The sequence below is a fragment of the Ixodes scapularis genome, unplaced genomic scaffold (assembly GCF_016920785.2).
Source record: "Ixodes scapularis isolate PalLabHiFi unplaced genomic scaffold, ASM1692078v2 PGA_scaffold9__187_contigs__length_104089568, whole genome shotgun sequence".
Classification (NCBI taxonomy): domain Eukaryota; kingdom Metazoa; phylum Arthropoda; class Arachnida; order Ixodida; family Ixodidae; genus Ixodes; species Ixodes scapularis.
In genome coordinates, this window is record NW_024609884.1 from 48,348,962 (window position 1) to 48,493,140 (window position 144,179).

A 144,179-nucleotide genomic window follows, 5' to 3' on the forward strand; every position below is an offset into this window, starting at 1 on the left:
GCGCTGTAATTTCGAGGACAAAACCGAGTGTTTTCATTCAATCTTTCCTTCGCAAAACCTGATGACGTAGCTGGGCGGGAGCAGTACCTCCCAGTGAGTATTTGAATGCGGCTCATAGATTGGACCCGAGCATGGCGTAGACACTCGATTTGGGTTCGTGATAATCGATATCTCGAGAAGCATTCGGGTAGTGTCCTGTGTCCAATCGCTGCAATGACGACAACAACCGAACCACAACAATGTCTAGAACTCAGCGCGTGTCCTGTGCCTTGCCAACCCCAGCGCGAGGCTATGATCAACATTGGCGCCATATAATCGGCTCCCGATCACGTGGCCGCTTGTTCTGGCTGCGAGTTGAGGGGGTGAACTCTGCTCATTTTTCTTAATTTTTTTCTGCGACTTGGATTGCGTGTGGTGAAAAACGAACGGGTATTTAACAGGTCATTAACGTCAGGGATCCGTTCTAAGCGGTTTCTGAGCAAAATACAAAAGTCGTTGCATCGCCCCTTTAACAACTCAGTGTTTTTCGAAGTGTACGTAATTGGGTTTAACTAATCTCGAGATAGATAGATATATAGCCAAGGTGTGTCTATATTTCGCCAAATGTAACCATTCTTGAAACAGGTCTGTCTCAGGCCGAAACGTCGACGAACTTTACGAATAATATGTTTGAAAAATTCCATCAACCGTCTCAAGTGCATTTTATGCCGTATATATTTTTCGTCATCCTGCGCTACGTTTGCTTTTCTCTCTCTCTCTCTCTCTCTCTGTATATATATATATATATATATATATATATATATCAGGGTGTCGAACCGGAACCGAACCGAACTGAAAAGCGGAACCGAACCGGTATTTTTTCCGGAACTGAACCCGAACCTGAACCGTTATATTGTTATCGCGATGAACCCGAACCGGAACTGAACCGGAAAAAAAATAACGGTTACCGGCTCATGTCAAAACGGTTCGGCCACGCGCTGTTGACAATGAATGTACTATCAATGCCATTTGTTTTTTAAGTGCCGTCAACTGACACACACCTCGCTTACATATTTTTCTTCTCCACTCAGTCTTAGGAATATAAACGCTGCATCCATGAATTTTGACAAACGCTGCATCCATGAATCTTGACATAGGAACCAGTATTGCGCTGGTCGCGGCTTGCACGGAAGAAAGAGAATTGGAAGGCTGTGCAAAAAAAAAAAATCGCGTTACGGGATTTTATTTTCCTACAATCTCGTAAATCCTAAATGCTGCTGTGTGCTTATTTCATAACGCGTTTCTAGAACGCGCGAGTTCTTGAAGCTTGCTTCCATCGGAATGAGAAAAGAAAAGGCTGTGGAGTTCTATAATGTTTGAGGGAGAGAAAGAAATTTTATTTACAGTTGAAATGAGCATTCATGAATTATATCTGCTTTTCGCTGCCCCAACCACCGGTCCGAGTATATCGAGCTATGAAGTGTCAAGATTTACATGCCGTATTTTTTCGTACCGGAAACTCGATGTATCCCGTTTCGTATGTGCTGATTTCAGATAACCGAACCCGTATTTTTTTCGGTTCGACACACTGATATATATATATATATATATATATATATATATATATATATATATATATATATATATATATATATATATATATATATATGCTTTGACGCCATTTTACCGCCCAAAATGTCTTTGCAGCAACGCTTCGTCACACTCCAGTGGCACTCGATGCAACAAAGGATGTATCCACTAGAATGCCTTCATGTCTGTCTGTTTCAGGATGAAGACATCCTTTGTTGCACTGAGTGGGCCAACACGTGACACGCTGGCGCACTTACTGCGTCACTTGTGTGCTACAGTGGCGTCTAGGCACTAGGCAAGGCTGCTGCGCTCTCGAGCTGAGTCATACCGGATCGCACTTATATATATATATATATATATATTGTGGCGACCAAGTGGCGCGACCAGCGCTGCCAACTTGGGCGCCGAAGTGCTCGAGGGACAGACAGCGCGTGCGGAGGCGTGATTGCGCGCGCGAGACAGAATAGATTCAGTCTTGGCTGGGCAAACCGTCGTCTCCGTCTGCTTATTCTTTGTCCCCAAAACACCCTCTCAGTATATATATATATATATATATATATATATATATATATATATATATATATATATATATATATATATACTTAATAATAATAATCTTTATTTGCACTAACAGGTTTTTCCTGGGGGCGTGCGAGGCGAAACAGAAAGGCAGAAGCCCGTACGCTGGTGCAGAAAACGAATGGGCGGAAAAATGGCTGATATGTCATCACTCAAGCAAAAGCGCGTGTGTATACATGGCTTACACTGACATCACATCAGCCGCCATTGCTCCGGTGCCCGTACCCTCTGCAGCATACATTTGGCACCATAGAATTTCTTCTTCTCGGCTAGCCTTGCCGAATTCGATGGTGCAAAATGCATGCTGCAGAAGGTACGGGCACCGGAGCATGGTACGGTGCCATATGACGTCATGTGCAGTGCATGTACATGAAGGTACTCTAGTATCTACCCTTATAGAGGAAAACAAACCGAGCATGACCACCAATATTAAGTACAACACACAGGCGTTCTGCATCCACTTTTCAAAGCCGAGAGGATGTCAACTGAGCCTGAGATGATGAACTAATTTATTTATGCATTTATTTCAAATCCCGTCAATGGTATTTCAAAAGATGCCCTCAAAGGTACTTATGTAAAGAATATTCCCCCAGGGGATTGCCCTTAAAAAAAAAAAAAAAATGCAAAACAATAAAAAAAAAAAAAAATCCGAATACGGTTATAATAATAACGTGGAGTAACAGAGAATGGTACGAGCACGAGGTCCTTGCGTTTAATGCGCGCTTCGGCTGTACAAGCGCTCATACTGCGGCAGAACCACTCAAAGCTGCCCGGACACGCTTGTGGACTTTGCGGTTAGTGCACGAGTGTTTGCACGAGGCTTCATTTTGCTGCCTCGATTAGCGCTAGGCCTGGGGCGCAGAATCCAGTCCTCCGCATTTCTGAGTATACGTAAACGTAACACATAAGTATAAAAACAACCGAAATATATTTATGGGTTTGTCCTATTGAATAATTAATTACAGAACCAATCTCTCTGCATTTCTGACTAAATATCACACCTGAATATAACTGTAGATTTAGCAGTAGACGCAACTCGAATATACGCATGGGCTCGACCTGTTCAAATTTCAATAATTCGTCGGACCGACGACGGAAATGTTCAAAGTTCACATCCAATAATTGCCCACTATAAAACCGAACAACGCAATACGAAAACATATTAATCGACAACCCCTGTAGCACTTAATTTTAAGAAAAATCAGCGCGTACTTAAATAAACAAAGAACGTAACTAAACGAAGAAAAATTGACTTAAAACGAAAGGAACACACAAGAGGACGAAACAGACGACACAGCTTTCGACTTGCAACAGTTGCAAGTCGAAAGCTGTGTCGTCTGTTTCGTCCTCTTGTGTGTTCCTTTCGTTTTAGGTCAATGTAGATCACCAACACGCTCAAGTCTTTAAATAAAGAAAAATACCCAAGGAAGGACGCGGTCCGTAATTTGAGCCGCCAACACCGAGGAAAATAGACTCGGAACGCCCCAAATCGAAAACAGGCTATTTTTAGGAGGCGCTATTATGTTGCTGCAACCACACACCAGAGGTCGCCACTTTACCAATATCGGCTTATGTCGGCGTCGATTCATTGCGGTGCTGCAGCGAATTTTGACTCTTTTTTTTTTTTTTTTCAATAAATTTATTTCAATTTTCGATTTGTCATTTTTCGTCTGTTTCTGGTGTCCATCCTTCCGAACCTTGCCCCGTTTATATTCCCCGTTCGTTTTCTCTCAAACATTGCTACCAAATTTAAGGGACTGATCGACAAACACACCGTCGTTCCTTCGATCTATAAAAAGCAAAACGCGTATTTATGAAACATTGCAACACAACTTAGCAAAACTCAACAACATAAAGAAATTTAAGTGAAAACTTTATAATTTTATTTGAAAAAAATTTGTGTGGTGTGTGTGTGTGTGTGTGTGTGGTAACCGGACAAAAAAAGCTCACCGGACAAAAAAAGCTCACCGGACAGAAGCTCACCGGACAAAAGCTCATCCGTATTTTCACAGACCCGGACAAAAGCTCACCTCATTTTTTTTTTCGCGACCCGGGCGAAACACGGGCTGAAATAAAGTGCGGACGCGATGGACATTGCACCATTTTTAGGTGAACTTGTACCCCATCCCACGCAAGGGTTTACTACGGTTGATCGAATGCCATTTCGTCGAAACAATTCTTATAGAACGGGCACGTTTCATTGAAGCACGCTTTAAAGAAAGCAGAGCCTGAGCTTAGAGATATGCCGTTTATCCCGAAAAGGGGCCGCTATTTCAAAAAGGCTTTTCTACTTCGCGCGTGTATCACTGGTGCGCGTGTTAACCCAAGCCCCCTGCTGCGCTCTTGCCGCTTCGCGGCGGCAGTCTGCGGCAGCTCATTACTAAAATGTTAACTCACCTGACTTATCCGTGCACGCCGCTTTGCGGTGGCCGAATTCGCTAAAAGGAGGCTCATCGCCTTTTTCTCTAAACTCGGTTTCTCTATAAGACCAACGTGAAATTTTCTCCTGGTGAGCTTTTGTCCGGGTCTGTTAAAAAATGGGTGAGCTTTTGTCCGGTGAGCGTTTGTCCGGGATTCGTGTGTGTGTGTGTGTGTGGGGGGGGGGGGGGGGGGGGGTTCCAGTTCGAGACCGATTGGCGGTAAACGTTTTCTCAAGATGATCAAGGAGAGTTAAAGGGAAACTCCGCTTCATTCTCGGTTGTTACCAAACACTGCTACTCTCTTTAGTATCATCTAGAGAGACTGAATGTCAAATATTATAACGTAATACTGCCTAAAAGATAACTAAACCGGCCGACAAAAACTGAGACGCGCGAAGTCGCAAAATCCGCTAATTTAACGGGCGACGTGCGGCGCAGCCAACGTTGTATTTCCGTTGTGGCTGACGTCTGTTGCATACGCAGTTTTTTTCTTGGTATTTTCTTTTCCAGGGAGAGCTTACCGGGCGGCGCTACGAACGCACTCCACGTTTGAGCAAGTAGGCGAGACAGAAAAAAAAAAAAAAAAAAAAAATGAACGAGAACAAGAGAAACAAAAAGAGGGAGAGAGAGCTGTACGGGATGAGTTTCGCTGACACACCTGCCAACCGGTGCCAACCGACTAGCCGCCTGGGTTGCCGCCTACATAGCCTGCTTCGTTGGTGCTTGCGGCTAGGCCCGCCCTCCGTCCTCCCTCCTCGCCCTTCGCCTCGCATCCGCGTCTTTCTTGGGTTACCGCTAGTAGATCACGTGACCCCTTGTATTCCACGTGGGAGCGTATGCAACTGACATTGAGGGTACAATGTTGCCCGGCTGTGCCGAAGTTTCAGTTTCGGTTTGCGATTATGGTAAATAACAAGATCGCACGAAAAATATTTTGCTTTTAATGAGACAAACTGTCTAGGGTTGTTTTGAAGTACTTTTCACATTTATATCACCCACTATCCCCAAATTTCCGAAATCAAGCGGAGTTGCCCTTTAAGTCACCATAGCAAACTCGCAAAAATAATATGCGTGTCCCATATTTTCTTTCTTCAATTGTAAGCGCACCGTTTTCCCGTTTTTTACACCTATTCGTCTGTTTAGTGTGTGTGTGTGTATGTGTGTGTGTGTGTGTGTGGGGGGGGGGGGGGGGGGGGGGACTTGGTTTGAACGGTGAACCTGATAAGTTGTCGCATCGAATTTGTCGCAGTTTCAAACTTGGCCTCCCCTTTTGTTTGAGCGGGTGGTTGTGATCGACTTTTCGGTGTTATCTTTACTTTCGACGTCCATTTGTTATTAGACCCTTTTCGGAAGCTTTGCTAAGTCGGAACTTAAAGCACAGTGAGAAAACAGGGGTCACCCTGTGGTATGCAGACCTCTACACCAGGATGCTAGAAAGCGTAGCTGCTAGGTTTCGTCTTTAGGGGCGTCTTCTCTGTTCTCTATTGTACAAGATCTACCGAGATTTTAGCAAAGGAAACATTTTCCAATGGGTTTTTCCTTTGAAGCGGCTTCGAATATATGTGGGGGCGAAATGTGTGGAGCTACAGATAGCACTATCGTGTCCCGTAAGATGGAGCTAACTGAAACCCAGCGTGGTGCTCCCATGCTTCTGTAGGTAGCCGGACAAAAGCTCACTGGACAGAAGCTCACCCGACAAAATCTCACCTGCTTTTCGCGAACCCGGACAAAAGCTCACCTCACTTTTTTTTTTTTTTTTATGCTATCCGGGCGAAACACGGGCTGGGTTAATGTGCGGACGCGATGGACATTGCGCCATTTTGAGGAAAATTGGCGTCCCATCCCATGGAAAGGTGTTGAAAGATAAGCCATAATAGGCAGAGAAGCAAAGGTTTGGACCAAAATTTAAGTCACTGAAACTGAGTGGAGCTGATAAGATAACGTTTGCTTGACTCAAGGTAGGCCGAAGCACCCTTGTGCCACGCCCAAGAAACTTCGTGAACCGAAGTTTTTGAACCCGAAGAGTGGCCGAAGAAGCGAAGTCGCCCTTCGGTGGCCTTCCTGGGGTTCAGGGGTTCAGGGTAATATTTGAAGTGAATGGCTCGGAAAATTAAATTCTTTCCGTCATTGAGCGTCGTAAATGTATTTAAAATCAAGGGTTATCTCAGGGTGGTGTGAAAGGGAAACTGAAGCAAAACTGTAATATACAGACCGCTGAGTTACGATTTAAAAAAAAAAAAAAAATAATATTTTGAAGGAACGCGAGTTGGGGGTTTGGACAAGTACAAGACAGATGACCAATTTAGATAGCTGTGCGGGATTTTGGATAGGCTGGCGTTCCTTCCACCACAACTTGTGCCCGAAAGACTAACTTACATCAGGGAAAAGTCTACCGGTGACATCGGCAACCTGCTGGACTACTTTAATTGCACGTATGTCAACGGCCCCTTCCGTTATGCTTCTGCTCCTTCTGTGGTGGCGCCCAGAGCGAACTCTCCTTTGCCTGACTGTGCGCCGACGATGACCGGAGTTACCCCCGGAACGGTGGAATTATGACGCCACTCTTCAAGATAAAGACCGAACGAACAACGCCTGCGAAGGATGGAATACCGGGTTCCAGAAGTTTGTCGGCCACGCTTATCCCAGCGTCTGAGGCTGATTGAATGCCTAGAGGAAAATCAGGTGCTCGTTGCCACGGCATTGGCACAAGCCCGGGGAGGTGAACCCCGAGAGAAGCGGTTGCGAAAAACCACTCTGCGCCTGCACAATCGTCTGAAAAATATTTTCGAGGGGTTCCAGGTACACCCAGTTCTACCAAGACTGCTGGAGCTAGTAAGGTACTGCATTCGCTTCTAACCAATCGATAAATAAACTTGTTTCTACTCTAATCAAGAAACCATATGCGCCTGTCAGATTTAATTTGTCGTTGCATTTTAGTGTCGCACGCATGTACCTAAGTTGTCCGCACTCGTGTTAAGACCAACATAAAATTTTATCCTAGTGAGCTTTTGTCCAGGTCTGTGAAAAAATGGATGAGCTTTTGTCCGGTGAGCTTTTGTCTGGTGAGCTTTTGTTCGAGATTCGCTTCTGTACGAAGGGTATTCGTATACGCTTAGCCGAGAAGACCCCGACGCTGTGTACTGGGCCTGTAGAGATAGAAAGCATTGCATGCAAGGCGAAAATCACCACTGCTGGAGAGATCATCGATATGTCATCAGGAGGACAGGAGAGCACACCCACGCCGGAGATCCGACGACTATCAACCTGCTGAAAGTGCGGAGAGCGATAAAGGAAAAGGCTGGTAAGTCGTCTCGTTTCAAATAACTTAATATCAATCAGTTTTAGAAACATTGCTTTTATTTAAATGTTTTTCATTTCTATTTCTCAAGTTGAGGAACTCAGGAACCCCAACAAACTCTGCTCGATGCCACCGCGTTTATAAGCGCGCACACGCGGCTTCACAGATGCCAGCCACAAGCACATTGCGCCGTACCAGGGTTGGGCAAAATACATACAAATATGTATCGAAATACAAATATAAAATACTTCGTCAAAAATGTATTTAATTACAAATATGATTACATTTCCAAAAAAGCATTTAAGTGCAAGATACAAATACAACCAAATGTATTTGGTCTCCTCCAAATGCTTTTCCAAATACATTCCTCAAACTTTGCGTCAGCGACTTCAGGGCACCTGCAACGGGTTTCTGGGTATCTCATTTTAATTTTGCATCGCACACTCGGGAGTTAGTGTACGAGGCTCTAGTAACGTAATAGAAATATAATCACAATAAAATGCAATCAGCTTGGACGTAATAGGTGAAAAAAGTAAGAGCTTCAAGCAGCTTTTTTTGTCGATTACATTTTGATATAGACCAACAAAGAACCGAGACGGCCAAGACGCGCAGCACTAGCTAGAGAATTTTTTATTGTTGCAACTCGCACCAGTTACGAAAATCTGGACGACCCGCGCATTTAGAATGTTCCAGGCAAAAATATGGATGGAAATCAGGCTGGAAAGCATCACAGGTTGTCACAGGCACTTATTAAGCCAGTCTACCTGTGAACGTCGATTTCGTCACTATTCTTGCTCTGGACTAGCACCGTAGTCACAAAGTCACTAAACGCTTGTGCTTGATTGAGAGACACTGCATGAAGAAAGAGCAGCTTTGGACACGTCTTAGGATGAGCAAAATGAGTCGTGACAATAAATTTGAGGGAGGTATTTTCGCCCACAAAATTGTATTTAATTACAATTGTATTTGAAATACCCACGTTTTAGTATTTATATACACACTTCAAATACATTACCCAATTTGTAAATAAATACAAATGCAAAATACACAAAGTATTTGAAATACGTATTTCAAATACCTGTATTTGAAATACTGCCCATCCCTGCGCCGTACCATACGGAAACAAAGGCAACAAAGTCGTAATCCGTACTCCGTTCCTGCAACACGAGAGGATCTGGTCCTTCCGGATGAGTACAAGGTACGTATAAAATGTGAAATAACAATCACGTGAAAATTGTTAATCTTTTGTCATGTTTTGGCATAAGCATTATTTGATTTCACATTTGCACGTTTCCTTGAAGAAGAAGAAAAGGTTTATTTAGAAAGACAGAAAGGTCACTCCATGCTTTATTTGCATTAACCGGTTTCTCTGTTGGATAGTGGCCACTACAGTGGACAAAGTTAATTATTTTTTTACATAAATTGCCAGGCGACATAATACCCGTACGCATGGTGTCCACTTCAGTGGACATGTGCGTTTTCAATTGCCACTCTCATAGATGGCGCCACAATTCCACTCATGTTGGCATATTCAGCCTTCAAGATGGCAGCTTCCACAATTTCCGGGTAAAGCACGAGCATCCTCGCAAAAGCGTCGTAAACTTAGGGTAGTAAACTGTTGCAAAAACTTATTACTCCTGTGTTAAACGTTTTCATGCCTTCGAGTAAGTCTTGAGATGTAATCTTCATAAATATGAGTGTCCAATAAGTTTTCATTGTTCAATAAGTGATCTATTTGTGGCTTGTCCACTCCGGTGGACACGATAAACAGCAGCGGGGCCATGTGCTATGCACAAATCGTATTTGGTCAACAGCGCTGTAAATATACTGGAATGGTCCAATTTTCTGTTGTAATGAATAATGCGCCATAATTCTACATATTCCAAGAAAAAATACTATATTTTGTTATTTTTTTGTTTTAGCGACAAATGATCTGCTACCAAATCACTTTTGAGAGACGCAGACATCGATGGCTTTATTGGATATTCCACTATCTGACTCAGAAATTAGTGTCCTACTTAAAGGGAAGATGGGGCACTTCTACATTTGAGAAAAAACGCATGAATTGCGTTCATTTGGCCTTAAAAATAACAGATATCAAAATTATATTTCAATGCGACGCGCCGGAGAGCCACAAGAGCAATTTCAAAATAGGGCTGAAGCCCCGCCCCCCTAGCCTTGGGCAGCCAAAAGAGCCGTCGATGACGTCACGGACAGCGACTGTCTTTCGCGTTTTTCTCGCGTTTACCAATACTTACGCAGCAAATGGTTTGGGTATTCGGGTTCACGGGGTAAAAATACACTAGAATTCACTTCTAACTCATTTTTTCCAAGAAGCTCCGTAGCTTCCCTTTAAAGGGATACTACAACGAAATTTCGGCGCTCATTTTTTGGTCTATATGTGTTCAAAGGAGCAGTATCACATCGAACATACCAATATCTTGTTAAAAAAGTCACGAAAAGGAATTTTAAAATTAATTAAACGATTAGCAGAGAGCACCTGGTGGATGTCGCTAACGCCTCGCTTGTAATGCCCGTCTAGGAACCTTGACAGCTATAAAAAAAAATAACAATGGCCGGAGGCGAGATACTCACCGTCACTTTTTTTTATAGTGACGGTGAGTGTCTCGCCTCCGGCCACTACGAGAGAAAAAATTAAGGAGGAACTCCCCTCTTCCCGAGAATGCCTTTTGTGTGTCGCAGAAGCCGCTATTGTCCCCCTACAAGATTATAGAAGAGTAACCCGTCACTCAAAATTCGTGCAAAAGCAGACGCTTCGGTGGTTGGAACGACTCGGCCATCCTCTCGGCGTCAGCCTCGCCGTAGCTTGGCTCGTTGCGAGACGACCTACGTCACGATTGCGTTGGATGTCACGTGGTCTCCGCTGGGCCTTCTCCGAGCGCTTGCCAGAGTGGGCCGTTTATAACGAAAAATACAGCCACCAGGCTCAAAATACAAACGTGCGATTGTCATTTACGGGTATTGTGGATCATATTGAACCTATTTTTGAATACGACGGGAATATTTCAAATTTTGTTGAAGTATCCCTTTAAAGACGGACTGCCGTCAGGAAGTGATGATGATCTTTTAGAAAGCGAGGATGATGACATCGATTAGACCACAGAGGATGATCAAGGCAAGTGTGATGATAGCTGGGAAGATGCCAGCCAAAGTGAGGACAGTGATGAAGAGGATCGTGACACGGGACCCCAGGCTCCACCACCAAGAAAAATACCTCGAGTATTAAGAAAAAAAAAAAGGTAAAGTTAAGGTCATGGGACGAAAGGGATCTTGTGCACCCAGTGCATGCTGTCCACTGTAGTGGACGTTCTGTAATTCATAAACTACATTCCTGAAGCTAAGAAAAACAATCCTGGGTCTCTCACAACTCAATACCAATAGTTGCAAAAGTGCAAAATTTTATGATTTGCATGGACGCTTTTGAAGTATGCAACAAACGGTTAATAAAAACGCATCAAAATAACGTGGAGCTTCATATCTGCTCCTTAGAGACGACAAATAAGTTGGGTATCACGTAAGAAACGTAGTAGGTATTTGGTCGCATAAGCCAGCTTTTCAAGGCTCTCCCACGCTCCTAAAATCTTCTGGAGGGAGACGAAGGATTCCTTGAAGAAGGAATCCTTCGTCGTCTGAGACAGCGGAGTTGGCGATTGGACCGAATTCTAGTCTTCGCCACACAGCGCAATCTTGATTTACTTTTAAGGTCTAAGGCCTGGTTCATGGAGGGGACGTTTAAAGTCACGCCGTCCATATTTTTTTAAAGTGTATAGGATCCACTTCATATACAAGGACGCGGTTGTACCCTTGATGAACGCTTTGCTTCCAAACAAAGCTGAAGGGACCTACCAAAGGTACGAATTGTATTGAAACTAAGTTTGAATGGAAAACTTGTTAATTTTTGTGATTGACATAAGACGACCGGTGGTGCCTTTCCAGGTTCTTCACTGTACTTTCGAACGTCCCCGTGCAGCCCGCGCTGGAACTTGCGTATTGTGATTTTGAGTCCGCCGCCATCATCGCCAGTGGCAACATATCTTCCGCCAAACGCGGGTTCAATGGTGTTTTTTCCACCTTTTCTTCAGGCGGTTTACCGCAAGGTCTGCAAGCTTGGATTCCTGGCACGCCACAGGTCAGATGAAGAGTTCGCGGTTCTAATGAGATCGTGCGTAATTGCTTGTGAGTTACTAATTCACATTGCACGATGTTTATTCCATTCCAGGTGAGGATGTTGCCTGCCTTGGCATTTTTGCCACCTGCGGAGGTATCCGACGCCTTCGAAGACCTCGTGGCATTGTTTAAACCCGAAGCAATGCCCCTGGCACTTCGAGGACGCGTACATCGGTCGTCGTCGACGGAACGGGCTGTTGTCTGCCACGTTCCCGACGAACCTGTGGTTCATCCACAGATCGGTCATAGAAGGTCTTCTTCGCACGAACAAGTCAGCCGAAGCATAAAACCGCAGCTTCCAGGTTTGAGTCATCTTTATATTAAGCGTATCGCCGTTTTCCTTAGCAGAGTTATATCAGTTCATCTCTGATTATATTCAGACGAACATCAACGGCACCAGACCAATCATCTGGTCTTTCCTGGATGCGTACAGAAAGGGCAGTCTGCAAGAGATGAGGATCGCGCAGCTGGATGCTGGTCAGCAACCGTCCGGCCTAGAAGCGAAGTCCCGGGCTCTCAATCAGCGCATCTTGTGAGTTCTGGTAGACCACGACACAGTGATCGACCGCTTTTGCCGGTCGAAAGCGTCGCCCGAAATGTTCGGCTTTAACCCGCGCTTCGCGTCAATTCTGAACCTACACATTTACCACATCTTGCGAATAAGCAAAAAAATGTAACGTTCCTTTCATTGATTTCTGTCGACCGATAATTTCTGGTCGTTTCATTCCTGCGCATTGTAGTCGCGCACATTATAAGAACACAACGTCACCGGTGCAAGTACTATTTAATGAAGCTTAAAGGGATGCTGAACCGAAAATCGAATTTCAAAAAAACAACGCAGAATCGATAGGCGGGACGCTACAAATACCAAAACGTTACTCATAAAGCGGTATCTCATACGGATCGTCGTATTTTTGTAAAAGAAGAGCGCGCTCGCACAAGGCCAGAAAGACGCGTGACCTCGCGATTCTCATTTCCTCCTCTTTTCGCTTTGACTCCGCCAGGGCGCGGAGAGGAAAGGGAGCGAGGCCATTTCTCCTCCTTCCCAACTCTTCTGCGATAAGATGACGTCAACAGTCTCCCTTTCATTCGCTCCTTTATTTTCCAGAAATAGAGCCACCCACTCGAGATATGGCTATATGAATGATGTTTCGTGGTTTACGGCGCCCTGTCGAGCACTTCTGCAAGCTTATTTTGTGAAATCCGAATTTCGGTTGAGCATCCTTTTAACGAAGTAATATTTTCCTGTTTCAGAGTGGTTGTTATAGTCGGCCTTGGGCTAATGAGTTTGCTTTTCTTGATAGCACGAGCGAGCACGGCGGAAGCTAACGTGCGCGTTCTTTACTTGTCGCCGACAATACACCATTCTCAGGTACGGCCCAGCGTTCGATACTTAACAGCCCAGCACAGCTGTTCGATACTTAACAGCCCAGCACAGCACAGTGTTTCTCGCTTCGAAAGGCAAGCAAAGCACGCGCCATATATGCACAAACTCTCAAGATGTCAGCTGCCAGAAGCTTTTAAAAAAAAAAAAAAATCTGTTCAAGCCATTTCGTGTTTTTTTTTTTTTTTTTTTTTTTTTTTTTAGTTGTAAACATTTATGTTACCAGTTATTGAAGCCAAATTGCAAACGTAGGATCGGAGAAAAAGGTAGATTGTGACGAAGTGGACAAGTGCCCAGTTGCCCTCTGTTACGACTTCCCCGTGTACGAGATGCCCTATGACGACTTGCCCTATTTGACGAGTTTACCTATGACATGGTGGCTTGTGACGAGTGTATATTATAGGGTCGGGTAGACTTTTTTTTGAAAGGGGGGGAGGGGGCTTTAGCCTCCCCCCCCCCCCCCCCCCCCCTCTTGGCTACGGCCCTGCACGAACCACACAGCACCACACCGGTGTGATGCTGGTGCATAGTCCGCGCATATAATATATAAGGGTGTAGGAAAGAATGTCCCCGGATAAAATGTCCCCGGAAAAGATGTCCCCGGACAAAATGTACCTGAAAAAAAAAAGGCCCCAGATGGGAAGTAGGAAAAAATGTCCCCAGAGATTCTCTATCTCTGCGTTTCCCTGATCCTTATGGCCTTCGAGCGGTCCGGTCATATGTCCTTGGGAGAAAAGGCACCCTGTGGCAAGTCGGAAAAAAACGGCCCCAACAAATAAGGAAATATACGATTCCCCGAGGTACACGGTTAGCGCGAACACGACATCGGCACATTTTCACATTTTTCTAAAGAGTATTAGTGGGAACCAAATTTTACCGTCTGCATTATATACCCAAATGAGCACTTTCAGTTCCTATGATAACTTTAATGACAGCCCTTCGTTTCTACAAAAAAAAAAAAAAATAAAAAAAAAATTTAGCGAGCGCTTGTTGGTGCTAAGTGTCGTGCTTTTTATTTATTTGGAAGTAGGGAAACGAAATTTCAGCGCTCATTTTCTGGCTTTAATGTGTTGCATGTTGCACCCTAACCTCAAAAACACCAGTCTTCCGTTGAAAAGCACAAGAAAACTAATTTTAAAGCTAAATAGACGATCTTCAATGTGCACCTGGTGGATGCATGCGGAGCCTATTTGGGAGGTAGTCTAGCAACATTGTGGAAACTGCTACGTAGTCGTGACGTAGCAGTTTCCTTCGGAGCAGCGCCGCTCTTTGGTATTTCAACATTTTCCTTCTTAGCTTTCCTCCTCAACTCACAAGTCGCGCATTGTACCAAACGGTTCAAGAAGACGGAAAGGAAGGACTCCCCTCTTTCTCGGACCCTCGTTCGTGCAACCGGACATAGCCATTCTCCCCCTAGAAGATTAGCACGTCGCTCAAAACTCGAACAAAAGTTGCTTTCCCCACCTCGTTCAGCCCTAAGCTGAACGAGGTGGGGCCAGCCACAGGCTCGTCACCCCACGGGCACTTCGAGCGGCTCGGTTGTAACGCGCTGACGCTATTGACACCATCACAACGCTGACAACGCCACCAAGGGCAAAGCTCATAACCACGCCTGCCTTGCTACTCCACGAACGCAGGAAATCTTTTCTTTCTGTTTTTGTTTGCGCCGGATATCCCATGACGCATCGCGCTCTCCGTTCGCTTCTCTTCGAGCGTTTGCTCGAGTGCACCGTTTGGAACGAAAAATATGGCCAATCGTTCAAAATACAAACACGCGATTATCATTTACGGTTATTATACGTCATGCTTGACTCATTTCCGAACGAAATCTGAATATTTCAATTTTTGCTTCCGTACCCCTTTAAGTACCTCTCAAATTTCGCCAAACACAATATTTTGGTTTTGGCTAGAAGTATTATAAATGTTTATTTCACATTGGAAAAACAAAACAAAACAAACAAACTAACAAACAAACAACAATTTGGTTTTGGCAAACACAATGATTTGGTTTTCAAAATACCCCACAATAGATTACTTCGGTTGCTGTGTGTGACTTCCAGTCTCCCTTTCTACCTCTAGATGGGTCAGGTCATTTGTGACCGGATAATGACAGGACCACCCTAAGGCCATGAGAATGGGGGAAAACCCAGCGATAGAGAACCCTTTGGGGACATTTTTTTTTCCGGGGACATATTTTCCGGGGACTTTTTTACCGGGGACATTATTTCCGATGACGTTTTCCGGGGACATTTCTTCCGGAACCCAATATATAGGGTTCCGTGTTTTCGGATAAATTCGAAAAACACCTGCCGGTAAAATTTTGGTCAATTCGGATTTATCCGCCGAATTCCGAATTTTGATGTGCCAATGCCCCCCCCCCCCCCCCCCCCCCAATAATCTCAATAAAGACGGTATTTTATAATTAAGTTTGATCAACGCACAGGGTCAATGGTCCCGAGAAAATACCACCACAGTTATCTTTCAAATCTCGGATCATTGACAAAAGGGGTCTTGCTGCTTATCTCGTCAAGGTTCAGGACGACATATCATTGTGCTTTCAGGTCACGACAAAGGCCTCTGTATTGGTTTCCAGTTTGGGCCATACTATGTGTTTTAAGAGGAAGGAGTGGTTGTGTTTTTGTAACAGTTATAAAGCTATGAAACCATAGAGATTGCATAAAATTGGAAGAGGGGCAGTTGAAACTTCTTTATTACATCTTTTACCTTACACTTCGCGCGGCCGCGGGGTAGCATGGAAGAGGATGGGAGGAATACGTGCATCCCCGGGACTACCTGCAGGAGTTTATTTTTAAAGGGGTACGGAAACGAAAATGGAAATATCCATATTTCGTTTGGAAATGAATCAAGCATGACGAATAATAACTGTAAATGAAAATCTCACGTTTGTATTTTGAACGACTGGCTATATTTTTCGTTCCAAACGGTGCACTTTTAAGCAAGCGCTCGAAGAGAAGCGAACGGAGAGCGCGATGCGTCATGGGAAATCCAATGCAAACAGAAACAGAAAAAAAAAAAAAAAAAAAAAAATATTTTCCGCATTTGTGACGTTCCTGGGCTGGCGTGGTTATGAGCTTTGCCGTTGGTGGCGTTGCGCGTTATAACCGAGCCATTCGAAGTACCCGTGGGGTGACGAGCGTGTGGCTGGCCCAAGAAGCACGTAGCTTCCACAGCACTGTCAGCTTAGGGGTGAATGGGGTGGGAAAAGCCAGTTTTGTCCGAGTTTTGAGCGACGGGCTAACCTTCTAGGGAGAGAATGGCTGTGTCCGGGTACACAATCCAGGGTCCGAGCAAGACGGGAGTCCCTCCTTTCCGTCTTCTTGAACTGTTTGGTACAATGCGCGATTTGTGAGTTGTGGAGGAAAGCAAAGAAGGAAAGTGTTGAATTTCAAAGAGTGGTGCTGCTCCGATGGAACTTGCAACGTCATGATTACGTAGCAAGTTCCCAAACGTTGGTAGATTACCTCCCAAATAGGCTCCACATGCATCCACCAGGTGCACATTGAAAGATCGTTTAATTAGCTTTAAAATTAGTTTTCTTGTGCCTTTCAACGGAAGACTGGTATTTTTGAGGTTATGCTGCAACATGCAACACATTAAAGCTAAAAAAAATGAGCGCTAGAATTCTGTTTTCGTACCCCTTCAAAAACCGGTCTTGTCCCTCTCGGTCGTTCTTGGTTACAAGTGTGTGAACGAGCCTTTATCTTGTAAAATTACGAAGCGTAGTTTCCTCTCTGTAAAAAAAATAGGGACAAAATGTTTTTCAGAGTCAACGACGGACGGCGACGCAGACGACCGAGCCGAGTGGTGGGACACGTTTGGCGCACGGGTTGATAGATGGCGCTACCTCTTTTTCGTGACTGCTCGCGACGACCGTGGGCTATTAAAGGAGCTGTGCAACGATATTCAATTGGAATGTATCTCTCTATACACGAGCTTACTGGCACACCTGGGACTCAAGGATACTCACACGCAACGCCATTGGCCAAGAAACTCCTTTGTTGCGGTGTAATTTCAAGGACAAAAGCGATCCTTTTCATTCAGTCTCTCCTTTGCAAAATTTGATGACGTAACTCGGGGGTCCCAGTACACCCAAGTGACGATATTTGAATGCGGTTCATAGATTGGACCCGAGCATTGCGTGGGCACTCGACTTGGGCTCGTGACAATTGCTAGCTCGAGAAGCATTCGGGTTTTGACCCGTGTCCAATCGCTGCAACGACGACAACAGCCGAGCCATAACAATGCCTGGAACTCAGCGCGTGTCCTGCGCTTTGCCAACCCCAGCGCGTGGCTATGATCAACACTGGCGGCATATAATCGGCTCCAGATCACGTGGCCGCTTGTTCTGGCTGCGAGTTGAGGGGGTGAACGCTGCTCGTTTTTCTTAAATTTTTTTCTGGAACTTCTATTGCGTGGGGTTAAAAACGAACGCGTGTTTCATAGGTCATTAAGGTTAGGGATCCGTTTTAAGCGGTATTTGCGCAAAGTACAAATATTGTTGCATTGGTCCTTTAAAATGAACATAACCTTTTTGTAATGTACCTTTAGTTTAAGAATAAATAAGAACAATAAAAGCACGAAAAAAAAAAAAAAACACGGTTGCATAACGACGACGCTCTTGCTGTCGACGGATTTCGTCTGCGTTACGTCGGCTTTCTTTCGCTGGTCGGCTACACCTTCCGACGCTGCTCCCGACGCCACCTATCAAACGTGGATCAAACGCGCCCCGCTACTCGACTCTGTCGTCTGCGTCGCCGTCCACCGTTGACCCTGGCCCGTTTTTTGGTTCTATTTTTTAACACCTGTGAAATACACCTTTGATGAAAAGTTTAGATTGCTATGTGCAGGCGCCGATTTTTACGGCCCATTTTAGAACGGGCCTGGTTATTTCAGACACCCTGACATACATACATATGTTTTGTTTTTTAACATAAAAGAAATTATTATCATTTCACAGTCTTCAGAACTGGCACGCCAAATTCCGAGGATTTTAGGTATGTCCTTATGACATATTCAAAGGCTAGTAAGTCATGGAACGAAATGGTTTTATTGAACTTATGCAGATTATACAAATATCTCAGATAGATAACTGGATGCCTCCTGCCATATTCCGAAGTGTGCTGATTGAGGAGACAATTTTGAATACCAAGAAGCGCCCAGCATAAAAAAAAAAACAATGCGGAAAAATCTTAAAAAGAAAAAGCCGAGGAAGCCAGTGCAAAACCGACAAGTGCACGAGTGAATATCCAGCTTAAAAAAGAAGGAGAAAAGAAAATAGCTGACCGTTTCTTTTTTAATGCTTTGGCGTACTTCAGAGTGGTGTGTTTGATCCCCAAAATAAGTATGGGTGCCACTAGCGGCCACAATAGTAACGGGAAATGTTATTGATTGCCTTGCAGTAATTATTCCAACATACCGAATAAATGACAGAACTGCATTTTCTGTAGCATGTGCTCCATATTTATTGGCAGAATGAACGAAAATTGCTGGTACAACAGCATCCAAGTCCCGTACGCTGAATCTTTGTTAGTTTCAAACTTTGTATGCAGGGGTTTCCCCAGGAATTGAAATTAGGAAAGGGGGTGGGGGCCCCCCCCCCTCCCTCCCCTTCCGCCCCCGCCCCGCCCCAAATAAAATCCTGGCTACGCCACTGTAGGCACCTTTGCTAATTTTTCAAATATTAGGTTCTTATCCCAGGCGAAAATTTTCAACTGGGACCAGTTGGTCCCAGTTGCAACTGGTTTATGGAACAATTCCCAGTTGCAACTGGTCCCAGTTGGAGTCGTCCAACTGGGACCAGTTGGTCCCAGTTGCAACTGGTTTATGGAACAATTCCCAGTTGGAGTTGGTCCCAGCTGGAATTGGTCCCAGTTACAACTGGTCCCAGTTGCAGTTGGTACCAACTCCAGCAACAATGAAACACGGCACAAAATGGAAGGTTGACAAGACTTTATTGTCAAAAACTTGGAGAATGAAACTAAATAGGTTCGGTGACGTACACGCTCCGGGTTTAGCCACTTGCTTGCGACGGTTGAATCGCTTTTTCAGAGGTGGTATTCATGAGATGAAGGAAGATCGGCCGCTGGCGTCTGTTAGTGAAGACGTCCTCAGCTTCTCTTCCCATCGCGTGAAGAAAGGTGCTCACCCGTGATCTTGCGTTGCGCAGGTGAAGTCCTGATAAGATGCGGTAGCGCTCCCACCTTGCAATCTCTGTCACAACAGTCGAATATTTTCGAGGTAGACCTCCCGCCATTTTCGCCATTGTGTTCTCCGCGGCGTGTTCTCTTCCGTCCGGTCTTTCCTGGGTGCCCTCCGATCGCTGAACTGCATCTTTCCATCCTCGAAGTTCACCGCCGCCACCGTGGTGTGTGTACAGTTAGGTCCAAAGAAGCGCAGCTGTAGTTTTGACATTTTCATAACGACGCCAACTTGGGCGATGGTGACCCTTCTCTACCGCGTCCGTCCGACTCCGGCATACTCCGGCATCAGCATAGGCAGCGCCATCTGTCGACAGCGCGTACCACTAATCCGCACCCGCGTGCCACGGCGGCCGGCTAGCTCTGATTACTCAAAAGATCAATTTATTTATTAAAAGAAAAAAAAATACTGTAGGTATTTAAATAAATGTTTTAATATATTTTAATAATGCACTAAATGCTCATTTAGGTGAACACATTTTGTCGCTAATTATATTTTCCAATTAAAAAATTATTTAGTGCATTAAAATTCTTATATCATTTTTATAAATATATAAATGTACCCCAGTAATTAAAAATTCCCTATTTGTATAAATCTAAAAATGTAAGTGTTTTTAGTTTTCTTCATTAGCATAGTTCAACACACCCCCAACTTGCCCAAATTGTTGCCCAGTGTGAACTGGGAACGGGAAAGGCATTTGAAGTCCGACTGGGAATCGCACCAACCAGTTACTTCTCTAACTGATCCCAGTTCACTCCATTCCCAACTGGGAGTCAAACCAGTTGACTACCAACTGGGAATGGTTCAAACCAGTTGACCCCTCAGCCGGCCCCAGTTGGACTCCTATTGGTCCCAGTTGATTCCCAGTTGGGACCAGTTAGTCCCAGTTGATTCCCAGTTGGGACCAGTTAGTCCCAGTTGAAACCAGTTGAGGTGCCAACTGGTCCCAGTTAGAAATTTTCGCCTGGGATGTATGTGTAAATTTCAGCTGAAATTGTATTGTGTTTTCCTTTTGATATGTTCATGTGCTATTGAGAGTGCTAAACGATAATCTGTTCTGTACGTCATTCCAGTTATCTGCTGAACGCCTGGTCGTGTACAAGCGGAAGCTGCAGCGTGGTATCGGCTGTGACGTGTTACTACAAGCAACGGACCATCGTGATTTCATTCAACGAAGAGAAGCGTGCAGCCCCGCCCATGGTACCAGACCCAAGCGACCTCTGAGCAAGAAATCCTGCCATAAAAGCCGTCACCAACGTGAGCCGCAGCATTCTGGCGGCAGCAGCGACGAGCAACAGCAACAAACGATAATCTGTTCTGTACGTCATTCCAGGTTGGTTTATTTCACTATCATTCCTAAGGCAATTATATCCTTGTCGCTGCTGCTGCCTGTTGTGCCTGCTATTTGGTCTATGCACGCTATTAAAGATGACCGATACGCTGTGTTTGAAATGCCAAGAGGAAATCCTCGATGATGAGCAGTCAATTACGTGTAGTGAATGCGGTTCCACGTATCATTGCGGTAGTTGTGCGGGAATCTCTGAAGTAACACTAAAAACAAAGGGCGAAACCTATCGTAGCGCGTGGAAATGCCCCACTTGTCGAAGCTCAAAACTTAAGAAAGGCGCGACCAATAAACCGAAATCGGATGTTGACGTATCGACCATGTTAGTTTCCATGAACAACAAATTAGATGAACTCTTAGATCTCAAAGAAACTGTAGGAGGCATCGAAGCATCCATTAGCATGATGTCGGCAAAATATGATGAAATATTAGAAAGTGTCAAAGAACAGAGGGAAGAAATTAAACAACTAAAAAGTAAAGTGGCGGAACTCGAGGGAAAAGACAATGGTGAGGAGGTGAAGCGGCTCAGGAATGAACTTCATGACCTCGAATGGAGAAACCGAAAGCTCAACCTTGAATTTCACGGTATCACAAAGACGAAAGACGAGGATCTAATGAGCAAAATAATTGAAATAGCTCCCAGCCTAGAACTGCCTGAGTTAGCTGAAGCCGAAGTAACAGCCATTCACCGTCTGCCCTCAAAGCCAGATAAAATCCCTGGCATTATTGTCCGCTTTGCTTCGCAAACAACAAGGGACGCATGGTTGAGCAGGAGGGGAAAGTTACGAAACACTGGAAACAAATACTTCATTAATGAAAATCTGACGAAGCAAAATCGTGAACTACTAGCCAAGGCAAAAGAATGGACGAAGAGAAAAGGCTTCATGTACGTATGGCATCGGAATGGAAAAGTCTTTATCAGGCGCAAAGATGGTGATGACGCCTATGTGATTAGAAGCGAAGATGATCTGAAAGCTATCCATTCGTAGCTCGAGGTCTTTATCGTCTAGATACTAGGGCCTTCGCAATTCATGAAAGAATCACCATACGTACTTCCTGCTGATTTTTCACAATATCTTGAACGCAGTTGTGAGTCGTCACTGAAAGTTTTTCATTTAAATGCAAGGTCTGCTAGAAATAAAGTAACAGATCTTGAGTGTCTTTTTAGCCAGTTTTCAATTAAATTCAATATAATTATGTTTACCGAGACATGGTATACTGAGGAAGAAGATGTTTTTAGGCTGCCATCTTATAACCACTACTGTTTAAATCGTGTTTCTAATCGTGGCGGAGGTGTATGTTTGTTGATTGAAGAAAGCATCAAAACCGAATTATTATCTACTTTTTGTACTATGACAAAGGATTATGAAGTGTTATCTTTGGTGGCAGAAAATATGCTTATATCTGTGGTTTACCGTCCACCCGATGGCAATATTAATACTTTTCTTGCATATTTTGAGGGGCTTTTGGGATTCGGTAGTGATAATAACTTGAAGGTAATCATTGGAGGAGATTTAAATATTAATATGCTACTTGATACTACGCCTAGAACTGAATTTGAAATATTACTTACAACGTATGGATATGCTAACATAATAACTCTACCAACAAGAATTACAGTGCACACGGAAACTCTTATTGACCTTTTTATTACAAACATTGATCACGTATGTCTGAAAGCTGGTATACTTACCACCCATATAAGCGATCCCCTACCTATATTCCTATGCGTAAATGATAGTCTTTCTCACAAAAAAAAAAAATGCAGAGTCATTTAGGCACTTTCAGCATATCACCCCTTATAATCTGGACATGTTTCGTAATGATATTGAAAATGCTGACTGGAACAATGTTTTTGCTGCAACAGACCCTGATGTAGCTTACGACACGTTCCTAGAGAGTTTTAAACGCCTGCATATAAAAAATTTTCCTTACAAAAAAACGAAAAAATCACGTAGAATTCGGAAACCATGGATTACCCCAAGTCTTTTATCGAAAATTAAGGAAAAAAACAAGTTATTCCAAAGATTTAACAAATCAAGAAGTCAAGATGATTTGACAAAGTTTAAAGCTTATCGCAACCAGTTAACGAAGGAACTAAGAACCGCTAGGGAACGGTATTATCACAATAGTTTTAGATCTTCAGCTGGACGTATTGATGTTATTTGGAAAAAAGTAAACTCAATTAGGAAAAATAATCAGAACCATGACAACATAGATAGATTGCATATTAACGGCGAAGAAGTTAAAGATACTGCTTTAGCTAATGTATTTAATGATTACTTTGTAAATCTAGTTTCTCTAGCTCACGACAATAAGGCTTGCGAGTATATTAAATATAGAAACTTAAATTCAATATTCTTAGATCCCGTTAGCGATTCCGAGGTCTTTAATGTATTTATGAACTTAAATAATACATGCAGTAGAGATGCAGATGATATTCAAATTAGACCCGTAAAATATGTATTAGATTTAGTCGTGCATTGTTTAACTCGTATATTTAACTTGTGTTTATCTGCAGGTATATTTCCAAAACGTATGCTGATTGCCAAAGTTTCTGTACTGCATAAGAAAGGTGATAAGAATGACATTAATAACTATAGACCTGTTTCAATACTTCCCGTGTTTTCAAAAGGGCTTGAAAAACTTATTCATGTGAGATTGTCAAATTTTTTCGAAAAGTATGAACTCATTACAAGGTCGCAGTTTGGATTTCAAAAACATTGTTCTACGGAACTTGCCTTACTTGAAGAAAAAGAATTTATCTTACGCAACTTAGAGGACAAGAAACTTGTTTTAGGGGTTTATATTGATTTTACTAAAGCTTTCGATTATTTAAACCACGAATTGTTACTACAAAAACTTGAATTTTATGGTGTTCGGGGCAAGCCTTGCATCTACTACGGTCCTATCTCGAAAATCGGAAACAATATGTGTGTTGCGGTAACTTTTGTTCTAATATAAAACAAATTTCCTCAGGGTTACCACAGGGAAGTATTTTAGGTCCATTTCTTTTTAATGTCTATGTAAATGATATAGTAAATATTGACCAGTCTATTAAAATTGTAATGTATGCAGACGATACAACACTTATCTATGCTTCTGATAATGCAGAAGAGCTCGTGTCAAAAATTAATTTAGTATTAGATAAAATATCATCATGGACCAACAGGAACGCTCTAAAAATAAATACTAGCAAAACTAAAGCTGTTATATTTCGGACAAAACATAAAGTTATTCCATCAATATGTAGGATAACCTTAAACTCAGTAGACATCGAATTGGTAGAGAATTTTAAAACACTTGGTGTAGTATTTTCTCATAATATGACCTGGGACCATCATATTGCGTATCTAAATAAAAAGCTATCTAAGGTTGTAGGGCTGATATGCAGGCACCGGTATCTACTTCCAACATCGATTAAACTCTTGTTATATAAATCATTATTTTATTCTCATTTTATTCAGCACAACTACAATAACAAACTTGGAGAAAGTACATTTAATTCAAAAAAGAATACTAAGAACTATTGCAAACGCACCCTATTTGTCGCATACAGAAAACTTATTCAAAATTTATAATATACTTAGTATCAAAAATATGTATAGCTATAGACTATCCACAAGCCTTAAAAAAGAATTGCAACATAAAACCTCTTCCTTGGTAACATTGTCAAATTTACAAAAACATGTTTTAACGTATCAAACTCGTAACCCCGATTATTGGCAAATACCAACGTGTCGATTGAATGTTGGCAAAGAAATGTTAGCCTACCGAGTCCCAAGACTTCTCAATTCACTAATTTTACACAATATTGATATGGATAAATTGAGTTTAAATGAATTACGTTCTGTCATGTATACCTTTGATGTAGTCTACTGATATTTGGTTTTGTATATCTTCGATATTATATCTCTATGTTCTCGGTAAGTTGTTAATAATTCCCTTCATGTCCATGTATTTGTATTTATTATGTAAGCGTAGATTTTGTACATTGATATGCTTTAAAGATTAACTAGGTAATTGATATCCGTTAAATGTGCTTATTCTTTGATTGAATGCCTTTGTATTTTATTTTGTTCCCTCTGACTGCTGCTGAATGTAACTGGGGCCGAGAGCTTGTCAAGCCATCTATCGCGGCTTTTATTCTCGGCCCCATCATTACCTGTAATGGGAAATGAAAAATAAAGCTTATTATTATTATTATTATTATTAGAAGTAATACCTTCGTGATTTTTCCAAGTTATTTTGCTTGTTGTAAGTTTGGCGCAATTGTGTAACTTTACTTCAGCCGACGCTGCGAGGCAATGAGATCAATCAAACACAAACTATGTCTGAGCGCAAGTCACTAGGCCTTTTATGTTAAGACAAGTTTAATGAAACGTAAAAAAAAAAAGAAAAAAAAATTGCAGATTTTGACGTTGGACGGCGAAATAGTCACTGCCATCTCTAGAAATCCCTAGGGCAGCGTGAACAGGGGAATTTCAGCGTGAACAGGGAAATTTCCCTAGCGCATGCGTACAAAGTCGAACTGGTCGAACTTTGGTCGAACTTTTGCTGAGGTTCTCCGGAAAGTGCGGTGTGTTTCGCCAAGCTGAATATCCGGTTCCGAATCTTTGCTTTTTGCTCCAACTGCGTTTCCCTCTGCCATCTCTACTTGGCAGGTTCGCGAAACCTCTATCGCTCTAACCGCAGTCAATGTCGCTATCATCGCTACCCCCTCACAGCTTTCTTTTACATACCTCTGATATCCCAAGCGCTATGCGCCTTGCCAGCCTTGCTTTCACGAAGGAACCTCTCGTGGAACAATGATTGATTTCGGTGATACACGTAGCCATATCCGTCCGTGAAGTATCATGCTGGATAAGAGCAACAAACCCTTGCTCCCACTGTCTAATGGATCATATCCACCGATGCTTTCTCTCAACTATCGATACTGTCTGAGCCTGCCTGGAATCCTGAAGCTAATCGAAATGGTAAGCGAGCCATCTTGTGTTTACCTCAGCATTACGCTTCTGCAGTCTCGGTCACGCCACTTTTCGCACCTGCACTGCCTGCACCACGAAATGCGACGGGAAAGGTGTTTATCGTAGTATGCTTGATGGAGGTGACCCGATGATTTTTGTAAGCGCTAATTGCCTCACGAGCGAGTTGTGCGTTGGCACTAACGGTTGATTGTTTGTAATATGGGCTAGTATATTCAGGAATATTGTGCCAACAATGCACGTGAGCGGTGCGAACAGGTTCACACCTGTGGGAACTCGTTTCTGTTTGTCCAGTGTTATTTGGGCGACAAACCCACGTTCATGTTGGAGTGAAACGTCTCAGGAGAAGGCACCATGGTGGAGTTAGTAATCAGACACTTTTCGTTAGCAGACGGACGCCGTATGTAGGAATTCAACTTAAGTTTGTTCTGTTTACTTTTTATACCCTTAATGCACGTTCTTGGGCCACCTGTGTACAAAAATCTCATTCACACATCGATTTATACGGTTCCTGCAAACAGCCATCAATCCTTTTGCTTCGCGCTGTAGTTCATCGTGCAATCGACAAGAATGCGTGGAATGCCGAGCGGCTCGCTCACGCCCTTGCATGGTCTTTTGCAGATGCTCAATGTGGCGTGCATCCACCTGATGCTGCAGTACTGTAACCCAACGTACACGGCCGTCACGTGGGGTTTCCTGGGCAACACGGACGAGACCCTCTTCATCCTCATCAACTTCAGCGCTCTCATGATGAATGCCCTCTTTTTCATCTCATGCATCCTTTCGGTCGCCACAGCTGTGGCCCTGTCCAAGTCTGTCCTTGTGCGTTGCCCTGCCCAAGGGGGGGCATTTTTCTTTCTTAGCTGCACATAGCTGACAGATCACTTGCACAAGGTGCATTATTGTATCCGCCGGGCTCTCCGAGGAATGTCAACAGGGATGAAATTGGCAATCCTGTGTTTGAAGACAAGGGAAGTCTCACACTCTTCCCTCGTCTGTAAATTGGTTAATTTCGTTAAACTATTGCTCGGCCAGCTTTTGCTCTCTCAACCTTTAGTTAAACTAGTGCTAGGCCAGCTTTTGCTCTTTCAACCTTAGTGTATTGTAACTCACTACCACATCACTTTTTTTTCTTTCTTTCTTAGCGTGTCCTAGTGTGTTAGGAAGAAAAAGGTGGTGGGGATAAACATTTTAATGATTCTTAGAAGCCTCAGATATGACTCCGAAAAACCAGACAATATTTTTTGTTGCGGATGGTGTGGGCACGAACACGTGTCAATTTTCACAATGTGTAATTTCAGACTTTCTAATGTGTGGTATTTTTATGGAATATTGAATGTAGTTTACCTGTTTGCTTACAAATTTGTTCAAAGTTTAAACCTTTCAAATGGAGGTTCTGCGTGCTATCATATAAAGCTGTGTTTCTCAACCATCAATAGGGTTACCAACTCTTCAATGAAGGAAGTCGGGACGGGACGGGGGGGGGGGGGGGGGGGGTGAAGGGTGCAGCACGGGGGAGGGGGAGGGAGATACAAAGCGGTTTATACAAACACGCGCCCGCTGCGATTTACGGCTTGCCATTGCTCTTGCATGCTAAAGTGGCTAATTCCTCGCAGCCGACACTAGACACCACAGCATTGCTTCGTGTTGCGCAGCGTGGCGTGCATTGTTGGGCGTACGTTGGATCACATATAAGATTTCTAACTGGACCGTCTGGGCCAAATCCGGGACATATAGCTGTCCCGACGATGCGGGACTCTGGACGCTTTATGAAAAGTCGGGACAGTCCCGCAAAATCCGGGACGGTTGGTAACCCTAACCATCAATGTTTCGCAGACCTCTTTAAGATCGGCGGAGATGATGGAGGACCCCGTTCATGGTAAAGGGAGGGGAAAGGTGCAGGATAAATATGATAATGATTTAATAAATTTATATGACTAAGGGCTAGTGTGAAGTAGACTTCTCTTATTGACATACAAGAAAACTCGCCGGAAAACTGAAACTTTTCTTTTTGATCTGAAAAATTACAACTTTTATTGCCGGGCTTTACTGATGAGGCAGGGCTTTGCGGACCCCTAGAATGCCTTTGCGGAACCCGAAGGGTCCGCGGACCCTCATTTGAGAACCACTGATATAAAGTAATATATATTTTAGATTTTTTTGTTGCCAAGTGGTGGTGCCAGAGCGATTTCTGCAAGTGCGTAGCCTTATTCCTTCTGTTATGGTGATATGAATTTCCTTTCATATAAACCGGCTTTGCAGCTTATTATTAACATCAGCCCAGAGTGTGCATGCAATCTGTGCTTAGCACAGAAAATGCATTAAGCAACTTTAACCAAGTTTTACATTTCTTTAAATATAGTTTTACACTCATGACTCTTTAATACGGACCCCATTAATATGGATACCCTGCTATATGGATAACACTTTTAGGGGTGAACTGGGTAAATACGTGCATTTTTGCCTTATTATTATGGACAACTCACACTATGGACGCTTTTTGGGGGGAGCGGAGTGTTCATATTAACAAGACATCATTGTATTAGAAAGAGCATTCTAGGAAAGACAGTCACCATTTATCTTGACTTCTTTTAAGCATAATCTGCTTGCTGAAACAAGTGACATGTCAAAATCAGTTCATAAGTATTGTTTTGGTATAAAAGAGACAGTGCCGTCTACCATAAAAAAATAGGAGTGCATGTGTGGCCGAGTATACTAACACTTGCATCGGCTCTCATAGTAAAATTGTGGGGTCATACTTTAAATACTTTTTGAAGAATAGGGGTTTGAATCTGATTTCGCTGCATCACTCATAGCTATTACTGTGCAAAGGAAAGACATAGAATCCTGGTTCTCTTTACAATATTGAAACTAGGGATGACGCCGTGATTTTCGACTTAAAGCGTTATTCGCAGACCCCTAGAAACTTGTTTCACAGGAAGAGAAATCTTCCAAACCTATGAGAACCAAATTGCCATTAAGTGCTAGTAGAACCATAGTGTCAGAATTACATGTCCAGCGTGATGTTGGAACTTGCCACTTTTTCATAATACTCAAGCAGGTTAGTGCCGAGCAGCAAATGTCAGTACTTATAATTGGCACCCTGAGTAAGACGCATTCCAGTAGAGTAGAAGTTTCGATGATGTTATTTCAGCTGCGGGAGAGAAAAAGGAAGGAAAATAGCATTCGTTTCATGTTTATGCTGACTGTGTTGTGCTCTGTACAGATGCTCAGTGAGGTGTGAGGAGTATGTAGATTTAATATATTTTTTTTTTATATTTCACAAAAGACTGACTAGACTGAAGTGTTTGAAATCCTAATGCGGTATTATTCTGGCATAAGCATAGAGAAATGTCGAACTTTGTAACATCTTAAAGGGATACCGAACCGAAATTTGGATTTCGCAAAATTAGGCCGCAGAAGCATTGAACGGGATGCTACAAACTCTAAAACATCACTTATACATTGATATCTCAAACGGATGGCCCTACTTTTGGAAAAGAAGGGCGCGATCGAGCGAGCTCTTTGACGTCATTGTCCTCCGGGAGGATTTGAGAATGAGGGGAAGCGGCCTCGCTTCTTTCCTCCTTGCTTCAATTCACTGGCTCTACGGGATGTAGCGAGGAGGGGAGGGAATGGGAATCGTGACGTGCCTTGTCTCGTAAGCCGTGTTCAATCGCGCACTTCTTTTCCAAAAATACGGCTATCCGTTAGAGATATTGCTGTATGAGTGATGTTTTTGGGTTTTTGCAGCGTCCCGCCTATCTGTCAAGCCTTGTTTTGTGAGCTTGAAATTTCGGTTCAGTATCCCTTTAAACACCCGAGACTAGGAACAAACAGTGTTTCTTTCTTAAGCTTTTAAACAGAGAGAAAAACGAAAAAACCTAATCTAATAGACCAATCTCGCTAAACATTCCATGCATGCTTGATGCTGCCATAATTGTAGTTGACAGGAGACACGCGCCAGTTGATGAGTGCTGTCTCGTGGTCTGCTCGTGCAAACCTGCAGTGCAGTTGTCGTGCATGATGCATGCCGGCAGTGGTGGCATAACAAAACTGGCTTGTGAGATCGGTCTATTATAAACTAGGTTTCTCTTGCACTATAAGTGAAACAATACCTGAGTGGCATTCGTGATATGACTGAACCACATATTGCTCCTCTTTTTGCAGGATGTGATGGGGAACATCGCTCACTTTTTCATTTGCATTGGAAGCAGTTTGGTGCTCCTGTCATCTGTTGTCACTCACCAACCTACCACAAAGTACAAAGAGTACATTTTCCAGGGAAAAGTGACTGTTTCGGTAAGCTTCCTAGAGGTGCTTGTGTCTTAGGAGTGAAAATGTAATGAGGATAGCTTTCATTTGGCTTGTTTCTTACTTGTTAATGTTTCTAGCTTCAAGGAGGTAGGCCATGAAGGGCAAGTATAACGAGGCCCTTCATAGTTTACAGAAACCGAATGCAAAGGTTTAATAGTCCAGAAAACTTTGCAATTAAAAAAATATGTTGTCGTTAGCATGAGTGAATGACTATAGTCTAGCTATTTTGGGAAATGAGTGCCTCAACCTTCATGTAGATTGGTGCTCGAAGTACCACTTCCAGCTTGTACCCTCGAGGGCATACCTTTGTCTCTGCGAGATACAAATTTTGAAGCCACATTTTTTTGCATGATTTCACACTTTTTCGTATTTTACAGTACACATTTTATCTTGCAGAATAGACAATACTTCGTTTACAACATCTCTTCTTATTTGTTTACTTTTGACAGAACTAGGCATCACAAGCTCCCTGGCAAGGAGCTTGGTGAGCCTATAGTCCGGGCGGGGGTAAGACAGGCCGGGGAGAGGAAGCAGACAACACTAAAGAGAAAGGGAGGTTTCCCCCTCCCTTCTCCAGCGTTCTGTCTGCTTCCTCAGCCCATCTTTACCTCGCCCTACCCTCTTGAGTTGCAACGGGCTATAGTAGTCATATAAGAATTAAATGTCACGAAAGAAGTTCCTCAGCAAGGCGCTCTAAAGGGCAACTCTACTTCATTTTAAATATTGAGAGAACAATGCACTTTCTTTTGGTATCAACTAGAAAGACCACACGCCAAATATTATGACGTAATTCAGCCTAAAAGTTGACGAAACTGGCCGACAAAGTTTGAGATAAGCCAAGTCACTAAAATCTACTACTTCTAGCAGACGGGGTGTGGCACACTCAGTGGTGGTGTGTTGGTGCAACCAACACTGAGCTAATTACGTGCAAGCATTACAATTTTTTCGCTTGTTTTTTTACTTTTCTAAGCAAAATTTGCAGGCAGCACTAGCAATGTGCTCTTTGTTGTCCACGTGATTTGTGGAACACACATGCACCAGTGTTCACTTGCATGCTTTAATGCTTCGTCATGAATGAAATACACAACCCCTCACCGTCCCAATAGCGTTTTATTTACATTGCACAGGCCCTATCTCCGATGCCCAGCTACGATAGCAGGTAGAAGAAGCAAAGGCTATTGACGTTGTGTCCAACTTTAGTTTCTCTAATAGCCGCGTCCCACTAGAGCGACAGACAGTAACAAACCACAGCGACACACGACAACGAACGACACCGACAGACAGCCTGTTTGTCGGAGTCCGCCGTCCCACCTGGCGGACACGACGCAGGACACGACGACAAGGAAACTTCTTTCCTAGTGGGACTGTAGTTGTCAACAGAACACTTCAAAATACGCAGACAAACTGAGTCTGGCGACATGGTTTTCGTGTTTTGCTTTTTGGGCATAAAACGCGCCGACAAACACGGTGAAATTGGAGACAATTACTTTATTTCTTGATTAAAACTTCCGCTTGTCTTCATTTGCCATTGGCGACTTTCCACAAACAGTCGTGACAATCGACACCACACTTTTTCTGAACTAGAATACACAAAACATTCCTTTTTTGGGTCGTTCAAGGAATTCTAGGTGAGCGCCACGGAATTTAACGCCAACTTTGAGGATGTTTATAACTCCATATCCGAACGATCGTGGGCAGGCGTTTTTTGGTGGACAATACGGCATCCCGATTATCACAGAACGTGACGACAAGCCTCTGGTCTGCCGGAGTGGCTTGCCGCGGAACGTCGTGTCCTACTTCATGGTGGGCCGTCTTATTTTGGTCAGTCCTCGAAAGTCGGTGTATCCATCCTGATGCAGGAGCGTAGACGTCGGCGTGTTGAAGCACCACATCGCGCACCAAGTTTTTGCGAGCGAAACCAGCCACAGCAAATTCCCTTTCGCAACACGACCGCTCGGCGACAGCAAGCGGGCCGCGCCCGCGACCACTACGAGCAATCAAGGGACCGGAACTGTGGGAACAAGGAGTGGCCGCCAAGGGCTTCTCTGAAGGTCGAGCAACGGAGCGAGTCACGGGAGGAAGGGGAGAAGGGTGGGAAGGGAGGCAATAGAAGGCACAAGCGGGCGAGGAGGATTAGTTTGTCTCCGAGAGTTGTTCCTCGGTGAGATTGCTTGCTCCGCTTCAAGTCCAACGACGGACAAGAACTCGTCCGTTGGTGCTTGTCCGCGATTGTCGAGGGTGTTGGTCGTTGCAGTGGGACAGCATCGGCGACACGGAACTTTGTGGTGTCGTCGGACAAATATCGGTGTTTGTCGCTCTAGTGGGACGAGGCTATAACTGTCAGTTGTACAGCCCAGGAGTTGCATTTCACAAGTTCCCCCGCGACAGTGCATTTAGGAAACTCTGGAGGAACACCATGTGCCGATGTAACTTTTGGAATCCCTTGTCGCCATATGGCAGTACAATGTGGATGCTGAGCACATCCTACGGCATGCCAGGTGTTTCGTCGTGTATGTGTCTAAATTTATGCTCCATTTTGCGTAGCAATGTGGCCCGAGGATGGAGCTTTGATATGACCTAAAGTAGAGTGAGTGCCCAATCAACTGGGTGAATATCCATACCTTTTGGTATACGACTTTTAAAACAGAGTACAGATTGTGATAGCGAGATTTAGAAGTGTCAATATGTCTTTCGTCGCACAACGTTGATGGAGGGACCCTTTTTCCCGAGAGCTCTACAGTTGCTGCTGCATACGACTATGTAATAAGCAATTGTGGCGGATGACTCGTACGATCTAGCATACAACTTAGGAGAGCTTCGTGGAGGGTCATAAACACAGATATGTGGTTGTTTGCAACAATGTGCTATAAGCAATGTTATCGTGAGAATGGACCTTCTTCAAGTAACGAGCGCCGTCTGGGGAGTCGTCTGTGAACTACAAATGAAGGGCAGCTCAACATCCCTCCGCCCGTCAAAACACATTGGCATCGTGTGAAGATAGATACTGACAATGTTGCTGTCGCCATTTTCGCAGGGCACTCGATGTGCAGAAGCTTAGTAGAAAAAGGTCCATTAATGAATGCAGTACACTGTTGACGTGCTAGACTTCCTTCGTTCCGGTGGAAATTGAGCATGCAGACCTCTTTATACTAGTCGCAACATATTTCTTTTACTAATATTTCCAAAACATGCCTGTGGTTGACTTTTTTTGCAAGCTTCTTCCACGGGGCTGGCGTGCAAGTGTCATTAGATGTACCAGACTTTGGAGCGGAGCAGACCACACTTGCACCCTTGCTCTGCGCCCGTCCGCACGGTTGCGCGGTGCATGACGTCACTATACCACGTGGTTGACCACGCTTGTGACATGACGGAACCAATGTTGTCTGCTGCAGGCAAAGTTTTGGTCTGTGTTTATCTTTAAAAGAAGATTGCACAAAAAATAGCAAACTTTTTCAGAACTGTTGCATAGGGCTGCTCATTACTCCTACTCAATGTTTTGTCAACCATTATGGTAAAAGTTTTGAACTTGAGCAGAGTTGCCCTTTAAAAAAGAGAGGAGCTTACATTGCCTGACAGCCATCTTGTGGAGCACAAGACCTTTGTGTATCTTTTGATTGAGTCTGAGATTCTCTCCCTCTCATCATTTGCTACCTCATTCTTTCCTCTCTCGTGCACACATTGTTTTACCACCATTATGCTGGCAGCTTGGTGGCTGGTGTCCTGTGCGGTTTTTATTTCTTCAGTACCGTATCCTCTCTTTCTATGTGATGTGCTTCTGCCATACTTTTTCCTGTTTGGCTAGGTTTAGGTGCCCCAACTCCTCTGACCTAATCTGCTTGCTGACCCTTCAGCCTCGGCACTGTGAAGGCATTTTTGGAACTTTTCCATGCTAGTATTCCTTGTGGGAACACACTGTTGGACTAGGGTCAGTTCAGTCCTGTGTGGCCCTTAGCTCTCTTTGCGCGTAATTTTTAGTGAGCCTCCCAGTGTGCACGGTTTGAATATTGCCATAGCTTCCTCTCTGCCAATGCAGCTAGTGGGTCTTGGAGCAAGGTGATGCAGTTGACTGACTGCTGCGAAAAAAAGTGTCATGTATTTAGTTAGGTATGTATAGTGAACCAGCAACAAAGTTTTGTGTGGTTTCAACACCTTCGAGGTGCAACTTTTCTGGACTCTGCATTTATACGCTTTTCTCTTTGCAGGTGCTGGGCATTGTGAATTCTCTGCTCTACCTGTGCAGTGTCTTAGCCGCCTACTGGACCTGTAAATCCAGCAGATACTAACGCTGCCATTGCTGCTTCCACATGGTGCGCGTAATACATGTTTACGCGCAGCTGTAAAACTGAGCCGGGGATCAAAACATTTACTGCCCTTTATTTTCGTTGAGGGTCTTTTGTGCATCGTCAGCATGCATGACAACGATAATATTCTGATGCTTGTGCTCATAATGCTAGTCATTGTTCCTGTGAACACATTGCTATTCTCAGTGACAACATTATTTCAAATTTTTATTTGTTATCCTAACATAAAAGTTAGGTGAGATAAATGGGTTGCAAGTCACCTTTTGTGCTTCTTGGGACACTTGTATCACTTCAGTTTGCGTTGATGTGCAAGTGCGTCTTTGTTCTGCTTATTTTTTCTTTTGGAAGTAACAGAAGACGGCATACTTTGCCCTGCAGGCATCAACTGTGCTGTCACACCTAAAGGCCAATTGCTCCAACAAAAAAAAAATATATATATATAATTTTTTTTTTAGTTATAATTTGTGCGCATTAGGATTTTGTAAGTACCCACACGAGTGAGGCATAACAACAGAATCAAAATAATGAGTCACAAATGGGTTATTCTGTTGAGTGCCTGGCATAATCACTGATGTCATGCCTAGGGTTCCAAGCATAGTTCCACACTTCTGCCATGTACGGCTGAGATTGTTATGGCTGTCGTGTAACTTCAATGCTCCACATTTTTTTAACTGACTTAGTTTCTATTTTAGCATGGAAAACAATGAATGAATCAGGGAACACAACTATGTGGTGTGAAATCAAAAATTTCTTGGCATACCCTCTCTTTTATTAGGGGCGAAGCTCCTTAGGGTCTAGCCTTGTCCGGCGTTCGTGCTCACATCGATTGCCATCCCACCTGTCTTCTTAAAAAAAGAAGGGGGCTCTGAGATGTAGTAGTAACTCAAGAACTGGGGATGTCATGGATGAAACGTTGCATGCATGTAGCCGCTCAACGTCTATACAGGAGAGGGCGCTGTGGTCAAGTGCATATATAATCGTGTTAAACTTTGCATGCATTGGCTCAAAGTTTATAGACGAGAGGTTGCTGCGGTCAAATGCTCAAATGCGTATATAACCACGTTCCATGCCACACATTCTCTTTCTGACATGGATGAAAACGAACGAAAAGCTCGGCATGCTGCGGCTCAGCGTCTACGCAGACAGCAAACTGCTCCGAAAAGAATAAAAAAAAAAAAAAAAAAGTCAGCGTTATCAGCACTACCTATGAGCAAAATCAGTATCATCAGCACCACCAGAGCTTCGCCCCAATCAACATCATTCACCACGTGGAGATGCGGTCATTTTTTATCATTAAGAGTTTTCTTGCAGTTCGCTTGTAACTGCACGGAGCATGGGAATGCTCCATTTACAAGCCGGAAGCACCTTGTATCATTTTGCTTGTCTCATCCGTATTTTTTTCTGCGCTTTTTCCAAACTTTAATGCCTCTCTATGCTGAGAAAGCTAATCTGGGTTATCGTTTGGAACATATTGTAGTGTAGAACCTGTTTAAAAGAGAAAGCTGAAGCATTTTTTTCAAATTCGAAAAATGTGCAAGATACTGGAAGTAGGCACCTTAAAAATAATGTTTTTAAGGGGCTTTTTTTTTCGGTGTAGGAGTGCCATAAGCGAAAAGGAAACCTAGCAAACCATCAGCAGTGTCTGGTGACGCACGCACGTCTTTCAGGTGGCTTGGAAATGCCAGTGATGACGTTACAATGCCTTTGAGAAGTGGCAGGTGGCAAAGAGGTTTGCACCATGCCTGAGCGATTGCTGCACATTGTTTTAAATAAAAGCAGCAGAGGAGAGCATGTATTCTGAGAGCTGAAAAAACAAGTGCAAAGAAATGAGCAGAATATAACTTGCTGATAAGCTGGACAGCAGGAATGAAGCAAACTCCTGGCAGGATTTACGCTAAATTCTGTCCAATTCCAGTGCGTTGACTAAATTCAGGAGAGAAAAGGTATAGGGAATAGCTTTACTGGTTGTCCGTAGCTGCATACTTTTAGGTTAGACTCATGCTGGCAGCGAGTGTTTGCCGGATTCCTTTCACACCATTGAAACTGTGTTTTATAAGAAACGGTTTATCGACAGCTTGCACTGATGACATCTCAATACATAGAAGGCCGCTCCTAATTTTGTTTATTTTCTTCATTGCTCCAGCTTTTTAGAGGAAACTAGCAGCTGCTCCAAGAGTTTAAGTGTAATTCAAACGGTATAATACAACATAATGCCGAATTTCTGATTACTTTTTTTGGATATTGGAACACTATCAGGTCATGGCTTCCATGCTTATTTCTACATAAAATTTCATCAAAAAGAAAATGCATCTTACTCGAGTTTTGTTTTACCACTTTGCTGTTCGTATGGTGTACTGGTATGGCCTTTAGGGACGAATGGTACCCTTCAGCACTGTTGCCAGCTCTCTCGACTTCCCTAAAATACCCCAGAACAAGGGCACTTGTGCATGCGGAAATGAGCAATTTCGAGCCACTTGTATCATAATCTCGCGTGCAACTCGACTCATGTGAAACTCACACTGAGGTCTATTTTGGGCTCCTAAATATGTCTGGTCCTGGTGCATTTTTTAAAAATATTCAGGATCATAAATGGAGTCTGTTTCTGTTCATGTCACAAAGCCTTTTTCTTCATTACATGTTTATTTTGCTTTATATGAGACCGGTGCACTTTATATTTCAGTGGGTTTTGCTGACTGCACATTGAATGTGTGACAAGAACCTATATTTGCACACCTCAGTGGAAAGCATATTTTGGATGGCTTTAACACTGACTAACAAATCACTTGTTTTCAGCACACTGCAATTTTTATTTTTATGTATTGCTGACACATTGCTAGGATTTTTTCGAGGTGCCAGCATCATCTGAAGTTCATCGGGAATCGGATTGCAATGTTTTACAAATTAACTTATATTGAGAATGTAACACTATACCCTGGTTGTTATGATGAAATGCATGTATGCTAACAGAAGATATTGAAGCACAAGAGTATATCCTCCAAGCGAGTTGATCTGTGAATAAATTTGCAAGGGAGATGGTAGTGCACAAAGTAATGCCACATAGCATTAGCCTTTTTGCACTGTTTGTACGGCACAGTTCTACATCTCAAACAAGCCCAGTAGCATTTTGAGACAGTTTATATATAAGACTTTCTTTTATATGCCTCATGATTTTGCAGTGATTTAGGATCGGCATCACTGATGTCGGAACCCACTGTAGGTTCTTGTTCATAACGTGTTGTGTTGACACTATGGGCTCACAGTTTTACAGCGGAGCTGTTAAGGGCTAGGTTCCCCAGGATTGTGTCCGTGTATGTCGACACAAACCTACCTGGACAGCTACCGCCATCTATAAGCAACGGCGGCAAGCACACAACCAGTATGGTTTCTGCCGTCGTTCGTAGATGGCGGCAACCTTTCCAGCTATAATAGAAGAATGGATAGTTGGGCGCGTTGGTGGGAATTCATCGTAGGAAACAGCACGAAAAACAGACGACGACGAAGAAGAAGCACACAGTGTATCGAGTACCAGCTCCGCTGGTCTTCCTTTTTACTTCGGAAACTATTGTTATGCCCAACTCTACTTCACATCTCGATTTTATTTTGTAATTAGAATAGACACTAAGCAGCATATGATTGGTATGTTGTAACAAATTGGGATTTGAAGAGCCAGGGTCCAGATGAAAACTGAATTGCCATTCTTGCTGGCATCTAATCTGATAGGACTACTATTTTTTTTCCTCTGGTGGTCATGACTGATCTCGCTATTAAGTGAGGAGCATGTCTGGGCTTGAGGATGCCTTGTAATGTGGAAGACTACTTACTCTGCTGTCCTGCTGAATTCCCTGTGTTCAGTGGCACTCAAGAAAGGTCACTGCATTCAACAAAACTACTACCTGTTTGTATGCAGTGTGCATTTCTGCTAAAAACTGCACAGATGGAGCCAGCAACTGTGGCACCCTTGTGATACAGGCTTTTTGTGTACATGGCTTACCTTCCGTCACACACAATTTTGAATGAGACTGATCAAATGTCCAGGTCATTGAAAGCTCTGCCCACTTTTTACATCTTTTTTTGTTTTGATAAGCACATACACGCTTACAAAGAGACAACCATACTAGTCTAGTGGGGTTGACTTGTGAGTCTTGTTTTAAATGTGTAACGGGCATTGCCATATTACTACTATTCAACATTGAAACTTCAATGATGGCTGAGCATTGTTTTTGAGTATAAGCACATACTTATTTTTGTGTTGGTAGTCATTTCCTAAAAGTAAAATAAAATTGAGGTCTGAGAAATGCCGGAAAAGTCCATGATTTCACATCTGCAAACATGCCGTGTGTGAGCATTAATGGTACGCTGTACTCGTTTTACCTCGTGGCGGACTGCAACGTGTGCTATGAGCCATCTCAACCATCCTTTGTGTTTCTGGTGAGTCTATATGTGCAAATAATGCGATGCAGAAAGTGACTTCCATTTCTTGCTATTGGTAGGTGATTCTGAAATTTATTTTCGTACAGAGCCACCATGAGTGCCTAATCCTTCTTTAGGTAATTGAGTAAAAATTAGAATAATGATCGTGCTATGCTTTTTATGCCAGTAGCAAACGAATGAGCAAAACATATCGGTTAATTTTTTTTTATTTTTTTTTTTTATATGGGTAGCATCGATTTTTACCTTCTGCTCATTACCTATCTTCAAAATAGCAGAGGCTAAATGCTAATATCCCCGATATGAAAACTTCCATGTGGCTTTCCATAGCAGAATATGAAAATATTCCCCACAGACATTATGGCACATTTCTTGACACTTCTTTCATAACAGGTTCAGTAACCACAAGTGCCTTTGAAGGAATTATGTCAGTCTTCCAATGCCCGAGTCCCACTGGAGCGTCAAACGGGAACAACCGGCATTGACAAGCCTCAAGGACGTGCAGCTTGCACGCGATGGTACCGTTGGTACCAGTCTGCTCTTGTAAAATAAGCTGTTTGCAATGCTGCCAAAGATAGTTTTGTGTGCTGCGCGGGCTTGAGGCTTGTCACTGTAGGTTTCTGTTTGTTGCTCTAGCCGGACTCTAGCATCATTGTGCATTTGAAAGATGTCCAGACACAAATGGTTGCTTAAGAATCCAAGATTCACATTGCAGAGGCAATGTGAATATTTAGTGTTGATGGGTATCTACATTTCAGCGTTGACGTGTCGTCATGCCTATCTCAGTTATTCCTTTTTTTTTTTTTAATTTTTAACCAGAAAACAGTTCTGCTTCCACTGGGTCAAATTTAAATTTGAATGGTTTATTAACATGTCTGTGAAATGTTGGGGAGGGTAAAGGAACCCCCTCCCTGCGTTGACCCTGTGTTCCGACGTCCTGACCAGCTTGTGAGATGTAGTGGTTCTATAAAATATCGACAGGGGGATTGATATTTTCGATGTACCATTTTACCGCAAAGTTAAATTCGAAGTACATCCCGCGAAAAGACACAGGGGCGTCACGTGAGTATTTTGAACCAATGGGGAGATGGGGCGGTTTGGGTCGTTGCCTGTCGCCTCTTGAGGGCGCTGGAGTCAGTTTACTGGAGTTTCATTGGTTTCATCAGTTCATGTTATTTGTTTCGTTTGTTACCATTTGTAAATCGACTTTGTTTCTCTCCAAGATAGGACACGAGCGCTACTGTTAGCTGTTGCTCGCTGGTAACTGGGAGTGGGACGCAGCTCGTTAGTCAGGGAACAAAATGCCGATTACAATAACGCAACAATCGACCACTATGTCGAGCAGCGGCGAACGACTGTCGTTATGCGCTCTCAACTTGGGTTACCTCAAGACACTGGACGGATGGATCAAAATAGCGCAAGTCGTGAGTACACGCGTCTCTCTTATCGACAGAATTAGTCTCGGTCTGACCGTAAATAACCGACTAGAGCCTGTTTTTTGGGAAATTCTCGGTGCGCCGCCTTGATCAGAGTCTTGTTGGGTAAAACATACGCCAGTTGGTGGTGGGCAGGCCCGCGAACTGCGCTACTTGAACACCTGTCGGAGCGGTGATCAGAGCAACAGCGTTGTGTCTGTGGAACGCGGATGCTTGGATTTTCATGGGACAACAGCGACGCGAGATGATGAACCACTGGATTTACGTTACGCTCGTACGATTATGCTGTGTAATAAACAGATCGCAGCGGTGTCGGCGGCGCGCTGCAATGTCTGTGTCACTCCTACGTCGGGTAGAGGGGTGTGGCAGACAAGACCGGGTGACGTCCTTTTTTGTAATCAGTACTTCTCAATTCCAATTAAAATCCATGCTTACGACTCCCCAGGGCCGCCGTGCTCCCACACGGTTCACTTAATGGGCAAGTATTGCGATTAAGGAGGCGATCGTCTGTTGCACTAGTTAATAAATACATTAACATTAAACCATTTTACATGTAAAAGGCACAAGCAGTTAACAAACTCCATGATAAACGGCAAAAGCAGTTAACAAACTCCATGATAAACGGCAAAAGCTTTTATTTGGGGCTCGGATCGTTTTTATTTCTCAAAGCTTCAGGAACTCCACCCCCTATTCCCAGAAAAAATGGGACTATGCTATTCAGTAAACATTTTTCTGACATCGCAGAAAGGAGGGAGCATTAATCAGCACCCTTCTTTCAAGGTGACAGCAACAAAGAATTGGGCCTCTCGGCACAGTGTTTCGGGAAAATAATTTTTCAAGGTCGCAAAGAAACATTGCCGCTTGCGAAAACAACAAAGATTTCAAGTTATTACGAGCCCTTTCTTGTGACCAGTGGTTTCGACCAGAGACACTCAGGGTTGTTCATGGTCATTCACTAACGCTGTGGCCATAAATAGGTGTAATATCCTTTATTGTGTACTTTGCCTACCGGTATGAGAATAAGCCTTACTGAAATCATTCATTTCACCCTACTGAAATCATTCATATCAGTATTACGTGCAAAAGGTCCAGTTTGGCAGCAGTATTTTGTGAAGGTTTTTGGACTGGAGCTTCTAGCAGATATGCACTTGGGTGACACTCGGCACTACAGTTCACAGGACTGCGACCCATTCATATGAGACATAATCGCGCCAAAATATTTTCTGGTGCATGTCCAGATACATGCAAAGCCTGTAGCACCGAATGTGATGCGAAGATGCACAAGCCAGTCGAGAAGGAGTCTTACATTGTTCAGGTGGCTCAAGTGCCCAATTCATCCAGGGGAGGGACGGTCAAAATGTTCGGAACATATTACTCTTCTCGAGGGACTGTCATGGAACAAAACATGTCTAACGCTGTGGTATAGACCACCTAAAAATATTGTGCCTCTCCCGGGAGATCTGAAAGCACGGCAATACGGTGGAACAGCCAGCTCTGTGAAGCATGCATTTCTGTAACCACATGCAGTTTCTCAAAAATTAACACTGTATAAACGTTGGAATTGTCAGCTCAATGGTGTTTTGCACCCGCCGCTGCGCAGTGTTTTACCAGAAGAGGGCTGCTGGCTCAGCCTAGCAGTTGAGTAAAAGCTATTTGTTACCTCATGAGGGGGGTGCAATTTACTTTTAATTACCCCTTCATGTTGGTATTAGGTTAGTCTCGTATTGGATTACAAAAGATGTTAAAAAAAAGTTTTTTCTTTCTTTTTTTTTCTTCTTCTTTTTAGCTATTGATAGCATGACAGGGCATCTCTTATGGATGACCAGCCTCCAGCCTGTGCTCGTTATACCTTTCGCCATATACTTTCGCTGTGCGGGCATGCTTGAAGCTCGTGAGACACCATTGTGTTATCGAAGGTATGCGGAGTGCAAGTTCGTCTGCTTCTTTTGCAAGGGTTGGGGCGACGTTAAAAAGCCGCACTCTGATTGGCTCTGGTTGAAGGATAGTGGATAGACCTCGAAGCAAGCTGCCTTGAGGTCTACCTACTATCTTTCAATCAGCCAATCGGAGCTCGGCGTTCTGATGTCACCATAATCACCTGGCAAAAGAAGCAGACAAACTTGCGCTCCGCGTAGGAAGCTCGTGCCGGAGGTGAGACAAGTGAGAGACCTCGCCACTGTTCTCATCCTGTCAGTGAGTATACAAGCTTTCAATCACGATGACCTACTTTCAAGTACTTGTGAATTTTTGTTTTTTGAACCGATAGCTCGAACTGACATGGAATCATCTGCCATACTGCCTTTTTTTCTTTTGGCCAAAATCTCCTGCATTAATTTTTAATTGTGGAAGCAGTATTGCGAGCGAGCAAAAAGTAGCAATATTCGCTAGCATTGTGAAAATGAGAAATGTCGTCGCATGCAAGTTATATGTGTACTAGGTTATATTTGCTTAGTTTCATTACCATGCGTGTTGTGGTGTTTCACTTTTCATCTTGGGTGTCTCCTTCTCTAAGTGCTGACCTGTCTGTAGTGGGGCTTTGCCCCCCTCCCCCAGTACCCCAAAAGTAAAATTGGGCATGTGAATATTTGCCTTGTTTCCTCCCTGCTGTGGAGGTAAAAATGCGGCCATTGCAGTGTGGCATCCAAGATGGGATCTTTAACGTCTGTCATGCAGTACAGTTATTGCTCGACTGAAAGCCGGTGAAACGCCTGCCATAATTGATACCGGTGCGGATGGGGATTGTCCCCTAATTGACTTACCCGCCCCTCTTTGCTCCTAATTCTGATACAAGCAGAAGAGAAAGAGGCAGCACAGCAGAACTATAATCAGGCAGTCAGGGTTGGACAGAAATATCCTAAAATTGTATTTGGAAATACAAATACTGGGATACATGGCAAATGCACCTAAATTGCTGATACTGATATTAGAAAAAGGTGGTTCTGGAGTAGCACTGTTTTCATTCTGACAACAAGTCCTCAAAGGCCTGTATTAGTGGGGCAATTAAAAAGCCACTAAAAAGAAGAAAAAAAAAGTTTTTTTTTAACAGTCTAATTGGGACACGCATGTAAAAAAAATTAATTTTACGCAAAAAAAAGTATTATTTTGTTTAGAGCAAATTTTCCTTTCTACTCGTTTTCTGTCGCGGCATTTCGGGCACGTGGAGGAGGTGAATCGGTTTGGCCATCACGGTGAAGTGGAGAGAGTGTATGACCATCTCGTTGAGGTGGAAAGAGTCTACGTATGACCATTCCGTGACGTCATGGACTTCGCGTGCAGAATTTGAAGTAAATCTCACGCCATCAGTATTGCTCGAAAATTATTATTTCTTTTTTTTCGCTTAAGATTTATTTCTTGGCACATGTGTCCTAACCAAACTGTTTACAAAAAAAAAAAAAAAAAAAATTTCTTTTCAGTGATTTTTTAAGGCTTGTTAGCAAGACGGAAATTATGGTGCATGTTTAGTGTCCTTTAAATTGTGTGCACTGAAACAAGTCCTGTTCACACAGAAATAAGAGACATTCCTTTATCCACTGGGAGGGCTGCCTGGTCTGGTCGCATCTGCGGTACTATATTACTATGTATCGCATATACATTTTAACAATGTGCACCAATGGGAGTTGTGCAATTGTTTTTCATCTGTTTTTTAAGTTTCAAAAGAGAACGGTCTGACCTACGTCTGCAATGACTAATACTTCTTGCTCTGTCAACCATGGGATGTGCTACTCTATTCTTAGTCAGTTCATACTCTGCTAGTATGTAGAGTGTTACTGCAATGAAGAATGAGTTGCAACCTTGATTGTTTAGAGAAGAGAAGAAAAATTATGAGATTAAAAGAATCGTACACTACAGCAAATGACCTGACAAAGATTGATCCTCAACTGTACCTGCAACCCTAAACATTGGACTCCCTGAGAATGAGCAACAAGAAATTGCTCTGTGGCAGTACAGAAATAATATGTTTGAATACTTTTTTTTTTTTTTTTGCTGAGCAATAATTGAGTGGAACGTTCTGCTTGAGCAGGTTGTCAGTTGTTGAAGTCCTCGTTTTATTTTTCCAGTTGTTTTTGGCACTGCCTCATATTCCAGTTGACTGATAATGTCCTTTTTATAATAGTTGTGCTGATAGGTAATATATTTTTGTTAAATTCTGGTGATGTTTTATGAATACTTTTTTGTACACTAAAATTCATGATAGTTGTGTTTGATAGATTTTTTTTCTGTTTTAGGAATGGCTTTGTAAAACCCACTCCCTGCTAAAATGCCTTATGATGATGCAAACTTATTTGTAAACTAATTAAAAAAAATTGAAATAAAGAAATGAAAAATGCGTAGCAAATCGCTGGGCAATTGGGTTGCATGTGAAACTTGGCATCTTTACTTTGGCGATACTTTGGAGTTTCACGCTTTGGTCCGATTTCTTTGGGATAGACGTCTATGCTCTCGGCGCTCTTCATTGATTAGCGACTGGCTTAATGCGTGGCATGCAAGTCCCAGGGCTAACCCTAGTTTTAAACGCTTGGCGCTCTTCCAGAACCCTCCATAGCTGCAGATGTTTCTTTGATGACATCCAACCACCGTCTGGCAGGCAAGCGGTGGTGCGTGAGTGATTGTGCAATCACCAGCCAGTCAGCGTCGAGTGAGCGTGGCCTTGCGCATGACGTCGTACTTGAACCAGCCAGTCGGCATCGAGCTGGGGGTGTGACATCGTCACCTGGCTCAGCCAGTCAGCATCGAGTTGAATGGCAGCTTCACTTTTTGGCTTCACAAATTTCTAGACCTCTTTCTGACGAGCCCAAGCACATTTCATGTGGAAACATTATTTGAAATCAATAAGTAAAAAACATGTAATGGTTTTTATGAGATAAAGAGGGCTGATACCTATGATATTTTAGTTGAACTTAAATGATCCAGAGCTCATTGTAAACTTTGTTAATTAAAGCTACTGTGTAAGTGAGGAATGCTGGCCTCATTATCTCAAAGTAAAGCTGAAATTGGGACATCATTACTGCAAAGTTCACTAGTTGGAAAAAGAGAAGGCATGTTGAAGTGGTTCATATTGTAGCCTCTCTGAGCCAAGGCATTATTTAGAGTATACTTTTCAGAGTAACAAAGGTTGAGTGAGAGTGGTACAGCCTGGTGGCTGGTGTGGTATGTATGATACGCCCCTCTTTTGTTCCTGGAAATGTGTGGGTAGTTTAAGTGCCCACCCAGAAAGGAGACGTTCAGGGGAAAAATTTGCTTACGTAGGACGACTCTTGCTTTTCTCCTGCAGATCTTGGGTCTCATCGTGATGTCCCTTCTGGTCAAGACATACCAGGTCTCCTGGGTGTTGTTCCTGATGATGACTGCCTTCGCCTTTGCCGTGATCAGCCTCCTCATCTTGATCTCGGCCATGGGCTCCTTGTCTGGGGGAACGCTGATGGGAACACTCTTTGTGAGTGCCTCACTCATTCAAAGCTCAGCTATAGCCTACAAAAAGTCACTACAAGTCTGCTAGGTTATTTCGTCACTAAAAAAGTATGTTTTTCAAGTGTTGGCATGGTTCTAAAAATTTTGGTAGTGTCTTTTGCAATTTATAACAATAGGTCATAGTATTTAAGCATCAAGTGCACACTCCCATAAACGGGATTTAATAGGAAAAGTCACGTATATCTAGCGTGCGGCATGCCAAAAATGATTAAGGGTGTTCTTATGAATTGAGCCCTTCAAGTTCTCTGGGTTTTAGACATGACTCTTTATGTTGGGGGCTCGTTAGCCCTTGGTAAAACGAATGAATCAGCAAGTCGGCAGTTGAGTATGAAGTACTTTATTCTTCTACTAGGAGCGAACTGGGAAACATGCCCACGTGTGACACACGCTGCTATTTGTGCCACAGCGTGCCTGCAGGTGCCATAGCGTGCATGCAGCTCGAGTCAGGCGATCTCTCTACCTCCGGATTTAGGTGTAAAGTCTGTGGGACGGCAAGTTATGTGCGTTCTCGGTGTGGTGCCTCGGGAACTATCAGGCGGCGGTATGTCGTCGGTCATTGTACACATAACATCCCTTCCTTGGCCATTGTAGACATAACATCCCTTCCGTCTTAGATGGAGTCGCAGTAACGGTCTAACAGATGCCATTTGCGTTTTGGTCTTGACGTTGCAGTCAAAGCTGGCGCCGACTTGTCCTGTTCATTGGAAGGGGCTGCAGCTGTTTGAAGCTCAGGCGCTGTTTTGTCGATAGTTCGCGGGCGATGCGGAGAATTCCGGTGATGGCTGCAGAGTGTATGGAGCCGGAATAGTGCACTTTCGGCTTGTTACTTGCTCCTTGTTTGTGTTGCTTGACGAAGAGTTTCTTCTGTGATTCGTCTGTACACCGGGTTTAATGTGATCGAGGCGTCAACGAACCGTCCCGTCTTTGCACTTTATCAGCCAAGACCTGTGTCCCAATCTTCGTTATTGTTCCTCTCATCCAAGCAGGACCTTGTACAAAGTTGCGGACAAAGGCAGATTGTCCTATGGCTACTCCCTTCAACGATCTCCCTCCACGGCAGTCGGACGTTGCCTCTCCTGGCGGTCCAGGCTGAAGGCGCAGTGGAGAGCTTGCGACTGAACATGAGCGTGGCGGGTGCTTTGCTCGTTGAGGTAGAAACTGTTGTGTGCTGTTTAAGCAGAAATCTTTTTAGCCTGCACGAAAATGTTCCTGTCTGTTTTTTTGCCAATGCCTGCTTTGCTTCAAAAACATCCTTTCCACTCGTCCATTTGCAGCAAGATGGTAAGGGGCACTTGTGATATGTGTTACCCCATTTTTCTTAAGGAAATTTTCGACCTCTGATGAGACAAAAGATGGGCCATTGTCCGTTACATTCCTTTAGGAAAGTCCAACAGTTGCGAATAATTTCTGCAACTTCTCAATCAGTGTGATTGACTATGTTGGGAATGCAGCACACCTCTAGCCACTTGCTGTATGCATCATCAATAATCGTTAGCATCTTTCCTTCCATAGGGCCAGCAAAGCCCGTGGGAAATCTGTGCCAAAGTGTTGTTGCCCGTTTCCATTCAAGGAAGGCTACCTGGATGACCCCTTTTGTTGCTGCCGACAGGGTACAAAATTTTTGATAGTTTTTCAATGGCATTGTCTACACCTGACCAACAAAAGTAAATTTGTGTGCATGCCTTCATGATTACTGCTCCCCTGTGACCCACATGTGCCAAGTCAAGTACTTCCTTCCTTGCCCTTGTGGGAATAACCACTCTGGTTCCTCTGATAAGGCAAATTTCTTGCACTGAAAGTTCTGTTCCAAGTTTGCAGTACAGTGAAATTTGTTGCCTTGGCCATTTATGCACTTGTCCACTTGAAAGAGCTGCTATCACTCGGGACAACAATGATTCGCATCGGGTCATTTCTACGAGTTGACACGGAGACCGTTCGAAACTTCATGTGGGGTCCAACTTGAGCACGTCTGCCCGGGGACGGGGCTCGTCGACCTGTGCCAGAAGTGGCAGCCTCCTGAGTGCATCAGCTTTCTGATGGAGTCGTCCAGGCCTCTAGACTAGATTATAGTCATGGGTGGCCAGCTTAAGATGCCATCACATCATCCTGGGTGACAGGACTTGGGGCACCTGCTTCTTTTCTTTCAAGATGCCAAGAACAGGTTGGTGATCCGTTATAATAGTTACTTGTCGGCCAGTGATGTACTGGTGAAAGTGACTGATGCCGTAAACTACTACCAAGCCTTCTTTGTAACTGGGAGTAGTTTTTTTTGACTCCCAGTGTTTGTGATGCGAAAGCTATGGGTACCTCTGCCAAGTTCGTCTTTCTGGGCAAGGACGGCACCAGTACCGTATGGTGACGCATCTACAGACAAAAGAAGAGGCTTGGTTTCATCGTAATGGGCAAGCACTGTGGACGTGCGAATCATGCTTTTAAGTGCATCAAAGACAGTCTGGTGCTTCCTCTCCCATTTCCAGGGTGCATTTTTTTCTAGAAACTTGTACAGCTCGGTGGCGACGGTTGCTCTATTCTATAGGAAGCGGTCGTAAAATGCGAGAAGCCTAATTAAAAGCTCGAAGAGAGGTCTCATCGGTTGACTGGGGTGCCTGAAGGATAGCTTGCACCTTTTCCTCAGTGGTGTGCACTGTGTTAGCGTTAATTCTGTGTCCCAGAAACTCAAATGACTTAATGCCAAAGCGGCACTTTTCTTCCTTGAGGTGTAGACCTGCCTTGCTTAGCCTCGATAAAACCTGGTCCAGATATTCTGCATACTCAAGAGTGCCTTTCATGCTGACAGTGATGTTGTGAAGGTAAACACTCGCCCCTGCATTCCGGCCATTGTGGTCTCTATCTTGAACTTAAAGATGGCTGATGCTGCAGAAATTCCGAATGGAAGCCGTTTGACTTTGAACAGTCCTTTGGTGGTGTTGACGGTGAGCAGAGCAGCAGTTCTGTCGTCGACCTTCATTTGTGCCTAGTACAGATCAATGGTTGAGAAGACAGTTCCACCTCTCAAATTTGCCGACACTTCGGCCGATGTTGGCATGCGATACGATGCTTTCTTCGCTGCTGCGTTAACAGTGCTCCTATAATCGCCGCAAACACGAAACATGCCATTGATTTTACGCACAAACACAAGTGGTGTGGCCCACTCGGCTTGCTGTGTCGGTTCCAGGATGGTTGCAAACGATAGAGTTCTACTTCCATTGGTCCTTGCAGAGCCAAAGGCACAGAGCAAGCTTTGCAAAACTTGGGTTTAGCTTCATTCTCCAGTTCCAGGTGAATCAAGGGGCTTGTGTAACCATTGATGCCTTCTTTAAATACATCAGGGTGGCGAGCGAGGATCTCGTGGATCTCTGACATAGCCTGAACAGCCTGGTGGATTTTCTGCACGTGGAATTTCAGTGTTGAAAACCAGTCTTGTCCTAAAAGGTTTTATCCAGTTCCTTTTGGGACCAGCCAGGGGAGTAAGTAATCCTTTGACTTGAACTTGATGTGAACTTGTGCAGAGCCAAGGACATGTAGCTCTTCTCGTGACTAGGCGCGTAAGTCAAGCGGTTCTGTTGACAACTTTGGGGGATTCTTCTGCCATGTTCAGTGAAAAGTTTCTTTGCTGATCAAATAACATGCAGCTCCTGTGTTGACATCATATTGCAGGCGTTTTCCCTCTACCTTTAAGTCTATAACTTGGGACATGGCGTTTGTTCACACTAGTCGTCCGTCTCGCAGTGGGACTCGGTGCTTGAAGTGTCTTCGCCTGAAGGCAGTGTGTTGACACTGTGCGTTCCTTGACTGGTGTTGGGTTGCGGCTGCGCGCTTTTCTGTTTCCTTGCGATGCAGATATTTTCTGTTTGACCCTTCTTTAAGCAGAAACAGCGTTCTGCTGTCTCGAACTTGCAGGTTGAAGCCCCGTGCCAGCCATCACATCGATAGCAATGCCGTCGTGAATGTGAATGCTGAGGTTGTTTTTTTTTTGGGTTGAAAGGTCTCGTTGATCCCAGTTGAGTTCGTCACTCCTTTGATTCCTCACTGCTGCTTGGACGCACTTTCCGCCAGCAGAGTGATTTCCAAAGCACGTTGAAAAGTCGGCTCCATTTCGGTGAACAGTCTCTGTTGAAGGTGCTCGTTGCGGGCGCCGCATATGAACCTGTCTTGGAGCACGACGTCTTGTGGCAGCATAGCATGGTTCGTTGGCGAAACTGATTTCAAAGTTGCCCACGATAACGTGAATGTTGCAGCCGTCATTGACAGTACGCCAAAATTGTAATCGGCTGACAATTTTTTTAAAGGGCCGCGGCGTAGCTGTGGATATATTCGTCCGGCATATGATTGCATCGTTGGAAGACGTACTGGCTGTAAAGCTCGGATGGTCTTGAATCCAAGTGCTGCTGTAAAAATGTCACTAAGTCAAAGCTTACTTTCCAGGAGCTTTTGGCACGACCAACGCACGATTAGTTTCGAAAGTGGAGCCACACAGCATAAGGAGGAGCGCTCGCTTCTTTGCTTCTGCGGTATCGTTGTTTGCCACAAAGTAAAAGCTGAGTCGCTGTACGCATGACGCCCAGTTCTTGCCCGAAAAAGGCTCAACGACTTTGTGCGTGCCTTCAGTAGCCCATGGTCTAAACCTCGAAAACTACATTCGTTTCTAAATCCAACTTCTCGTTGCCAGTGTCATGTTGGGGGATCATTAGCCCTTGGTAAGAGGAACGACTTGACAAGTCAGCCGAGTCGGCCGAGTATGAACTACTATATTCTTCTACGACAAACAAACGGGGAAACCTGCCCATGTGACGTGACATACACTGCTAGTGGGCAGCTCAGGTCACCCTATCTTTTTAGCTCCAGATGTAGGTGTAAAGTCTGCGGGACAGCAAGCTAGGTGCGTTTTCAGTGGTGCCTCATAGAGGCAAGGCAGAAGGTGGTAGGTTGGTGGTTGTAGACATAACAACTCTTACAAAAGTTGTACAGCAGCAAAGCTTACAGTTGACTTCCTTGTGCTCCGCCAAGTGTTTCAGTTAATGTTACGTTAAAGCCCGATGAATTCCCAGCAAGAAGCAAACTGCCTTTTGATTGCTCTTTTTCCATTTAAGAAAGAAGGAAACGCTCCTCCTGCAAGGAGCACTTGGAAACAGCACCTCTGAGACAGCAGGGCTGGGCTTTTTACATTGCATCTACAACTGGCCAATGCGGGGCACACATTGGGCATGAGTGCTCCCACTGTTTGAACACACAAATAGCAGCCGAGTGCCGACGCAGCACTTGTGTCATGGTTGTACGTGACAGAAAATTCAGCACTATGACCTTGCTATCTAGGAGGTGTTGTTCAGAGGCCCGCTCCTTTGAGGAGAGGAAGAGAAAAGAGTGCAAGAGGGAATAAAGAGAAGGACCCTGGGGAAAGTGTTTCTGCATGGCAGAAGACAATTCTGTAGATTGGCCTTTAAGGCAGCATCGTAGCACACATCGGTACCTCGATACGGCCAACTTGCAGAATTTCAGTTCATTTTTTTTAGTCGATGGGGGCCCTCGAAATACATGACTTTTCTCAAGAGTTGCCATTGCCTCTTTAGAGTAGTAATATAGGTGGAGATGCAAAAAACGGCGCTTTCTGGCTGGTCAGTATCATGCCAGAATCCTTTACAGAAAGCTATTTGATATCACTTCACAATTTCTGAGTAAGTTTAAACCAGGAACATTACAGCTGACATTCTATACAAAATGTGGCTCTTTGTAGAATAAGCCACCTTGTAACTTCTTCTTGACAACAAAGTCAATCAAAGAAACTAAGCTGAGACTGGCTGCTTCACGTGGCTGGTGCATTCTATACTGGGAGATGTTTTACGTGCAGTTTGAGATTTTTGATCGAGAATTAGTTCATATACATTGAAGCTCACATTAACTTGACATATCTAACAGGGCTTGATCAGAGCAATAGTTAATGCACTAAATCCTGTAGAGAGGGAAAGCCTAGAAGTTATGTCAAGAGTAAGTATGCAGGCAGACCAGCTTGCGTCCAGTTTCTTAAATGCAGTGTACTATTTATTAGTTAAATTAAAGCCGTTTTGTATCATTTATGAGTTATGAGCTAGATGTGGAACTCTTTCTGAATAGCTTGCACGATTGTAACGCGCAGGTATATTTACTGCTCAAGTATTCAGAAAATAACCTGATGCCGATTGTACCGCGCAGGTAAAAAAAAAGGAAGGCTGAACACATACCTCATAGAACAGATTTTATGAAACGCTCGCCAATACCAAGTACCGTGCACTAGTCGCCGTTCGACGATGGTTCTTCGCTGTCCACAAAGGTGATCCTTGCTTTTGCCTAAAGCGTTTTAGGTGCCGCGCTTCTTGCACTTGTACGAGTGCGCAACCCTCGCCTCTGGGAAGGTCGTCTTCCAAACAACTTTGCAAGCTCGTCGGGTCGCTGGCACTGCGAAGCCACGGAATGCTGCTCTGTTGTTATCTTTTCTCGCCAGCGTGATAGCCTTTCGTTTAAATAATGCCTCCTAGTCGAATTTCTTTTCTTTTTCCATCTTAAGACGGCAGTCACGAGTCTGTAGACGCGAGAGAATATGTGTGATATGGATACCAAAATGGCGAAGGATGTATGTATGTTAATGGCTGTACCCTTTGTAACGGGCGGTAGCTTGCGCCACTTAGCCTAGATCTAAAAAGACAAACATATGATTCCTCCCACCCTTCTAGGACCAATTTTCTCCCCCTAACTATCACCAGGCAGTGTGGGATATCACCAGGATGACCTTGGGGGGGTTGGGCCAAAAAACTAAAGACATCGCCCCACGTCTCTTCCCCCTGGCAAGGGAGTCGCCGATTTGCTTCTGGTCAAACCTTTTCGGCGTTGCCCCAGCACCGGACCCATTGGGAGACAGGGTTGAGACTTTGGGCCGGAGCCATGCGGGAGGGAGTCCCAATTTTCTTCTGTCCTGCCTGTCCCCAGCTGTGCTAGTTAGTTGTGCATCATTCAGTTTTCCCTAGATAATTTCCACCAATCCTCTAATCGCCTCTTTGTGACTGTAATCCTTTTCTCTTCCGTCCTTCCATCGTCGCAAGTAAAACCCAGGCCCCGGCCAGAGTCGTTACCCCTTCAGGGAGGGCACGGCAAAGCCTTCACTTCAAAACCAAGTGCTCTAGTGTGAAAAGAGTCAAAGTACAGGCTAGCTGGTGGAAGTCAACCATTTCGTCGTTTACCCTGAGACTGGGGGGTTTTTCGAAGAGCAGAAGTAGCAGAAAAAACAGGGTTGAGACAGGGTTGAGACCTGTCTGTTTTTTCTGCTACTTCTGCTCTTCGAAAAACCCCCCAGTCTCAGGGTAAACGACGAAATGGTTGCTCTAGTGTCTCGCTCTCATTATGGCAGACGGCACATAATGTGTCAGTCTCCTGAAATTTAGCCCTATACGTTTTTGTCCTCAAAACTCCCATTCTCACCTCAAACAGCAAAGAACTTCCCAGTGAATTGTCAAACACATTTTCCTTTCTTATGTCCTACTTTTGTGACCTATACACCGTTAGAGCTGATTTCTCCAGCATTCTTCCCTCCCACATTTTTCTCTCTGCCTCTTCCAACCCCTTCTCTACTGCAGCAGTGTTCTCAGCCCTGTCACCAGTGTGTAGTTCTTTAAATGTAAGCTTTCGGGTTTGGTTTGTTAATTTTGTGTTTTAAACTCTTGATGTATAAATACTTGAATACCTTCCGTGCCCACTGCGTATCATCCATTTTGGTCAACCTTTGTTCAAATTTCAACTTACTAATGGGGCTAGCCACCTTATACCGAGTACTGCATTTTTATTTTTGAGTTTCGGTTTTGACTGTAATGCGCTTGTATTTTTGGAGACCGATTTCGGCGAAAAAAAGTGTGCGTTACAATCGTGCAGAGGCATACTAGGCCCTTTCGACAATACTGAGAAATGCTACGTGAACTAAAAGCCTTTAGTTAGATATTGTTGCATTCTCTGTATCCAGACTGCATTCGAGATTGATATGAAAGGCAAACATCCAATTTTGTTTCACACCGTTCTACTGTGTTTGGAACAGACCAAAATGCTGAATTGTTGTGCAGAGAAAGACTAATGTGTCTACTGCTCATGCAGACAATGGTGTTCTTGAGTGTGCTGAGACAGCAGTTCTAGAAGACAAGTGGGTAGTTAACATTCATACTGACGAGTAATATACCATAGCCTCCTATATAGGAGGGAAGCTTGTGAGATCAGTGCCAAAACCGGCCATCTAATCTGGGAGAGAGAGAAAGAGCGAGGCTCTCAGGGGCACAGTGCCAGGGCAGCGGCTTTGAGAAACGCTCTGTCTCGATCACGCATGCATCCAGTCTGGCCGTGCCCTGATGGAGCCTGTGATCATGGCCACGTGCTATCACGAGACTTTAGTTTTGCAGTTGACCGCCACGCTTTTTCTAGCACCGAGTGTGTTGTCACTCACCTTTCTCCCTCTTTTACGGCTGCCAGGCAAGCTGTTTCTCCCTTGCAGAACTTTCAGGCGTTCCCCCTATATAAAAGGCTATGGATATGCATTGAGTGTGTCCCACTGCATAGTTTTTTCCAAGGAGAAAAAGGCCTAACCGAATTTTGTACCTTTCTCTACACATGGCATTGACCTGCCCTTATTTTCTTTCAGTACCTGAACTATCACATCGTAGGGTTCATCTTCTACCTCTCGGGAGGACTCACGTGCGTCATTAATGCATCGCAGTACACAAACCTGGGAATCGTCATAGCAGCAGGGGTAAGTAATTTTCTTTGCTTTGGTCCCCGTCTATGGCTTCTTTTCATTGAGGGGCAACTCTACTCCATTCCAAAAGTTCCAGGGTAACAGGTGATTTCACATTGAGAAGTACTAGTGGATGGCTCTAAATCATTTGCAGTGATGTGATTGCTGCGCCAATTGTGCCAAACTGCGCCAAGCGGCTAACCCTGCTATATCCTGCTACATTTCGCCGAAATATGGGTAATCTGTGCCAAGCCTGCGCCAAAGGACTAATTTCGGTTGCCTCTCAAAACCGAAACTAAACTGAGTACCGTAATTGAGCATGCGTGAGCTAGGTGGTGCAAGCGACCCCCCGACAGAAAGTATGCTGCATCAATCGCCCATCCGGTCTCGCATGGTTTTTCCCGCCGTTCCTCATTTCGCGCTCTCGTGGGTCTCGTCTCGCATCCTCTTGAAAACCCCGACGCTAGCTTGCCGGGTACCAGCCATGCAGTCATGTTGTAAAACGAAACCACTTTTTTGCGCATTGGGAGTTACTTGTGATCTGAAGCACTCGCTTCTGAAAGAAACGGCCGTGGCAGCACTATTTTTGGCCCCTGCCTACCAGTCGCCGTGGTTATGACGTCGGGTGTTCTCGTCCACACATTGCTGCAGATATGGCGCTTTCTAAAATGAAACGTAAGGACCGCTGCAGGGTAACCAGCAATCCTGTCCTTGTTTAAATTAAACGCTACTACAAAAATCCCTCTAGCTCAAAGACTGTTGTGTCGAAGTACTGTTTACCTAGGTTTCTCTCGGTGGGATTTCTTTTGAGAGGGACCCCGGTACGTGAAAAGTCTGTCGCAAAAGAAAGTTTAAGACAAGTTAGCTAAAGCAAAAAAGGCAATGTCTGCACGCTGAACCCGCACAGCGCGCTTGTTTATCTTGAGTTCAGTTGTTGCACAAAGCGCTCCAAGAATTTTTTGACCCTGACTCGCAATGTCTTGCATTGATGCGCTCAGGTTCTTTTTTTTTATTAGCTTTATTGTCCTTGTTTTGTTTGCGCTTTTTAACCTTTTAAATTAGCTTGTGCCTCGCATACTGGCCTGGCAAGCACGTGCCGCTGGACTGTTTTTCTTTTTTTTATGCTGGATTGTTACATTTTGCATACAATTTTGGGGACCAGATGGCGACGGAGCGGAGTGGCAGAGTTTCGGTTTCGATCGAACAGCCGTCTCCGTTCGCACAACGAAGTGCGTGCATCTGCAGGCTGCCGAAGTTTCCCTCACATGCATGCGAACATGATTACATGACAGAGGTACCAGCCGGGACGCTTGCAATCCATTGCTTTACATTTGCTGCTTCTGACGAAAATCTGGCATGTCAGGAACCAGTAAAACGGTGGGAGACGTTTTGGAATTGCTCGGCAACGCCTACAGCGCTGTACACTTGTGGGATGTCTCAACGTCTCTTCGGAGACATTGAAAGTGGACATTCATTACTTCCCGAAAGCTAAGCGAGGCTTGCAGCAGCATTGCAGAAAGTTTCAACAAGCAAAAGTAAAAGCACCCACCAGTCGTACTGCACGTTTTTCATATGTACAGTTTCGTATTGCATTGCAGTAGTTACGTGTTTCATCAGTTGGATACTGCTTCAATTTATTATATTATATAACTAGTGAAGTTTATGCTTTCATATTTACTGCTAAGCTGGTCATTTTCAAATAAATTTAATATGTGCAATTTGGTTCTTATTTATCTATAGCGGGTACATATATATATGTATCATTTAACTGAAGCATTGCAAAATATGTTGTGTCATTGGCATTTTAGTTAACAACTTGAAAGACTCCCAGATCGTCTAACTTGACCATAATTTGTTTATTGTGGCGAGCAAAGTGCCCTTCCTTTGTCCAGCACTTAAAACAAATATTTTTATTTTTATAAAAAAAATCTGCTCCAAAAGCCACTTTTTGCTGCTCCGAAACACTGTTTTGGCTGCTCCAAAAGCCACTTTTGCTGCTCCAAAACGCTGTTTTGGCTGCTCCAAAACACTTATACAATCTTGTGCGCAACAAAGACGAGGACAAAAGCAGAAAAAAGGACACAACAAGGCGCAATCTTGTGCGCCTTGTTGTGTCCTCTTCTCTGCTTTTGTCCTCGTCTTTGTTGCGCACAAGATTGTATAAGATGTCAAACCAACTCGCCCTAACAACCACTCTTCCAAAACACTGTTTTGGTTGCTCCAAAAGGTGCTCCAAAACGGCTTAGGCCAATCACATCACTGCATTTGTTTCCTGGAAAAGTAAAAATTTTTTTTTCTGTGCAATCCTGTTTAAACGTGGTCACAAACCGTAACCGTAACTTTGGCTGAGGCGGGTAGCATTTCCCCCTCATTGTCGATGACATCGGCACCCACATAGTACAAACAGTCGTGTGATTCACCATATGAAGAGGCGCAGCGCAAGCGTCACCACATTGCAGCAGGTGTTGTATCCAGGGGCATATGTACCGCTGCGGATTGTGCTCTTGTCATTCAGAAATGCAGCCGAAGTTGTTGATAAGACATTAGGGAAAGAGGGGAGACGTAGTACACTATGCAGGATTAATGGGATTAATTTTTAGCAGACTGCTGGTGGGGCGTGTTCACAATGCTGCATCCAGCGCACTGGTGCACGTGTCTTCCACGAGGCACTCTGGATCGCGCCAGTGGTGCCATTGGGCTTTGCTTGAAAAAGTAGAAAAAACAAAAACTTGGACTTCACCCACCAATCTTAGCAGATTTTGCTGCTTGGTACATCTCAAGCTTTGTTGACCATTTTAATAAATATTTAGACTGAATTACGTCGTAATATTTGACATACAAACTTCTTTTATGAAGGTTCGAATGAACATGGAAAATTTGTGTTACAAGAAAGAGAAGAAAAGCAGCTGGTTATGAAAAACAAGAAATAAGCTGTACAACCAAATATTCACTACAAAGATGATCATAAAACAGAGTCGAGTTTCGTCCAGTCCGGGCCAATCCGAGGAGTCAAGCCATTGGACGTTTTGTTGTCATTCCCAAGACCGTCAAGATGCGTTTGATCGAGGAACAAACTCGAGCTGTAACGTGGTGGAGTGTTGGAGTCTGGGTGCTCTTCATTGCATTTTGATTCTTGAACCAAATGGAGATTTTTGAACCAAACGGAGATTCTTTGGCACATCTCCTTGAGCTCATTAAGAGCACTTACATCACTGAAGCGCACTACAATTCACTTGTTCTAGAATTACAAAATACGGTTATTGCTGTTTCATACAAGCAGATTGAGGTAATTTTCTGCTGGGTCCCAAGCCACGTCGGCACTCCAGGTAATGAAAAGGCCAATAGTTCTGCAACTTCTGCAAATGAGAGACAAGTAGACATACATAAGACACCATACAAAGACTACCACATCCCTTTGAAGTGTTGCATTCAAACAAAGTGGCAGCGTGAGTGGAATATGAAACACATAACAAACTGCGTGCTGTACGACCTTTCTTAAGTAAGAGGGAGAGTGCCCAGCATCAGGAACACTTTTATGAGGTGGTCCTGTGCCGGGTACGGATTGGTCATACACGTCTCACCCATGGGCATCTCTTGCATGGAGAGGATGAGTGTGAGCACTGCAACATTTCTCTAACATTATCACACATCCTACTTGAGTGCTTCAAGTACCGTATTTGCACGAATATAACGCGAGTTTTTTTTCGAAATTACGTGCTCCAAAACGCACCTCGCGTTATATTCGGAATCGAGTTCAGCCACAAGGCGCGCGAGTCTGGAGAAAGCCAAAGGAGAAAGTCATCCCTCTGGCTCAATGCAAAAGATCCAATGGAAAAAGAAGTGGGGGTGTGGAGGCGCATTTTCTAGCCATGGGGCCACGTGAAGGGCGAATAGAAAACAAAAAAGCATTTTATCGCTTTTGTGTTTTTACAACGCGCGCACGCCGGCCAATTTGAGCCAAGCCAAGCCGGGCCAAGTCAAGTCAACACAAGCCAAGCCAAGACCACTGACCGCGTTTACGCAATCGTGCAACACGAGGCATTTGTTTACGAACAGGGATCAGAACAAGAAGTGTGATCGTGTATCGGGTTCAGCAGTCTTTTTTTCTGCCAGCGCATTGTTTAGTTTCTGCTCCAAAGTGGTCTGGTGTTTGTGTGTTGGTGCTTCTGCTTCCGCGCCTTGTCTGGATTGTGGGCTGCCGAGGAGCTCCCACGGAAGAAGAAAGAACTACCAGGCAAGCAGGTGCCGTGCTGCTGCATACCTGCGTAGTCGCCAAGTGGATTGTAAACGGAAGGACCTGAACAGTGAGGATGAGTGCAGTCAAAACATAAACTGATATTTCTTCTATTTCCATTGACTTTTCACTTTTGCTGTGCCCCCGAGTGCGAGAAATTGACGCGGCATCGGTTCGCGTTATAATAGTAATAATATTTTTTTTCTTTTTGGGCGCATCAAAAACTGTCCTCGCGTTATATTCGTGCAAATACGGTACATAGTTTTATCACATCATCACCTACTACAGTAGACGCGCGCTAAACGAAACTCGCATAAACTAAAACGTCTCTTCAACGAAACAAATCTAAAAAAATTAATTGGTTTCCTATAAAATGAGTACTAAGTTGTGCTCGACAATCGAAACACCATTTTGCGGGCAACACGGATCAATGAAATTGAAACTGAGCTTCGTATTCACTTCGTTATTATCGTTATCCAGAATCAAATCTAATCTGGTATGCGGTCGCACCAGTCATGCCGCACACTTTTGTTTGTGGACGCCATTTTGCACGTATTGTTCGTCCGGTGTTGGTCTGTCACGTTTTACATATGTGATTCTCTACAAGCGTCTCTCTCTATGTGCGTGCAACATGGAAGGAACTGCTAAGAAGCGCCCGCATAATGCATTGTCTTTAAGCGACAAAATGAAAATTCTTGAAGGCGTGAAGCGCGGCCAGGAGCCGAAGACGCCCATCGCGAAAAGGCATGGCATCCCGAAGTGCACTCTTTCGAGAATTTTGAAGGATGATGACAAGATTGAGAAGGCATACCACAGTGGCGCTTTCGCCCCCGGTAGGAAGAGAATGTGTCTAGCCGACCACGAGGGCCTCGAGAAGGCGCTTTTCCTGTGGTTTAAGCGTGCCGGAAGCTGCAGCCTTCCAGTGACTGGACCTATTTTGGAGGAGAAGGTCGAAAATCGATTTTTTGGTCTAAAGACCCATGTCCCCCTTAAATGAAACTGCTGATAAATGAAACAGATTTCACTGTCCCCGTCAAGTTTGGTTTAAAGGGAGTGTACCGTATAGCTCTTTCTTCTTCCAAACCCTTACTTATACAATAGTTTACGCTCTTGGCGCATTTTGGCCTGAGCAGCTCTTGCGCCATGAAACCACAATCAATTAATCAATCACTCAATCAATCAATTTTTTGGCACATCAGTGACTTGTTTCCCTAGGATCAGTCTTCCAATAACATGGATGAGCCGGCGTAGTTGTAGCGAATTCACCCGACAGCCCAGCCCTGGTTTGTGCCATGCTTTCCAAGCGTCTAAAGCTCCTTGGTAAAATTCACGCTTCGCGTTTCTTACAAGAACCAACAGCCATTGTTGTGCGAGTGCATGAGACACGTTCCACGAGCGAGTGCTCCACCACCATTTGTTTCCAAGGGCTGCTTATTTCAATGCTATGCTGCCATTTGCTTTTAAGGACTGCACAGGCCTTGTGCTTTAGTGCATCTGGCGTTACTTGCAAGACAAATACAAACACATCAAGGTGCTTTACCAGCTCCCAGTCATGGCTGCCAGCTCGTGGCTGTTCTGTGCAGACTGTACTGTTTCCGAGGGCTTTACCTGAATTTATGCAACAGCAAGATTCTACATTAAAAATAAAAAAAATTACTTGGAGCTTAGAACCCTTTCTGAACAACTACTGTTGTAGCTGAGGTATCATGAAAAATGTGAATGTTCATTCAAGAGTGCGAAACTGTCAACACAATAAACTCCTCATTCTAAAGAGTGTATAGAACCAACTTACACTAAACACTCAAAGCTGAATGAAATTCATTGATAAATTAGAATGAAAAACGAAGAGCCGTTAAGCTTCTCCGAAGTGATCGGGAAAATTATATATGCAAAGTTTTTAAATGTAAAATATTTCTAATGTTCCAGCACATTGCATATTCAATAATGTGGATTAAAACCCCAAAAGCTTCCACAAACATGCACAAGAGCCATCATCATCAAAGGTTCAGCATAGAAGACAAAAGCCAAATTACGTTAGAATTGCATCAAAACGCTGCAGACATCGACGAAGTATGGAACAATATCTTCGATAAAGCTCTTACTTTCAAATAGGCATTTTATGACCAATTTCTAACCACCTACCTAGCGTATGCCTATCAGCTGACCAACAGGATGTGTGATCCAGTAGAGTGATTGGGTCATACTCTGTTTGCACTTGTTCAACCTTTTCAGGGTTAACCCTACCCTAGGAATACATGACGCGCAACCTCACTTTGGGCACAATCTTCTTTTTATTGAAAAACTGTGTGTACCTCAAGCATACTCTTATTTATTTTTTTTTGAAATACTTACAATCTTCTTTCTATTGAAAAACTGTGTGTACCTCAAGCATACTCTTATTTTTTTTGGAAATACTTCCTGGCTCCACTCAAGAAGCCTAAGTAGGAGGGGGTACACCATGCGACAAAAAGCACAGTCATAAATAGAACCAGAAAAAGGAAAAACTCGGGTAAGTAAAATTTCCACAGCAGTAATGGAATTTTCAACAGGTGTTAAGATGACAATATCGTTTGGTAGCTCATTCCAATCTTAAATTGCCCGAGGAAAGAAAGAATATCTAGGTAAAACAAACATTCTTAAACCTGTATTGTTTTAATGCTCTAGTATGGTTTAGGCGTCAGGACCCTATCGATAATGGTTCTAAGTAGCTAGAGCTTTCGATTTTAATAGTGCCGTTAAGAATATTATACAGTATTTTTAATCTATCAATCTTTGCTCTTGTTTGCAACGGCTGAAGCTGCACCCCGCGAAGCAGTTCTGTCGATGAGGTTCCTGTACTAAAATTATTAAAAATAAACCGAGCAGCTAGCTTCTGAATGCTTTCAAGCTTGAGAATACCATTTTGCACGTTACGATGCCACACTGAGCTGGCGTATTCTAACACAGGTCTGACAAAACTTTTATAGGCTATAAGTTTAGTATCTGAATTGGCAAATTTTAATTTCCTTCGCAACACGAACAAAGTGCCCCTCACTTTATTAACAGCCGCTTCCAAGTGCTGGTCCTAGTTGAGTTTACTATTAAAAACAAGCCCTAAATATTTGTATTCCTCGACTCGTCTAAGAGGTTGCTCCTCAAGTAAGTAATTAAATTAGATCGGCTCTTTTTTACATGAGACTGTCATGATGGCTGTCTTTTCTGATGCCATATGCTCCTGTTTGTGCACCATCTTGCCAGCATCCTCACCACGCATTTGAATCAGCATCATGTTCGATTATCTACTGCGGGTTTGGTCGTAACCACTTTGGAGCTGCCTAAAAATAATGAATTGAACAATTTTATCTGTTAGTTCTATACGTTTCATTCTGTCTTCTTCGAAACCTTCAATAGAACAGTCACCATCACCGTCAAACAAGATGTCGATGACCTCGTCACACACATGGTCAGGTGCGGTTTGCAGAGATGCAGAAGGGGAAACCGCTGACGTCAGTCGCTCGAGGAGCTCACCTTCTTCGGACCCATATTGGGGCAGTAGAAATCCCGCACCACTCGAATGATCGGGCCACAGATAGCTCAAGGAAGTTTTTAGACTTTTTTTTTTTTTAAACTGAGGTACTGGGCGTTCATAATAACGATACAAAAATTCCTGTATTTACCGAATTTGTTGCCAAAATAGTTGTCTATTGTTCGAACTGCAGGTATCCATATTAACGGGGAAAAATTGCATGGTGAAAAATTGGTCGCTGAAAATTTAGTCCATAATGTGGGGTCCATATTAGTCCAGATTAACAAGACATGACTGTATTCACCGGTGATTGTTTTTTTGTTTTTTTTTTGTAAACAGGCTCACTTCTGCCCTCTTTTGGGGGATGTCCGGTTGTCTTTTACTTTTGTTTCGCAGTCTACGGTTAAATGTCATATTGCTCAAAACGTGCACTGATTCTTACGATTGTATTACGATAATTTTTCAAAGCCACACTGTTGTTCCTAAATGCTATGTGAGTCAGAAGAACAAAACACTTTATCAGAAATTAATGCAAACAAAAATGACACAAGAAGTACTCGTAAAATGGTGAGCGATTAAGATACTTTCATTTTCTTGATGATAGAGAGAGGTTTTGCAACATAAAGATAACATACCTGGAATGCTGTTGACAAACAGAACTTTTGTGGGGGGTGGAACCAAACAGAGTAAATGACTTGTAATCTGTTACCAGGCTCGAGTAGACCTAAGAGATCTGGAAGTGTGGCAGTAAATGTGTATATGGGAATGATTTTAATGTGGAAATGTCCGAGGCAAGAACTGGAATTTTCAAGTGATTCTCGTACCAATGTAGATTGTGTCTCTTTTCTTTACAGGTGCTTGGATTGATGGCCTCTGCATTGTATGCAGTTGACGTGGCTCTGACGTTCAAAGCTCGTGCCTAATATTGGTGCCAATACCAGATAACTTTTGTGGGGCAACCTTGCAAGCAAATGGGTTTGCATTTCACAATGTTTTTCTTTCAAACACAACTGTAAGCATGTCTCTTGCTCTTGCTCAGGATCTAATCATTTTGGTTCTATGGAGTTGATTTATGTTGTTTGGTTTTTACTTTGGTGCCTCTAGCATGAGTCGATGTGGCTTGTTGAATACATAGCAGGTCATTGGCAATGATGAATCCCATGCTGTAACATACAACAATATAATGAAATGTCAAAGTAATATTGCCAATTTTTGTTTGATGACAGTTAAGTTCCCAACAATTATCTTGACGAGGAACAATAATTTTACATTAGAAATGAATTCAAGAAATAAGAGTAGTAAGCACAAAATATTTATTGAGGCTTGTGAGGTTTGTAAAATACAAAAAAAAAAAAAATTGAATTTTTGTGAAATACTTTTTTTTTTTTTGTGTGTGGGATGGGATTACTCCGAAAGCTTTCTTGCCATTTCAGCACATTGCGTAGTGACGCTAGTAAAATACTAATGCATAGTTGTATAAGGTTTTATTAGTGCATTTTCATTGGTTGCTGAAGGATGGTGCAACAATGGGTAGATGCTACTATTTTTTTTTTTTAACTGTCCTTAGTTATGTAGTAAGTTTAAGTAAGTTTCTTTTTCTTGGTGTTTGCACGAAATGCTCAGATTTAACCATTCCAGAGCTTGGGACACATTTTGTTTTATTTATGGGGGCTAAGATTGATATATTAATTATGATAAAAAAAAATAAAAAAAAAATTGGATCAGTTGTTTATTTTGCAGACTTTTTGAAAAGTAATAAATGAGGTTTTTCTGCTTAGGACGATGTGAATGGTGAGATTTCAAAGATACCATTTCAGCTGACATTGTGTTGAACTTGAAGTAGAGGTGGTCTTGCAGATCTTGAGTAAAAATTCCAAGAGAAAGGCTCTCATCGTTCAACTGAGACGATTCAGAGGCAGTATAGACCTGCATTTTACAGAGGTTGAGAATAAATGTTTGATTTTAGGTGTCTTTCTGACAATGGAGCTTGATTTTAATGGTCATAGGGGTAAGGTAGATGAGCCTTCTTTCTTCTTTTTTTTAGGTCTAATATGGGAATGTGCTGAAAATCTTTTAAGAAATTGCATGTAGTGAACCCTTTTGAATAATGCTGAGACATTCACATACACATAGGTACACAACGCTCCATGAGCTCTGAACATTTGCCAGGAGTGCTGTGCGCCTGCCAATTAGTGCTGTAGCTTGATGAGATCAAACTTGTTTTTCTTTACCTTCTTACCCAGGTGTATAAATTTTTTAATGTTTTCACCTACAACATACCGTAAAATCCTGGGAGATGTCCCTCCCTCGTAAGGTAACCCCTATTTTTGGCTTGATTTGCTGTTTTCCTTGAAACACTGAAAGATGGCCCATTCCTAGTAATCATAGTGTTTGGATCAATGATGACCTTGGCATAAATAAGTTAGGTTAGCTATGGTGGGATATAAGCAAACAGTGCTGACTGGGAAGTACAGTCATCTTTGCTTCATTGCCCCTCCCCGCGATAGCAAGTTTAACAGAGGCACGTGATCTAAAAATAGCATTTTTTGCAACTTTTCTCGATTGCACATCTAAAGTTAGCCCACTCCTTTTTTTAACCCAATTTTCCCCTTATTTTAGGTGGGCTATCTCGGGATTTTACAGTATCTACATTTATAATAAATTTCCCTTCAGTCCTGGAGCCATTTTAATCTTGGTTCCCAAAGTTCTGCAGAATTATCTTCCCCATGATAGTTAATTGCAGTTAATCAGTACACAACTGTATTTCTCTGTTTTGTTTTATGACAGTTAAGTTCCCAACAGTTATCTTTAAAAGGAACAAGAACTTTAGATTAGAATTTGATTCAAGAAAGAGAAGTAATCTCGTAATATTTATTGAGGCTTGTGAAAATTGTAAGGTACAAAAGTACCTTCTTTTTTTTTGTTTGTCAAGTAGCACTACTATGTGCAGCTTTTTTTTTTTGCCATTTTAGCACATTGTGTAATGACCCTAGTAAAATACTAATACAAAGTTGTATAACGATTTAGTAGTGCATTTCCATTGGCTACTGAAGGATGGCACAACAATGGGTAGATGCTGCTATTTTATTTGGTTTTCTCAGACTGTCCTTAGTCATGTACTATCTCGAGTAAGTTTGATGATGTGGAACATCATAACTGATGTTCGAAGTCATTCATCCAGAATTTATACATACTAAAAAGGTTGGGAGGATGTGGGAAAGCACAATCTTGAGAGCATAAGGCCTGTCATTAACTCATAAACCATGCTCTAATATGCAGTAGATAAACAAAGTGATCTGCCAAGAAGGCACCTAGTGTTTGCTTCCTGTGATTTAGACTGCCGTCTAATGTCTGTTGTCGCGTTTGTTGTTTGTCCTGTATGCGTGGACGATCAGATTATTGTGTTTTCATTTGATTCTCAAACTTTTACGAACCTCTGACAAATGTTAACTCGAGCAATTTTTATGCAATTGGTACTTACTTGAAATATCTATTGAATTTTACATTATATGTGTTTTGGGTGAAGCCTAACACACAACCAGAAACGGAGGTGTCGGAACTGTTTGGGAGATGGGTGGGTGACGGTGGTGGTGGTGGTGGGGGTGCTGGAGGGATTTTCCTTCCCCTCCTCCGTAATCTTAAAAACTTTTTAACTGTCTTTGGAAAGGGGGGGGGGGGGGTAGGTATAGGTCTAGGAGGAGGTGGAGGTGGGGGGGGGGGGGGGGGATGGAGGGAGGCGACTGCCTCCTCTGCCCTCCCTGTTCTGATGCCACTTACCAGAAAGAAAGAAACCAGCCCCCCATTTTCCTCTCTGTTCCAGAAAGGAGGAAAGCCATTCTCCTTTCTGAAGGGATTGGCTTCCAGACAGAGTGAGGAGGAGGGGAGAGTGAGATAAAAAAAACTGGGGGCGGTTTCCTGCGCAGCTGAAAACAGTTTTGTATATCTGCTTTTGAGATGGATTCCTCTGAGCTCATGCTCGTTGCTTGAGTGGTATGTTTGCTTTGAGCTATAAATTTGAGTCTTGACTTCATGGGAATAAACATGATTGCTTTTGCATTAACTGGAACCTCACATTTGTATTTCATACATAGTTGTATTGAATGTTTGTTGGTACTAAGTTTTTAGGAATAGCCAGTAAAAATTTATTGGCACACCTCAGTCAGTTTAAAGCACAGGTTTTGTTGACTTATTGATTTGCCTTGCCAGTTGATATTGTCTGCCAATTGATGCATCTGTAGCACTTGGGGCCACGGTGTATGCAGCGATCACAATTGAATGCTTTTTTTTAGAACTGAGCGTCTGTGAACTGTGAATGTTTGTGTGAATGCCGTATCGGCACTTGTAATATTCTGCTTGTGAAAGTTAGCATGAAGCACAAAAAGTCCCTATGCATGAAATGTAGAAAGATATCTTGGATGACCAAACCCTTTTCTGTGAGAAATTTACCTGTTTGCATGCAAAGTAAGGGCTACAAAACAGTGCTACTAAATATCAATGGGGCTGGTTTGTTCATGCTCTCATAACCACTTTTTCTATCATTTGGAGTCTTGAAATTGTGTCCATCAGTATGAAGAGCATTTTAAATGATATTTTTGATATGGAAAGTGAAGCTTTGCCCTACTACAAGGAGGTTGGAGGCCTGCAGGGAACTTGAATGTGACTCACCGGTGTGGGTTATAGATAGAGCGAGTACTTATCCCATGTTGACAAAGACTGTTCTGGTCTATGTAAGAATATAAAACAGTGCAAAAGCTATAGTCTTTGCGAATTTCACAAATTGACAAAAATATTGCTACATTTAAATAATGTCTAGAAAACACCAAGCGAAAATTGTTTAATTTAGAACCAGGCTTTAAGCTGGAACTTCATTTTTGGAAATTGTGCAGGGTTTGTCAGTAGTGTGTGCATTGCAGTTACAAGAGAACAGATACCTCTGTAATTATGCTTGTTTTCAAAATTTATCGGCTACTGGAAAAGCGAATGCTAAACTTGTCAACCGTAACATTTACAGAGCTCTTTGTTCCAGAATTCTGCAGTAATATCAAAATGCAAACCTCTACTTTATCTCTGATTTAAAGCTACTGTCAGAATGAATGACTCTACTACGGTGCTCTTTTGTAGGTATCCGTGAAATGAAGTGTGAGGACTCACAAAGATTCATGAGATAATTACAAGACAATTTGAGGATGGGCACTTTATTGAGTCAAGTTTTTGTGTGCTTCGTATGTTCCAGCCAATTGTGATCTTTCCAAAAGCAGAAGGTGGGTGCTAGTTCTGCATATTCAGTCGGCATTTTGGCCTGGCCTCTTTTTTTCTGCCATAGAGCTTTAGGAACCAAAACTTGCACATTCACTTGTTTGAACTAGTGGCACAATCTGTTCCTGTCAGATGTATGTATGCCACTACTTTTGTAGTCTGTGGGAAATTGTTTTCCAAAGCCTTTTCTCCCTAAAAAGTTTATCTCCAAGTCAGGATAGCAGGTTCTTTTTTTCCTAAGAACTTAAAGAACTGGAAGTCAACCTGCTACCCCTGCAAAAAAAGTCTAGACGGTTGTTGCAGGAAGCTCGGAAGAGCTCCCAATACAAAGTTTTCCCCGCTGTTACATTCACAACCATGGGGCCCTTTTGAACTTCCATAGGAATGTCTATCAATCAGGTTGTCGAACCCATCCTTTTAGCCCAGGCCCGGAATCCCAGCTTTTAGAACTTTCATACTTTAAGGGCTCCATATAATTGGGACCATGAAAATGAAGTTTTTTTTTGCAGTAAATAGTATCCTGTTTCCATTTTCAAATGTTTCTAGGTTGGCTATTGAGTTGCCACCTGCCCGGTTTTTGACCGGCATGGCCGGATTTTTGGATAAAAGTTTGGTTGCCGGTCTCTATCTAAAACCGGCCGTCATTTGCCGTTTTTTTTTTACGAGCGCATATTATTTTTTTTCTTTTGGAGGAGGGGGGGGGCATTGATATGTATATTTTAAACCATCAACATTATTTTTAATCTAGTTTTGTCAATAATTTCTTTGTGCTTGGAATTGTTTAAATTGTTTAGCCGGAAAGAAGACATAATTTTAGTAAAAGACTGGTGGATTTACTGTTCAATGTAACACATAGAAAGTCTTTGTGATTTACCGAAGGAGATCAGAGATTGGTGAGCAAGGCATCACTGCGAGGACACAGTTATTTTGGAATTCATGATTGGAGAGGTGTGAAAACATGCTCGCATTACACGGATTCACGAGTGACCATGAGCTTTCAAGCTCATGCCGGTGCTCGTGGTCTATACTCCGCATTCGCTACCGAAAGATCCAGAACCAGCTATTTTTTATAAAAATAGATTTATTGTTTAAATCTGCACGCTGTGCGTCATGCTCAGTGTCTTAGAACCATTTTTACTCAAAGCGTTAATTAATTTGCAGCCATTTTTATGTAAACTGCAATACCTAATCAGTTCTTCATCTGCTGCACAGGATGAGTAGAGGTGCAAGATTTGTGTTTGTTGCTTTAATTTTGACTAAATGGTGTGCATCTATGTATGTTATTTATTTCACTGTTGTGTATTCGTGTGCTTACATGTGCTATGATGTATTAGATCTATGTTAATTGATTTTACATTGGGAAGCTAGTATCAAAATTGAATCAGTCATCAATTAAGACTGTCAACACTGCATCTTTCTTTTTACCAGTTCATTCTCACAAAATTACCCCCCTCCCCCGAAATGGCCAGTTTTTTTTTTTGGCAACTCTAGTTGGCTATACTAGACTACCAACACGGGCAGCATCTGTAGCATGATACCTGAGAGGATGTATGTAATGGTGGTTGGCAGGGTCGTGTAAATTAATAAGTTAATTTCAAATGCAGTTTGACAGGTGCAATTCAGATATTTCTGACAGTGGTTTAACTTGTTTGTTGCTTGTTGTCTGTTTTCATAGCAACCTACATTCCAATTCACCATTTTCCAAATTCCCGGTTTGAGAATTTTTCGGTTAGAAGCTGCATGGACATGGCACGAGTGAGCACAAACATTCCTTCGAATGACAGTGCTAGATCCTGTTGACTCCATTGAGCTACACTGACTGTGATTGAGCTGCAGAAACATAGCTTTTGTGTCCATTTGGTTTATCTTTCACCCCAAGTTAGTACAAAGAAGCTTCTCACCTCCCCTTCCTTCTGGCGACATTTCTTTCCCTTGAGATTCATACCAAGAAATCCTTGAACCAAGTCTTCGACAGGGGGCACCAGTTCTTCCGAAAGGATTGATTCTTTTTTGCACACCAGGCAGTATGGATGAAGCGCAGTAATGCTCCTACCACATTTCTCATTGCTTCATAACAGAGACCTTCAACCTCCTTGTTTATAGCCTCCTTGATTTCCTTTATATAATGTGTTATAGTAACTGATATTGGTTATTGATGTACATGTATTAGGCTGTGCTGTTGTTCTTGCTGATATGTTTCTCGGTTGTAAATAGAATTACTTTATTGCAGCACTGGCACATACCTGAAGCAGTTGTCTTTATTCAGAGTTTCCACCCAGTGCAAATTTTAGATTTTGTTTTTTTGCAGTACTAATAACTTTTTGGTACTAAACGGTTGTGAAGTGTTGCCATGCTTTTTTCTGCGACAGACGTAATAAAGTTATTTTCCCCTTACTAAATGTGCTATGTTTGGCAAATGTTTCATCTTCCTTGGAAGTACCTACTGATTACGCTTTAGGTGCTTTGGGTTGCATGGTGGTGTGCAAGATTTTCTAATGGGCCTGGATAGAACACATATGCCACCAAAAGCACTTTCCCTGACAAAAACAAAAGAGCATTTTTGGGGGAGTTTAGTGTCTCTAGGAGGAGATTCCAAAATATGCTTCTATTTTGGGTCGACATACTGAAACATCGGAAGCGCCCCCAACTCAAAAGATGTCTTGCAACGTAAATATTGCACTAAAACTTTTTTTCTTCTTTTCTTTTTGGGAAGGGGGGGGGGGGGGGGAGAGGTTTTTTTTATGACATACATTGTCCATCCAAGAGTTCAGTGTTCCTTTAAGAACACACAACGGTATAGACCTTTGCAAAAATCGCCTTCTGCGTGCTGCCATCTTTGTCTGCTGGGCTGTAGAATGCCTTCTGAGCACGCGCTGTTGCTCTGCTGCGCGGTATATCAGACACTACTGTGCATGCGTCCAGAGCTCAGTGACTCAGCATTTTTTGCCCGGGGTGATAAGCGATGCAAAGGTCTATATGCTCACACAAAGCATTTATACCAGGGGTGGCCAGACCGAGGCCCGTGAGCCGCATGCGGCTCTTCGCAGGTTCAATTGCAGCTGGCGGCTCCCTGGTAAGCTTGTCTCCACCTCCCTCCCCCTCACCTCCCTTTTTTATTTCCCTCTACACCCGTTCTCCCCTCAAGAAGATACAAATTGTGCATTTTTCATATGCGGCGCGAAGTAGTTCTTACGAGATTAGGTTGTCGGAGGAAAAAGCGATGAGTTTGGCGTTTGGTTCACCTCAAGAATCGCAGTGAAAAAAGTATGACACCTCGTGGACCATTACTAATTTCCCCGTTTATGTTGATAATTAAGATCTGTGTAGGTGAATTTTATTGGACCAACCGGATAAATGATGTTAGGGTCAGTGACATAATGATCAACAGCTTTAAGAATGGAAATCCCACCAACTGAGATTAATGAAATTATTAAAAAATGTCACGCCCCCTTTTTATTGCGACTCTTCAGTTGAAATAGTCCTTTTTAATAGCTCTTTGCATATGTCAATCTGAATACCCTTGTGCATCTGGATACCTTGGATCGCACAGAACCTTGAAATAGGGATTCCAATGCTTACAGAAGTTGGACGGTGGAGGTCAAGAAGGTAGCGGCAAATGCCCCTCAAAGGGAATCGTATCCCTCCGCCACCTCCGCATCCAATAGCGTCCCACCGTTTCCGTGACGTCGCGGCCAACGCGCATGGAGGGTCTTGCCTTTCTGTACATATTTGCTTTATCTTTCGACTTTGACTTAGCATTGTGGAAGCCACGAGAGGGAGATTAGAGTTTTCGTCCTCCGATGGAAACAAATACGACTTTCGGGGATTAGCTTCCCCCTCCGATGGATACAAAGGCTGCTTTCAGGGGCTTGGTTCCCCCTCCAATGAATACAAAGGTCGCTTTCTTAAAAAGTGGGGGTCGAAGACAAGTTGGCACAACTCTGTGGCCATTATCTGTCCATTGACGTGAACAAGGAGCGTTTCCAGTGAACTCATCTTTCGACTGCGGCGGGATTTGAAACGGGTGCATCACGCTTGTAGGAGGAGCTTCTCCTAGCTTCTTGTGTAATTCTATGCAGTTCTATTTAACAGGTGTATATCTCTGCAGGGCAAAGTACACTTGCCAATCCCAAACTGTGCTGCTTTACTTTGATTTGATTACCATATGGGTCTTCAACTAGAGCGCAGATTAGCTGTTTAGATTTTTGAAAGATGCATCGGCTATTTATATTTGTAAAGATCATTCATATTGCCACTTGTAAACACTTTTGCTCATTGACACCACAGTTCTACTGAAGAATTGTAAACCAACTCCTACATAATTCACTTGTGCACTCCAGACTTGGCTCATTATTGTCCTGCTTTTTTGTTTTTTGTTCACTTCATGACTGGTATTAGAGTCCTTTGAGTGAACAGTGAAGAATACCCACGTTTGGTGTGGGAAATGCTACCAACCACGTGTTAAATATTTTTAAGGTTTTTTGGTCATTCTTTCGCTTCTTGGGGTCCAAGAAAATTATATTTTGCGACGCTGATTTTAGTTTAATATTTTGTTGATTATTAGGTGATATTTTTTTAATATTCAATATATTGTAGATTGTACCACACTAAAAATGAATAATGGCTATCTTAGACATAATTTGTTTTTATTGTGCTTATCACAACATAAATATTGATAATTTTGGAGTGATTTACACCTTCAATGGCATTCTTTTAAATAATACAGTCACTTTTTGCTTCCAGGCAAAAGCATTTCGGTAAAAGCTGCAATTTCGCAACAAAAAGAAAACAAGAACAAACCAATTGTGTTTTAAAATCAAGAAAACTAATAATAGAACAATTAGGTTTTTAAAATAAGAATATGCACGTTTTGCTTCCATAGTTTGGTATCTAATAAAAAGAAAAAAATCTCTGACACCCCGCGGCATTCTACCCCCCCCCCCCCCCTTTTTTTTTGGGGTCTGTTTTGTGGATGCGGGCGGCGAGGAGAACGTCAATTATTGCACTCACTTGTGCCCGTTAAAGAAGAAATTACTGTCTCTGAAATGACAAGCTGAAAAGTTAAACTTGCAAAAGGTTTCTGAAAAAAAAAAAAAAAAAAGACAAGAGACAGTTGAAAATAAAGGAACAAAACACTGCTCTGGGCTCAGCGCACGTCATGGAATTTTATTCACGTTTATGATGATCGATACTAAAAAAAAATGTACCATATTTTTTTTTTTTTTTGCAGCTACAAAAGCAAAAATTTGGGAACTTATAAAAACAACTTATGTCACAGTAGAAAAGCTCACCGGGCGTCTGACTCGATGCACGGCCATCGTGCCGGTCAATGTCCGTAGACCTTTTGGCAACCGTTTCTCTGCTGCGCTGACGTCAGATTCATCAATAAACCACAACGCAGTGGTTGACGCTTCGATCTTCATCATTTCATAAAAAATCTCCCGCGTCAACTATGTCATTCCCCTGTCGAAAAAGCTGGTCAGCTTTTCGCTTTGTTGAGCCTCTTACCCGATCAGGGGCTCCCTTCCCATGACCCGCCTAAAAAAAAGTTACAGGTCATCTCTGAGAATCCTGCTTCAAAAGTGGTTGTGGATGGGAAATAAAGGTTAATCACTAAAATATTGAAGATATATAACCTCGGGAGGCTTTCTTTGTGATGTAATGGAGCACAGGCTTGAGGTGCTCCCTGATGGTTGGGGGAGAATGGTTCATGGAGTTCGATATTGTGCAGAACTTTGTCAGCTAGCTCCCCTTTAGCCAAGTGGAAGACTCCAGTATGAAGTGTAACGTCCTCATAAGACGAACCGAAGTGAAGAGCTTGAATTTCTGATCCGTTGTGCACTGATAGTTGTCGGAGAAGTCGACATGCGCGTCTGCGTGTTGGTTGTTAATTTTTTGTTTGATTCGTGGCACAACTGACGCGTGACACGACTGACATTTCAAGCACATTTAAAATGTTCAACAAAACTCTTCGCTAGAATTGAATAGTTTTAAAACAGTAGAATGGTGTATTGGTTTTGTCAATGCTCCTTGTTTCCCATCAATAAATTAGAGAAAGTAGGACACCAATTATGCGTGACACCGCTTACACGTTGTGCAGTTGGCAGTACTGTGCACGCGGCCATCTTGGTAGCGTCAAGTGTCTTGAGTTTCGGTTTCTCAGCGTTTTCAGGGCATGGACGCTGCGTGGAAGTGCGATTCGAAAACTTTATTGTTTTCTGACTTCGAATCACCCAACGTCGACAAAGGTCTAGGCGGCCATGCCTTTCATCTCTGAGGACACTTTTAATTATTTTTTTTTTTCGATGCGAATATGCATGTGTTAGCACTGGTGGCGGCCGTCAGTGGCATCCATGACGCCACGTCGCACCTCCGTCCTCAGGTACGTGACGGCACTGTTCCATCCGCCTTGCGCGACCGTGCTGCGGCTATCGCTTTCGTTTCTTCGCACATGGTGGGCGAAAAATACGACTTTTTATTTAAATGAAAAGAAGAGGTCGAGATGCTATGGACAGCTTTCCTGTGGACCTTCATGGCTCGTTCTCCGGCTTCGAAATGGGACTACTAATTTTCATGCAAATATAATTAAGGATGTGCGGCCTGTGGTCTCATTATGAAAACAGTCGCTGCACTGTAGAGCATTTACATGCAAAATAAACTCGTTGCTGCCTCTTTACACTTTGCTATGCACCCACTGCAAAAGCGAGAGTCATACACGGTGCACTGTCCAACTGCGAGAGATACACTGTGTAATGTGCTCTTAGCAAAAAAAGAAAAGAAAGAAAAGGCATTAGCCACGATTTTCTTATAGAGTCAAATAAAACTATTACCATGCGGCGAACTGCCCTTGATATAAGCACAGTCAATACTCTACAAAAACATGCCATAACTATATATAATTTGATGCAAGTCAATAGGTGTTATGCACCAAATTTTTTACTTCGCGTCTCTATAGAAAAAATTGGAATATATTTCTATTGATGCAGCAGGAAGTTTGATTGATCATGCAGCTGAATTAACAGGTCTAGCGGACCAATATAACTTTACCAACTGTGCATTTCTATTATATCAGTGTACAGGGATATCTACTAGACAAGTGAATATTACGACTGAAACAATATGGATGGACAAGCACGTAGCCAGGGGGAAGGGGGGAGGGGGGGGCATGCCCCCCCCCCCCCCCCCCCTTCTTCCTGGCTACGTGCCTGTGGATGGAACAACAGAAACTTGTATTGGACCATCAGCTATGCATGCAGGATGTTTTCTTTGGGCTTTCGAGATTTGTTTTAAAAATATCCACGGAAGCTACCCTAAGGCAGTTTGTGCAGATGAGTTATACGGCTAGGAGAACAAGTATAGGGGGCTAATCGCCACGATGAGTTAGATTAACTAAAAGTCGTTAATTAACTTTTTAGGGAAAATAAACATGGTTCGAATTAGAAACCTGCTGAGCGTCATCGAAAACTACTAAACCAGTAAATTTTTGAAGATTTCGTGCGCGTGGGAAGTGCGGTGGTGTGCTAAAGTTGCCCCTGGTGCAACAGGCGCAAAGCTGGCAGTGCAAAAATTCAAACAATAAAAAAAAAAAAAATGCGCTTGCGCGTTTTTAAAATTTACTGATTTAGTGGGTTTCGATGGCACCTGGGAAGTTTCTGATTAGAACCTTAAGGCCCGTTCACACTCTTGCGACTGCTTGCGACCTCTTAAACCTGGGTTCCTTAAAACTTCTTAAACCAGAGAACACACTGGCGCCATCTATTGGGAAGCAGTGTAAACTCGGCGGTCCGGCATATTTTTTTTTATTTCTCGCGCAATATCCTTTCTTTTTTGGCTCGAAAAGCTTTTGTCAATGTTATAAACGAGCCTTTCTATGGGTATTACGCACATTTGACCTCGGAAATCCCGCAAAACCTTCGCTTTTGTGAAATGCAGTTCTAGGGTCACCGCATAGATGGCGCCACAATGTCAGTGTGTTCCCTCATTCTAGAAACATTTAAGAAGTTGTAAGAGATCTCGTCTCTCTCAGTCGTACTCGGTCGCAAGAGTGTGAACGGGCCTTCATATTTATCTTCACAAACTAAGTTAATTAACACATTTTAGGTAATTATTTTATCGTGACGATTTGCCCCCTATTTTATTTTCCTCTGGCCCCATACTCACCTGCACAGTTCGCATGAATAAAACTCACTTTTTTTTTTAATTTAACAATCTGTAAAGTAAAAAAAAAAAAAAAATAAACCCAAAAGCCTGCATATTAGACATAGGATGTATTTATTGGTCCATAAGTGGACCATTTAGGTAGACATGTCTGTCCAACATCCACGGGACATCTCGATCTACTAGCATGTTCGTGTGAAATCAGTCTTTAACTGGACGTTACAGCTTGGATGACTGATTCTCGTGGTGCCTTCACTGTTTGTAGTGAAGGTGCTAACAGCTAGCGGAACAACAGAAATAGCGCGAACCAAATAGACCTTTCCGGAAAATTCCAGTAGACCTTGCGGCGAGGGGAACTGTGGGGCTGTTCAGGTGTACGCTTGTGTCGACTCTAACACTTCGTATATCCTGAAAGCGGCTCGATTCATTCTTTCATGTCACTGGGAGCTCAGAATGCGCAAAAAATAAAGTGATTACAATAAGAGGTCATCACATACGTTGGTTTTCCTTCTGCCTTCTCTGCGTTCTTAGATCATAAAATGCTAAACCAACGTCAACTTCTTCTATACCTGAATACATAGAGTTATTATAATAATTCTATGCCTGAATAATCTCACGTACCGTACATTGAAACGTCACAATGCGTCAAGCTGACGTTGGGGGTGCCACATATTTCCGGAGGCATGTTTGGGGATTTTTTAAGAAATTGGAGCGACGAATAATAAATAGTAGTTAGAATGTCGTTTTCCCTACTTGCATATATATCACAATAAAAAATATAGAGCCTCTCTTTTGAATACTTGGAGATTGAGAGTGATTCAAAAACGCCACACGCGACCATCGTCCAAACCTCGTTCTTTCCCGCGTCTTTGAGATTTTTCTCTCACAGAAACTAAACATGCCAGGTCATTAAAATAAAAAGGGTTGTTCTTCTTGGAACACGCGCCACGTAATATAAAAAATTGAAGCAAAATAAAAAATACGACTGCACCTCGTTGCCTGAATCAAAATGAAACCGCCCATATATAGTATTAGTTGCTGTGTTGATATTGTGTATAAATATATGTGCCGATATGCAGTGGATGCGAATATTTTCGAGCGCAATAAAATACTTTTATCATGGATGACGCACATAAGAGAATTATATATATGAAAAAAAAAAAAAAAAAAAACTCGAATATCTTTGTTACTTAACAGGTTGGAAGCAATCGAGTGTTTTTTAAATGGCAGACTTTTCATGGGCCTCTGGACGGAAGTAAATATGGTGCAAAGTAATATATTTCTTGCTCTTCTGAATTTGTCTTAGGATAATACTTATACGGTAATTTAAAATCGAAAAGTTGATCTGAAGACAATCTAACCACAAGATATTGACAGTTAACTGTAAATTAAAAAAAAAAAAAAATTATGCTCTTTAACATGCAAAAGTAGCTAAATACCAACCAAACAGCCCCCCTCCCTTTCCCGTCTTTATTTGGCGTTGTAAATTGCTACCATTAAGGAGCAACAAGCAATAAACCATCCTTTAGCAAGTGCACATCCCCTCAACGACCAACAGCTCTCCTTTCATCAGTCCAATTTGAGAAGACCCCAATAAGCAAAACACGAAGTCGTGCGGCGTCGTGTCGTCTGCTTCTTACGGCAGCGTGGCCAGACAGCATTCGTGCTTCCGCCCAAAGAGGGGGGAGACTCCCGTTAATCCGCTTGCTGGCCATCTGAAGCGATGTGCTTCCGCTAAGGAGGCCTACGCCTGGGAGCCTGGGAGTGTACTATTCTTAGCAGAGCATGCTCTGCTGCCGCCGTTCCTCTAATTTTGGACTCCAGAGTGCATAGAAAACCAAGCGGACATATCAGCTGCCGAGTTTCGGCCGAACGTTCTTTCTGTTGTAAATCGAGCACAGCATCAATCTGGACATGCCGACCACCACGGTTAGGACCACGGTGGTAACCCAGGGTCCCAGCACGTCGTTCATTTCGGTACAGCGAGGATTCATCTCGACAATCAGTGGCCTGCTGACTGCTCTCGAAATGGTGGGTGCGGTCTGTTCACGTCTCCCTCGCAACATCGCCGCGTCTAGTTTGTAGTTCAGAGTGGTAAGTCCGTCGTCAAACGAGGCCTCAGCACGTGGGCTACGCTAGTTAAGTTGGAATACTTTGAAATACCTAACGACTCAAGGAATGTAAGTTAGAATCCCTAACTTAAGGATAGATTGGATGAATCTGAATCTCTGCTTCACTGCAAGGTGCGCGAAACTCTGATCGAGGTTTTTTGTTGTTAGTTATGGTTTCCCCCGGAAACCCCCTGAGCTCTCACGATTAGTAAGTTAATTCCTCTTCTGTCTTTGGTGAATGCTTTAGTTTTGAAAGCCTCTTCTGTCAGGAAAAAATAAGGTAAAAAAAAAAAAAAGAAAAGAAAAGAAACATGACTGGAAAGTTGTTTTCGGGAACGGACTAAAATCTATTTCCCAAAAATCTTATACAACGTAATACAATACAAACGTTGAATATTTTTAAGCGAAAAGAAAAAAGAAATTAACTTTTTCACAATGAAAGCCTTGAAGAAGCGGGCTTCGATTACTCGTCTACCAAGTTACACGTAACCGCGGTAAAGAGCGTGCAATTGTACAAAGCTTTTAGAATGTGAAAGGAGAGCAAATAACTAATTCTCTAATAATCTCTGTTACCAACGTTTTTTTTTTTTTTTTTTTTTTTGTTAGTCTTATGCGATTGAAATAACCGATCAGAAAAGTAATTCCCTATTCACTTGTTTTGTTGTCTTGCAGGTCCTTGGCATCATCGTATTTGCTTTAACGATGACTTGGCTATCAACCGGCTCAGTTCTTTTCCTCTCGCTCACTTCATTCACCTTCTGGATCATATCATTTTTCATACTGCTGGCGTCTGCACTGTCTGCGACTGGAACCGTGTTGCCAACTACTCTTTTTGTAAGTTTTCTGTTCCTCACATTGTGCCTGTGTCACCCTACAGACTTTTATTTCGCTACTTGTGTGTATATGGCTACGTGGTGGACATCTGTCAACATGAAGAGGAATCATCTGGTCGTGACGTAGTATTTCACCGAATGCGATGACTCCAAACTTTCACCGTGTTTTTTAAGCACACCATGAAACTTGTCATTCTCAAGTGATGGTAAGTGCTGTCACTGCAGTCATTGGCCACGAACACGAATCCACATATTCGTCGATGAATTGATTGTTGACGAGTGCATACGTTTGAGTGACGCAGTACTCCTGTCCAATGCGTGAGCTGGGGTCGGCTGGCGTACTTTGGGTACGTACCGCGGATGTATCACAGTGAAAAGGCGGAGAGCCTTCGAAGGAAAGGAGGTACGAATAGTCCGTTATATTTTCAAATCTTTCTACTTTCTTTCTTTTGGCGCACTGAGCGATATGCGATTAGTAAAGTGCAAAGCTAAACTCATTTATGCCAGCCCAAAAGTTTTCTCATGGCCCCTTCAAAGGTCTCCAGATGATCCAAATCATTTACCAGCATTTCTCTGAGGCGTAACAGGTTCTCAATGTTAGAGTGGAAAAGTAACTTAAAAAGTTTAATCTTGAATATATATATATATATAAAAAATGTCGCGGTGTTCACCTACGTGATGAGTGACGTTACTTGAAAACATCACTAATCACATGATTATTTTTTCTTGTATCTTTACTCTTGTTACGCGGACATTTGTTTATTTCATATAAAAATATTGTGGCAGCTTATTTTCTTGTATTTTCGTGGTCGCTTTTTGTTTTTTTAGTTGGCCTTGACATTTTATTTTGTGTCTTTTTGTGTTTCAAATGTGTATTGGTGACACTGTATGTTTGCGGGTCTTTCTTCTTGCTATCTTATATACTGACGTGAGCGCAGGCGGCTTTGAACAATTTTGAATTTTTAAGTTCTGTTTGTCTTCCCCTCTGTATACATGCTGATGAGCACTGCCAAGCTGCGTGAACACTCGATATGAGTTCGAATCGTGCTCGTAGCTCCAAGAAGCTGCGTTATGTCTTGATTTGCAACCAAAATGATCTAGACGTTCAACAACATCAGGACCGCCTCTTCAGCAAGTTCAACAAGACAAACTAGAGTGCCCTTTTTGTTTCTAGAAACATTCGAACACACTCGTGCCAGATCGGCTGTTTTCAGCAGTTCCTTCCGTTCAACGAAATAAAAAGAAGGCAAGAAAGCACCATCACTGTTTAACAGAATATAGACGGGTACACTCGAATCTGATTGACTGCCCAGTTTGGATCATGTTGATAACGCTGTGCCGTGGTGCGCTCAGACAACTTGTAGAAACCTCCGTGTCTCCGCGGAACACCACGACACCATTGTGTAAGGCATCCGTAACCTACAGCAAAACCAAACAAAATCAATTTGCTTTAAAACGTAAAAGAAAGCAAGTGAGAGTACACCGGCAACAAGTCACGTCACTTTAAAAAAAAAGAAAAAAAAAGTAAAACATAAAACAACTTTACGCGCGACTGGTGAGACCTCCCTAACAGGCTCCGCCTTGGGTCCGATAAAGGAGCTGGAAGAGACTCTCAAGTCGGTAATCATTTCATTGAAGTGGGTCTTGAGCACTTAGATGTAGGGACGTATTGGAGACCACACTGACAGTTCCTAGAGGTAGAAGGAGGCGTAAGAATCAATTAAACCAATGGCACAGTTAGAGTACCAGTAGCGACATGGCCTAGCTGGCAGCAGGAGTCAACGTAAGCTTTCGTCAAGTACATTCTGGATTTCGAATGGGAGAGAAGAGGTCGAACGTAGGGTGCAGTGCAGCCGGGCGTCATGCGTACCTCAGGTTATTAGCATAAAACTGGTAATCTACAACTCGCGAAATCGCAGCTTAAATGACACCGTGTCCATACGTTGATGACAAGTAAATTTGACGTGAATGTGTATGCAGTGAATTTAGTAAATTAAAGTTTCTGTGTAGTTTTGAATGACACGAAGTCTCGCATGGTGATTGCTAAAACAGCGAAGGGAGGGTTTTCTAAGATGTGCTTTTCGTGCTTATTCTTCAGTACATGGTCTTTCACATCGCTGGATTTTTCTTATACCTGAGCGGTGGCATATCCTGCATTGCCCAAGGACATCGTGGAGTCATCATTGCTGCCGGGGTAAGCACAGTGCTGCTACTAAGCAATAGACCATATGCAAAAATAAATACATAAATAAATAAAGCGCCACCTAGTATACTCGTGATCAATTATCAAATTTCCGCCATATTGGGGGTTCCCGTACCGATAGTTTCGCCTGAGAGACAATGGTGCCGGCAAAGTGGGAGTTGTAGATGCAAAATATGATCACGTGCTGCAAGTTCAGTGCGAACCCTTCACACAGCGTCTTCGGTAAAGACCATTTACTGACCTGGATGGCACAGTCCACTGCTTGAGTGGCAAGTCTTGCGACCTCGTTGCTGACAATTCCTGCTCCAGAATTTCGTTGCCGCCTTTGTTTTCTTCTTTGAACTGAACCTAAACATGAACCCGTTGAGTGCACAAATAAATTGTCCTAATATCATGAAAGCCGAGTTAAATACACATGCGCCTTGCCCACAGCTGCAAGATGTGGAAAACAACAACAACAACAATATGGTGGCTTTGAATGGCATGATGATGATAGCTGGCAAGAATTTCGCAAATAGCTTATTTGTTAACCGAAGTGGTTAACTCTCTCTTTTTACGTTAATCAGATGCGCATAGCTGCGCCATCGGCAAGATCGCAAGTGCCATGCATAAAATGCTATAGTATTTATGGAGCAGAACGTGCACTTTATTATCGCAACTGCCATGGCGCACCATACATTGACAGCGAATGGTGTAGAACTTTGCCGGCATAACCTGCTTGTTTAACCGCCTTCAGTGTACACCACAGGGTAAGATTTTCTCGGCTATGGTATAATTGCTTGCGCTTAAAAAATCGTCAAGAGCTTTAAAATTTTTAACTAATGTTGAGTTAAAGAAAAAGTTGATGAGCGGCGTAAGTTGAGAATATATACAATTCGCGAAAAATAGGTCCCGCGAACAATTCCGGTAAAATGTAAACACATTGGAATCTACATTAAGATCCCACCACGTCGCGAAAATTAAACACATTAGAATCTACATTAAGATCCCACCACGTCGCGAAAATTAGTAGCCGCGAATTATTCCAAAACCTTTGACCTAAAACGCGAAATATTGAGCCCATGAAAAATAAGTCGTTTACATAACTGATTTTGGTCTTGTAGGAATCGCAGGTGCAACAGTAATCTAAGCTGCGCGTGAAGCTTAGAGCAACTGAATATGTTAGCCGCTTCTAACATATATGATTAATCAATTAGTTTATTAATTTGGTTTGGATCTATACAAACAAACAAAGGAAATATAACGCAGCTCGGGAGGATCAAATACCAATTAAAACTTTAGTAATGTGCTGTGCTCTAACTGACTATTACGTTTCCGCGTAGTAAAGTTTGTACGATGAGAGAGGTTGGTTGCTGGTTGTTTACTGAACCGCATTATGAAAGAGTTAAAGACATGTGAGGAAAAAAATATTACCGACATAATTTGTTATAAAATTCTCTCAAATACGTCGCTTACGGCCCCCATTTTTTCATACTCCCCCAATAACATTTAATCTAAAAGAACACACACACAAAAAAATGCTTGCGTTCGAATTGTTTGAAGTCAACGAGCTGGGTGATTTTACCGGGCATGCTTCTTGAAGTTCGTTTTGGTACTTCATTTTTATCCCCCTAAAATCGTTCGGGATGGGATTTGTTCAGCGAACTGTAGAGAAATGACGGTTTGAGCTCGCAATTTAGGCTTTCGGCTTCCATCAGATCGTGTTATTGCTCAGCAACTAGGGTGGTCACGTTGTTGAGGCAGCAACAGACGCTTAAAGGCCGAGACCAGACTCGAGATTCTGCAAGGCAGAATATCCCCCTCACCACCGACGGAGATATGGCGGTGGCCAGTCGCCCCGCTTGCAGTCGTCTATGCGGGCAGAAAGTGAGGGAGACGAGGAGACGAGAGTGCACGGGGTCGTCAGAACGCCGAGCTCTGGTTGGAAGGATTAGTGGACAGACCTAAAGCTAGATGCCTTTGTCTCCACGGCACTCGTCGAACGCGTTAGAACGTGGAACGCCGGCGTCCGGCGTTTGACTTTCGCATTCGAACGCGTTCTACGAGTGCCGTGGAGACAAAGGCATCTAGCTTTAGGTCTGCCCACTAATCCTTCCAATCAGAGCTCGGCGTTCTGACGTCCCTCTCGTCTCCTCCTTTCCCTCACTTTCTGCCCGCATAGGTGCTTGTTGAATTTTGTGAATGATTTCTGTAAAAACGGAAATACATTTTGGTTACCCCACACGGTTCGATTCTTCATCCCTTTATTGGCACCTCTTTTTGCCTTCAGGTTCTAGCGCTGGTAACGTGCATCTTTCACGTGATTCACGCTGGATTCGCCTACAAGAAGAAGATATGAGCCAAGGGATTTACCACCTGACGTTGCAACAGCGCGCTCCGGCTATCTCACATGACGTCACCCATCTGAAACCAGGGATGGTCATCTTCAAACCAGAAAATTAGAAAAAAAAGCATGACGTTTTGATTCTTTTTAAAGGGCCAAATGCTTTTTTTTTTCTTTTTTTTTTGCATGTGCAAGCCCTGCTTTGTGTTCACGTTACCTTTATACAGCTCGCAGATATCTTAAGAGCGTCTCGGTCCGCAAACTGCCAGTTGTAGCAGCTGCTGAGGATTCATACTTGACTATCATATTCATGAAATAAGAGAGATTTTCAAAACCTCTGCATGTTTTCACAACAACATACATGGCCGAGCTACCCAAGAGATTTTCGAAAAAACGGAGGCTGTAAAATCAGTTCTGATTCACAGAAGCCTTCAGATATAGCTCACAGCGTGGGGACCCGTACGGCCAGAGGTCGACACAGCCCAAACTTCAAATCAAATCAAATCAGTTTATTTTTCACCTTGTACAAAGAAGATGAAGGAGCTGTGGAAAAAAGCTACAGCATTGCAGCTTGACGAGTCTACAGACCCTTAATATTGGCAGCTATGCAGCATCGTGCTTAAGTATCGACGATTTTCTTTTCCCCTTGTCGCACGAGGTTGGTATCAAAACTGCCAGCATTATAGATTGAGCTCATGTGTGGCACGAACTTGGGCACTGGCGTTTGGTGTTGAACGCTGGCCTGTACGAACAAATTGCAATGGAGTGCCAATGTCGTGTTCCTTTTCCAACCGCGTCGCGCAGTGCACATGTCATCATGTCGAGAAGCGATATTGTTTCCTTTGCAAAGTGAACGCCCAGTGCTACAAGTCAAAATCTACAAAACAAATCGCGCCGACAATCAAATGTATATAGGGCTAGCGGGAACCTGTCTGCCGGCCGGCTGTCCGCCAGCTAGTTCTCAGTGTCAATGTTAAGTTCTCACCACAGCTGACCGTCTTAATCGTACTTGCGAAGTTAACACTAAATATTTGCTCTCTGAAATATTGGTGACCTATACAATGATAACATCTTGTGCGCCATTTAATTTATTCGCCGGAAGTTCGTATATTGTTTCTGCAGAACCGACAGATGTGGCGATTGCTAACTCGTGCTGCCTACATAGTACAGATCGCTTCCCTGACGAAGACTCGCTTAACATTCAGGGCCTTGTACTGCCATTATACAGTGTTCGAAGCACACGACATTTTCGTCATGCATTTTCTACGTTTGCTCACAACAGAATACCACGTTCCGCTGAGTTGTAAACGAATGACAAATAAAGGATATGCTATACCAGTGTGGCTCAATTTAACGATTTACCTTGCTTTCCTCCATCATTACTTGTAGTTTGGCCCTTCTACCCAAGTAAGACACGGGGCATGCAGGAGAGCGTCATCGATGCAAGTTAGACTGAGTATGGGAGGCACAATTTTTATAGTAAAAAAGAAGGAGAGAATAGGGATTTGGTCCAACAGGGTGGCTGAACAGGTCATTCTTAAAATGAAACTAAAAGGAAAGGAATTTCAAAGCAGGGCGTGTCTTCCCAGGACCGTGGTATCTTACTACGGCCCTGGGAAGACACAGTCACCAACGAACTGGGGAGATAACTGAGGCCTTTTACATTTCCAAGTTCAAAGACAACTGGGTCAGCGCGCCTTTGATAGATCTTTATGATTGTGAGTTGGTTTTTTAGGGGGGCTTTAACCTGTGACGATCATGTGGCGGTCATGTGTCGTGATGTAATTTTTGTTTTGTGTGACCACTCCGTTGGGCGTTTCTTTCAAAATAAACAGTTGACAGACAACGCTCCGTCTGGTGCATCTTCTCTGTCCTGTGTCTTGTTCGCGCTGTTTCACCCGTAAACATGCTTCACCAACTAGCCCAAATTTCAACAGTACACAGACTTGTACGCACTCCGTTACAAGTAACGAAATTACTTGTAATCCCTTACATTTGTCAGTAATTTTGTAACGGAATAATTATTACGTAACGGATTCGTTGCAGCCCCTTACATTTTCTCACGACCCCCCCCCCCCCCCCCTTTTTTTTCCCCTACAAAATAAAAATATAATGTTTTTATTTTGGTAAAGTTGAGTGCAGTCACACTGTCACGCGCTCTTCAGTTCTCCAAAGCCTTTCTTTACGACACCAAGCCCCTGAATCTATTCGAATCTATTTTTTAGACCCTAATGGCAATGTCAGAAAATCCAAATAAGTATTTTTACAAAAGAAAAAAAAAGAGCTTTGGCCCGGGGGGGGGGGGGGGGGGGGAGCTATATCAGCTCTTTTTAGTCCCTTTTTTCTTTGCGATCGAAGACGGGGAGAGGTGGACACCAAGTGATTGTGTGCCTCTTGGAGAAGCTCAAAGCAGTAGGCGCACAGACAAGAATTAACCATGTCCTTCTCGATTATAGTGACTACGACCATTTTTATAATGTCACCAATGTCCTTCTCGGTTATAGTCACTACGACTATTTTCATAATGTCACAACAGAAGAGAACGCTCGTCTACCCTAATATTTACTAAAAGAGATATGATAATAGGCGAAGGTGTTATTGCCACAAGCATCATCGTTCGTTGATACACACTTCTCATCTTGTGTTAGAAAACAGGATTCTTTTTCTGCTTCTTTTTACCTTATTTTACCCTGTTTAAAAGCTACTTTTTTGTAGTTCAACTTCTAGGGTTGGCCCACTTTATTTGTTAATTCCAGCCAGGTTATCTGCATCTCAGTCACCCTTTTTGTGAGTCGGCCTTTTGCGAGCACTTCGAAACAGGGGATTGTCTTCCTTTTCTCTTTTTTTACCCCTGCAGGACGCATCTTATTTCAAGCAGAGATTTTTACAAATAAAACAATATGGTGGCTGACGTAGACTTGAGATTCGGGGCTTGAGGAGAGAGTGAAACTCGTGAGTGGAGTCATAATGCGGCTTAGTTCTCTGCCCTTCGCTGCCCGTGGCATTAGCGGACATCTATCTGGAGAACACCGTCGGTCCGTGCTCCGTGCCTTTTCGAATGGCATCAAGAAAGGTACACATTTCCTTGTTTTAACCGACGTTCTGATTAATTGTTGTTATGAGTGTCCTGTTTTTTTTAATTAATATTTATATTTATATACTGAAAACGTTTTCTCATTACAGCTAAGCTGTATATATGACTCGTTGATCGGGCTTTTTTTGGGCCTGTCGAGAGAACAGTAGTCGACGAATAGTCGACAGAAAACTAGCGCGCGCGCCTTATAATTTATCATGGGGTATTAGCGAGTTTTAGCAAACCGTGTTTCCCCCTCCACTAAGCCCCTCCGCTACCCGGAACTCTACAGCCAAGGCCATCGGCACGCAGGCGCAGTGGAGGTTTCTTCGTAGCGGAGGGTTAGCGGAGGGGGACACACGGTCTACTAAAACTCCCTATTGACACTTGTTTCAATAAGAAAACCACAAAACAAGTGTCAAAACCACATGATAAATGACAAGGCGCGCGTGAACAATGCGAAGCACGTAGCGCTCCACGCATGCAAAGATTGCGGTTGCACAAGCTGCCGCGGAAACGGCAGCCGTACAAAGTCTTTTATATATAAAAAAGTTTTGGTACAGTGCATTTATATTTCTTTTGTCAATCATTTGGTATAGACCAGGGGTGGCCAGGCTGACCCGGCCTAAGAGCCGCAAACGAAACCACAAAGCTTCTGAGAGCCGCGGGGGGGGGGGGGGGGGGGGGGGCAGGTTCAAATTTTGTTCAGAGTCTGACTGTACGTATGAGTGCACAAGGCTGTACGACGGTACGTATGGGGGTACAAGGCTGCCAAACCGCGAGCCGTACTTTATTCTGCCTGAAATCCCTTCTTTTTTTCTTGGGGAAACGCGGAAAGGGGCCGGGAGGGGGGGGGGGGGGGGGGGGGTCCACTTATGAGGGATCCGCGAGCCACACTTGGACCAGCAAAGAGCCGCGGTTCGGCCACCCCTGGTATAGACCCTTCTGCTGTTTGCAAATATGAACTGCCGCTTGTGTCCTAAGCGACTTCCGGTCGCACCGTCTTTGCAAGCCTGTGGAGCTTGCTTATGTCACGAGTGCTAGAAAGCATATATATGCTACACGGGCAACGAAGTTGTACGTTTAACGAGGGCCTTCGGCTGTACAATATTACGTCTTGGAGGAGGCAAGTTGGTTCACAAGAATACTCGAAACATTTTGACAGATCTGGCACTCCTTCGCTCTTTTGGCGTTCACCTGGAGAATTGGTGTTTTAACGTTTCATCTACATTTCAAGCAGCTTTGTTTATTCTTTTTATAAACCGGAAGTTCTCTGGGATGTCAGTCGAAGAATAGAGCACCACCTGGTGGCGTTCGCCATAAGAAAAAGTCTATAGTGCAGTTCCCACAGCTTTGCTGTCCAACCACCTTCACTGCGTGGATTAGAGCCCAACTATTTCACCAACGTCTCAACCGAGGCTCGACTTGTACAGAACCAAAGGAAGAATATTGATTTAAACCTTATTTATTACTCAATTATCACCTTACTGTTACCAACTGTTTTGCTATTGTCTGGCAATATATGCCGGTACAGTAAAATGTACACGTCCCGTCAAAATAAAACGGAGCGCCGGATCGGCGACCGAACTGCATCGCTGCGCTATCTAGCAGCGCCGGCCGGAACTGATAGGCTACATCTGCGCATGCGAACGTGCCTTCCGCCGGGGCCTCCGTTTTCTTCTTCCCAACCACAAGGGGCGGTGCTCATCGACAACAGTCGCCCCTCTCTCCCACTTGCCTTCAGTGTTACCTCCCCGTGCGGGCCCGAGCCGAACACCTAGCGGTGTTTATCGGAACAGCGTTTGACAGCTCGAGACATCGGAACAGCGTTTGACAGCTCGAGACGCCGATAATGCGAGGATCAAACAAGAAAGACGGAGGACACCGTGAACAGCACGCGCGCATGCGCAGACGGCACCTATCAGTTGCAGCCGGAGCTGCTAGATAGCGCGGCGATGCAGTTCGGTCGCCGCTCCGGCGCTCCATTTTACTTTGACGGGACCTGTGCATAAATTAATTATTATTCCAGTTTGGCTAGCTGGTATGACAACTTCTAGAGGTTCGCGATTTGGACAATAGGGAATTTTCGGCAGATTGTTCCGATTACGCTACCCGATACTCCGCCGCCGCCTTTGCGCATGCATCATGTCGTTATCGGGGGTATCGGAGGTATTGGAACGATCTCCGATACTCTCGAATATCAGGCAACGGCTGCAACGTCGAAGGTTTAATTGCTCCATCTTCGAGGTAAATAGTACTGGTCGTTGCTTCGCTGAAGAAGCTCAATGCAGAGCATGAAGCATTCCTGAGGCACCATATGGAACCCCCATTCAGTGCTTGAGTTCAAAGGGCGTTCAGTGTAGCAGTCGGCATCTTCAGTAAGAAATCATTCAAAATGTCTGACGAGACTTTCGAGAGCCAGATATGTTGCTCAAAATACTCAAAGTCAATAAATAGAACAAATGGCAACAATATGAAGTCGAGTAACCCTCTTCCCTTTGTTTCTTACTTGAGGACAGTAATGTTGAAAGTAACGCCACGAAAGTAACGCCACGAAAGTAACAGATTACTTTTTGGGGTAATGGTCACTTACTTTATGGGAGGGTAATTGTAATTAATTACAATTTAGCAGTGAGTACTTGTAAATGTAATTCCTTACTATTTTTCAGTAACGTGTATAAGTCTGCAATGTACAGTGCCCCAATTTTTTAATAATATCAAGCGAGCGTCGACCGCCGGGACGGGCACTGCCGTGCCGCGGAGGCGTGCGGCGATACGATGCGATCGCTTTAGAGACACAGCCATCGTTCATTTTCTGCCAAAGCACACGAAGAGGTGAGCCGTTAATCTCAACTGACGAAAGGAAACTGAGGAGGCAATGAGAGCGCGTAGGGTACGTTGTTGGGCTAGTTGGTTCATCTTAGTAAAACATCAAATAAGCCTGTCCTATTGTTCCTTACCAGAAACCTACTTTACTAACCGGACGCGCGAGCACCTATGCTTTCAGGCGTGCCCCAGAGAAAAGAGCTAAAACCACTGATAGGTGCACTTCGTGGCGAGGAAGGTGGGAGCACGTTCAATGAGTGATGCGGAAGTTTCAAAACTACGGCTTCTCCTCCTGTCTGCGCCCTCGCGCGGGTCAAGATCGCAACTGCTACAGTCCTAGAACATGCATCAGGATGATACGCTGAGCTGACAAAACCAGAGGCGCCCGCGGAGCTCTCAGTGCCCTGCCAGCTTGGAGAATAGAAGGGTAGGAGAGGGCATGACGTCAGCCGCGTAGCCTCCACAAGCCATGCTCCCTTGACGCCTCGCCTCTTTTTCATTTTCTTCCTTATTCTCACCACATCACGTGACCGTAGCTAGCCTTCGTCTAGCCTTCGATCTGATAAAACCTACCGGACGGAGCGCGCGCAAGCCTGCAAGGAATCCTCCTACAATCAACCATCCATCTCGCACGTGACATGTCACGCGCACCAATCGCCAGATAGATCTGCGGTCACGCTGGGCTCAAAATCGTTTAAACTTTTTATGACTATGCACTAGGCTTCATTAATATTGCAATGTGCCCACTCCTAGTACTTCTAACCTCCTTGCCTGCCAGCCACGCGTGGCGCTCGCGTCGCCTATTGGGCTGGCACCAGAAAGTTTTCGGCTAGGAAGCTCCGTAACTGAAACACGAAGTGCTTCGAGTGATGTTGCATAGCACACGTACTCAAGACATCGACACGAGCTGGATTAGTTAACGTTAGCGCTCGCGTATTCAGGGAGTTTTCACAGATCGTTTTCGCCGTCCCGCGACGCTCTCCGCAACCCGCTACGATACCCGGAACTCTACAGCCAAGGCTATCGGCGCGCAGGCGCAGTAGCGGCTTCTTCGGTGCGGAGGGCTTAGCGGAGAGGGAAACGATGCAATGACTTTTTTACTGGTTTTGAATTTGCACCGAACCTGAGCGCACTGAACGTAGTAACTTAAGAAACTTTTCTTTTCCCGAATTTCGCTTTATTTTAAAAGTTATAGGCGAATTAAAATTACAAAAACAAGCAAAAAATAACCTCCTTCATGACGCCCTTGGTTGCTTGAGTGGCCGTGAACTAGAGGAGGGGTATAGTGAGCTCAGCGAGCGCTCACGGCTGCCGCACTCCGTGTCGACGGCGCGAGAGGGCGCCACTAAAGCATGTTCTGGACAGGCTGTATGCAGCGGGCAGCCAGAGCGGCTCTCATTGCATTTGCTGCGCGATTAAACACTAATTCGGCATGACACTTCATTGGCCACAAACGACAGCAAACACGGGGTAAAGATCAGATCAGAATGGGAGCCACTTCGCGCTGCCATACCGCGAAACGGCCAAACCGCAAGACAAAGCTGCTCGCCGAAGGTCTTCGGAACGCTCGGAGCCGGTCGGATCCTCCTTTCGATACGACCTCAGCGCCACCGCGTACATCAGGGACCTTTCCGTGTCGGCGCCTGATCCCACTACTCCTTTCTAGTATGCGCCGCCTTTTCCACCGCTTGGTGGCGGGTATGTCGACGGGTCATTTCTTGTTTCCGTACTTTATAAACTGCATTTGTTTCTTTTCTCATCTAAGATACTAAACAAAAACTACTTTTAAAAGTAATTGAAACGTTTCGCGCCAATTATATTTTATATTTCGACTAAAAAGAAGCTTTTAGCGGCTCTGACTAGTAGTAAGCCCAGGACCAAAGACGTCACATATCGAGCGCTTTCGGTACCGCGGGTCGTCCCCGTCGGTAGAGGAGGTTTCCGCGTCGTCCGGTTAAAATATGACGCACTGATATTTAGTTACTTATCAGTCAAGCGTTTCTCGCGTGTTGTGCGGGAAAACAAAAGCGTTGGCTTGGTTCATAAAATGATAACCTAATGTAATATTTAGCCGTGTTTTGAGATTTGTGTCTGTCTCTTGTTCCCCATCTCCAGGGATTATTATTGTTATTCTTGTCGAGCTCGAGGCACCTTTGCATTAACATCATTCCCAGCTCTTGCGGTGCTATGTACGGTGAAAAAGGCGGAAAAAAAGTAATTAATGAGTGTAATGATTAAAGGATTATCGTCACATCGTAACCCGTCATCCACATTTATTTAAGACTCAGTTACTTTCTCTTTACTCTTAGTAAGCGAAATTTTATTTGAATCGTGTCGCGGCAATAGGCCGGGGTTCGCCTTTCAACCGCGGTAACTTCCTTGTTTTGTTTTAAAATTGCGAACAGCTTGCATGTGCAGGCGCGGATCACGTGGTACGACTGTTTAATCAGAGGTCTGCGCGAAACACTTGCGCGACACACGGGAGGTCGCCATGTTCCCGTATGCATCAAGGACTTGCACTGTGAGTACTCGTAGTTTATACGTTCGTGTTCGTAAAAACAAATAAAAAAGACGTTACTTTTTTTGTTAATTTTAAAAGTGAAACATTTAACAAATAAGGATGGGAAAACAAAAGACGGATGAACTGTACACGGTTTCAGACTATCGATCGTTTGCTCCCTTTTGTTTTCAGGCCAGTTCCATGTCTTCCCTGAAACTGGTTATCGCATCCATTCTAGCCGATATTTATGGGAAATTAAATAAATTATACATAACTAGCTGAACGGGAATGCTTTTAACTATTTGGATATATTGTTTAAATTCAGGATACGATAGTTCTTTCGGGTTTAAAAACCTTCAACCACGCCGCGGACGGTGCTTGCCAGTAGCCTGAGGCCCAAGCGGCGATGCAGCAGAGTTGGTTCATGCGTGTTTCCAGTATAGTAGCCTGCGGAAATTGGACAACACTGAAGCGGGCATTTTATCGTCACGGAGTGATTGATAATTCGAGCAACATTTAATTGGAGCCAATTAAACAACTTTGTTGAAAAACTCGTACCCCCCCCCCCCCCCCCCCCCCCCCCCCCACCTCCTCCCTCGCGGAGGGCACAGACAGCAAATCAGTGGAAGGATACAAACGATGGCTGAGCTAGCTTCCGACAGAGGGTTTACCCAAACTTCAAGATACACTGGCTCAGTACCCTGATGTACACCCGCCGGCAATATGAAGGTGAACACCTCACCCGGTTTCTTGCCTATTTTACGGCTCCTTAAAGCTATTTTAACTCCCAACGTCTCAAATGGTACGTGGCCAAGGTTCTAAACTTTGCGTTCTAGCCCACTTCTGGAACAAAGCTTGTTCCAAAACTTGCAGGAGCGTCAAAAACAAGAAGAGGGCTGTTCACCCTCATATCGCTCACGGGTGTACTGACGTTGATTACTTTCCCGGTATCCCAGTGCAGACGGCTTGTCTAGAGCAAAACCTAAATGCATTTTCCTTTCCATTTACTGGGTTTTTCCCGCAGATCACGATCATACACTCTCTGTGTACTGTACACTGTAAAAAAAGTCCGTCCGACTACTTTTTCGGAGAACACTTGGAAAGCCCATCACCGCAACTAATGGAGGCAGCTCAGGGAATGACGATCCGAAACATATATGTTTAGACCAAAAAACGCAGTCTGAGTTGTGACATTAAGCAATGCAAAACGTCACGCTTGCATTGCTTAATGTCACAACTCAGACTGCGTTTTTTGGTCTATACATATGTTTCGGCATCGTCATTCGCTGAGCTGCCTCCGTAAGTTGCATTGATTGGCTCTCCGAGTGTTGTGCGGAAAACTAGACGCACGGGCTTTTTTTTACCGTGTGCTTGGGTAGAATTTGAATGCAGCAATTTAATCCACAATAATCTTGTAACAATAAAACACGCATCTAAAAGAAAGTGCCGTTTTTAAAATTTTTTGCAGAGCATGCGGGTAGCCAATCACTGCGAACAGCGGAAGGTTTCCAGCGAGGGATAGAAGCTCACAATACGATTGGACACGCAACATGTGACGCGCGCAGATATAATGAGCACGGTGAAACGTTATGCTTTTTTTGCTATCCAAGGGCAAATCACTTTTTTTTTTCTTAAATTGTTTTCAGATCAAATCTAATTATAAGTTTCCTCGTTCGCTGAGATCCTACCGTTGTTCGCTGTGGTTGGTTACCCGGCTGTACCAGGGGATAGTAAAGGTACATGCCTTTTTTAGAGCACAATTTCTAAACGTCATAGACAGGACAAAAACAAAACAAAAAAAACAGCAGGCATTTGCCACATGTGTCCTTCTGCCAGTGTGTGGGGACAGGTTTCGGCAGCGCATAGGCCGTGGCTGAACCTCCCTCACACGTGCAAACAGCTGGGTAATCGTCAAAGCCACAGCACACGTCAGAGGGGCCCGGAAAATGGGAGCGCAATATGCCTTCGATCCGCTGCAAGGGTGGCGATACAGGTTCGAAGGCATCTAGACTATGCGATATGCGCGCATAGATTACCCGACTGAAACCTCAGAAGAGTGTGTAATTTTGCAATTCAAATATTGTACACAGCCGTGGTCACACACCGTCGTGCGAAAGACGGTTCGCAGACGCAATCTAGCTGAGGCGTGCTTCTTCCTTGTATGTCCCATCGGTTGTGCAAAAACAGCTCCACATCACACGAGCGAGTGACGTTTTAGCGAACGGTGGTCATTCGAGCGTATCGACGTTTTAACGACAATCTGCGGCAACTCCTAAAAAAAATATTAAGCCACTTGGCCCATTTGTACACGCCGCTTTGCGGCGGGCCGAATTCGCTAAAGTGTCTCGATAAAAATTGGGGGCGGGACTTCGTTTGCTAAAACGTCGTTCGACCAAGTGAGTCCGCAGCCAATTCTGTCACGTCTGCGGAGTAACATCCTATAAAATGTATGAAAAAAGTGCCCGCATGTCGATTTTTTTTTAGTGAGGCGTTTATTAGTTTTGCCGTTACAATTCCGTCACCGGTGTGCATGTGTGGCGCGCGATATCTATTTTGTTTACATTTTGTCATTATGACTGCAGACTCATTTTAGTTCAAGCAGTAGTGAGCAGCATATATGTTTTCTTTTGCGTTTCAGAGCCAGCAGCGTCTAGAGGAGATGGCCTACCTTGGGATCCTTATTATCATTCTGGTGGTTGTCGTGGTCTCAACTATTCTTGTGCTCGGAGTCGCCAAATAACGAGTCTCAGCGGACTCCCTCGAAATGGACAACCAATAAAGAAACACCGTTTAGCAGAATGAAGACAAGAAATTGCGAATCAAAGGCTACTTGGAAATTACGACCCGTTCAGGATGGCTCTCGCACCAAAGCTGTAGCAAATCACCTTTGTGATCCTGTTCCTTCGATTTTCATTTCACTATCTGCTGGACTGTCAGACGCATTGTCTGTTTAAGTTTCAAATTCTCTTCCCTTACCTAAACTGCTCGAATAATAATGATAATAATAATAAAAACAAAAATGACTTATTTTATTTGTCATTAAAAAATCATTCTACATAAATACTAGAATTAAGATGAAACGTATAGGTTCGCCGATGAGACTGCTTGCGCGAGCCAGATTCATTGAAAGCGACACACAAGGCTAATAAGCCGCGCTTTCATGATAAGTTGTGCAAACTTATTATCACAGTAAACCTCTCGCGCCATAAGCGCCTCCCGTCGTCGGTTTAAAATGTATGGTATGTTCCCCATGTGGAAGTTGCGGCTCATATTTTTCGGGGGGGAGGGGGGGGGGGGGGGGATGGGGGCTGAGGTGACCGAGATGGCAATGACTTGGGTTGCGGAAGGGGAGACCGGGCGTCAAAATGCATGTGTATTTCGTGGGGGGCTGAACCTCACGGCTACGCCACTTGGCAGGTGCCATCTTGAGAGTTCGTGCGTGTGGTGCGTGCCCTGCTTGCATTCCAAGACAACAAGCGCGCACGTGCTGGGTCGTAAAGCTGCACGCTGGGCTGTACAGTGTACCGGTGTGCGAGGTATTCCAACCTTTTACGGGCCATCACCTGTTTTCCTTGAAAGAAAGGACGATTCATGCGTGCCATTCGGCGAGGACTTTGTGAACTGTCTTGCGTGGGTGAGTCGACGATGTCCGACTTGTGGTGCGCGTAACACCTATGGTAACATTTGTGCCGTGTTACCAATTCGTAGCCTAGGCCTGACGTGGACGCGGGGCGTACTGTTGCACGGCTGGCACAACAACTGGTCGTGCAGGTGATTTTAGTCAACAACCGCCCATTACGCATGAGTAAAACTCTCATCGCGGCTTGTTCATGACAAAAATCAACGAGCTATTTCCATGTTACAACTTAAAAGGTTCTCCCAAACATAAAAAAAAACGCAAAAAAAGTTCCAGCATTCATTTGTAAAGGAAAAACAAAAGTAAAAGTTGTCCACGCTGCTTGGTGCTCTGATTTTAATTAGTAACTGCCGTGTATTAGTGCGTGTTTGCAGTGTATTAGCGCCGAGTTGTTTCGGTGGCGCCCTCTTATGGTTTCCCTCCGTGACGACTGGGATTTGCCTCGCCGTGACGTCACCAGTTGTTATTCTGGCTACTTACCATCAGGTGCGGCGACGAGTTCGATAGTGTTTTTAAAAAGCACAGTAGAAGCTAGGAGCCATCGCAGTCCGAAACTAACACCGTCAATGTTGATAATCTGACAGTGCTCATATGCCCATGGTTTGGCCAATCGTGGAAAGCTGACGACAGCGACGCTTTTGGTCGCGCACATCGCTAATAGTGAACGTTGCCGTGTATAGCGAACGTTGCGGTGTATTACGTGCGTGTTCACCGTGTAATGCGACCAGGACCTATTGAGCTCAAACAACGACCTATGCAACCCGAGACAACGGGAGGGGGAAAGCCGAGCTGGCCGAACGGGGGGCCACGGAGAAGGACGGGACGCCTGGAAGCTACAGACTGAGTGCGGTCTCAGACTAGACAAGACGCTTCTCGTAATACCAACCGATTGTATCCTAATCAGTTAAATAAATATATCCTCGCATTATCCCAAATTAACAGCTAGTACATCGCAAATGGCGACGAGGATGGGATCCATGCAATGAAGACGGATAAACAACTGAGCGACATCGGAACAAAGGAGACAGCGGTGTCACGTTGCCGCCGGCCTCCGCAACGCTCCAAAAACGCGCTTTTTTGAGATGCAAGATGGCCGTCCGGTGGCCGCACTCGTGCTACAGCGACCAAGCGGGGATGTGCGATCCCGCGATCCAGCAATTGTCTTAGAGATCCCTGCCTAATTAAATAAAGAACAAAATTGGCTCTGCCCAATGAATTTGGCGGCAGCTTACGCAACCTAGTGGTAAAACTAGCAAAAATTGTTTTGATTTTCTTCTTGCTTTTTTTTAATTCGATCCTCCTTTGTGAAGGTACAAGGCTAAAATTACGAACATAGACGGGTGCTTACATGTGAAAGGTTAATAGCATGCCAGCATTGACGTTACTTTTCTTTGCTCTCGGCGCGGCCAAAGGCGGAACAAGGGTGCTTAAAAGAATACAATGGACATGTGAGATATAACTTATTGGGTGCCTACGTCCAAACTCTCGCAGCTTTCAAATTCGACAAGCTATTCAGCTTATTTTTAACTTAGCGGCAAATAAGAAACGTGAGCGTTGCGATGCTGATTTGGTTTCAGTGGCATAAACGAGGGCCCAGGGTAAGAGATGAACACTATTGCGTCAACGGTATACATAAACACCAGAACATTATTCCGATCGCCTTCTTCACTTGCTAATATGATTAATGAAAGCACTTATGTCTCAATCTTATATCCTTAATTCTAACTGTTTTTTACAGTTTTATTTTTGTTTTTCGTGGTATATTTCCGAAATCCGAGTTTTAACGAGGAGGTTAAAAATGACGAAAACCGTCACACGTTGCTTTCACTGACGCGATTCAACATTTACCGGCCTAATTAATCTAAATTTTCTGCTCAAACAAGGAAAAATTTACAAGCACTGCCGTAGCCAACGGAATGAACGAACTGTTATGTTTTAATTGGCTCCACATGTTTATCGCTGTAGGACAAAGCTACCCGAGTATTGCTTTGTTGGGCTAAAAGGGGCGACCACAGCGGGACCTGTCACAGTGCCTTTCAGGAAAAAAAAAAAAATCCTGTACAGGCATTTCTATAGAATTTGTTGATTGGTATATAAACATATAGTATGTAAAAGATTCTGCCAGGCTACCGTTTATTCATTTAAAATTAAAAAAAAAAAGTAGGCAACCTGATCTTGAAAAACAACAAAAAAAATACTGTGTAATCGGACGATCACAAACTATTAATTCAAACTTTTTAATACAGATGGTGGTTTGTTAATTTTTGTTATTTTTTTCTTTTGGTTCTTAGTAGATTTTCACTTAGCGATGGACCGCGGCGGACGATGCAAGCCGTTTCAGTCCATCCAGCGCTGTGAACGTAACACGGGACTGTGCGCACTTTGTACGTCGCTCAACGAGGTAGAGGGGCTTCGAGCGATCAACTGGCAGCTGAAAGTAGACTTGTACACGTTATTGAAAAATAGTAAGGAATTACATTTACAATTACTGAAGGCTAAATTGTAATTTATTACAATCACAATTACTCTCCGATAAAAGTAAGTGACCGTTACCCCAAAAGTAATCCGTTACTTTCGTGACGTTACTTTCAACAATATTGCCTTCAATTAAGAAACAAAGCGAAGAGGGTTATTCAAGTTCTTATTGTTGAAACCTGTTCCATTTAATGACCTTGAGTATTTTGAGCAACAGCTGACTCTCGAAAGTCTCGTGAGACATTTTGCGTTCTTTTTTTATTGAAGATGTCGACTGCTACGCTGAATACCCTTTGAACTAAGGCACTGGATGGGAGTGGCATATTGTGCATCACGAATGTTTTATGCTCTGCTTTGAGCTTCTTCAGCGAAGCAATGGACGCACTATTTACCTCGAAGATAGAGAAAAGCTTCGTCGTTGCAGCCGTTGCCTAATATACGAGAGTTTTAGTAGATCATTCCGATACCTCCAATACCCCCGATAACGATATGATGCATGCGCAAAGGCGGCGGCGGAGTATCGGGTATCGTTATCGGAGCCATCGGAACGATCTACTAAAAGTGTCCATTCGAAATCGCGGAGCTGTAGAAGTCATGATACATCTAGCCAAGACTAGAATAAGAATTGGATTATGTCCATCTTACTATACTGGCGTATATTTCCAGACAATAGCAATACATAGTTGTGACAGTAAGCTGATAATTAAATAATAAATAAGGTTTTGCTCGATATTCTTCTTCCTCTGGTTCTCAACAGGTCGAGCCTCGGTTGAGACGTTGGTAAATAAAAGTTTCCAGTATATAAATATAAGTAATAAAAAAAAGAACAGGACACTCATACCAACAATTAATTAGAACATCGGTTAAAACAAGGAAATGAAAACGCACGTTTGCCATGCGTACCTTTCTTGGTGCCGTTCAAAAACGCACGGAGCACGAACTGACTGCAGTTTACTCTGGTGTTCTCCAGATAGACGTCCGTTGATGCCATGGGCAGCGAACGACATAGAGCTAAGCCGCACCATGGCTCCACTCACGAGTTTCACTCTCTCCTCAAGCCCAAAATCTCAAGTCTACGTCAGCCACCATTATGTTTTATTTGTAAAACTATCTGCTTGAGAGCGTCTTGCCGGGGTAAAAACAGGCTTCTGGTCAAAATGTCCACCGAGACGAAATTTCCACCGAGTCAAAATGTCCAATAGGCCACATGACACCCGTGTCAAAATGTCCATCGAGACGAAATGTCCAATCGGGTCAGAATGTCCATCGAGTCAAAATGTCCATCGAGACGAAATGCCCAATCGGGTCAAACTGTCCATCGAGTCTAGATGTCCATCGAGACGGAATGTCCAATCGGGTCAAAATGTCCATCGAGTCGAAATGTCCATCGAGACGAAATGTCCAATCGGGTCAAAATGTCCATCAAGTCAAAATGTCCATGGAGACGAATATCCAAAAGGACTCAAAATGTCCACGTCAAAGTGCTCAATTTTCGTTGACTGACTACTCACAACCCTGTTTTCTCTTTTGTGGGTCCAGGTCAGTGGAGATACAATTTTGTTCAAGGATTTCGCCCCGCTGTCGGGGACACTGAGTCCGATCGTCCGGTGACCTCGGTTAACACAAAATACCCTGTTTAACACCAAAGGCGCTGAATTCTTTTGTCGGCCAAGGTCAGTGGAGGCACAATTTTGTTCCAAGGATTTCGCCCCACTGCCGGGGACACTGGGTCCGATCGGCCGGCGACACACAAAAGGCGCATCTCGGTACGACAAGATTCCACCTGGTTTGCACACGGTTTGCCTTATTTTTGCGCACGTCTGCGTTATTCAAGACATAAACTGTTCAGAACAAGATCTCGAGTCTCACTACCCGAAGAAAAAAGTTACAACAGCTTCTCGATTCGACACGTTCTTCTAGGGTCTGGTGAGTGGAAGATTTGTTTCTTTTTTTTTTAAATAACCAAGACAATTGTTTTACCAACCAGTGTCTACACTCGGAGATTATCAGTTGCCTGTGCGCTGGTCAAACAGAAGTAGGGTATTAATTATGTCTTGTTGATTAGTAAAATGTTGCTTGAGTTCTACGCGAATAATTAGTTTTCGAATGGTTCAATAGAAATTTTAATGTGATATATTCTTATTATTATCTGCTGATTCAACGAAAGGTACAGCGACGACATCAGATCAGCATTCATCCACTGCTTTTGTGTCGAAATGGAGCCCGGCTTCGGGGTCCCGTCGTTTGTGAAGTCACATAAGCGCTCAAGTCGACCTGTGATCCAGTATCGAAGTAAACGATGGGAGAACGCTGTGCTCGAATTTTCTTACAAGCCAGCACACCCAAAGGATCCCAGCACAGTCTACTATAGGTGTATCGCCTGCTACCGCCTGAGTCAGCAAGTCGGACCAACTGAGTGGTGCCCAGTGGCTCACCTGACACTAAGAAACGGCGTGCTGGCCAGCGATCCAGATCGGCCGTCGACATCCCACAGCTTCAACCCGTCTGGAGACTCCAATGCTTCCACCGTTCTCTCGAAACGCTTCATGTATGAAGTACGGACATACGTCCGCAGCAGCCGAAAAAGACCGAGAGAAGCATTTGACGAAGCCGTCTCCTCTATTCCTGAAAGGTTTACCGATTATGACGATACCGTTCGAGGGGAAATTCAAGCACAACTCAACAGTGGCTACGGATTTTCTACCAAGCAACGGTGCCTTTCACGGAATAGACACCACGCGGCGTTGAAAGGAAACACTCTTGACGCCATTCTACCTGAGCTCCGTGTCACTACGGATTCGCAAGTGTTTCTCCAACTTGAAGACAAGACTCAAGGACGGCGGACACTGGTCTTCTACGCCGAGAAGGACCTCGATGCCCTGGTGGGCGCAGAACAAGTTCTGGGCGACGGGAACTACAAGTACAAGCCCCCGGAGTTTCACTGCCCAGGACAGCTCTACACCCTCCACACCTATATCAAAGGAGAAGCGCACCCTGTGCTTTACGTACTGATGCAAGCCTGTGATGTGCAAGCATACGATGTCGTGTTTCGGAGCCTGCAGGCATCAATGGAGCGAAGATTCGGATATATTGGCACTTTATCAACGACGGCTACGTGCGTGTTCGATTACGAGTCAGCAGCAATTCAAGCTGCAATCAACGTGTTCAGGACATCTTCAGGACGGCCACAGGTGAATTATTTACGTTTTCATAGAGCGGGGCACACTCCCACTTCTCATGTTTTGTGTAGCGTTGCATAGGGTCAACTTGAGAAATGTAGAGCTGCCACTTATCGAAGCATTGAGCACGTGCCATTGCTCTTTAGACGTGGAGTACCATGCATATCACTTTGAATAATCCATAATTCGCAAAAACAATTCATCGTGCTCCTTGAAGTCTCTGAAACGAGACTTCTGAAATAGCAAGTGACGAGCGCCCACACGCAAAACTAAAATGCATATTTAGGACAATGCGTCATTCATTCTCTAGTACAATCATGGTTTACTCTCGGGTTGAGTAGATGAAAATGTGAATTTTTTAAGTTGGTATACAAAAACGAGGCGTGGTGTTTGCCTAATTAGCATGCTTCCTTACATTCTACATTTTTTGCATCGCAACAGATCCGAGGGTGCGCCTTCCACTTTGCAAAGGCTATTAACGCAAAAGGGGACGAGCTGGGCCTCAAGACACTCTGCAGGGATAACCCTGCAGTCCACGCGTGGTTCACAAGAGTGAGGCACCTCCCCTTCGTTCCGGACGCCTTCCGCTTGGAATTTGCCAGCGACCTGCTCTCAGACAAGTCAAGCCTTTAGCCGCTGAACGCTGCGCGCCTGGACCAATTCGAGAGGTACTTCAGAGGGTTCTGGCTTACCAACAGCCTGCACAAGGACATCTGGGGGCAATTCGGCAACCGAGGTGCCAGGACAACCAACAACGTGGAGGGCTGGCACAACGGTCTGCATAGCCGCCTGCCAAGCAGACAACCCGACCTGGCAGAGTTTCTGCAATTCCTCAAGTCGGCTCAGCATGCAGCGCAAAACAGGATTCAAGCGCTACTGCTTGACCCTCTGGCCGTGGCTCAGCCGCAATCCCACGTCATCCAAACCAGGAACAACAAATTGCACCAAGAAATGGACGCCTTTGCATCTTTCATCAGCTCTCACCCGCCATCGTTTGTTGATGTCCGGAATTACATCGACAGAGTGGCCAGCAGTGGCGCTCTCCCAGTCTCACATTGCGCTGACTAACGGCGCTTGAAAAGGCGACACTATTTTTGCATGTGGAATAAACAGACTTGTATTGAACCATGTGTCATTTTTTAATCCGTTCCATGCAGCATACACACTGTATGGCTTGCGTTAAGAATGCTTATTATGAAAGTTCTTGCAACCCTGTTTAATGTTGCTTATATCAAGTATGATCGAGTCAGATATGAAATAGAAACGCGCGAAAAACTGCGGGAGGCACAGAATGCGCCGACCCCTGTCCAAGGCCTTCTGACTAATGCCACTAGCAGTGACTTTAGTTATAACGAGGGTGCAGCCATCTGTCCTCTTTATCGAGGGAAAGAAGCTAGGATGGCAGCGAACAAAGTATGCGATGCCGAATCTGAAGCATGCTGGGTTTCTTCGTACACACTGCATATTCATGTGCTCGCACTATCCGGGGGAAAGATTCGGGGTGGACGACTAAAATAAGGTAATGACGAATGCACGTGCAATGAGTAATTTCTTCTTGAGTCTCATTTTAAACGCTTCTGCTGCAAACGCCCGCATGTGAACCTCGTGGACCTGGCCACGAAGCACCCTCCTTGGTTTTTATACATTAAAATTGGCTCAATATAAGATAACATTGTAGAGGCAAAAAGATACAGACGAAAACAAAGACATAGAACACAACCTTTTTTTTTTTTTTTTTTCGTTCGTGTCTTTTTACGTTTTTCACTCCATTTAGTTATGAACCAACCTAATCCAAAGTTTTAGTTAGCGCTATTTTATCTTTGCTTCAGTCACCTTATCCTAATAACAAAATCTATTATCGCATTTGCTGCCGTTATTCATCACGTTTAATTATATTGCCCTAGGTGTCTCCTAATTTGCAGGTTAAGTAAGGAAACCCTGTTTTAAGCATCGCAAAAATAAGCTGGATATCGCGGTCAGCACCAACCCCGCCAGTATATAACTCCAGCGGCTGGAGTAATTAACCCAATTTTTCGGAAAATATGTAATTATTCCGTTACTAAATGACTGATAAATGTAAGGGATTACAAGTAGTTTCTTTACTTGTAACAGATTACGTACAAGTCTGGCTGAAAGTGACCCCAACCCGCCTACCGCCGTGTTGCACATTTCTGACCATTAGACACGTGTCCTTATAGTTTTACGTCTAGATTTTATTAAAGATCAATACGCACAGATAATTGCGTGTTGATCTTTAATAACAGTACCGACGAGATAATTTATCTTCCGTTTGTTTTAAGTCCAAACTGTGCTTTTTTGACAAAAACTTAGGCAGCTTCGCAATGCCTCCGCTAGATGCCGTCAGCCGCGGTGCTGTATTTTGTGTTTTTACCGGAGCTAGACACTGATCTCTGGGGATAACAGTATTGAAATATAGTTTACCATGTTTTTTTTTTTTACAGCGATTGCTATAAAATATCGATTAAGTTTTGCGTAAAAGCCTCAGGATTTGGTACGGTCGCCTGTCTAGTGGTCAAAATTGTCAACATGGCGGCAGCCAGGAAGAGTAGGGGGGCCGGTGGGTTCACTTTTGCTTGGTGAACGGGATACCAGTTTTATCGCTTTAAGCCCATCTACCTCGTTGACGTCGCTGAACCCCTCTCGGAGGTCACGTGACTCTCGCACAGCAATGCATTGGATTCGATCGCTCTTATACATCATCTTCCGCAGTCCATCCCAAGGTGAAACTGCTTGTAACACCGAGTACGTTTTCGAGTTTCCGACACAATGTGGCCCCGGAAAGCATCTACCTGCTTTTGCGCGCCATTTGGAGACTTAAAATAAAAAGATAAAGGCGTGACAAAAAAAAAAAAAAAAAAAAAAAAAGATGTTAGTTTAGGATCTACCGCACCTGTCGCATGGCCGCACAGGGCTAGGGCACAAGTCCCGCTTCGCTGCGCGGGAACGCCCGACACGATCGGCAAATAAAATGCCCTGGCATTAGGTATGCTGCGACGGCTTCTAATCCAGCATGCCTCGTTGCACCGTAGATTATTCAAGCGCACGAGTCAATTGAGATCGGCTCAACTCGTGTGTCTCAGTTGACTGAGCAGCATACCTGGGTACGTTACTTGGGAAATGTAATTTAATTACTTACAACCACTGTGCTCCAAAATTAGTTAATTACATTTAGAATGACTAACGCACAAAAATCAGTTCAGTACAGTGATGCATTGCTTTCAGAAAGTAACGCCATTACTTTTTTTTTTCTTTTTTCGGAGCTACCCCATTTTAATGATTGCGAATTTTTCGACGCTAAGATGTATTTCTACATTTCTTGTCTCACCACAGTGAATTTAATATATGCCGTTTTATATTCATCCCATTTTGTGTCTTTTTTTCTCATATTATTTATTAATAGCATGATACAGGATCTGAAGTCTGAGTATAATACGAGAAATGTTGTTTTATTGTGTTGCAACACTACCTATATTTTTAGAGTTTTATTAATCGCTGCAGTTCAAAATGACAGCAAAATGACTGGCACTGAATGAGTCTAATGGATGCTCAAACTCGAAATTATTCTGAAAACTGCCGACAGGTGTTGCGCTGAGATATTCAATATACGCATCCCCAGTCGCTTCATTTTGAATATTTCTCTCAATCCTGAGATTGAAAGACACACTCGTTGTATGTGGAGTATATTCTGTGACCTTCTGCGGATGCTGGGGTTTTGCCAGTTGCTGGGCTGTGCAGCCGCGGTCGGCGCCCTGGCGCACTTTCATAGCGCTTTCTAAACCCCACCAGCTGGCGGAGGCACAGCGAGGCTCAGTGTATCTTCTCCTGTCAGACACTCTAGAGAACAAGACTACAGCGTGACGAAACCAGAAGAAAATTAGAGGAAGATCCATTGGTGGATTCTTCTGGAACGCATTAGCATGACCCTTGGAAACGCCACACACTGCCCCCTTTGCAAAAACGCTAACGCTGACCCTTTCACTTTTTTCTTTTGGTCTTCTCTTTTTCTTCCTCTATTTTTGCTGCCTTTTTTCGGCCTCGTTACTGGATCAGTGTTAGCGTTTATCAAAGGGGGCACGTGTGTGGCGTTTCCCAAGGGTCATGCTAACGGATTCCCCAAGAATCCACCAATGGATCAGTAAAGGTTCTTTTCGCTTCGTTGTTCCGTCGACGATGAATGTTTCGTCGCTGCCGGGCGTCGCTCGTTGAAAAGCTTCCGGACGTCCAGCAATTCCGCTCACACCTGTGACTTCGCTGGCAGACCACCAAACCGCTCAGACGTTCGTAAAGATGAAAAGTAATTTAATAGAAAATTCCAGGACTGTCAATCAAGCAAGGTTTCAGAAAGAGTACGGTGCCAGATATCGGCGCACTTGTTGCCGGAGTGTGGGTTAGGAGGGTGTTGCTGAGAAGTCCGTCTCTCTCCGCTCCCAGTTCCAGACTGACTCATTCCGCGGGAAAATACCAAAGCAAGCTTCTAAAAGCGAAGCAAGTGACAACAAATCAAAGCAAATTTCTAAAAGCGAAGCGAGCGGCAACAGAACCAGAGCAAGTGGGAAATGAGAAACCAGAGCAAGTGGGAAATGAGCAAGTGGGAAATGACCGGGGAGCGGGGCTAGCCTCGCCTCACCAGAGCGACCCCTCCGCGGCTCCCCGGGCCCCACTCTGCAGTGGGGCCCGGGGAGCCGCGGAGGGGTCGCTCTGGTGAGGCGAGGCTAGCCCCGCTCCCCGGTCATAACTCACACGGACGGTCCCCAGGTTCCAGATGGCCCCCGCACCCTAGTTATATGACACCGGACAAAAGGCGCATCTTTGAAGAAAGCCTGTTGGTCCGAGCCAATTCCGTTCTTTGGCATTCCGCCGCTTAATATAACATGGAACAATCTTAAACGAAAATAAATGGTGTTTTGCCGCACAACCTTACAGGATCTTCCTGTAATTTGTTTTCACCCCTTTTTTTAGACTGCTTGTCGAAGTCCGTCGATGCCCTTGTGTAAGCGAGCGCCATTCTGTACTGGCTCTTTTATTTTATTTCGCCGAGCGCATTCCAAGCAGGCGCCATTGTGTTTTGCCTTTTTCTTTTATTTCGCTGGGCGCAAGGTTCAGTTCTCAGAAGATTGTGACTTATTTGAACTCCTCGGCGCCGGGAATCTCGCACGTGGATGCCCGTGCCATGAAGGCGCGACTGGCTGGCGTCGGGCAGGATGCGGATCGGGTTACAGCCTTGGGCGAGACCAAGCTGCTCAAGAAAACTATGCGTCAGTCTAACAGCGGGACTCAAAACGAGAGTGTGTGTGCGATGGTGGTACGCGACCACCAATAGTGTCCGTCTTGTAAACTCAAATTGCATCAAGAATATTAAATCCAGTTTTTCTTTAATTCCAAAAACCCATTCGTCAAGACCTCGTTTATTATCAAGAAGTTATTTTATTTGAAACGACCATACGATTACATATCAGAAGTGGGATTATCAACCAACTCCTCGGAACGAAGAGCGGACCGAAGAGTGACACAAGCAATCAAGTGCGTCAAGCATCCAAACCCGTGGACCCTGGATCGACGAGTCAAGTGCGATCAGAGTCAAGTTGGAGCGACCCACAGCGTGACAGGTGGGCGACGTGTGTGTGAGTGCCTGCGATTGGGGGCTTCCCACTGTGCGGAACTCAAGGTTCAGGTACTGTCGGATTTTTCATCTCCCTGTGGAACTCTTTATCAACAGAGTTTTCATTTTACATATGAGATGTAGTGTATTATGTTGTGGCTTTATATTGTTTGTGCGAGCGTGTGTGTTGGGTGTAATTACATGTATACAGCTCAACGCTTCACCATGAACCAGGAAGCGTCGGGAGCGTCTCCGAGCCAGGCGGGTTCGCCTGAAGTTGCTCACTCCATGGGGGACGGGTTTTCTTTGCACGAGCTCTTGGGAATGATTCGAGAAAAGGATCGTTTGTTAACGGACCTCTTGGGACGACTTGCCCTTCCGGCGCAGTCAGGCGCAGCGGGCGTGAGCGGCGTGGCGACGTTCCAGGTGATGCCTGACTTCAGTAAGAACATATCCAATTTCGACGGAGGCGAGGACGCAGCAGCAGCGCGAGACTGGATTGAGAACCTAAAGAGGACGGCGACTCTTCATAAGTGGCCGACACCTTTCCTCCTGGAAACGGCAAAATCACATCTCACAGGAGCTGCCAAAGACTGGTTACGCTCACGCCATGCAGAAATTGCGTCGTGGGAAGATCTAGAGTACCAGTTTCGACGAACATTTGTTAGCCAGACCCGAGCAGCGGAACGCTGGAGAAGAATGCAAGACCGCGTCCAGCAGCGAAACGAGAGCACGATTGCCTACTTCCATTCGAAGATTCGTCTTTGTGGAGAGGCAAACCTCGACTTCTGCGATACTCGCGAGCAAGTACTCACCGGCTTGCGTTCGCGACAACTGTGCACCATGTTAATGGGGAGAACACACGAGGACGGTGATGACCTCCTACACGACATACAGGAATTCGAAAGGATCGATCGGGAGCGACAAGAGCGCTTCGGTGGACAGCGTGAAAAAGGGGCTAATACCGACACACCGCGAAACCGAGACACGGGTATGACGTCTGTCAAGAAAACCGTTGACGAGAGAGACAACAAGGATAAGAGATCACCAATACACAATGAAAAGGGTGAGCGTAAGTGCTACAACTGCTCACGGTTCGGTCACATTGCGCGTGACTGTCCAGAGCCAAAGCGCCCACTAAAGTGCCTGAGCTGTGGAAAAACCGGGCACACTCAGCGTCACTGCATCGAAAGAGCTCCAAGGAGTGAGACCAACGCCGTAAGCAACTCAAAAGAGAGGAGTTTCTCTGAAGTGCTCCTTAAGCAAGTCACATGGAATGGCGACAAAAAGCTCATTGGAATGATTGACACCGGAAGTTCCGGATGCCTCTTGCGCGCGTCTGCGGCGGCGCGTTGCGGTGCTGAGCTGATGAGAGACGCAACACCTCTTTATGGATTCGGTAACCAGGACGTCCCAGCAGTAAGGACAATTGGTAAATGCAAAGCAGACTTGGATATTGACGGTGTTACCGGGAAGGATATCACAATTTTTGTTGTACCAGACGAGGCCCAGTCGGTCGACCTGCTCGTTGGTCGAACTTTCACCGATCTCCCGTACGTGACCTATGCTAGGCTGGGCGGATGTCTACGCTTTTGGCACAAGAGTCAGTGCCCTTTCTCCCACCTCGAACCCTTGAGCGACGATCCCAAGTTGATTGTAAAGACAACCGAAAAATCCACCCTCCAGGCGAACGTGATAAATTGGATCACGCTGTCATCAGAATCTGATGTCACTGGCCCCGTACTTTTCAACAACTGTGGAAAAGAAATTCTTCTCGACATGAAAGACGGAGAGATTGCTGTTCCAGTTTTCCCAAGCGGAAATAACGATGTAGTCATTAAAAAGGGACAGCGTCTTGGACGTGTCACTGCGGTCGACATTATAAACACGCTCGGTGAGGAGGACAACCAGAGAAACCGAGCGGAAGAGAGTTACGAAACCGAGAAACAAGGGGTTTTCACCACTGCAATTCGGAAGCCGATAGACAAGAATCAGGTCGAAGTAGGTCCGTCGGTGACCGAGGTGCAAAAGAATGAGCTCCTTGATCTCCTGAACGAGTATCGGGAGTGCTTCGCTACGAACTTGAGCGAGCTTGGGTGCACAAATGTCCTCGAAATGGACATCCCGGAAGTGCCGGGAAGCTCACCAGTTACGGTTCGGCCTTACCGAACAAACGTGGCCGAAAGAGAAACGATTCGTGAGATCGTCAGCGAATGGAAACGAGAGGGAATTGTGAGCGAGACGCATTCCGCTTACGCAAGTCCCGTGATCCTTGTTCAGAAGAAGAACGGAGAGAAGCGTCTAGTGGTAGACTATCGACGATTGAACGCCCAGACCGTAAAAGAAAAATACCCCCTACCAAGCATTGATGATCAACTAGAAGGACTATCCGGAGCAGTGATGTACACAGTTCTCGACCTCGCTCACGGCTACCTTCAGGTTCCCTTGACTGACGATGCGAAGAAGAAGACAGCTTTCATCACTCCGGACGAGACCGGTCAATTTGAGAGGATGATGTTTGGACTCACGAACGCTCCGTCCGTGTTCCAGCGTCTTATGAACCACGTTTTGGGGCCGCTGAGGGGAACGATAGCTATGTGCTACCTGGATGATGTGCTGATTCCAGCGAAAAACTGGGATGATACCATTACACGGCTGCGCCAAATCCTCAAAGCCTTCAGGAAGGCGAATTTAACCCTTCGCTTAAGCAAATGCGCTTTCGGAAGAGACAGTGTGGATTTTCTGGGTTTTCGACTGAAGAACGGAGCGGTGCAACCCGGCGCAGTTAAGGTACGCGCAATCACAGAATTCCCAGTCCCAGAGAACCCTCATGATGTCAGACGATTTTTGGGACTGACGAGCTTTTTCCGACGCTTCGTCCCGAAGTATGCGTTAATCGCTGAACCCCTCACAAGGCTCACCAAGAAGAATGAAAAGTTTGAGTGGAACTCTGAGCAAGAGGAAAGTTTCCAAGTTTTAAAGTCAAAACTAACATGTGGACCTGTACTTCAACTGTACGACCCGAATGCGGAGACGCAGTTGCATACAGACGCCTGTGCGAAGGGATTGGCAGCAATGCTCCTTCAACGGAAAGACGACGAGTGGCACCTTGTCTATTGCGTAAGCAAAAGAACGACCGACGCCGAGAGCAACTATCACTCATCGAAGCTCGAGTTGATGGCTATCGTTTGGGCGGTGGATCGGCTTAGACCGCTGTTACTTGGCATCCATTTTACTATTGTGACTGACTGCCAGGCTCTGGTGTACCTTAATGCACAACGAACACAGAAGCCCCAGATTGCAAGGTGGTATGATTTGATCCAGGAGTTTGATTTTTCAATCAGGCACCGTCCCGGATCACGGATGCTTCATGTGGACTCACTTAGCCGAAGCCCAGTTGAGAAGCCGGTGGATACGATGGACTCTGTCCTTCAGGACCGCTTCGAGATCTGCCTCACCTATGACCTTGCAGACCAAGTGCTAGTGTTAAAACGAGGAGATGAAGAGCTACGAGAACTGGTGGCCATACTAGAAAAGCCAGAACATTGTCGCACCGGGCTGGAGAAGGGAAGAGTGAGCGGCTACGTTCTGAAGGATGATAGGCTCATGAGAGAAATCGAACACGACGGCAAGAAAAAGTACAAGTTTGTGCTGCCCAAGTGTATGCGGAAGGCTGTAGTGGTGCAGTCCCATGACTTAATGGGTCACTTCGCACTTGGCAGAACAGTTGCCAAGATTCAAGAGAGCTTCTGGTTCCCGCGAATGCGGAACTACGTTCGGAAACACATTTCACAGTGCTTTGAGTGCATTTCCAACAAGATACCTGCTGGCAGACGAGAAGGTCTCCTTAATCCCATACCACCAGGCACGCGACCATTTGAGGTGGTGCACATGGATCACATGGGTCCATTCGTGCAAAGTAAGAAGCGAAACCAATACCTGCTTGTCATCATTGACAACCTAACAAAATTTGTGAGACTCTTCGCAGCGCGCGACACATCGACCAAGCACGTACTGCGGGCTCTGCAGGAGTTTATCCTAGAAAGAGGCCTGCCGAGAACCCTAATCACAGATAGGGGCAGTTGTTTTACTTCTCGAGAATTTGAGGAGTTTTGCGGTGCACGAGCCATACACCACGTGCTTAACTCTACACGACACCCGCAAGCGAACGGTCAGGTGGAGAGGGTGAATAGGACAGTACTTCCTGTCATCACAACCTCGATGACAGACCCCCAGCAGCGCGACTGGGACGAAAAACTGAATTTAGCTGAGTGTAGTTTGAACAACTCCGTGAACAAAACATCGGGAAGGACTCCCTTCGAGATGCTACACGGATATCAACCAGACTTTCACAACACCGCATTAAAACGGCTAGTCGAAGCTGAGGGACCGGCGTGGCAAGACCCCAAGGAAATGCGGGAACGGGTGCGACAGCACCTCATTGAGGAACAGGAAAAACTGAAAACCGCATACGACCGAAGACACTTCCCTGCGCGACTGTACGATGTCGGAGATATAGTCTTTATGAGAAAAGCTACTGAACCAACAGGCAAGCCAACAAAGGCCCAACCGAAGTACAGAGGGCCTTTGGTTGTGACACAGGTTCTTCCATCCGACACATATCGTGTCACTGAGCTTGACAAGACCAAGGCCAGTAGATTCGCAACTACGGCGCATGTTTCCCAGTTGAAGGGATGGACGTCGCCAACAAAGAAAACACACTTGGAAGACGACACATCATCGTCAGAAGAAGCAGAATCCGCCAGGGAAGAAGTCACCGTTCAGCTCCCGAGGCGCTCTGCACGAAAGCGTGCAGTTCCGAAGTGAGCACATTTGCAACACATATTATTTTTCGCTTGTATCGATTTTTTTTTTTTTTGTTTTTTTGTTGCATAACGTGCATTGAAGCATTTATGCGTTTCTTGTGCTGTTCACGTATATGTAGCGTCAATTCCTGTGTATTCATATGTTGTTATTATTAAGAAACATGAAAGATTAATCTTTATTAATTTGTATAAGCATTGCTTTATGTTGTCGTTAACGAGGACGTTAACAATGCCAGGATGCCCGAATGTAAGCGAGCGCCATTCTGTACTGGCTCTTTTATTTTATTTCGCCGAGCGCATTCCAAGCAGGCGCCATTGTGTTTTGCCTTTTTCTTTTATTTCGCTGGGCGCAAGGTTCAGTTCTCAGAAGATCGTGACTTATTTGAACTCCTCGGCGCCGGGAATCTCGCACGTGGATGCCCGTGCCATGAAGGCGCGACTGGCTGGCGTCGGGCAGGATGCGGATCGGGTTACAGCCTTGGGCGAGACCAAGCTGCTCAAGAAAACTATGCGTCAGTCTAACAGCGGGACTCAAAGCGAGAGTGTGTGTGCGATGGTGGTACGCGACCACCAATAGTGTCCGTCTTGTAAACTCAAATTGCATCAAGAATATTAAATCCAGTGTTTCTTTAATTCCAAAAACCCATTCGTCAAGACCTCGTTTATTATCAAGAAGTTATTTTATTTGAAACGACCATACGATTACACTTGGATGCGGTCATCCATATCACTCGTGGAAAAGAACCACATCCATGCCACCCGTGGAAAGAACCGCATTCATATCACTCGTGGAGTAAAGCACATCCATTTAACTACACACACACACCACAGCCCACGCACCGCTACTATGGAAACCCAGAGCGAAGAACAACCGGCGACGGCAGAGCGGCAACTGAGCATGTCCGCATTCCACCGCGCTGTGGCGCAACAACACCTAGATTACAAAGCCGTAGTGTTGAATGAGATGGCGTACGCCATCTCATTCAACGGTGGGTACCGAATGGACACGAATATTGCGTCAACGTTCGGCTCAAACTTGACTCGAAGCCGAGCACTGATGCAGCGCTCATTTCCAATCTGCCAATCTCTGTCCAGCGTTGGTCTTCTCTGATTAAGCCATCTCATTCAGCACTTCGGCATTGTCATCTAGGAGGTGCTGCGCGGCGCCTCCTCCTCTCTGATTCCGCGCCAGCTGTGCGCGTGACTTTGTCGAAAACGCAAGGGTTCGTTTCGACAAAAACCCAGCAGTGTCTGTCAGTTTGTCAGCGCCGGGGAGTGAGTGAGAACTTGACGCCTGACCCGCCCCCCCCCCCCCCCCCCCACCCCTCGAAATCTTCCATTTTGATGGGGCCTCCTTGCCCCCTTTCCGTCATACAATATTTTGTCATGGGAGCCCCCCCCCCCCCCCCCCCCCCCCCCCCCCTTTTCCGCATCAGATCCTGGCTACGTGCCTGTGCCATACAACACATAAAAAAGACACCGCAAATGAACTCTTCCAACTTGCGTACACTCTACAGAAACAAACAAACACAGCCGTGCGTGCCCCCCCCCCCCCCCCCTCCCGCACACAGAGTGGTTGGAGAGCCAATCAGGATAACCTACTGAGGAGCTCGGCGAATGACGAGACGGGATGAACGTTTTCGCCTAATTTTGACGTCTGCAATGCGACGGTGGGCGTGATGTTTCAAATGTAGACGTCAAATACTTTCCTACATTCGTCGGTCCCATTTAAAATCCCCGTCTTTGCAGGAGTACGATAGTTGCACTTGTGGGTACACTTCAAAATGCCTGCGCGTCGTCTTCGTCGTAGAACACGCAATGCCCCAATCACAGCGCTCTGCTGTTGAAGCAGTCCATCCAGCGAATGATGAGGCTTATCAATGGCAGTGAGCACGACGTTTTGCTTGTTGCGCACTGTCCCTGCGCAGAACGCGCTTTCGCAAAACACTTATTTTTGTTTCGTCATTCGCCGGACGCTCTCTGTAGATGGCAGTGAGTCAGTTGGACTCAGTGGGAAAGTGGGCGCACGGAAATTTCATAGATTGTATGTTCCAAGTAAAAGTATAATTGGCAGGATACTGAAATTGAGGGACAAACGCCACATAATGTTGTTTAGGTTTCCTGCGTTTGGTTCTGGGGGTGAAGTGTTTTCCCCGAAATGGTAGCCTTAAAGGGACCAGGATTGAAGAAAGAAAGAATAAACATGTAAGACAAGGGCCGTGTTCCAAAACTTACTCGATCTTATTCCAGGGTAAGGGGTTTCTACGTTGGCGTTCTAAAACCTAACCGCGTCTAGCTTTTTTCCAATCTGTGTTGTCACGTGAAACGACCCGCCGAAGTAACTCGGATCCATTTGGGTAAGATTTGGACAGAATTGAAACACAGCAAAGGACTCGTAGTCATGCACGCCCGTGCCTGCACAGACTGCAGGCAGGCCTCGTTTTACAGCGAAGCTCTTTTAGAGCGCAGCTCTTAGGCGCCCGTTTCCGGCTTGAGCGGCGTCGCCATCGCCTAACCGCGCGGTGCATTATGGGTAAATTTCCCCGCTAAATCTAGCGGAAAATATTCCCCGCTAAATCTAGCGGAAAAATTTCCCCGCTAAATTTAGCAAGAAATTTTCCCCGCTAAATCTAGCGGAAAAATTTCCCCGCTAAATTCAGCGGAAAAATTTTCCCGCTAAATCTAGCAGAAAAGTTTCCCCGCTAAATCTAGCGGAAAAATTTCCCCGCTAGTTTGGGGGAAAATTTCCCCGCTAAATCTAACGAAAAAATTTCTCTGGAGGGTCACGTGACCTGGGGGGTCACCTGAGGTCACGTGACACCCCAGGTCACGTGACCCCCCTCCCCCCGAGAACACGTGACCTTCAGTACCCTTCCCTCCCCCTCCTCAAGAGCTGCGCTCCAATTCGGCGTTACGGGGAGTTGTAAACGGCTTTCATTTTTTGTGGCGAGGGTTCCGTGGATTTTTTCGTGTGCGTGACCATAAAACTCTGCAAAAACTCGCTCGCGCCGGACCCACCCGCCGCACGTGCCGCCGTCTGCAGCACTAACTGTTCTAAAGCAAAAGTCTAAGACAAATGGCATCTTTCACGCGCGTTCGTCAATGCTTTATATTGGTTATTTGCTTCGAATATTTTATACGGGGAAGGCGTGCGCGTGCGGGGCGTAAAACACCCATTCTCTGCATTCTCCTTAAAGCTTCCGGACTCCCGAAGAGCAACGCGCCTATGAAGAGCAACGGCGGGAACGGCAACGAGAATGTCAGCGGCGGCTGCGGGCGGCAAGTGTGTGTGCGTACCTTTCGTCACGATGACCATCGACCAAGACAATAAATATGTTCGTACCTTTGTTCAAAATTTTGTGTTACGCCTGCGTCGTGTGCTAAAAGGCTTCGCTGGTAATCCACCTTCCGCGTCGTGTGCTAAAAGGCTTCGCTGGTAATCCACCTTCCCAGAGTGGAATGGCTCCCAATTTTTTAAGAGACAAGGATCTTGGGGATGCATAACAGCAGATATATGGTCGGGAGATAATGGAGTCACTTGATATGAACAGCGTAAGGCGCGTTCACACACTTGCAACCGAGTAGGACGGAGAGAGACAAGACCGATTGTTAAGCCTCTTGCGACGGCGTAGGACCAGATCCGCTGCCGTGGAGCAGGTCCTACGCCGTCGCAAGAGGCTTCAAAAACGGTCATAGTCCAACGCAAATGTTTCTTACGAGGGCTGAAGTTGAATTTCTCAAATCAGAGATGACTCCGTCGACCTGACTTTGCCTTTTATCTTATAGACTCTTTCCCTCTTTTCTTTCCTTCCTCTTTTAATTCCCCACTACCCCCTCCCGAAAACAGAGTAGCCAACCAGGACTTTAACCTATGTTAACCTCTCTGTTCTTTTTTTTCCGACTCTCTCTCTCTCTTGTCTCCTAACTTACTTTCCCTTTCCCCGATTTTTGTACCTTCAACCGGCCGATTGATTTTGGAATTCCTATATGTCCGTTGCTATAGTTAAAAGATGTGGTTGTGTTGCGCTTGTCTTGCGTGTTTAACCTTTCTTCCACCCTGATCCGCGCCAACACGCTCTTCGTGCACCAATAAGGGTGCTGTGCAACGACATTGGGTAAGAATGTTTCTCATTTTACGCAAGCTTACTGCCATTATAGCGCAACCCAAGTAAACTCGTAAGCAACGCCACTGACCAAGCAGCTTCTTTGTAGCCGCGTAGGTTCAAGAATAAAGGCGGACGTTTTATTTCAGTCTCTCCTTCGCAAAACTTGATGACGAAGTTGTGGGAACCGTGTTCATTGCTGGCGTTGTCAAGAATGCGATCCCCAGGAGTTCATCAAGCTTGGCGATCCCCTCGGTAACGATGTTTAAAAGCGGCTCATACATGTGATCACGAGCATTGCGTGAACATTAGATTTGGGCTCGTGACATTCAATGCCTCAACACGCATTCGGGTAATGACTCGTGCCCAAGCGCTGCGATGACGGGAATAGCCAAACCATAACAATGCCTGGAACTCAGCGCGTGCCCTCTACTTTGCCAACACTAGCGATGAGAATTATTGGAGGCATATTTATTTACTTATTTATTTATTTACCTTCAGGGCCAAAGGCGTTACAAAGGGGAGTGGGTAAAAAAAACAAACAAAAAACACACACAACAGCAAAAGGGCAGGAGGACTATTGTTGTGTGAAGCAATACATGTTAGTCAAGGCATTTCTAAAACTCTTACTGGCCACGATTTCGGCAGCATCCATGGGAAGGTGATTCTAATATAAAGAGGTGCTGGGAATAAAGGAACATGATAATATGCGTTAGTCCTGCAAGATGGAATGCCAACTTTGAATCTATGATCGTTCCGTGCTGAGAGATAATGGCGTTGTGTTAGTAGCCTTTGCTTGAGAGATGAATTATGATGATATATTTTGTGGAACAAACACAAGCGAGACACTTTTTTGCGCATAGAAAGATTAGGCAAGGATAAGCTGGTTTTCATTACGGTTACGCTGGCGGTACGATGGTAATTAGAGAGAATAAAGCGGGAAGCACGATTTTGGACGGATTCTAATTTAGAAATGAGCGATTCAAGACCGGGGTCCCAGATAGACGCAGCATATTCAAGCTTACCCCGAACAAAGGTTTTGTAAAGAATGAGTTTCAATGACGTAAGCGCGAGAAAAAAGTTTATTATAAGGTAACCAAGCATGGAATTAGCATTGTTAACGATATGCTCAATATGAGCTTTCCCGGATAAATCACAAGTAATGTGCACGATCAGATACTTGTAGGATGGCACATAGTCAAGAGGAACGTTATCAATGGAGTAAACAGGACGTGCTGTGTTAGGGCGAGACACACGCATGCATTTACATTTAGCAGTATTTAATTCCATGCACCACAAGCTACACCATTCAGAGATAGAGTTAGCATCAGACTGAAGGAGATACATGTCAGAGTCATTAGTAATTTCACGATAAATAACACAGTCATCTGCAAACAGACTGGCAGATGAACATACATTGTTAGGTAGGTCGTAAATATAGATAAGAAATAAGAGGGGAAATAATTGGCTCGAAATCACGTGGTCACTTGTACTGGCTGCGTGTTGAGGGGATGAACGCCGCTCGTTTTGACCAGACTTTTTCCTACGACTGCCATTGGGCAAGAAAAAAAAAACACACACACACACGAAAAAACAACAAAAACGAACGCCTTGTTTTATGAGTTATGAATGTCAAGGAATCATCCTAAGCCGCGCATTTACTGATAGTGCACAAATTGTTCCATCGCCCCTTCATTGCTGGCACGTGTTTTGACGAAGCGGAAACGAACTCTACTCTGTTTTGGCGTAAGTCAGCAAATCACAAAAGCTACGGCAGCAGTGGGCCAATCAGGGCTTCAGAGTGACGCACGAGATCGGACAAAAGTGCACTCCGGCGCCGCGTTGCCAGGTGCCCCGCTCCTGCACTCCTCTCGACTCACAGCGGCCGTAGCTCCCGCAGTTTGCCAAGTTAGTGTAAAAGGGAGTACAGGAAAGGATGACACGTGTGCTCGCTGTTTTATTTGTGGGTCGTATCCGTTCGCGCCTGCACACGCGACTGACTCATGAGCCTTCAACGCTATAGACCTTTCCAATGTTTACAAATCCACAGCTCAGCGTGCGATCTCCACAGCTCAGCACGCGCGTGTGCGTCGCTTTGGAAAGCGAGCAAATCACGCGCGATACGCACGAACACTGAAAATGAAACCGGCCAGCAGCCCTTTTCTGGAAAGGTCTATAGACGATTGCAAGCTGGGCGACTGGCCACCGCCATGTCTCTGCTCGAGCAGGCACGCCCGTGCGATTACGTGCTTGCCAAAGCTACGTTCCCCCGCGCGTTGCACGCGCTTGCACGCATGGGGCACCACTTGTGGCGCCATGCATGCAATTGTCTATAGGGAGTATTCACTGGCGGCCATAGCTGTGTGCGCGAATGCTGAGCGCGTGCTGAAGGCGAGCTTCCACAGTTCTTTTGCAACGAGCATTCCGCACCATCAAAAGTGCCAGTCTTAGCAGCCTATTGATGTGAGCTCGTTCTGAGCATGCGCTCTAAACAGCACCCACAAATATGGCGTCTAGTGAGTACTCCCTATTCAACCACGCGCGGATTTCACAAGCGGCTCTCAGAAGCACGAGGCAAGCTCAGGTTCCGCCGCCTAAGTGGGACATTTACAAAATCAACATTACAAGGCCACTAAGACGCGAAGTAAATGGCCAGCTAAAGTTTTCATGTGAAGCGCTATGACACAGAAAGTTTCCAAAACAACCCAATATTGAGCAAATATAGTAAGGCCGGGTGCATTCGATCTGGTGAATATGAACCATGTTGAATTAACCTGAGACTGGGGTAGAAAGGAAACATCAAAACGGTGGAAAGGACAGAAAATAGACAAGGCGACGGCAGGTCGGTAAACGTCGTCCTGTCTATTTCCTGTCCCTTCTACGTTTTAATGTTTCCTTTCCATTCCAGTCTTAGGTCAATTCAACATGGCCAATATTGACGTCACGAAAATCAATTGAATTGAAATTTGATACCACAATCGCCGAGAAATAAGGACGATTTGTGAGAATAGTAGGTTTTCTAAAGGAGATTTTCTGACTTACCTGTGATTACATGGATGATTGACAAGACCAAGACAGCCCCTGAGGAACCTTTAGTTTTCGATTGCAATCAAAGCGAAGCCCGCAGATTGCAAATATCAGTAGTGGTGATTATCGGAGATAATCATTCTCTGCCTTACAAAAGCGAAGGCCAAACTTTAATGGGCCCGATAGGCAGAAATATGCCAATGTTTTCAATACCTGTTGGTGCATGCCTTCCTCTGGTGATGTTAGTTAGCTGATGAACATATTGCTGTCTGTAGGTCACCCTTCAGTAAGAAAAACAGTCTTATTTCAAGGCGGAATTTGGAGTGCGTTCTCGTTATATCACACACAAAGGAAACTTAAAATAATTTCACGTTCTAGTTTTGTGAAATGTATACTCTGCGTGTGCGTGTGCACATCACGAGTTTCAAAAAACGGCCGTACTGTTGTGTGATAGTCGCCTTCTCTTTTTCTTCGATGATTTTCCGAAAACTACCGACCGTCGTTTAGCGCTCCTTTATTTCAAAATAAGAAGTTATGTCCTAATGTCTCCCTAAAGGTTACGAGATGCAGACCACTGAAGGATTCAGAGTGACCCACGCGCGCCACTGAAAGTCAATAATCCAGAAGGCATCCATTTTGACAAGTCCGGTCACGACGTCCCCTTTAGTAATATAAATGACTTATTGCAATTTGGTATCCACAAAGAGTCGCTGACCAAAAGTCGCTGGTTATTTATATTCTCTGCTGGAATCCTACGTTTATGTATCGGAACGGGCTTATGTCGAACCGCAGCCTAGTCGATAAAGTTTGCTGTTTAACTGCGTGAGTTTATTACCAAAAAGAGTTGATGCCGCGTTAGCTTGACTACGGGGCCTATGACACCCATACATCCAAATTGGTTAAAAAAGAAAAAGTAACCAGTTCATTCACGTGACAGGACATCACTATAATAACATATAGGTATACGTATACTTTGTTTCACTTTAAGTCCGGACGCAGACGACGCTACGGGCTGATAGGACCAATCATAAAGTGTTGAAAGCGTAATGTTTCTCGACGTGTTCTATCATCACTGAACCAATCATGTATGGGAAGGCCCAGTGACTTGCACTTTTGACACTCTCTCATCAGCTCGTAGCGCACGATGCGTTCGGACGGGAAAGGAAGTAGCGACCATAAATATAGGTAATACTGATTTTACGATGCGTCACTAAAATGGATTGAATCTTTTTCCTCAAACAACGACTCTATCTTTTTTTTTTTTTTTTTTTTAATGATGAAGGCCATGTGAGAGCTGCAAACATTCGCATCCGGTTTGACACGAATGCACTCCAGAAGATAAAAAAAAAAAAAATATCTGCTGCGATCACGTATTTCAGTCCCGTGTTATTGATCTGTAACCGTCCGATCCAGCGCTGTTCGGCGTAGCGGAAGTGGGTTGTAAATTGTCAGCCACGCGCCGTTGCTAGAATTACGACTGCTAGAATACGCGTTAAAAGCCGCAGTGTCACCAACCACTGCGCAGACGGCCTCATCGAAGGTCTATTTAAAAGTTCTTTCCATCTAGAGCGCTACTACTGCTTGCTTCGTCGCCAGCCATGGCCACATTCAAAGCTTTCTCAACACTCTTGAAGATAACCAGCGAGGCAACATGTTGCTGTCCTCCGTGTCGAAAGATCTCTTCGCGCTTTCCCGTGCTGGCACTGAGGGGTGCGGCTGTGAGCAACGAAGTGCTGGCCACGACGGCCGCATTAGGTAAGGATTTCTTCGCACGAGTTCGCACTGCCCTCGTTCTAAACGTTCTGCAACTAATTATCTCCCCAGGTAATCATGCAGGCATCGGAAATTCACCTGAGCCGACGATACGTCAACGCATCCACTCCCTGCACTGCCCCCTCCCCCCCCCCCCCGCCCCCCCCCCAAAAAAAAAAAGCAAAAAAAAAAAAAGCTTTTTTTTTTTTTTAGCCGTAAAATTAAACTACGCATTGCCGAACGCTCATTCTCCGCCCATATTTCGCACTAGCGGTCCAGATCAGATGCGAGCGTTTCAGAGTTCATCGTTATCGGGAAAATGGCGGTGGACGGAGGCTCTCGAATACATGAAGCTGACTGAAAACGGGCCACATTTTAGTGTAGAAATTTTCAGAAAATCACAAAACTTTTGAATGAGACAATGGTTACTTCTAAAACTTTTGCATCCGGTTCGAACCACTAGCGCTACATTTGGGCGCAAAATGACCATGTTTCAATGCCTAATTTATTTTTGCGATAATTTTTTTTTCTCCATTTTTTGTTACGTTTTGTGCCTTTTATTTTTACAGTGCATGGCGTATCTGATATAATGCACTCCACTCCTGTAGAAAGCTCCTTTCAAGAAATAAGAGCAAAAAGGCAACGCGAATGCACGCTGTATCACACCCGATAGATGTTTTGTACCACCTGTCTCAAAACACCTCCAGATAGAGCCATGGCTTCACGGCGCTCGGATACAAGGGCAAAGCCCAACTTCCAGGCAGCGCTCCTAACTTCCAGGCTGTGCATCCTTGATGTTTGAAAATTGCGAGAAATTTGCTGTTGCGCTGTACTCGAACAAAGACAAAAACTGCTTTTGCCGCGTCCAGAACCCATGAGGCACCGATGCATCGCGTATCAGATATAATACATGAAGATTGCTTTGCCTTGGAGTTGAAAATTCTAATAAACTTTTTCTTTAATAATTTTTAGAATCATGTTCTATAGTAGCAAGCACACCTAAATAATTTAATGTAAAAATAAAAAAAAAAGTCATGCATTCCAGGGTTAAGGGTTTTTGTGCTATTTTATGGAAGCTACAAGTGCGAGCGCGCGTCTTCAGAAGTTCAGATATTGTCTGCTTCGCGCGAGCTCTCGTGTGAACAACTCATTTTGTGGAGCTACGCCCTCGTGTCTGTTCCATTGATAGCAAAGCCCACAAGTCGCGAGTTGGAGTATATTCTGAAATTACGGTACTGTGTGAGAACATAGCCATCCCTCGATGGGGTCATTGCTCAGACAAGTATTTTAAATATCTTTAGATTGAAGGCGGCTAAAACAAATCAGTAAAAAAATTGCGGTGGCTTACGGCTATGCCCGGATATACGTAGCGTGAGCTTATGCGCACAAAATGAGAGGCGCTATCAAGTGGCTCCGGTGCAGCGTTAGACTTGGCTACTGCGCAACGGAGGCGCACAGCTGGGCACTCGGCGGCGCCAGTGCGTCTGTCGCGGCTATGACCTCACTCCTTTGGATACGCAGACCGGCGAGGCGCGCGCGGCGGCGGTGGCGGAGCGCGCGGCGGTGGCGGCTCTGGCGCGCCAGCTGTGCGCCGTGTGACGTCAGTGCTCCTCGCGCATGCGCAGCACAGAGCACGGCTCATTATGCGAGCCACGCGAAACTGCTCAACCTCGGCCAGTGTAGCTCACGCCACAAAAAAATTGCGGTGGCTTAGCTCGGCTATGCCCAGATATACGTCGCGTGAGCTTATGCGCACAAAATGAGAGGCGCTATCAAGCGGCTCCGGTGCAGCGTCAGACTTGGCTACTGCGCAACGGAGGCGCACAGCTGGGCCCGCGGCGGCTCCAGTGCGTCTGCCGCGGCTATGACGTCACTCCTCTGGAATGCGCAGACCGGCGAGGTGGGCGCGGCGGCGGCGGCTCCGGCGCGCCAGCTGTGCGCCGTGTGACATCACTGCTCCTCGCGCTTGCGCAGTACAGCTCCTTGGGAGCCACGCGAAACTGCTCAACCTCGGCCAGTTTAGCTCACGCTACAATATTTGGCATGCAAGGTATTTTCAAACAGCGAAAAGTTAGTCTGCCTTGAAATGGCCTCTGAGTTCTTCGCTATAGAGAGCAGAGGCATAATTTGGCCATTAAAGCGTGACTGATAAGGTGTGCTCTCAGTGCCGCGTGCATCACGGCGTTATCAGCTTTTGAAGCCGCGCCAGACGGCACCGAAATGCCCCTGTCGGATGGAGCGAAGCTTGTAGTCCGTAGTAGCGAATTGATGGATCGACTCCCATTGGCTGGCGCGTGGCATAGTTCCAAGGAACGCCACCTCACTGCCATGGCGCAGCAGCCCGGCCTCCGGTAAGAGGCGACCGCAGAGGCCGCCCGGGCGGCATCAGCATATGTCGCCCGGCCGCTCTCAGCATAGCGCGTAACTTTGAGGAATACGTTACGTATACGAATGCTTTCGCATTCCGACACGTTAGCAGTCTTCAGTGTCTTTGTACTTTTTTTTTTCGGCACGTGTACGCTGTACCTTCGACGTGTATAAATATGTGTGAGTGCTGTCACACCAGAGTTCTTTTTATTCAGTAAATTGCACTCCAGTGTTTTGCTTAACTGCGAGTATGACTGCAAATTTCCGGCGGGGAAGTTCGGTGGGAACACTGGAGGGAGACCGTTTGTACAGCCCCGACAACATTGAACACCAGAGTATCTAAACTGTCCGCTATAAATGGGGAGAAAGCATGGTTTGGGATTCTATGGTAACTGTTAGAACACGTAATGCATGAGTTAAAGTAATTAAGCGTGCATAGGTCTCACTCGTTACTTCCGTCTATCCAGAGACTCTGCAGAGAGGCGGAAACGCGGCCGACGCCTCTGTAGCAATGGCTGCTGTCTTCCAAGTGCTTCAGCCGTACGCTGGTGGAGTCGGCGGCGACTGCTTTTGCCTCTTCTACGACGCCTCTAAGAAGAAGGTGCATTGCATCGATGGCAGGTATTTACCGCGTCATGATTCTTCCGACATCTAACAATCTGACACAAGGAAATTCTCCATGAAAACAGGGCGGGAGACCACGGATACAAATAATGTCTGATAAGTGTATATATGAGAAACCGAGACTTGGTGCTGAACAAAGCTGACGGGGGAGTTCATTGTAGATTCTGATGAATGCATATATTTATTAGAAGGGAAGCAGAAGAACAAGAAGAAGAGAGGGAGAGACAGAAAGAGAGAGAGAGAGAGAGAGAGAGCTCTGCGCGATGTGTGTGGTGTACTGCATGCTTCGTTTGCCAAACCCAGAACGATATTTCGATGCTGATTGGTGAGCTAAGCAAGATACACATGATGCTTGATGAGGGGGCGTATAGTCTTCCAGAAACCAATAGAAAAGCAACGAGTTGTAGCAGTTTAGCAGACAACTTGCTGTGAAGAATACCAATCAGAAACCAGGTACTGTCCTTTTTCTATTAATAGTTTGGAATTACGTGACTGCGGAGTTGAGGTGTCGGGTTATGAATTTATTGCTTTGAACTTCAGTTTTGTTTCTAAAATGGCAAATTTTCTTCGAAGCGGAAGGAGTCCGGCAGCGCTGACACTGGAGCTTCTGCTGTCCAAGGGCTTCGGCACCAGCGTCGAAGCTCGATCGAAGGGCCTCCTAGCCACAGTTCCAGGAGCTGTCAAGTGTTGGTTCGACACAATCCGGGCTTTCGGAAGTGGAAAGGTAACATTAATCACGATGCAATTATCTAAGAATCAGCTGTCGGGACTCGAGAACCTACCAAAAATAAATCGAAATCGCATAGATCATTGAAAATGCTGCTAAGCAGCTAGAGGAACATTGTGAAGCAGGAGAGCTTGTTGGTTTCAGATCCGTGGAGGTTTTTAAAAACAGGTGTTGTGTTTCGGCTTGCCCTTTGTATTTATTGGCGTTCATATAGCAGAAAAACGAAGCAAAAAAAGAAAAGTGACAGCAAAATTTGAAGGATATAATGATATAAGTTTATATATTAGAGGTAGGATAACAGGACACCTTATAAAGTTTATCTGAGATTTCTAAAATTGTTTATTGTCATGGTGTTGCCTAAATACGAGGTGTGATCGAAAACTTCCGGGACTGATTTTGTAACGTAAAAAGAGAGGGCAGCACAGTAATGCTCATTTAACAGTCGAAGGAAGGGATCGCCGTGTCTCGTTATACAAAAGAGCGTCGCTCTGTGAACATTTGAAGCTGCGCTAAACGAGTTTTTGTGACCGCGTACACGGGAAAAATGGCGATTCCACCATAGACTGCAAACCAGAGCGAGAACGAATATCAATTCTGCGTCAAACTCGGCAAATATAAAACAGCGGCATTTGAAATGATTCAGCAGCCTAGTGTCGAAAAAAAAAGTGAATTTCGCGAAGTTCTTTATGTTGGCACTCGCGCTTCAGGAACGGCAGAACACCACTGAAAGACGAAGCGCGGTAGGGCGACCTTGCCTGACCTCTCCTTGACTTCAGTGACATTCTGTCAATCTTGTATCGCGAGGGCCTCTCAAAACACCTCACACGCCTCACTGCTCTTGGACATAACCCTTCTAAATCATTGTAGAGGTCTGTGTTTTAGATTTGCCGCGTTTGACGTCAAAATTGACGTTCGCTCTCGTTTTGGTTTGCAGTCTATGGAAAGATCGCCATTATGCTCGTGCATGCGGTCAAACAAACTCGTGTAGCGCAGCTCCAAATGTTCACTGATCGACGCCCTTTGGTATCACGAGGCACGAAGGTCCGTTTCTTCGACTGCTGCGCGCGCACCACTGTGCTGCCCTCTCTTTGTACGCTGCAAAATCAGTCCCGGAACTTTTGGATCACATCTCGTACTTTTATGTGATGTGAAACCTGCGGGTGAAATAAAACAGAAAATCGAAACCTCTACTCGCTCATGCTCGAAAATTAAATGATGAGGAGCAACTTGGAGGGAGAAATACATATCGGGACTGCAGTTTTTCCAACAAGGATATGGGTGCATCGCAAACAAAAAGTCAAATCCAGTTGTAATTAGTGCGAGGCTGGAGCAGCCACTTTCGAGTTCCTTCCCTGAAGAAAATGACGACTTCGACGTTCAGTGCGACGTGCTCAAAAATGTGTGGCACTACCGCGTATTTAAGTTGTTTTTTGCTGAAAGTTTGCTAAAGTTTACAACGCCAAGGTTATCTTATCAACATAAAAACACAAAACATAAACATTGGTTATCGTAATAATAAAAAAAAAACAATAAAAAAACATGCGTACCTAATTTTTTACTCATTTATCCATCCAACTACTACTCACAACATTAAAAACCACGAAAACAAGCAAACAATTGATTTTCTTAAAGCGCACCCTAGAAAACGAATGTCTTATCGCTACTCCTTCTTGCAATCTTCCAGTTAAACATGGCCGAGATTTTGCAACCAGCGATTCATTTCGCCGAAGAAGGTTTCCCAATAGGTGTCATCAGTTCTCTCGAGTGGGGACGGCGCCGTTCAATTCTTACCAAAATTCACGGAGGAAAGACCTTTCTGAAGGATGGCAAGTTCACGCCTAACCCGGGAGACATTTTGAAGAACATTCCCATGGCTGGACTGTTAAAGGTAAGCTTCTCCTTTACGCTTAGTATGTGCACTCTATATTAATGTGTGGTCGTGACAGATGTATAGGGCAACGCGTCCACTTTGATAGCAGATCTGTTTTTTTTTTCTTAATGAAGAGAGCTTGGGAGTCCGCGTATAAGACGCACAGCTGGCTAGAATAAACACATGTTGCTCAATATTCACTCTCATCGAACGAATGGCAATTGCGTGAAACAATTAAGGAATTTGTTGCGTGTAAAAACTCCGTTCCCTAATGTTCAAATGCATTAAGTCAGAAAAATGTGTTAAAAATAAAATGCTGTTTGTAGCGGAAGGCCCTTATTTTTAGGCCCCCGTTCAAGCCGTCGGGTTGCATGCATCACGAAGATGATCAAACACATCGCTGTTACGCGTTCACTACGAGTATTGTAGATGAATTTAGTTGCTAGACACAAAGAGTAACTACCCTGAAACTATAAATGATCGCAACGTTTCCACCCTTGCAGAAAATAGCAAAAGAGGGACCTAGCGTCGTTTACACGGGTCCCGTAGCTCAGAGCATAGTAGAGGCGGTGGCGGCTGCTGGAGGGGTCATGACCACCGAAGACCTCGGAGATCACTTGCTTGAACCATCGGCCGTGCCACCGATCTCTACGACGTACCGAGGCACGACAGTGCACACCGTGCCACTACCGAGTCAGGGCGCCATCTTGTTGGAGGCCCTAAACATCATCGAAGGTTTTGATTTGCACAGTAAGTTTGCTATTTGACGGATCACAATGACGTGACGCAAACTTTTTTACTGTAATTAAATATATTAAATACTGTTTTCAAAATTATTTCCGGAGCGACACGAAACTCTTGTGCAGCGCTAACGCTGGTTGTGCCGGGCTGGTTCGTATGGCAGGTTTTTGTCAAACTCATCAAAAAGTTTCTTCCTTTGCTGTTGGTTTCTCGGCACGTTTTTGTTGTACAATATTTTAAGGGTGTATATCGGCGTTTTCTTGAAATTTCAGTATATTACACATCTTTAACTAGCCGACCAGACTTCCTCGAATTCTATTTTATTTAAAGGATCATAAAAAAAATGAGTTTCTTAGGAATTCCAAATTATTCAATCCTTGATTTTGATTAAATATTGATTCTTCATTAGAAACACACAATGAATTAAAACTTCTTAAAAAATCGTGATTGTACTTTTTTTAATAAAAGAGAGATAAAAAGAATCGCTTCATTTATTTGGGAGTTTCGCAACTGCCATTGAGAGTTCCCGAACGCCATTGAGAGTTCCGGTGACAAACGTTTATAAAAGCCGGTGGTCGCCTTATCACACGTGCACTTAACGGTTGAATATATATGAATCTGGAACAGATGTTCACGGACAGTAAGTACATAGCACAATACACGTCTTCCGAGAATCGTGAAAGATACATGCAGGAATGCATCTGGACCAATCTGTTGAAACGTATTTTGCTTTCGTGCGTGTCATTAGGTGTAAGAGAAAAGCCCGGAGACGTACAGCACCTGCTTGTCGAAGCCCTAAGGTTGGCCTACGCTGATGGGTTGTCTTGCGTGTCCGACCCGGCGACGGGCTCAATCACAGAAATGATAAGCAAGGAGCACGGGAGGCACAGACAAGATCTTATTCACCTCGACAGGTAATGCTACCTTACGGGCTGGCAGTTTTAAGACGTCCGTGTCTCACGAATCAGCCACGAGCCACTGACGGCTGATGCGACTAAGTTCAGCACTTAATTTCCTTTTTTGTTTCTCGTTAAAAAGGAGGCACCAAGCACCCAGAGATGTGCCGACGATGAAGCAAACGGGGACCGTGTTCACCGCGACGGCAGACGTTACAGGAAACACCTGCGCTTTCATCAGCAGTAACTCTCTCTACTTCGGGACAACCATTGTCGAGAAGTATGGTTTTTCAGTTCAGGTACGCAAAGCATAAAGAACTGGACTCGAAAAACTCAATGGTATATAGCGAGGCTTCTATGAATATTGTTTCTCTGGAATTAATTAGACCGTATATAACAGGCTCACTTCGGATACTCTTCTTTTTGACCGGGGAACAATGCGCCGAGCGGGACGCCAGAACGCCGAGGTCTGGTTCGAATGATTGATTAGTGAGTAGACCTAAAGCTAGCTGCCTTTGTCTCCACTGCACTCGTGGAACGCGTTTGAACGCGGAACGCCGGCGACTGGAATTCGGCTTTGGCATTCAAACGCGCCATGAAGAGATGTTCATGATTTGTTAATATTTCAGACTTATAAACGGCAAAATGTCATACTCAAGTTTGTTATCCACCATAAGTTTTTGTTTGTCTTCTTGTTCATCGAGGTTAATGGAATTGTTTTATTTTTGGTGGGCGCTCCCAGCTTTCGCCTGTCACCTGAATGAAGGCTTTGTTTCATCGTGTTTCGTCACCTTCAACTCACATGCTATCAGCCTTTAAGCTAATAAAGAAGAAAACACAGTGATGTCATAACTATGGTAGGGTATGTGATCTCATTTTCGGACTTTTTTAGACTCGGTTTGTTTTGTGCGCATGATGTGAGTGCACTTGATACGTTTGTGCATGTATGTTTCTTTTTGTTCTGTGTTGTGATGCACCACCGGGAAGGCATGTTACTTTTGGTGGGCATAAATAAATAGACATAAACACAAGCATAAACAAAACATACTTTTTTAATTCATGCCAATATATATCCTTTACATTGACCTTTACAGAGCCGAGGCCTGGGATTCAACGCGCGACCCGGACATCCAAATTGCGCGGGACCTCGTAAGAAGCCATTTCACTCGCTCATGCCGCTCATTGTCACGGATACCAACTCCGGAGAGTGGATGAGCGTCATGGGGACTATGGGAGGAACCGCACAGCCACAAATTCTTCTTCAGGTGAGTGGTTGATATTTCTTTACATGTTGCCAACTGTAGGCGGATATTATTACGTCGCTAGACCGCTGGTCTTGCCTTCACGTAATATAGATGCCCTCATGTTGATGACTTGTGAAGAATTGCCTAATTAGTTAACCTTTAAGCCAGGGTTACACTGCTTATACATCATACAAAATACAGTCTGCATACAGATTCGAACGCAAGTCATCGCGATATCCGAGCTTCGAATGCCGCATGGCAACGAGTTTAAGTAGAAACTTGGCACGCGGCATTTGAAACACGGAACCACGGATATTGTGGTTCTCGTATTCGCAGACTCTCTTGTGTATGATGTATGAATAGTGTGACCCCGGCTTCAAGGCGAGGCTCAAGCATACAAGGCGGTCGCGAATTATGGAAATCGTTACCCTTTACTTAAACAAGGGTAAGTCAGTAACTGGCACATAGCCACAAGACGTAACGTACGCTGTGGAGATGTTTTTGCAGAACGCCCACCCGCGCATACGCGCGCAAAAAGTGCATGGGATGAAGTGCCAGTGTCTATATGAGAGCATAATAGTTTGAACAACGAAGGATTAGAATAAAGACATCCAGTTTAGTTACTACAAAAAATGGTATTATTTTTCGTGCTTTATTTCCCAATTAAAGGGCTATCATCAAAACTACCAGCGCAGTGGAATTCGCTCACTCTGGGCAGCCACGCGGGCAATGAAATTTGATGTTCCTCAACACCCCGTCCGAGCAACATGCAAAAGAGTGCCAATGTTGCGTGGGCACTTTATGTGCCGCACAACGCGCGTCAACGAGCATTAGTGGGAAGGTCGCCTTCTGATGAAAAAACAAAAACAAAGTAATTTTTAGCTACAAAGAGAGACGCATCGAATCGGTACAGCGAAAAGTTGTTTGAGTAGGCCGAGACGCCGCATTTAAACGAACCGGAGAGGATGAACCGGACAAAGACTTGCGAGTGAGGTTTCGATTTATTGCAGGTGCTCTTGAACCAACTGGAGTTCGGTCTAGACCCGCAGGGAGCGATCGAAGAACCTCGGGTGCAGTTTGGTGGTATTGCGGAAGTCCATCCAAAGTAAGTATAATGATACACACGTAAAATATGCTTTGGGAAAACAAACTAATTACTAGAGATTTAGAGCATGCTGTATAAAAACAAGACCACGAACATTTGGAGGTAATTCCAGGAAGCTGTATTTTTTGTAACTGTGTTTGTGTGGCGTGACGTATTATCCTACAGTAGGATGGGAGCGAGGCATTTCAGATAAACATGTGGCGTGTTGTTTTCCGTCCCAGACCTCGCGAGCATGAGCGTTTCACGGGAAATTAAGCGTCATTGGGATGATCCTGTTACAGTTTGTGGGATTCTCGCTTTCCGCTTGTCCGGGGAAAGGGGACGAGCCGTGATGGGGGACTTTATTCTTCAAGCCCGGTGTTCGGCGGCTTACGCCACAATGGCTGACCTGTCCCGTTCCCCCGAAACGCGATCATGCCCCGTGCCTTGGCCGCGCGCTTGCACCTCGCGCGCCCGAAGTTTTGTGTCCAAAATCCCCACCATCTTCTCCCACCCCCCCCTCTTTTAGATTGTTCATGTGCCAGAAAATCAGCAGGTACTCTTGAATACTGCAGACGTTCGCACCAACTCTTCCTCGGAATATCCTGAATTTCTACACGTTTTCAACGACACTGCAAAGAAACTCCACTGCACCGAACGCGGGATAAAACTTGCGCTAAAAAGGCAACAAAAAACCTCACAAAAATGATTAACCTCGTGTAGCCCGTAACTGGGGCCTCATTTTAAATTAAGAAAAAATTAGAACTAACAAAATATTTGTCTGCTTTCCCACCGGACTCTCTGTCAAACCGAGCATCATCAATAGCGCCGGTAACTTTTAAAGTCTTCCAGCTTGCGCCATCGACTAGCTCGGGTGAAGAGATAGAGAATGAGCGGAACAGCCAATAAATTCCCGTTAAAAAAATAAACATTGATGACAAGGCTTGTACTCTAGTCTATCAACTGTGACGAAGTCCTTGGCAGGAGCGCTGTAAACGGGGTAGCAGGAACAAGGCGAGACCACGGCACTGCCGAATGTTAGAATGAACAGGTTGATGCAGAACGTTATCCTTTCGGTGTCTTCCTGGTTCTTGGCCTTGCCTCTCCTCGGCGTCTTCGATCTCCTCGGCTCTTGAGCGGGTTGACAGCAGGATGACAGTCTGGTTCTCCCATCGGGTATGAACCCGCATGGTGGACATGGTATCCCTCATGTCACACGTTTTGACGTCTCTTGACGAAATTCACAGAATATGCAGGAGCAGAATGCAGAAGTTCGCGCCTTGGAAGGTTTCCTTGATCGCCTGGTTCTTGGTGAGCTTGCACATTTCCCTGCTATCGAGCATGTGCAGGCACATCTTATGCTGACGCTGTTCGACTCGGCCACAGACAGACGGCAAGCGAGAATACCACAAATGGTGCCCAACGTGGGGCGCCAAATACTGTAGGGTTCCGTGCGTACCGCTCACCTGCTAGAAGGACCAATGAGGCAGATACACGAAACGTTCACACCTTTATGCTCGAAAGCCGGCCAACGAATGCCAAGCCACGCTCGCGCGCACGTTGGGCGCCGGGCGCCGAGTGCCGAGCGCGAGTTTTTGAGCGAACCAACAGTTATGCAATCAAAATTTGGTTGGGGCTAGTTAGTACATATTGATGAAAACGTTAAAAGGCGCGAAGTGAAACAGGGACCTTTTTCTTGTTGCTTGGGGGTGTCTATAGGACAGGTGATAGTGATCGACACTTTGGCGATGTTTGGTGTTACATTAAATCAGTTGGAAGTTGGCGCTCGTCCGTGTCGTACGTGTGTCTTTATTCGTCCTGTTACAGTTCGTGCCTTTTAACCTTTTAATCAACAGTTATGGGCCGCAAGCGCCACAAGTTCTAGATACATTTGAATGTGGTGCTTTAAACCAAAAGGATCTTATTTTTTGTTGAACCATTTGCTTAAGCCTTACACCGATCACGATGTACCATCTTATTTAGGCGATCTTGCAGCGCTTATAAAACGTTTACGAAAATTCTGCAGAAATATTAGTTTTTTAATAGTGCCTAATAGTTATTAATAGTGATTACAACCTATTTGTTATTAATAGTAATAGTAATTAATAGTGATTACTACCTATTCGGGTAGTAATTATAAATGAAAATGATGTTTGAGCTATTCCAATGTAATCCACTGTTTAATACAAAAAATTGCATCTTTTGGTTTTCAGCGGTGATTTTAATGGGTGTTCCTTTTTATCTAGTTCACCAGATGTCGTCACTGTAGTCTGAGACGTCTATCGGCCCAAGGAAGAAATGATAAATTAATGAAATATTTATGAACACCACACATTGCAAATTACACGGGACGCTATATCCTAATTTTAAAGCAATTTAAGAATAGCGCCACATACAACCTTATCAAACGAAATTGAGTTAAATTTTTTTTTCTTGTTCTGGAGAGGGAAACAAACAAAAACAGGCAACGAGAGCAGCTCGACAAGGTTCCGAACCTCCCATAAAAGAGCCTGCATTTTCCAAAACAAGCAAAAAAAATAAACGTAAAAAAAAGTTATATATACGACAAGGCAGAACGAGCTTAGCGCTCGTTTCAATAAAAAGGTGAGTGTAGTTTTGGTAGGACATTAATTCTACTGCAGTATTTGTTTAATTGACAACATTAAGAGCGCATAAAAAGGTGTATTTGACTATATATCTTCCTTTTTTTTTCTACAAGAGCAGAGGCGATCATCACATTTAATTTTGAATCTTTGTCAATTAGTTCATTACGCCCTTCCCCTTTTCCACACACACACACACACACGCGCGCACACGCACACACACACACAAGCAACAACAACAACAACAACCCGATACAGACATTTAACACCCGCTTGGTGTAAACACGTACTTTACGATGGCAAAGTTCATAGTGCGACAGTGCATAGCGAAAGTACCTTTTTTTTTTTTTAAATGATCATAAAGTGTCCGACTGTTGCTTCAATTTCAAATGCAGCGATCCCCTTAACATCGAGGAAGAAGCCGGTGACGAAGTGATACAGGGACTAACTGCGAAGGGACACGTCATGGACAAAATTCTGAGAGGCCTCGACAAGTTCCAGGCAGGCCATATTCACTCCATTACGCGGGGAGACTGGTGGCGACACAGGACGTCGGATACGCAGCTCCGCCAGAGCGACTTGGGAGTGCTCTGGTGCGGCGCGGACAGTCGATGTAACGGAATCGCCATGGGCTATTGACAAGATGGCCTGTTGACCTCGCGTGCAAAAGTGCCGTTCTGTCCGTCCCTGTGTTCATTCTTTCTGTTTTTATTTAACTTCGCCAACGCGCTCACGTCGAACTAAGCACTTCCGAGATTATACGAGAATATACGGGTGAAAGAAGAATCGACTGCATAACGTTTTTTTTTGTTGTTTCTGTCGTGAAGAGACTGTGACAAAATCGCCATTTTCTACCGATTCTGTATACTTGTCAGCATTGCGCATTGGAGCACTAAATTCTACTTCCGACGGCGGTTATTCAATGCAACTTCTAAAAAAAAAAAAGAATAAAAGGACACGAACTAGAGTATAATATAAAAAAGGCGTCCCAAAATTTTTCCACGCGAAAATTTGGGATTGAGTTGCAAGTTTTGATTGGGGCAAGTTATTTGTTGGATATGTTTACAAAACAAAACTCGGAATGTGGCGGTTTCTTTAAGATAAATTGTGCCGTATCCTGCAACGTTGATTTTAACAATTCATTTAAAGTGTTGTATAATTTGTGGGTTGGCAATTTCTTTTATATTGAAAGATGAGAGGACAAATTAATAAGTTCACAGCAGATGGAAATGTTCCCATTGGTCAGTTTTGTTTTTTTGTCAAATGTTTAAATGTAATGTTTGTGGGATGAACATACCCAAACAGTTTGTTGACCAGAAAATAAGGTTGCCCTTCTTGATGATGTCACTACGATTAGTTCCACATAAATTAAATTTGTGCGATAGGACATGAAAATATTTTCTGAGCATATTTTTGGGGTATCATTTTGTTATGAATAAAATTCCTGAAGTAGCTGGCAATGACTCCCGCTGCACTCTACTTTAAATTAAAATAAAATGTCAAAATTACGGCTCGTTTGTTAGTTGTGAATAAATTATTTTATTCTTGTTTCGAAAAAGTCTACACAAACCAATTAGATAATAAGTTCAGTATATATACTGTTTTTTTTTTAAATAAAATTGTGATAGTTGAGAGCATATAATCTGTCATTGGAAGTGTTGCATCGGTGTCGCACCGTTCTATATTTTATTTTTGTGTTATGTGTCGAATTTAACCGACTATTCTTATTTAATTATTACTAGCCGTTCGAAAAACCCTATACAGATGGCTTGTACAAATGACGGCTGTCATGCATCCTCAATCATAATGTAATCGTTAATATGCTTGCTATGAATAAGAGAATGATGAAATGATGCTTTCAGGAGTTCGCATATTTTTCGTACTTTTTTTTTAACGCGTTAATTACATTTTTGGTGCATTTGTATAAGTGAGGTCAGTAGTTTTGAAGTTTCTTTAATGCGCTTGCAGTGTGTCGTTATTTCTGTATGTTTATTTTCGTGAAGATGCGTTTTGTTTTAAGAACCCAGGTGTCCAACGGCCCTTCAGACCTCGTCAAACTTCTTTTGTCAGATTTTTTTTTTATGATTGGGCGCCGCTGGTGTAACGAAAAGAGACATGCGTACACATCATTTGAGCATGAAATAACTATATTGTTGCACAAAACCTGCAATATAAAAAAAAACCTAATTGTCGTAAACATCTGTGCATCCATAACGTTTTTCAAAGAGTCTCAGGCGACCCATTTGATCTTAGTGTACAGTAGGCCCGGGAACAAACAGGCAAACCGTCTACGTTCGTGCGAGACACCCACCACTGATCCTTTATAGTACCGACGATACTCTTACCTTTTTGTTATTACCTTGAGAACAAAACGGCAAAACGTTGCCGTTTGTCTCTTTTTCAATCCAGTTCGCATTCCGGTACACCAGTGGAGGCTTCTCGCCTGTCATATATCGAAAGGCGGTCCAGGCTCACACGTATAATACGGGAAGTTTCCGAGCGCCATTCGGGTCTAAAAACAAATATGTATTTAAATAAGCCAATAAACTGAGTGCCATAAAACGTTTGACGAAGGTGCCTTTAGGCGATGCATTTATGTTAGTTAAATTTTATGACCGTAGGTTTATATGGAAAAAAATTAAAGACAAAAAAACTCCTGTTATTTTTATGCACAGGGAGAAAAACGCGGCAACAAACCGCCTTGTTGGCCCGCTGCTCCTCACATGTGCTCACATGTAACAAAAAAAAAAGAAAAAAAAAGTGAAAGCTTTTTTGAGATGAGCACCCGAGAGCAGCAGCAGCGCCAACCGTTTTCCTCCCTGACGACAGGATAACAGGATGTTTTATGCTTGAATCGTTTTCGTTTTAGAAACCTACACTGATGACGTTTAGTACGATAAGTGTGCTACATAAAGACAAATTTATGAACAGTTTTATTGCATTCTCTTCATTGGCTTATTCATACGAATTTTTTTTTTTTTTTTTTACGTCCGAATAACGCTCAGGAACAGATGCGTTAATACAGGGTGTGCTTTACAAATGTAGATAAAAGAGAAAAACAAAACAAAAACAAACAAAAAAAAAACTTTCAACCTTTCCATTTTGGCGAAGAAGGAAGACCAGCACTATGGTGGGAATGAGGTAATGGCCGGCCGCAAGTCGCAAGCCAGAGTGGAAAGTTTGCGCCATCTATGAGCGACGGTGGCAACCAGACGACCGGTAAGCTGGTTGTCTGGTTATCGGTAAGCCGGCTGTCTGGTTGCCGCCGTCACTCATAGATGGCGGTAGCTGTCCAGGGTTTTGTGTCATCATTTGTTTGCTCACGGACACGATACTGGGGAAGCTAGCGCTTAACAGCTCCGCTGTAAAAAGTCGTGAAGGCTACATTACTTCGTGATTATTTTAACCCGATATTGGGGCAGAAGGAGGAATTGTTTTTACAGTTGAAGAGAAAGTAACATGGACAAACAGAGACGCTGTCTGTCCCTGTAACTTTCTTTTTAACTGTAAAAAAATTTGCTCCTCCTGATCCAGTCTCGTGTAAAAATAATCATGGCCAACTTCCACCAGCTCGCCTGCGCACTGACCGTAATTACATTAACCCGGTTTGTGCAGGTGCGTTGCTAAAGGGACATAATATAATAGCTGTCCGTCACGGTAATTAACTAAAATTTGAGAATATAAATGTTCTAATTGAAATTACACGTTAGTAAATTTAGTGCATCGCTGCGATTCTCACTCGGAAGAGGAAGTCGGATTGTTCAGACGGCCCACTCATTGCCGAACGAGGTCTGTGTACCACCAGCCCAGGAGGGGGGTTTATCCTGGATTGTCAATATTGGGGGGGAGTTAGGTGTGTATGTGTGTGTGTGTGGGGGGGGGGGGGGGGGGGGGGTCAAAACTTCCAAGGGGGAGGGGGAGGGGAAGGGGGGTGTACAAATCACCAATTGAGCCCAATATCAACGAGCGAACTGCCCATCACCGACTCACTTCAGTGGAGACTCGTTGTTCTTGCACTTTTACGAGATTTCACTTGTCAAGTGCGTAGGAATGCGGTTCACGGTTTCGACAGCGCAAGCGACACGTACATCATTTTCGGAGCGTAGCTTCCACAATGGTCACACAGTACTAGATAGAGTGAATAAGGAATAAATCCGTATGTAATGCCCTTGCAAAAAAGGCTTTTAAGGAATCAATAAACGAAAGGATATGAACTGTAGCTGTTTCGTGACGACATGCATGACACCTCGACGATATGAGTTGGCGATTCATTGACTTCTGCACAATATTGAAAGGCAACCAGAACACGGTCGGCAAATAGTAAAACCTCTGAACCATCTCCCTAGCCACCTGCCCCCCCCCCCCCCCCCCCCCCTTGTAAATTGGGTGTATTAAAAAAATAAGGTAACACAGCGTTCAAAAAGTCGAAAGACGTAATCAACAAAGTGCACACACAATGTGTTCTCTATGAACTGAATATTTCATTTCCAATACAAATATATAAAACAAAACTACGAGGAAATAAGAGATTAAAACATGCACAAGCAACATCCTTCATGATCACCGAAGAACCAACGTTAGACGTGCCGGGTGTGTCCCCATCACGTGACACGCTCGCGCGACGGCGTTCATGTTGGGGAGCACTGTACTTGAGAAGAGTTATACTTACAGGGTCAGGAAATCTGTGCTAGCAATGCCATATGAATCTATATCCTACATTTTTATTGAGAGCGAAGCGTTAGTTCGTCGATTAACCTCAATTTAATCGCGTACCCTTCGGCTCCACAAACCCACCGAGGCGATCATGTTTGAAAATATCCGTGACGTCACCGGCCTGCGTCCTTTGCTTTATCCACTGCTTTTCTCGATGGGAAACAGATGCACGCCGCAAAAGGTACACGAAAAAAAAAAAAAACAACAACATGGTTTCTCTAAAAAAAAAAGCCATAACGTACTGCAACAAGAAAAACTTTTTTTTTTTTTTTCTCGTTGCAACATGGGTTTCGGAATTATGAGTATTATATGCTAACTATCAAAAATATCTCAACTTTATTTTTTGCGTCATGACCCTTTTAACGTTATACAAACACTTTGACCGATCAAGTAGGTCTTGTCTTTTCATGAAATTGACGGTATGGTCTGAAATTATCGAATGTTCCGCTCATTCTCTACACAAAGCGGAAAACTCTAAGATGTACGGAACAGGGCTCGTTTGCTCGAAGCGTTAACCGCGGCTAAAGTTAGCCGCAGTACCTAGGAGAGGGATTTTGAAATCACGCGACTGGGCTCGGTAGGGATACGGGGAAACATGCATGGTGGTGCCCCGGTGAGTGAGCGCCGCTCGCTTTAAAGCTAATATGTCGATGTAGCTGCAACATCGGGCGCGTTAGTCAGCAACGAATGGTGCAGGAGGCTTTCGCTTTGCCTTACCTCACTTAAATCGCAAAGCATGAGCAATGACCTCGCCGCATTTTAGGTAGTCTTTCGATTCTGGCCATTCCCAAGCCTAAATGAACGCGAGTATTGTCGGCATGACAACGTCTTTGGAAAGTGGATTGCCTTGCACGTGCTCGCGTCTGCAGTAGTAATTGTTCTAAAGCAAATAGTCTAAAACAAAGTTTGCCTTGCACGCGCGTTCGTCAAAGCCTTATTATGATTATTTACTTCGAATCTTTTATAAACGGAAGGCCAGCGCGCGCAGACCGCAGAATTATACTTCCAGCGTTCTCCTCGATGCTTGGGTAATTTAGAAACCGATTTATTGGGATGCTGTCTGCTTTTGTGTGTTATCAATACCCGGCCGATCGAGTCAAGGCAATCCTCTTTCCAAAGACGTTGCCATGCCGACAAGAGTCGCCAACGTTAATACTCGCGTTCATTTAGGCTTAGGAATGGCCAGAACCGAAAGACTATCTAAAAAATGCAGTGAGGTCATTGCTCATGTTTTGCGATTTAAGTGAGGTAAGGCAAAGCGAAAGCCTCCTGCACCCTTTGTTGCTGACTAACGCGCCCGATATTGCAGCTACAACGACATATTAGTTTTAAAGCGAGCGGCGCTCACTCACCGGGGCACCGCCATGTTTCCCCGGATCCCTACCGAGCCAGTCACGTGATTTCAAAATCCTTCTCCTAGGTACTGCGGCTAACTTTAGCCGCGGTTAACGCTTCGAGGAGACGGGCCCAGGTGGACATATGTGGTCTCTCACGCATATGAGAGGCCTCGGTGGCCGTCATTCCCAACTGTCCGATGGGAGCTCGTTCTTCCAGTTTATGCCGTGTCTTTCCTATTCACATTGTCTTTCTCTCTTTGGATTTTATAGGTATCATATAGGGCTGTTCCCTTGGCACACAGCATCTACTTTGTTGTTGTTTAAGGGTGGGGGGCGGTACCGTTGAAGGAAAGGAAAACGTGTGAAGAGGAATAAAATTGGGGGCAGGAAGAGCACTCCTGTGAGAGTCCTAAAAATAACCAATAATATGGGGGAAACAAACACACAAGAAAACACGCGAAATATTGGTAAGATAACGGAGATAGCAGAAAGTTTCAGAATAGCGCACCCAAAAATTTTGCGTATACGCAAAGAGATTGCGTCGTCGCCTCTGCGCATGCGCGTAGCCCAAACCGCGTTTTGGATTGGCACATGGCGACGACACTAGCCAGTTTTAGTATAGCGTTGCTGGCTCTTACGTATGTCCGCTAAAAACGACCTGCTTGGACCGATTTTACTTGTACGTTCCGTAAACTTTGCCGAGTGAACATCTGGCATGTATAGTAAAAGCTTGGTCATCTGCGGAAGTTGGTAATCGACATTTATATTAGAAATAGCGCGCGAACTTGACTCAATTTGCCAGAGCCGCAGAACTGCACGTGCTTACAGCGCCACCACGTTCCTAAAAAGAAATATTGAAAATTAAAACGTTTTCAATCATTTTATTTTTCCTGGTCAAGATGCGCTTTCTGCGGGGTACGGAGGCCCGGAGGCTACGAGATGAGTACGTAGCTCAATTCAATCACGAAGCCTCCGTGGATCGTCATGGAAATAGCACTTTTTATCAATGATATGAGGGAAGATTACCTACTGATGCCCAGTGCACGGAGACGCCGATTTTTCGGAGAGTCGTTCGTCCGTCGGCGATGAACATGCGCGAAGGGGCGTTGAGCAGATCGCAACGTTCACGCACATTACGAGCTGCGAACATTTTCACTATGCACCCCTTCAGCTGCACGCCAATCTGGCTCGGCTGCGGTAGGTCCGGGAAAGAATTGACAAGCTGACCACTACGTAATTTCGCGTAACACAGACCTTCGAGAAACACCACGCCGCCCATGCTGCGCCAGTCGAGGTAACCGCCAGCTTGATATTTGTCCTCTCGCGGGCCCCGAGCTATCTCGAGAGCTTCCCGCGAAGCTCGCTAGCCCGCAGGGCAAAATGCCCAGCGTTGCGTGCGCACGTAATACGCTAGCCCTTCTATTGCGTTCTGCGTATGCGCAATCCCGACGCGCGATTTCTTTTGCGCACGCAAAGCTTTAGTGTACGGTCCACTAAAACTGTCTACTACTTGTTTGCGTACGCAAAGATTTTGGGTTCGCTATTCCAAACATCGCTAATGTGTTTCAAAATAAACTGCGTACATAAATAAAAAAAAAGGGAATGCGATTTTGCAAGTCTTTATCCAAATTGTACCGATTCGAATTTTTTTTTTTAAGCTTTTTTTATGTGTTTTTTGACATATCGCGAGACAGGAAAATAAAACACGAATGAAACCGTGTCGCCTTCGAAAGAAAATGAGTGTGTGTGAGAGGGAGATTGTTCCTTAGGAGAAAACGCCCAAAATGGCTCTGTCCAACAAAACGAAGCGTCAGAAAAAGAAAAAAAAATTTAGTGGTTAAAAACGCGCACATTCTGTTATATACTTACAACACGATCTATGTCCGATCACGTGAGCGAATCAGTGTGCCTGCAGCGTGCTCATGTATTCGTGTCAGGTTCACATTTCGTGCTTGATTTCCGGGTATTGGCCACTCGTACCCCGTTCATTTAGTTCCCTTTTCCCTGTTTCACAATTAGACCGCAAGGATGCGCCACTTTTCTCATCTTGAAACAGCGCGAATGTTACACGGACGGAGTAAGGAAGTGGACGATATAAGCGTCGACTAACAAGACTCCTGTATCGCCCACTTCTTTTCTCCGTCCATGTAACATTCGGGTTGTTTCAAGATGAACCCGTACCGACTTTCCGGGCATGTTATTCTGTCTCTTATGCCACGTTTCTGCCTCGCGTATTTGCCGCAGTTTGGCGTTGTCTCTTTCCGAGTTGGGGTTAGTGCGATCGATAGTGTATATGGCGCAGAGCTTGTATTGAATATAATATCTCGGGGAACGTTTTTTTTTTTCTAAATAAAAACAACACATTACCATATCAATAAATTACAAAATACATAAGTATGCCCGTTCTCCAGAGAAAGTCATATTTGAATGGAAACTCAGAAAGTCACATGAGTTTTTTTCAGTCTTGGGTAGTAACGCGTTACTAGTAACGCGTTACTGTAATTTCGTTACTTTTTTGGTAGTTTGTAACTGTAGCGAGTTACTTTTTTAAAACTATTACTTTTTTCTGAGGTAAAGATGTAAGTAACGACGTTACTTTTGTCGTTACTTTCCAGTGTTTTATGAATAATATATCACTGAACGAGGGGGTACAATTTAGATATTCCTTGAACTTTTCAAATCGTCTATTCCGACATTTCGAGTGTCAAGTTGGCCTTGCACAAACTTGTGAATACGTTCTTTCTCACGAGTCACGACCCGAATATAGTCACGTGTAGATTTCACGACAAAAAATATCTAGTTATCTTTACGCACGTGCTTGTACTTTGTGACTGAACACACATCTTAGTGTCTTAAAGAACCATCTATGTTGTGGTTGTTCTTTTTTTTTTTTATGAAAACGCTTTTTAATTGGGCGAATCAACCGTGAAACAACAATAAACGCGGAGGGTACTGCGCATGTTTCGTATTTTGATTAGTGCCAGTACTCCGCACTGCGCATGTTTCGTATTTTGATTTGCGCCACTACTCTGGCGTGGAAATTTTCAAACACTAATTTCGAGAAGCAACTTCTGCTAAGTTACAATATGAAGTAAAAAGTGTACTTTTTAATTTTATGCAATAAAGCTTGGTGAAGGGCGTTTTCTAGTTTTTCCTAATTTTTTTGTGTTATAGAAAAGTAACAGAAAAGTAACATTGCTACTTTTTAAAAGTAACTGTAACTGTAACGAGTTACTCTTTTGTTGCGGTAACTGTAACGGTAACTTCGCAACTTTTTTTTGAAAGTAACTGTAACTGTAACGAATTACTTTTTAAAAGTAACTTACCCAAGACTGTTTTTTTTAACACTTATTGCATTATAATCTTTCACTGTCCGTATTCTCCGCTTCAACATCAAAGATAATTGTATTTGATAAGAGAGATGTCTCCACCCTCAAACAAAGAGACGAGAAAGATCTCCCAAAGAATCAAGGATGTTTACAAAGCATCTTTAGATTGGGGCTAAACTTGGCACCGTACTGACCTAGCGACCTATGAAGTTATGTTGAAAGAACCCAGATGTTATCAGTGTGTGCTAAAAGTACCAAATAGATTATTTGCGTCGTAGACTCAAAGGCTGTATGAAACTTCCCCCAGATACGAGAGAGGCCGTCTGCTGATATCGAGTATCGGAAATGACCCTATTTCGCGAGTGAGCCTACGGCAAAGCTCGAGCTTTTCGCATGAAACGGGTCTTCCTTAAACAATGCTCACAATAAATTGTGTAGCCAATTTCTGGGCAATTGTGTAACACGTGAAAGATTCCGGTATTGCTCCGAAACGTTACCGAGCCCGGCGCCATACCGTCAGATATCTTATCAGGTGGCATAGAAACTTGATGGCAGTTCCTGGAAGGAAGAGAATGGCGCTAGTCAGGTTTTAAGGCCTGGCCGTTTTCCAGAACCTTCCATACTCACCGGAATCAGCGAGTCAGCGTTGATCACGTGATCTTTCCACCAGTCAATCAGCGTCGAGCTTCGCGGTAAATTTTTTGCACTTCAGTAAATCTGGCAAAATACCCCCCCCCCCCCCCCCCCCCCCCCACCCCAACCCCCCTTTGTGGAGTCAATTGACTTTCAAGTTAAAAACGATGGATAAGGTGACACGGCGGTTTAGCTTTGTAATGCACTAATATGCAAACATTTGTTTAGCCTGAAACTGAAAATTGCGAAAACAACGGCTGGTATACAATTGCTGTAGAGTGTAGACGCAGTGTTTTTGTAATTTAGGGCGAACGGGATGGGGCAAAACAGGGTATAGCTTGGAGACCGATTTATTTCCTGTGCTGACGAGATGTTTCAAATTAAAATAAATAAATATATAAAAGTGTTTTAGAAGATCTAAACGAAAAGGATCTCATCAAAGGCCGTTAAACGTAAATCCAGCGTGAGATGTACGATTCGTAAAGCTCGGAACTATGTTACAAGGTGCCATTTGATAAATATTATTGTACAAGTTGTCCACGTGAATTCTTACCTATCTGCGTGGCGTATACCCCGAAAAGGAAACCAGATGTGATAGCGAGAGCGACACCAATATAAAAGCAGCTCATAATCCGTGAAGTAGCTACTCGACAGCGTAACAGCTATTCTGGTGGCGGCGCTGCGCAACGCGTAAGCAAATATGACACCCAATGAGCAACTGCGCAAGTGTTGGTGTGGTTCGCAAAGCATGAATCGGTCATTAAGGTGTAACACCTCTTACGACGGATACCCATGACAATTCCCATGACAAGAACACAATCGAGGACTGGCATGATACGTTTATGGAAACGGGTGGTGTGCAGAGACGAAACGCAATGGAAAGAAAACTGCGGCGTAGTAATTAAATTACCCGCCAATATCACTGTTCTAGTGGCGCTGGTGTGTAATTTAATTAACATATGTGAGTGATGTTTTATACTGGTGTTAACGTCTGCGTTCTATTTCGTCTCTTTTAAAGCGGTATATTTATAGGGCCAAGCAACCTAGGGAACCGGTAAGCACGAAATGTGTAGGTCAGTCAGTGTCTAACCGCTAAACGATCTTGAAAAAAAAGCGTCAACCGGTGCCAGGTATCGAACCCCGGTCACTGGCGGAGAAGCCGAGTGCGCTGCTGACTGAGCTGTGGATGCAGCGCGCAGGAACGGGAGAAGCAGAAACAGCTGGCGTGACAAAGCGCGTGGAGCGGATAGTCGTAGAAACGACAAGAAAGAGAGGAGCAGAAACAGGGGGTGCAGAAAGAGCGTGCGGAACGAGTAGGAGTAGTGGAAAGGGCAAGAAAGCGCGTTCCCCAATCTTGGTCGCCCAGAAAATTCAGCGCTAAGGCTTCGTATCCGGGTTGTGCTGATGGGAACCATGCGGAGGGTCACAAAGACACAACGATCTTAGGTAAACCTTGCCCAAGGCACCACCCACTCCATTCACTCAAAGACTAAGGGTCATCCTGGCCTAGGCACCACCCCGAACTAAGAGCACCACTCGTTTAACAGAATGACCAAATATGCAGCCAATATTTTAACGTAGATATGTCATATGGCAGGCACCTAACCATTTCCGGTATCCATTCAGGGATCGAAGTCGATAAACCGACTGCCAGCCGAACGCTGACGCAACGCTCGTCTCCTCCCTGATTGGA

At 44.4% G+C, this 144,179-nt stretch overlaps 4 protein-coding genes across 5 annotated transcripts; all 4 read left to right on the plus strand.

Annotated features, from left to right (window-relative positions):
• Nucleotides 1–25,550: 25,550 nt before the first annotated feature.
• Nucleotides 25,551–38,900, plus strand: LOC8029752. The gene is made up of 4 exons (XM_029968967.4): nucleotides 25,551–25,978; nucleotides 26,609–26,809; nucleotides 30,158–30,289; nucleotides 34,507–38,900. Exons 1-4 carry the CDS (start codon nucleotides 25,859–25,861, stop codon nucleotides 34,585–34,587), a joined length of 534 nt encoding a protein of 177 aa, XP_029824827.1. The 5' UTR covers nucleotides 25,551–25,858; the 3' UTR covers nucleotides 34,588–38,900.
• Nucleotides 38,901–40,169: 1,269 nt separating this feature from the next.
• Nucleotides 40,170–94,483, plus strand: LOC8029750. 2 transcript variants are annotated; one of them, XM_002407215.5, is made up of 4 exons: nucleotides 40,170–40,457; nucleotides 45,742–45,903; nucleotides 54,586–54,693; nucleotides 63,272–70,066. In XM_002407215.5, the coding sequence occupies exons 1-4, from the start codon at nucleotides 40,335–40,337 to the stop codon at nucleotides 63,338–63,340; spliced, it is 462 nt and encodes a 153-aa protein (XP_002407259.1). In that variant the 5' UTR covers nucleotides 40,170–40,334; the 3' UTR covers nucleotides 63,341–70,066. The 2 variants fall into 2 exon arrangements, with proteins under 2 accessions (XP_002407259.1, XP_042143084.1); XM_042287150.1 differs by lacking the exon at nucleotides 63,272–70,066 and adding an exon at nucleotides 94,338–94,483 and having other exon boundaries at nucleotides 40,181–40,457.
• LOC115310558 lies at nucleotides 77,483–84,306 on the plus strand. Its single transcript, XM_029968978.4, has 4 exons — nucleotides 77,483–77,861; nucleotides 78,614–78,775; nucleotides 80,873–80,968; nucleotides 83,247–84,306. The coding sequence occupies exons 1-4, from the start codon at nucleotides 77,745–77,747 to the stop codon at nucleotides 83,313–83,315; spliced, it is 444 nt and encodes a 147-aa protein (XP_029824838.1). The 5' UTR covers nucleotides 77,483–77,744; the 3' UTR covers nucleotides 83,316–84,306.
• Nucleotides 94,484–120,164: 25,681 nt separating the features above from the next.
• LOC8029778 (glutathione hydrolase-like YwrD proenzyme) lies at nucleotides 120,165–133,113 on the plus strand. The gene is made up of 10 exons (XM_029968975.4): nucleotides 120,165–120,321; nucleotides 123,153–123,306; nucleotides 123,883–124,033; nucleotides 125,721–125,924; nucleotides 126,410–126,656; nucleotides 127,396–127,561; nucleotides 127,686–127,842; nucleotides 128,638–128,808; nucleotides 129,798–129,892; nucleotides 132,870–133,113. The coding sequence occupies exons 1-10, from the start codon at nucleotides 120,165–120,167 to the stop codon at nucleotides 133,111–133,113; spliced, it is 1,746 nt and encodes a 581-aa protein (XP_029824835.2).
• The last annotated feature ends 11,066 nt before the right edge of the window (nucleotides 133,114–144,179 follow it).

Excerpts from the sequence above, each read along its gene's own strand:
- LOC115310558 (XM_029968978.4), top strand. The coding sequence starts at position 77,745 with ATGCCGACCACCACGGTTAGGACCACGGTGGTAACCCAGGGTCCCAGC. Across the intron at positions 77,862-78,613 it reads TGCTGACTGCTCTCGAAATG|GTCCTTGGCATCATCGTATT; the intron begins GTGGGTGCGGTC and ends GTTGTCTTGCAG. Across the intron at positions 78,776-80,872 it reads TGTTGCCAACTACTCTTTTT|TACATGGTCTTTCACATCGC; the intron begins GTAAGTTTTCTG and ends CTTATTCTTCAG.
- LOC8029752 (XM_029968967.4), top strand. The coding sequence starts at position 25,859 with ATGCTGGATAAGAGCAACAAACCCTTGCTCCCACTGTCTAATGGATCA. Across the intron at positions 25,979-26,608 it reads TCCTGAAGCTAATCGAAATG|ATGCTCAATGTGGCGTGCAT; the intron begins GTAAGCGAGCCA and ends GGTCTTTTGCAG. Across the intron at positions 26,810-30,157 it reads CCCTGTCCAAGTCTGTCCTT|GATGTGATGGGGAACATCGC; the intron begins GTGCGTTGCCCT and ends CTCTTTTTGCAG.
- LOC8029778 (XM_029968975.4), top strand. The coding sequence starts at position 120,165 with ATGGCCACATTCAAAGCTTTCTCAACACTCTTGAAGATAACCAGCGAG. Across the intron at positions 123,307-123,882 it reads GTGCATTGCATCGATGGCAG|CGGAAGGAGTCCGGCAGCGC; the intron begins GTATTTACCGCG and ends TTTTCTTCGAAG. Across the intron at positions 128,809-129,797 it reads AGCCACAAATTCTTCTTCAG|GTGCTCTTGAACCAACTGGA; the intron begins GTGAGTGGTTGA and ends GATTTATTGCAG.
- LOC8029750 (XM_042287150.1), top strand. The coding sequence starts at position 40,335 with ATGCCGATTACAATAACGCAACAATCGACCACTATGTCGAGCAGCGGC. Across the intron at positions 40,458-45,741 it reads GGATCAAAATAGCGCAAGTC|ATCTTGGGTCTCATCGTGAT; the intron begins GTGAGTACACGC and ends TTTCTCCTGCAG. Across the intron at positions 54,694-94,337 it reads GAATCGTCATAGCAGCAGGG|AGCCAGCAGCGTCTAGAGGA; the intron begins GTAAGTAATTTT and ends TTTGCGTTTCAG.